Source organism: Erithacus rubecula (assembly GCF_903797595.1).
Source record: "Erithacus rubecula genome assembly, chromosome: 1".
NCBI classification, from domain to species: Eukaryota; Metazoa; Chordata; class Aves; order Passeriformes; family Muscicapidae; genus Erithacus; species Erithacus rubecula.
Window position 1 is genome coordinate 31,643,383 of NC_136658.1, and position 143,373 is coordinate 31,786,755.

General features: G+C 39.9%; 6 protein-coding genes across 19 annotated transcripts in view; 4 read left to right on the forward strand and 2 right to left on the reverse strand.

Moving 5' to 3' along the window:
• Positions 1-539: 539 nt before the first annotated feature.
• CCDC83 (coiled-coil domain containing 83) lies at positions 540-20,623 on the reverse strand. Its single transcript, XM_079303861.1, has 11 exons — positions 19,090-20,623; positions 18,701-18,812; positions 16,150-16,234; positions 12,872-13,040; positions 12,097-12,264; positions 9,236-9,327; positions 8,058-8,126; positions 5,301-5,422; positions 4,186-4,268; positions 2,539-2,690; positions 540-1,531 (listed from the first exon to the last, which is right to left on the reverse strand). The coding sequence occupies exons 2-11, from the start codon at positions 18,787-18,789 to the stop codon at positions 1,346-1,348; spliced, it is 1,215 nt and encodes a 404-aa protein (XP_079159987.1). The 5' UTR covers positions 18,790-18,812; positions 19,090-20,623; the 3' UTR covers positions 540-1,345.
• A 5,409-nt stretch (positions 20,624-26,032) lies between these two features.
• SYTL2 (synaptotagmin like 2) lies at positions 26,033-80,493 on the forward strand. 12 transcript variants are annotated; one of them, XM_079303482.1, is made up of 20 exons: positions 26,034-26,227; positions 39,451-39,865; positions 50,053-50,201; positions 52,229-52,361; positions 57,976-58,045; positions 58,560-58,659; positions 59,706-60,587; positions 61,202-62,881; positions 66,613-66,714; positions 67,627-67,680; positions 69,163-69,210; positions 70,256-70,350; positions 72,014-72,133; positions 73,106-73,275; positions 73,885-73,987; positions 74,467-74,637; positions 74,969-75,047; positions 75,956-76,055; positions 76,835-77,040; positions 78,433-80,483. In XM_079303482.1, the coding sequence occupies exons 2-20, from the start codon at positions 39,765-39,767 to the stop codon at positions 78,576-78,578; spliced, it is 4,509 nt and encodes a 1,502-aa protein (XP_079159608.1). In that variant the 5' UTR covers positions 26,034-26,227; positions 39,451-39,764; the 3' UTR covers positions 78,579-80,483. The 12 variants fall into 12 exon arrangements, with proteins under 12 accessions (XP_079159614.1, XP_079159608.1, XP_079159615.1 ...); XM_079303483.1 differs by having other exon boundaries at positions 26,053-26,227; positions 61,202-61,273; positions 78,433-80,475; XM_079303488.1 differs by lacking the exon at positions 72,014-72,133 and having other exon boundaries at positions 26,033-26,227; positions 78,433-80,484.
• Positions 80,494-85,401: 4,908 nt separating this feature from the next.
• Positions 85,402-91,235, forward strand: CCDC89 (coiled-coil domain containing 89). The gene is given in 3 exon segments (XM_079303956.1): positions 85,402-87,863; positions 87,866-88,084; positions 88,086-91,235. Coding segments are annotated over 3 exon segments (1,017 nt in total). The 5' UTR covers positions 85,402-87,438; the 3' UTR covers positions 88,459-91,235.
• A 46-nt stretch (positions 91,236-91,281) lies between these two features.
• On the forward strand, positions 91,282-98,349 carry CREBZF (CREB/ATF bZIP transcription factor). 3 transcript variants are annotated; one of them, XR_013773995.1, is made up of 4 exons: positions 91,282-92,371; positions 93,020-93,097; positions 94,425-94,495; positions 97,064-98,349. XR_013773995.1 is itself a non-coding variant. In XM_079303872.1 (3 exons), exons 1-2 carry the CDS (start codon positions 91,449-91,451, stop codon positions 93,066-93,068), a joined length of 972 nt encoding a protein of 323 aa, XP_079159998.1. In that variant the 5' UTR covers positions 91,282-91,448; the 3' UTR covers positions 93,069-93,097; positions 94,425-95,453. The 3 variants fall into 3 exon arrangements, 1 of the variants encoding a protein (XP_079159998.1); XR_013773996.1 differs by lacking the exon at positions 97,064-98,349 and having other exon boundaries at positions 91,282-92,453; positions 94,425-95,453; XM_079303872.1 differs by lacking the exon at positions 97,064-98,349 and having other exon boundaries at positions 94,425-95,453.
• A 296-nt stretch (positions 98,350-98,645) lies between these two features.
• LOC306801157 (transmembrane protein 126A-like) lies at positions 98,646-103,990 on the reverse strand. The gene is made up of 5 exons (XM_079303925.1): positions 103,474-103,990; positions 101,946-102,070; positions 100,013-100,206; positions 99,493-99,607; positions 98,646-98,907 (listed from the first exon to the last, which is right to left on the reverse strand). The coding sequence occupies exons 2-5, from the start codon at positions 102,059-102,061 to the stop codon at positions 98,703-98,705; spliced, it is 630 nt and encodes a 209-aa protein (XP_079160051.1). The 5' UTR covers positions 102,062-102,070; positions 103,474-103,990; the 3' UTR covers positions 98,646-98,702.
• An 83-nt stretch (positions 103,991-104,073) lies between these two features.
• The window catches only part of DLG2 (discs large MAGUK scaffold protein 2), a 966,889-nt gene continuing 927,589 nt past the window's right edge, over positions 104,074-143,373 (forward strand). The window contains exons 1-3 of the mRNA XM_079303594.1: positions 104,074-104,222; positions 104,828-105,895; positions 121,548-121,679. Coding sequence (XP_079159720.1) covers positions 105,877-105,895; positions 121,548-121,679 — 151 coding nt within the window. The 5' untranslated portion in view covers positions 104,074-104,222; positions 104,828-105,876. The remainder of the gene's footprint in view (positions 104,223-104,827; positions 105,896-121,547; positions 121,680-143,373) is intronic.

The following is a 143,373-nucleotide window of genomic DNA, read 5'->3' on the forward strand; positions in this document are numbered from 1 at the left end:
ACAGAAAAGCCATTCAGCACAAGCTACATTCTAATTCTACATCTAAAGGAGAAGCTAAACTAATCACTGAGCAGAACTAATCTCTCTTTCAAGTCAGCCATTTCATGGGGCTTGCGTTGCACTCAAAGCAAGGCAGGGGAGCTGAGGGGAGGCTTCTGTTGGGCTGCAGACACAGCAGGAGCTGCCCAAGTGTGGATCCCCATTCCACGGACACTCAAAGCACAGGAATCACCTCGGCTTTCACAGTTACTCCACTGGGCTAACTCCACATCCAAACTCACTTTACTGTTCACCACGTGGCAGAGAAGTGAGAGTCACTGTGAGGTGCAATCTGCCACCTTTACCTGTCTGCTTGTGATCCCAGCCTCGGAGGAGGAGCTTGGTCAGTGGAGCCCAGAGACAGTGGGACTCACCTGCAGCCACAGGAGACAACTGCTGGGCAGGAACAGCTGAGCGTGCTTAGAAAACCAGAAGTGTTTGTTTGCACTGAAGTACAGATACACTGAGATATTGCACAGAGATCCAGGTTGTTTAAAATGTAAGTTTTTTAAAAAGCTTTATTCTAAACAGCTGATTATCCTCTAAAGGGTTTAAATCAGATTATTCAACGCTGTCACAAGTTTCTAATGAGGAAATGCATGGGTCAGAGCCTACAAGTGGGAAGGGCCTGCAGTGTGGTGCTGAGAGGGTGTCCAGAGGGAACCCTCCCACTGGCTCAATGCACTAAGAGATATGTTCAAAGAGACCAGCCACAAACCAAGGATATGGGCTTACACAATACATTTGGCCAATTCTAAACAAACAAAATATTTAAGACCTTAGAGATTTCTATGCTAGTTTTAAATTGTTTTCAATTAACTTTTGTTTATTTTAATGCTTTTAAGTAGGGGTCTTGTGGAGACAGATAAGAAAGTATTCAGACACTCAATTTATAGCAATAGTTGAATTATGTTTGCATAAATTAATTCTGTTTTAGCAGAGCATTAAGTACTTTGTAACAGGTCTGTGTTTTATGGCAGCCTGCATATGGGCAGATCCATTCACTGTCTGATCAAGACAGAATTCTACATCTGCAAGTGGAGAACACACAAACTAAATATTAGCTTGGACCTTTAGTAGATATATGTGTTGCTAGACTGAATACCCCAGGAAGTGCACAAAACCTGTCTCAGTGGTAAGGAAAGAAACCTTTCCATTTGCTTCTTCACACATACATACCTCTCATGAAACTTATCATGATTCAGGCACTCTAAAATAGTTTTCTCAAAGCCCCATGCCACACAGAAGAGAGCAAATATTTAATGAATGGAGAATGTTACATTTCTGTGTAAACAGCACAGCTTGTCTAGTTTTCATCATTTTCCTTAAATAAGGCCTTGATCATGTCAGCTGTGATGTGCCCATCTGATTTACCAACGGTGTCCTCTTCTCTGTGGCTCCTGCTTGGCATTTCTTCTGATTCCTTACAAGTAGGCACAGCATTTCCAACCACATACAGCTTTCTCTTCAGAGGTCCTAGTTTTGAGTATGCCTTAAGAAGAAAGAATATGTCTCCTTTGCAATTTCATGGGAAAGCAGATATTCTTGAGAAAAAAATAACAAAACTCGGCAACATTTCTTTTTAAAGCTGTAGTGATGCTGCCTTGGGGTTGTGTTTGATTATGTCAGTAATAATGTAATAATAAGTTTGCAAACCAACTCATTTTAGGAGGCTACAGCCCTGCTGCCCCTCTTCTCCTGTGTGTTTTCACCAATATCACTTTTTCTATAAATCAAACTCTAATCTCAAATTTGGTTCTGAGAGAAGAGTTAAACTAACCCAATAGCTTGTTCCTGCCAAAAAGAGAGAGGTCCAAGCCCAGCCATGTGCTTCTGCCACATCTGCACCAGCTCTGGTCTTCTCCAAACCTCTGAGTTTACTCAGTTGACCAACCCAACAGAAACTAGTTCAGGTGGAGAAAGAAAAGGAAAGCTTTTCTGCTGGGTTAGAGTCAATCAGCTACAAGCAAGGTCAATGTGCATTGTTTTCTCAACCCCACAGTTTGCACCCAGGAACACCTTCATCCTGGCTTTCTACTGAAGGAATATTGATCCTTTAATGCTACTTTGCAACACAGATTCCAAAGGACCAGTCCATTACCATCCAAGCTAAGTAAACTCTCCTTAGGTGACATTCAGAATTCTTTCTAGGGGAATTTCAGCCTGACACTCCATGGGGTGATTCCTAGGACACCATTCAATTGCCAAAACATGTGCCCTCATTATATCAGAGATACCTGAAGGCTTCCAAAACATCCAAGTGAGGCTGGTCTGTAGGATGCAGAGCCTGTGCTCTTTTGGCCCAGCATCTGAAGGACATGCAGTGACCTTACTGTCCCAAGCAGCACCAGAGGAATACAGTCAAGCATCTGATTTGTCCAGGTAAAAGACATTGGAATCCACAACACTACTGGAAACAGGATGGTCCCAACAGTAGCTCATGCTCCACACTGAAAGAGTTTTTGTGTCAGTGAAAGACCTGATAACTCTAACTCATACCTGGAACTCTTCTTCCTCTTCATCCAAACTGTCCAGGGCTGGAATGGAAATTTTTTTCCACAGCTTTTCATCACTGTCTTGAGACTTCTCATAATCTGTTTTAGACTGAATCTTGGCAAAGGCACTTCTGAGGCTCTTTCCATCTGTCTTTGCTTTTTAAAGAGAAGAAAAATTAAATGTATGCAATTGTTAAGCCTTATGGAAGTCAGAATCAGTACCTGATATGAGGATTGCCTGTAATCTTTAATATGGCTTAGCCTGTGCTATGCAAAGAACAGCTTGGTAGCATTTTTAATTGGCAATTTAAGCCAAATGTTCGTTTACACTGGGGCTTTTTATGTGGTTTTTGTTCACAATTTCTGATCAAGACCCAGGGACTGAAATTGATTGGGTTAGAACTAATGGATCTGTGGGAGAGGGCAGGGAAAAAAATGAACTTTTTTCAGTTCAACTTAAATCCTGCAGAGCCCTGAATAGTTAAAAGAATAAGAAAGGTAGCAAAAACAAGAATAAATTTCTTCTATACCCATGTTTGTGCATCTATAGGTACATAACTACAAGTTTCTGAAACAAATTCTGTCTAGTTATAACTCCCCTAAAGAGATCACGTCTGTAGTTGACTAATTCTCAGGATGATAGAGGATTCTGAACATGGACTGCCAAGTTACAGGTTTGCCTGGGACAGTGACCCAGCTTATAAGAACAAAGCCTTCTCCTTCAAGTAACTACTGCAAAAGTCTAGCAAAGGTTTTCAAAGTAACTATACATTTAATACAGAAGTCTTTGTCAACATGTTTGCTGGTGCCTGATGGTTTCAAAAGGCCCCTATGGCTGGGACTGATCAGAACTTCAACCAACTCATGTATCCATAACTCTATGACTTCCATTTTTCTAATGTATCTCTTTAATTTTGTATTAAAGAGATATGCTAGAATCATCTTTCTCCTACTTTTTTCCATCCTATTTCTTCTAGTCACACAAAGATGTAAAAATAAAACTTGTGATACTTAGGAATTTACAGAGACTGTCCTAAACAGATAAGCACAGGCTCATGCTCCTTCTTGCCTAATGGTATATCCTTTCCTTGGACACACCTACCAGAAGAGATGGAGATTCAGCCCAAAATTCAGTACTGCTTACCAAGATTTTCAGTTCAGGCTGGGCTCCAAGTAGTTTCACCTGCTCTTGCTAGAGATGTAGCAACAATTTAACTCTGGTGTATTGGCTGAATGACTGCAAAGTGCATGTACAGTTAAAGTGAAAGCAGCACAGAATTTAAGAGTGTCCTCTCAGGAACAAGCTACAATGAAGTTATGATATGGATCAGTAAAGAACTGATTAAGATATGATTCATATCTTCATAAAAGATGGTCAATCCTGAACTGCATTTCAGGTTAGCTCTAGATGAGTAATTATATTCCACAATCTAAAACCAGTTTCAATTTAAAAATTGTATTACAGCTAGATTGTGATTTTGTCTCCTTATGTAAATTACAATCTATTATGGCTGTGGTGGCTGCAATCAAGAAGCAAATAAGGTGTTCACTATGTCAAACAGGTAGTTTGATTAAAAAGCTTCAGAAATAAAAAGTCTATAAATGTTCAGTAACTTAATCAATTCTTATAAGCTGCTAGCATTTGCATTACCTGCATATTCTCTGATTTCCCTTTTCATTTCATCCTCAGGAAGTTCTTCATGCAAGCCAGCTCCCTTTGTAAGAAACAAATGCCTATGGAGTAAAAAGTGTGAAGTGAAACCCATAATAGGGGTCTGAATTTTTTCTCTAAAGTGTCCTGTGCAATGATTTGGGGTGAGGGGGAGGCCACCCTTTCTGAGAGCCACTGCTGCTTAACCACAAAGGCAGAATAGTGCAATGCTTCAAAAATGCAATGGAGGCAGCCAGGTAGCTTAGTGGCTAATAAGCTGCTCTTTTTTATTCCTAGTGCTTTAGTTCAACTATGTCCATGAGACTAAAAGAAAACAAATGTTATAGTCTCCAGTCAGTCCAAGATTCAGACCACAGCTGGCAGCTCTCACTTCAAAGAAATCCAAAGTTCAGAAAGGAGAGAAAAATGGTCACTTCTTAAGACTTGGAACTTTTTGTGCAATACGGCTGAAATCACTGAGCTGGGACTGGAAACTGAAGATCGATCTCTCACATTGTTGCATTGTGTTTCTGATACCATTAGTGTTGACATTTTGTAACTAAATAAATCTTTCTCTAGGGAAAAAGTTAACTCATTTCAATACAAGACAAAAGAAGCTAATACTACAGACAATTCTGCAGACATTTCCCAAGGTCTCTTCCTTTCTCAGTGTAAGGTCATTTGTTTCACTCAAGATTGCAAACCCCCTACATATTTGCAAATTAATCTTCACATCCTTTAACATTTTGTGAACAGTAGAGGAAAAATCTATTATTCAGCACTTAGTCTGAAAAGCTGGGACTGATACCATCTAATTGCAATACAAAGAAATTATTTCCAAGCCTCAGTGATATAAAGCAAGTGTTGTTAGGTCTTAGTAGATTAATTAAGGACCCAGTTTCTTCCCTGAAATTTGGTACTTGGAAGTCACAATGTTACTGTCACCTTTCAGAGATACTACCCCCAGGTATACTCAGTCAAATCCTGTCCTCCCTCAACTAAGAAATTACCTTGGCTTTGACGTGGGAGAGCCCAAATAGCTCTAGAGGTAGACAGGAGCATTATCTTTTTTAAAAAAATTAATCACTTTTGAGTCCATAAAATCATTATTTTACCCCGATAGTCCTAGATGCTGAAGTTTGATATCAATCAGTTTTGCAACTAAATCGACATTTTCTTCTTCCAGGAGCTGGACAGAGGCTTTCAAATCACTCTCTTCCTTTCGGTAGATCTTAACCTTTAGACAATTTAAAAAAGAATAGAAGAAAGTCTTAGAATTTTGGAAACCTTTGATAGCAACTACTTTACCAGCTCTGGAAAAAATGCAGCTGTATCAGCAAGACTGCACATTTTTTGGGGAAACATAGTGACACATTTTCAGACAAAGGGAAGGTCTCTCTGGTTCTCTCACACCTTTATTAGAACACTTTTACTGTCACACACTCAGGCCATGCAACCCTGACAGCACAACTTTCTTGTGTAATCAAACACATCTGCTAGACAGTCTGCATTCTTCTTTTATGCTTTCACATCAGAGCTTTGAGAGAGACAAAGCTTCTTTGCAGATGTAAATTCAGGGTCTTGCTCAGCAAGTGTTATTTTTCTAATTCCTTCCTATACACAAAGCCTTCTTACCCAGAATTAGTGAAGTTTTCAGTCCAAGTTACCACAACCTTTCTTCACCCAGAGGGTGGTTGGACACTGGAACAGGCTCCCCAGGAAAATGGTGACAGCCCCAAGGCTGACAGAGCTGAAGGAGCAGTTGGACAATGCTCTCAGGCACATGTTGGGGCTTTGCAGGACCCAATGATCCTTGTGGGCCCCTTCCAGCTCAGGATGCTCTATGGTTCTGTGACACTGGCTAAGGCCCAGGTACTACTTGATTTCAGACTGTAATTGCCCCTTATCACTATGGAGTTATACTGACCAAAGGATACTGGTTATTCAGTTCCCACAACTCCTCCCACTTTTGCACGTTCTTACCCCCTTCACTGGGGAGGGGAGTGTACTATGGGAAAGAAACCTTCCCATAAAACTCAGCCATATCAACATGTTTAGGAGAAATACCCAGTGATCTGAAAGCATCCATTCTCATCACAACCAAATTAACCAGCTATAATAATCCAAATTTGCAGTTAAAACTAATTCCAACTTCTCCCAAGTATTAAAAAGGTGAAAATGACTGGAAATTAACCAGTAACAGGATGTGGCTTGGCACAGTGAGGTGATGCAGCTTTGCACCATCTTGGTGTGACACAGTAACCATGGAAAAATGTGACTGAAGTCTCCAAATCTGTTTAAATTTGGAGGTAACTAATCTAGGGCTATTTTTGTAAGTCACTTTTCAGTGACTTAATTTTCAGTTCAGTGGCCAAACTTAAAAAAAAAAAAAAAGAACTGGGACAAAATTAAAATTTTTGGTCTATCTCCCCCAAAGGAAATACTGGAACAGTCTGTCAGCTACATATAAACATTAGTCTGAGAGAAAATATTTCATCCATGTAAGAAAAGCAGAGAAAATGAATGGGTGAATTCAGAGGACTGGAGAAGTTAGTGATAATAGTTTTGTTTTCCCCCAAAATTCAAAGCACTTATTCATAACATAGGAAAGTAGCAACATAGGAAAGTAGTTCATAACATAGGAAACTTCTAGTTGAGAGGAAAGAAATCCAAATCCCTCAGCTCTGAGGTGAGGGCCTGTCAGGACATAAGAGTTCTCCAAAGTGCTCTCTTGTTGGCACTGCTAATGTACAGTAAGTGTTCAGGGAGACAGGGAGAAGGGAAGGCAATTCATACTCATTCAGTGATGGCATGTATAGATTTGAGCTCCTGATTGTTTATACAAAATAAAACATTAATTCTTTCCCATTTCTCTTCCCTACTCTCATTGCTTCAGAAGTTGTGGTTTGGACACTGTCCCTGGAAAGTTAAAGATGCATGCTCAGAGCTCATTAAGAGGAAGAAGGAAAGCTGTGTCCCTGCATACTGGCAAGTACCTTAAATTAGTAACTAAAATGAAGAAACCTCTACCAGGTTTGTTGATGTGGCATGGAAAAGTAAGAAGTACATTCTTAACTTCCCAAATATTTAACTTCCCAAAATATTTTGCTCAGTTCTCAATTGTGAAGCTGAGAGAGGAGAAAGTGAGGAAAAGACATTTCACCCCCCAATCTCATGCTTAGATTTGATTGAAACAAAGAACCTATATTGACTGGAATAAATAAAATCAAGCTTTCACCATGGAAAAAAATTAGTTTCTTAAATCTGATACACAAAATTTTTTGCTTATCAAGACAATCACAGCTATCTAACATAGCTCAAATTTGTCATTAAAGGACATTATAAAAGCTATCAAGCAATTAATTGCAACTATATATGATTTTTATTTTCTTCTCTTCAATGCAGATTCCCCATGATTCCTTTATGATCTTCCATTTAATGTTGTTTCAAGCCATTTCTCAGAACATGTTTCCAACATCCATATCCACTTTCTTTCAATACAGCAGCACTAGAACTATAATGCAATTCAAACCTCCCCTCCTCAGCTACTTACCTGGTTGATCCTTTATGCTATATAGCATCCCCATCTCCACAGATAAAAGTCCTTAATGGCATGGAACGTTGCAGTCCTTCATGTAACAGCCTGGGCAGGAAAGGGGGTGCTCCATTTGTGAAAGCAGATGTCCACCTCTTACCTTTATTCACCACATTGCAATGTTTGCTGCTCAGGATTACAGATTAATTACTGAAAATTGCTTTCCTTTGCCAACAGAAGTCTCCCGAGCCCTGTGACTGGAAACAGTTCTGACCATAGGCCACAGTATTTCAACAATGAACTGCCATGATAAACTGCAGGCAAGTGATCCTCTTACCTCTTCTTTTAGCCACTCATTCTCTTCAATCTCTCTGCGACAGTTTTTGTCTAAGTATCCCACAGCTTTCTGAGAAAACACAATTTAAGATCATCTCATCTGAGAGCAGAACTTCGACAGTCCTGCATTCTATAAAGAACAACCCTCTGCTCTTTAGTAGGAAATAATAAAGAAACATCCACACAACAGACTGCAGCATCCCCTGAGGGATTATAAGGGGATTTAGTTCACAAGGCCAGATGTTTCTCCTCTATCACCCTGCCTAGAGCAGATTATATGCAAGCAATTTACCAATATTTTTTTATTTCCCACATTGAAACAGGACAGTCCCCTTTTTGCCTAACAAATCCTTCTATGTTCCCAGTACTGCTCAAATCTTATTGCTTTCAGAAAATCAAACTTTCAGTGATTAAGAACCCCAAGTAAAATCCCAAATGAGTGACCTCAGCATGTAGAGGTCTGTGCTAATGAGCCAAGGCTACAAGTGGGAAGGAAGAACTGGGAGGGAAGATGCCCCTGTAGATCACCATAAACATCGTGCTCTGGATTATGTTCTCACATGACTGGAAATTCCAGCACTGAAGTTAGGGAATTTAAACACCTAATGGGCCTAGTAGTTTGTACTGAAGTATGCTTTGCATTTTGTGAAAGTAAGAAATTATCACTATTTCTAAACCATGTTTTCAAATCAGAGCTCGCAGAGATGCCAAAAATATAGTAAATCAGTAAACCTTAATTTTCCCGAGACTGCACTACTGTGGCATTTTAAAAATGTTTTACATTGTTGTACAGTGAATTTTTTTTTTCCAAATTGATGCATATTTTCATGCAATTTCTTTGTATGTTACTGCTTTTTGAAGTCTGTGAAAATATCAAAATGAAGGCCATGGCAAAAGCAACAGTTCTCAAATAAGCCTTGTCAGTGCATGGTGCCCCAGTTTCCCAGGCCTTGGTAAAATGCCCTCACATCTACCCATTGGCATTCTGATACAAAAAAAAGGAAAGTGCATGCATACCAATAACCAAATCAATGTGTACCAAGATTTACAGATTATTTTACTCTCAATTTATTAGAAAAGTTTGAAGTCTTAATATGATTTAAAATAATTAATAATGCAGAGTACATGTATCCCAACTGTAACGTGGTTAGCAGTTCTTTAAAAAAGCAAAAAGAATACCTTGAGAGCCTCTTCACTGAGCACCTGCATGTGCCTATCAAACAGTTTCTGATTTTCTTCTCTCACAACCTTCAAAGCTTCTCTATAATATTCTGCAAAACAAAACAAAACAAAAACCCAGGGAAATCAGAAATCCTTATTTGATATCAATTTTTCCTGATAACAGATAGATAACTGGTATGTCGTAACTAAACTGGAACTTATCAGAGAGTGTCACCTGCATAGATGCTCCACAGAAAAGGATTCAAATATCCTTTTCCACAGAAATTATCCTCCTAAACACAAAGAACGGCAGTATTAAGTATAAAACTAGAAATTTAATGTGGCTTACACATTCCTGTTGATGACTGCAACAGCTGAGCAATTCACTGCTAACTGAGCAGTGAGCTGAGCAATTCTCTGCTAAAATACTGGCATCTTAATATTTAATTTTGTCTCTATCAATAGCAGAACTCCTGGAGCCATGTGAGAGATTTGCATAGAAAATTTATTTTTTGGAATAGAAGCATATTGGATCACCGTATCCACATGACATTTTTTCAGATAGTTATTATAACATGCCTAATATATTTTTTGACTTATCTAAGACTCTAAGGTTCTAATTTGACAACAGCACAAAATGGAGAATTTGGCAATTGCCACGATTATTTGCTTCTATCATTATTTGTGGTCATTATTTAGAAAGAGTGTCTTACATTGAATTGAATAGGTTTGGCTTCATATTCTAGTCACTTGTTATTTAATTATTTCATCCATCCCATCAGTTCTTTTTTGCTCTTCTAAATAGCCCACTTCTGCTTGATATTTCCTCCTTTTGAAGGAATGAATGAGATTATAGTAATTTTCTTTGAAGGCAAGCACTGCACACTTGTTCAAAGGGTTGAAATGCAGTCTTTCACTGCACTTGTGTTGCAGACTGCCTATCTCTGATCTAGCTGTAAATGAATATCTGCTCATGGATGCACTGTGGAGTCAAAGGCAGTGAAATATGAAAGGAGTATTGGTTGTGCATTAATTATAAATTTAACATTGTGGAAGCTGGACCCCACCATCTAGACTTGGCAGAATGAAAAGGAAGTACTTCCATACTATAATAAATTGATTCTTTCATTATTTCAGACAGCTAAATAACCTGAGTTGTACTTGGAGAATGAAAATGGAGAAACTGTATGTCTGAACAGTTCCTAAAGAGGCTATCTTCCCTAATCCTTTCACTGCAACACTGCTTTCCCCACACATCACCTGAATGTGTGGGTCTCTTTTATTCCTCTCTTCTCCAGCTGTTTTGTTTAAAATGTCATCACCAGACAACATAAACTGTGCCAGTTTCAAGCCCTACAGTGGTACACACAGAGACACAAACTTGTTCACCTATATTTATTCTCTAAGCCTGTTAGACATTCAAGATATGAACAAGCCCAATTTGTTGCTGCCTTGCTCTGGAAACTTACATTTCCACTGGAAGACTCTACTCCCCAGACTATGGGAATTTCTGGGAGTTAAGCAAAATAGTTTGGTGAACATCCAGTACTGGCAGCATCATTTTCCAGTATGTTAAGTAGGCCACTTACATATGTACCACTATAACATGACTTTGAATAAATACACTTCTGTTGAACCATGAATTTTTGTTAAAACCTGACATTCTATACCCTGTGACATGTAGAAGGTCAGACTGCCTGTCCCTGCTAGCATTCTATATAAAAGACCATTCTCTTTTTCATTTTGTATTTCAGCAGCTATATAGCAAAGTTTTAAATCAATCAAGAACATGGAAAATGGATAATTAAAAAAAACTCTCCTGAATACAGACATGGATATCTGACAAGCTATCTGGAAATGTAGAAATCACAGAGCAGACCTTAATCGTGGTAAAATATGTTTTGAGAGACAAAAAGATAGCTGGCTGGCTCTTATTCACAGTAGCTGATGCCTGGTAATGGCTGGCACAGAATATACAGAGACCCTTAGAGCAGTGTCACTGCCTGTTACTACCAGCTGCTTGGCTGCAGTCATGCATACTGAGAGGGACATAAAGAAGGAAAACCAGGACATCTTTCTCCTCTTGGAAGCGTGGGTTATGTAACAGCAAAATATTTAAATGTTTTTAAAATAATGCAGTAATAAAGAAATCTTTGTAAACCACTCAGCACCACAATGTATAACCTCTCAAATTAATTCCACTGCTGTGACAGTGCTGAAACAGTTCCCACTATGTGTCTACATCTGTACTGGTGATTTTGCAGGGCCTCACACTGTGTAACCAGGAGGAAAGGTCCAGACCACTGGCTAAAGAGCTCCCTCTAGTCCTGCATGTAAACCAGCGTGCTCCATAGAAAAGACTCTTCCAAGAAGGATCTCAGACTACTTTCCTGTCAAAGGAGCTTTCAATATGTGAAGTGTTTGTAGATGATGAGAAGTAACAGCAGCAGAGTCAACATTTTCAAGTATGACTGCTAAGGGAGTCCTCTGTGTAGGTGACCTAAATATACATAGACCCACTTTTACAAAAAACTGCTGTCCTTCTCAGTAAATGTTGTTTAAAATGGGTTGCCTGTATTTTACAAGAAAAGCACCAGAAGACCAGCTTATCAGTTTCTTTATGTGTCATCATTTCTATAAACTTCATAAATTTCTTTAATAAAGGAACTTTTACAGAGAGAGAAAGAAAGAAAGGGAGTCCTTATATTTTTCAAGATTATGCAGCCCATCCTAGGTGCACTTAGAAAAGTTCATGCAAATTACTAGAAAAGGTGACACAAGTTACTTGAACTTGTCCTAAAATTAATTTTATCATTTAATTTCTGCAAGCAATATGCAAAGACCCTGTAACACTTGCATTACACCAGCTGGAAACTGACCTTCAGCTCTTTCAAGTTCATATTTGACTTCTGCAATGTCTTTTTCCAGACTGCTAATCCTCTCAGCATGTATTTTGCTTCCAACATTTTTGTATTCCAACCAATAATCTCTCTCACGTTGCTTTTCTGAATTTTTTTTCTTAGTTTCTTCAATTTGGGAGCGCAGATCTATTAAAATAAGAATGTCAAAGTTCATTACTGATTTCTTGAACTGATAATTCTTACAATGACAACTTCTTTAGGAAAGGTGCTTTCACAGGGAATGGAAAAGGAAGGGGGATTCTTCCACACTACAGTATGCTACAACCTGATGGTCCTACACAGTTTTAAGGGCCAACATCATTGCTGAAAATAGCTTGATCTTATTCTTCCAAGGAGAGACAACAGTTCTAGCCAAAATGTTGTAACAACATGTTTCCCACAGAGAAATGCAGGGATGGCAGCTAGAAATTTCAACACTCAAAATGGGTCTTTTTTCCTGCCATCAATAATTTTATTTTAATCTTCAGTGCTTACCACTTCCATGAATTTCAAAAAAGAGGAAGCCTCTGTACTTGCACAATACTATTCATCACTTAGAAGGGACAAATTGATTTATAAGCCCTCCACAATCTCATACTAAATTGAGAGAGCTCAATTTTGGGAGAGGAAAAGTTTTATACTTTTTATACAACAAAGAAGTTGAATCTTTACTTAAATTGCAAAACAGCAACAACAACATACTCAATCCCAAGTGTGTAAACTGCAAACCACACCTCCCCAACTCACAACATACCTTGAAGAAGTTGTTCTTTGTCCTTCACAAGCTGAAAAACTGCTTTCAGTGCCTCCTCCACATCATCCCTGGTTACAACCTCCTTCTCATCTCGTTTTTTCTCCTTTTCTTCTATTTGCCTTACTAAGCGCCAGATAAGCACCTCCTGTTCTTCCTTCAGAACAACATTCTAAGAAAGAAGACACAGCTGATATTAAAATGTTTTCAAAATGACAAATTTAAGTTAAAAAGGTAAAATCTGGCCTAGTGCCAGATGAAATGCAAGAACACTAAGCTAAACACCTGTTCTTCATATTCTGAAAGGTTAGAGCAGAAGGGAGAATTTACAAGGCTCAGACATTTCCTCAGTAACTTCAAGACCACTGGAAGGAAATGAAAGACAAATGACAGCTGTACTTGGTACAGCACATCAATAATCCTCCATTGCCTGGAAAGAAAGGTGCTTGTGGATAATTTAATAACAATATTTATATGTAGGAGCTATTTGCTTCATGTCAACATTCTTCATGAGAATGTACCATCTTCATACAGAAAAATCATGAGACAATTAGGTCACTTGCATATAGCCACAGCAAAGAGTCTTGTCAGAGCTGAAATTCGTTACACCTCCTGATTCCACAACTGTGATCATAACCCTTGGCCATCATCCTCTGTAGTGACTCAGAATGTTTGAAATTACTGTTTGTATATGTCTGCTCCCAAAGGTACCATACAGGAGCAAACAAGTAGCAAGTAAGTAATATATGCAGTAGAGTCTCAAGCATTCCTCACTTCTAGAATTAGCTCTAAACTGCTCAGAAACATTAAGTAGGAAATAAAGAATGGAGCTCAAAGCACTGTCAGAACATGATTAAATTAAAACAATAGCACTTCACCCATGCCTTAAAGTATGCTGCTCAATCTAAAATATGGAGTCCTTGAAAGACCATGAACTAGCAGCGAATTGGGGAATAACTGTAGAAAGATAAGTGGGGGTAAAATTAGAGGAAACTGGGAAGTTCTATTCACATCCTAACAGAAGCTGTAGTGGTACAGAAATTATAGTGTACAATGCAGCTGCTAGTCTCTGAATGGAATGCAGTTGGCATGCTCAAAACCTAATCCGTGATGATTCCCTACAATCTGCAATCACAGCCCCTCTAAGAGAGATGAAACAGAGGGTGGAACAGAATGGATACACCGTGGCCAGGCTGGCTAGGAATCCTTGCAGGGAGGGGAACTGAAGGGCACTCTGTAGCTGACAAACCTGTAGCACAGCACTTATCAGCCAGGGGAGAGAGGAGAAGATGAATAACTAGAGTCCCTCAATCTCCACCTAAACATAAAGAAATAGCATTAAAGTAAGTTAGGAATGGGAAGAAGTTTGGGAAGCTGAACATGTCTTCTCCCCCATAGGGTCACCTATGGGGTTAGAAGCATGATCTGTGGACACTGAATACTTTCACTGAGGATTAGAGCTTGTCTGTGAGTTCCTTTGAATATGTTTTTGCAGGGAACTACTGTTACTGAAAATCCTCAAACCTTAATCTGTCATAACTTTATGTTAATAAAGAACAGTATTCCATAAACTGTCAGCACGAGTCCTTCAGGAGTGCTGGCCATCAGTAAGACACTCAAACCCCCCACTGAGGGGTCACACAGTGGGGAGACACAATGAGGGGTCTCCCTTATGCTGTAGCTCTGTGTCCCTGAACAAGGCAGCTGAACCACTCCCCGATCCAGCAGTATAACCACAAGGGACATAAGATCCAACAATAATCATAGAAGCTTGCAGATGCCTGCAGAGAGAAGAGCAATTGCCACTTCCAGTGATAGTCAAGCCACAGATGAAACACCATCCAGGCTTAAAGACTGAAAGAAGTACCACAGAAAGCTGAACAGATGGATGCTTATAAAAGCAGGGCAAGCATCAGCACAGGAAGGACAGAGAGACATTATTTGGATGTTTCACTGCTGTGAAGTGCAGGCTGCAACATGGCCCAGAATAAGGGTTTTTGAGCACTTTAAATTAATTTCAATAGGTGACTCTTTAATATCAATTTTCAAAGTTCACTGCTCACAGTTGTCAGATGCCATATTATGGCTGTTTATATACAGCTCATATGCATGGTTCTATAAAGTGTCACTCGTGTGATCAGTAGTTACACAACCTTCTTCTAAAAATTACCCAAAACAATTCTTTATCCATGAGAAAGTGTGTCTTCATCAATCAGTGCTAGAAATTGCAGCTGGTAAATATCATGATGGTCTTTCTTCTTTATTCAATTTTTATTGTAACTAAGTTTGCAGCAACATATTCTCACAGAAACCTGTGCAATTCGATTACTTCAGAAGTGATTCAGAGGTCAGCAATTCTCAGTGCTTGGTTAAGTCTGCTAATATTACTGACAAAAATGAAATTTATACCATTTATTCATCATGCATTGAAATACTAAAGATTATTTATAGGACTGGTTAAAAGGCATATCTGCAGGAAAGGTACCTACTGAATGAGGGCTTACTGTCCTGTGCTTGCTGCAGAGAAAGATGCCAGAAAAGGGCAACAAAGTAGATAAAAGGACTAGAGCACAATTCTGATGTGGAGCAGCTGAGGATGTTTCATGTGGAAAAAAGGCGGCTCAGGTGGCATCTTATCTCTCCCTACAACCACCTGGAACAACTTTGTAGCCAGGTGGATGATGGTCTCTCAGGCAATAAGTAACAGGGCAAGAGGAAAAGGAAATTGTGACAGATTTAGATTGGATATTAGGGAAAATTTCTTCAATGAAAGGGTAATGAGGCATTAGAACCAGGAAAGTTGCCCAGGAAAGTGGTGGAATCACTATCCCTGGAAGTGTTCAAAAGACATGTGTCTGTGGCACTTGAGGAACACAGTGGTGCTACGTTAAATGGTTGGACTTGATGATCTGATAAGTCTTTCCCATCCTTAAGGATTCTGTGAGTCCATGAAATATGTAGGTGGTTATAAAGATCTCTTGTGCATTAGAAAGCACCTGCACTGAACCCACTTTACCTTACTGCTCTGTCCTATTCTGTAATGTTCTACTCCTGCAGCTTCTTTTCAGCATGTTATATTTAGTACAATTATGCTATATGTCACATTTAATTCAGATAACACTTTAACTTTCAGAACATAAAGTGACTCACTAATTCTAGTTTCATTGACTGTAACAAATTCACTGCAAAAACTAATTTTAACGTATGCAGTATTAGAATGGAAAAAATAAAACTGAATCTGTAAGAATATCACAAATAAAATTTGTTGCATAGTCACTTACTTTTTTAAGATTTTCTTTGATTTTTTCTTCCAATCCTTTCAGATGAAACAATACCCGTTCAATTGCTGTTTCTTTTGCTTCAATGCTATGGAGAGTAAAGAAAGAGACAGTCTTACAAAAAGTATTTAAGATGTAAATACTACCAAAATGTTTGTTTTCATATCATATTGCTTGACTCATTTGGGTAAATATTACTGCCTGCTTCCTACACACAAAGAAATCATTTCCCATATACATCTGGACCTGCATGTTAGTTAGAGTCCCTGGTTACACTGCTGCTGTGTAGCCTCCTGAGAGGCTGGAGCTGGTTTGTTCATTCTGCATGAAGTTCAGCTGACCTGTTACAAAGGTCACTTTCACCACAAGATAATTTGTGCTCCAGAAAATATTACTAATCACTAGCTATAGAGAAAGCCTAGGGAACTCACACATAGTTCAAATGAATCCCAAACTGGAGAATTCAATGGGATTCAATTCTCCTGATAATGAGCTTTGTTAAGCTTCATAAACCACGTTTCATAAATTACAAGAACTTGTTAGCCTTGAAGAAGAACTAAGGGAATAAGGACTCCAGCCTAAGTAGTATGTTCTGTTTATATATTTTTGTCAAAGAACTAGCTCATTGATTTCACAGTTTCATAGGCTGCTTGTCATCCTCTTTGCCACAGCTATAAAATAAACATTTCTTTCTGGTGTTCTCTCTTCTAGAATGAGAAACATTAGGCTGCAAATGGTGTCTATTTGAAAAAATCTCTCTAATATGTACCTCTGTTCCCAGCACTCATTCATCATATGGCACAATAGAAGTGAGTATTACAATTGTTACAGTGTCTTTTGCTCTTTTAACATTTCTTCTTCCTTCAGTTTTTAGTTTGGGGGTTTTGGATGCTTTTTTGTTGTTTTGGGAGTTTTTTCCCTTCCCTATTGCCTTAAGCTATTTTAAAAGAAGATAATCTTTTTTCCTGGTTAATTTTCTAAGTTTGGATCACCAAATCATGCAAACTGCAGGCTACTAAATTTGCATTCTCTGGTGTCAGTGTGTTCCAAGGTATTCTTCAGATTTTCTATTAAGTAGAAGGATATTAGTTTTAAAGAGACCAGAGATATGGGGATACAGTGGCCATGGCCACAGCAAAAGTACATCATAACATTGTTGTTCCTAAGAAATGCTGAAACTGAGAATTTTAATGAAAATGTAAAATAACAAACTCCCTAGGAACAGTGACCATTCTTCAGTGTATGAAAATAATAAAAAAAAAAAAAAACAAACCAGGAATGGAAGTTAAATAAATACCACACACTTGATAAATCCTAAAGTGGAAAGTGACAGCTATTCACCTGTATGACTATCCACGTTTGATCAGTCAAGTGGTACAGAGAAGTTACAGATGACAAAGGTGAAGAGAAAGAAAGAGAGAGCAAGAGGGACAGAGAAGAGAGAAGGGAAAAATACAAAAACAGCAAGAAGAGTACTTTTCTTCCCTTTTTCCTCTACTGTTGCTGTAGAAACTACATATTCCCTTTCAGTGAAACACCTATTTCAGTGGAAGACTCTCCAGACAAATGAGTCATTTCCTTGGATATCTGCATATGCATAACAATAATTTTATCAGAAAGTGGTACTGTTTTTTTCTTAGCCCAGTTATAGAGTTTCCTTATTCCTTCACAAAATAGGTGAGTTACTTCTAGACTTTTCAGATGGTATTTGTTTGTGATAAATCTAGCTAAATCTAGGCTATTTCACTATGGAAAATTGTACTCTGTGCTCTGTAAAATGAAACAGAAATCCCACATAAACCCTGTGAACTCATATAGATGTCACTACAACTACAGGAGCATACTTTTCAGCTTGCTTACTCCATTTCTCATTTCCACACCAAGGCACTACTCCTTGCTCCCTAAACTCTGATAATTGTTGGATATTGGGTGTTCCTGAGGTATTTCCCTTTCAATTTCTGTCTCTTAGATAAAAGTTATGAACCTTACTTTTTCTCTTCTTAATCAGTTACTCAAGAGACTAGAAATCAAATAAGTTAGACTGGTATGTAACTGCTTCAGATATTTCCCCCTTGGCTCTTATTTTTCTCTGTTTGATTTTAAGAGACCTTTAATTTATCCATCTCTTACTTTCAAAATAAAACACTTTGTGCTCTGCTCTCAGCTGCACCAAGGAAGACAGCAAACTGTAGGTCTTGAGGTTCTGGCTACAACAAGGTGACAACAAACCTCCGCGAACACCAAGGAATCCTAAAAAATACAGTCAAATGTGATCTTGCAACTTCAGCATATGCTGATCAAAAGCTTGTTACTAACAGAAAAAAAGTCAGGGTTTTTTGGTTTTAATTTTTTTTTTCCCAAGTTATAGCCTAATGGCATAAAATTCCTGACCCATTGAACTGCTTTCTTACAGCTACAGTTTAAAAAGTGTACCTTTCTGAGATAGCCTCAAAACAATCAGCTCAGGCTCTAAACTGTATAAGCTGTCTTTGTTATCTGCTTCCTTCATTCACATATTCTATATGAATGAAAAGTTAAAATATATTAAACCTACTGATATTCTAGTAAGGCTTCTGGTAAATCTGGTTCATCAGGGTCTTGAATTTGCTCTTCTGATTTCTTCTTTTTCTTACTCTCTTCCATTTTTATTTTTTTTTATACTTGTGCTAGACATAAAAGAAAAAAGTATAGAGATGAATGATTTACAAAACATTGTGTGATCACTGACATTTGTCACTTGTGACAAGCTTGTAACAGTTCTGAAATAAAAATAAAAAAAAACAAGTAGGGTTTTTGACAGCAATAATCCTGCCCAGGAATAGCACTTAGACCCATGGTGATATATACATATATATATATATATATATATATATATATATATATATATATATATGCATATATATATACACATATATATATAATGTATATATATTAAATGTATACCTAAGTAGGTGCAGTGGCCTCTATCACCAGTTACTTATTGCATCCCTTGTTGCAGGTTGTCTTTTACATTCTTGCAAATCAAACTAGCATTTGTTCCTTTTCTAGTCCTTTGTTTCTTTATCAGGCTTGTTTTATCAAGTGCACTTGTTCATATGCCTCTCTTTCCCTGTCCTTCTGTTCTCCTAAAACTGTGAATATCTCCCCTCTACCACAACTCTGATACCAGTTTTCACTGTCAGAGCTGCAACAAAAGCACTTTCTGAAAGCATATGCATGTCAGCAGTATTCCCTGGGCATGCTGTCACAACTACCAACCTCAGAATTCAACTGGAAATGAAGAGTTCTGCAATGGAACTGGTAGCAAATGTTATACAAAATTAAAAAAAAAAAATCACAAGAAAGGGCACTTATGAAGATGCCTCACTTTTAGCAGTCACATAATCAAATGCCCAAACCAAAGTATTTTATTTAATGTAGAATGTTTTATTACTGAATTAGTAGAAACATTGTATATAACCTATTTTCATATTAAACTGCTTCTCTGAATTTAAATTATGAATTTTATAATAATAGATGAAATTGATAAAAATTTGTTCTGTGACTAAATATAGCAAGCTGGATACTTTTTTTTTCTGTTAAAATGAGCACAGGAAAACAGGAAAAAAAAATCAGTAAAAAGCCCCATAAGCAAGTCTGTAAAATCAAGGGAATGAAGTGAAACCAACTATTGATTAGATGCATATAATCCATACACTGTTCTATGCCTTCTCAACACACTCACCACACCCTGAAGCAAGGCAATGCCAGCTGTCTCTACAGAAAATTACTTTCTATCCTATTTCACATACAAGCTTTGTAGTTTCCAAATCAGTACAATATTTTTTTATGAAACTTTCAAAAATCCTGAAGACCTGGCTGTTGTAAGACCTGAGGTTTAAAAGAAATCCAAACAAGTGAATTAAGAAAAAAATCTCACTGAGGTAGGAAGTTAGGTACTTTGCTCCTCCTAGACTCTTTTGAAATTTCCAAACCAAATGCACAAGTGAATGATACACTTGTTAAGCAGAAAAAATAACCCATCACACTTCTTCAGTGCAGAATTAACTGGACTGCTATTGATTCCATTTCCACTTGAGTATTTGTTTTATGATTTTCCTCAGAAACTGAAGATTACTAGAGCACTCCCTAAAGTTTTCTTTAAATTGTTTCTGTCCCTTTCACTAATGGATAATCAAATTCCCGTCTTAAAATTGGATACAAAACAGAAAATTTTGAGCAGAAGTATTTTGCAAAGGCTTAGGGCCTTTTTTTTTGACTACAGACCCAGATGAGCTCCAGTGATATATTTATGCAACTCTTCCCAAGTAGAGAGGTACAAGAAAGCCTCCAAGCTGTACAAGATGAAAAAACACATACTACAATAAAGGATTTTGCAAACTTTAGAAAATACACATACATGAGAGAGAGGAACATATTTAAGGGGACTGGGAATTGATTGCACATTTTAAACCCAAGGGAGAAAATTTGTAGAAGACCTATTCTCCCAAAATAAAACTGGGAGGATCTTGACCTGACCCCCTTGATAAAGGGGGTCCCCTTTATCAGTGCTAGCTCTGTCTCAAGCAATAACTACACTGTTGTTGCATTCTCAGAAGGAGCAGGCAGTTTCCTGACGCTGCAACCCAGCTACAGTGACTTCCCAGACACGTTTTATAGAGGCCACCTGCACTGCAGCTCTCCACTCTCATGAGCCCCATCATTATCATTAATACTGTCCAAACTAGCACTTGCACTCACATAATTACCCCCGTGTATTGAGCAGCTGCACTACCAGAAGCCTCCACCCCCTCAGTCCCCAACATTTACAGAGTCACAGAATACACTGAGTTGGAAGCAACCCATCAGGATCAAGTCCAGCTTCTGGCCCTACGCAGGACACTGCAAGAATCACACCATGTGCTGGGAGCATTGTCCAAACTCAGCTCCAGGCCATCCCCTTGGTCCTCCCGCTGTTGCTAGAGAGGAGATGGGTACCAGCCCCTCTGCTTCCCCTCACGAGGAAGTTACAGGCTGCCAAGTCTCCCCTGTCTCCTCCGGGCTGGACAGACCAAGTGCCCTCGGCCACTCCTCACACGGCTTGCCCTCAGGACCCTTCACCACCCTTCTGGTCCTCCCTTGGACACTCTCCAACACTCGATGTCTTTCTTGTGGCACCCAAAACTGCGCAGAACGCCCGAGGGGAGGCTGGCCCAGCTCAGAGCAGAGCGGGACGATCCCCTCCCGTGCCCGGCTGGCGATGCCCGATGCACCCCAGAGGACATTCGGCCCTCCTGGCAGCCAGGGCACTGCTGACACATGTCCAGCCTGCCACGGACCAAGACCCCAGGTCCCTCCCACTGGCTGCTGTCCATCCTCTGGCTCCCCAGCCTGTGAGTACATGTGGGGTTGCCCCGTCCCAGGAGCAGAATACGGAAAATCCATTTCCCCAGTCACGCTACAACATCGTGCAGTCACACCGTAACCCCCTGCCAATTTCCAAAGCAGGCTAACAATTCCCTCTGCCCTCAGCACGCCCTTGGCTAACGCTTCCCCCATGTTCCTTACACTGTCCCCCCAGCCCCCTTCGCCATCAGACCCCTCAGTGTACAAAGCTGGGCCGCCCCTCGGCGAGGCCAGCGCCTCGCTGCCCGCAGGCAGGCACCAAACCCCGCTGGCGCTGTCACCCTGCGCCTCGGCCTTCGCCACCCGTCCCCTCCCCGCCGCAGAGCTCCCTGCGGCCCCTCCCGGCCCTGCCGCCACCCACACCCGCGTCCCCCCGAGTGCCCGCGCCCGGGCCGCACCGCGCGGTGTCTGCCCCGGCCCCGGGGCACGGCCCGGCCCTGCCGCGCGCCCCGCCCGCCCGTCGCCATCGCGACGGGGCCGCGCAACACGGGGGCCGCCGGCGCCCTCTGCCCCGGGAATCGGGAAGGACGGGAAAAAGGTGTGAGGGACGGCCTGGCATTCGCCCAAATGCGGTGCCAGGCTGGGCGCCTGAAGTTGTAGTTCTCTTAGGAAGGAGAGCGCGTCCCAGCTGCGTACTGGGACAGTCCCGCACCGGGGCTGGGCCCCCGTCAGCGCAGAGCTGCTTGCTCGGGAACCGGCTCCCTCAGTCCAAGGCACGGCCATGGAGCCTCGGCCGGCTCCTGTCCCGCAGCAACAACAGCCCTACTCTGCGGCTGTGGCCCCTTCCCTCCACATCAGTGCAAAAGGCCATGCCCAGCCCTGGGGACAGCGCTCAAGAAGGTGGAAAGGAGGGCTGGAGTCTGATCCTGAAATACTTCTGCTTCTCTCCTCCTGCCCAGTGGACTGCAATAGATTTTGGATAGGCTCTGGTCATTTCCTTCCTTCATAGGATATCAATGCATGAGCCACATAATCCTGGGAGCCACAGAAATAAATTATCAATCACTAAAGTGCTGCCATCCATATTCGTGGGCAACATGGAATCATAGAAAGGCTTGTTGGAAGGGACCTTAAAGATCATCTGGTTTTAACACCCTGCCATCGGCAGATGTCATCACTAGTTCAGTTTGCTCAGAGCCCCATCCATCCTGGCCTTGAAAACTTTTAGGCTGGGCTCTCCTGTTTTAGTTTTAAACTATCCACCCTTGTCCCATAACTATCTGCATGTGTAAAAAAAGTCACTCTCCCTCTTTTTAATAAGCCCCCTCTAAGGACTGAAAGGCTGCCATAAGGTCTCCCCATAGCTGCCTTTTCTCCATGATGAACATTCACATTCACTTGCTTTGTTCATAATTTTTGGCTGTCTCTGTGGGAATTTGTGTTTTCCTTTAACAAGTCCTGTTTGACATAGTAGAGCAGTCTCTGTAATTAAGATATATTCATTAAAGTAAGGACAAAATGCTTTTAAGAAGAGATCTCTAGCCATGCTGCATAAGAGAGTAAATTTAAGGATGTCCTGGTCACAGGCAGGAGGACTTAAATTTGTTTTGTTTGAGAGCAAAAGAGAAGGATAATGATCAGGCCCTAGTCATGCACATTTAAGCTTTGAAGCCATTCCTTTCACAATCATTATTATCAAGCCAGTCTTTTTCTTGCCACAGAGAGTACTGTATAGAGTAATATTAATTATCCACACTGTTTCCTTTTACAATTTGCAATTCTGGTATACATTTTCTTGTAACATTTTAAAATAAATTCTAAATAATTTAAAAATATTTTTGAAGGCTTATGTTTTTAAAGCCTCTGCACTTCTCTATGTGGGAAGAGATGTATATTTGACAGGCTGAGAGCTCCTGTCCTGTGGTGGACTTGGGGGCAGCCAGGCAGGATATTTCTCAAGCTCCTCAACTCACCATTATTTCTCTGCCTTCCTTTGTGCACATGGAGAACTTTTTACAGCATAACCTAACAGCATGGAAGATTTTAAAAGAAACAAATAGTTACCTTGATGCCCAGGAACCAACTGAAGGATGAAAAGCAAGGGATGATGTGGTCCAAGCCACCTGGGAAATATCACTACAGCCATTAAATGAACAACATCAGAGTAAGCTGTGATTTGTGTTAGTTCATCAGAGAGCAGCTCAGTATCAAAGGCAGTTGAGTGACAGGAGGAAACTGGAGGAAGGAAAGCATTATCAGCTCAATTTGCTTCACTGGAAGTTACTGTCTCTTCAGCTAATACCTGTCATTTCGTAACCATACAAGGCACTCACTAATTTTTTTATTATTGGAAGAAGATGGGATAACTTCCTTTTTACCTCGGGAAATCACGAGAAAGATAGACATGCTGAATGAAGGGGTGAAGGAGGAAAGGTCATCCTCTTTCTGAATTCTGACAGCAATACTACCATACGAAGATACCTGCAGACTTGGTTGGTTCGGGTCTTTCTCCTGAAGATGCCATAACACTCTCTGTTGCACTGCAGTCAAAACCATGCTTATATCTTTTGATTGTGCTGAGAATTTCACAACTCTGTGACTGTGTCTGGGGAACACAAAGAGGAGGGTGGGTAGAGTATAGCCTTCTATGGCTAATTTTTGTTCTCTTGCTGCCACCTTGAGAATGTTCGGGCTCATTTAACTTGGAAAACAGCTGTCCTGTGTTGACATGAAATGCATGGATTCTTCAGATCTACTGCACCACTGCACAGTAGCTGTGGGAACAGGCTGGATACTGCATGCAGATTTTCCATCTGCAGTTACTGAGAAATGAGTCTGAGGGTCCTTCAGATACTCCATGTTCTGAAGGTTATTCAGGTATTTTCAGTTTCTTCTTTATGAAGATATCAACTGGCAACTGGTCCGTGCTGAGACAGTCCTTACACACATAATCCCACAGATTTCGTCTGAATCTATTTCAAGAACGCATCACTGAATTAAATTTGAGTAGGAGAGCTCATCTATGTATTCTAACAGACACAGCACACACCACACACACAGTTTCTCAGCAGTCAGTTCTCACAGGGCTGGAGACCTTGGCCATTTAGCAACGAGGAGCTGCTTTTTCCTAAGCTTGGGTACAAAGTTCTTGATTCGAGGGGGAATTGTTTTGGGCAGCGGGTACTCCAGACCCATCAATTCCAAGTCCATCCAGCAGGGGTCAAAGCTCACTCACAGCTGCCAGCTGATACAGCTGGTCCTGAGCCACTGTTTTACTCATACCTTCCTATTTCTTCGGGACTGCTGTGGGAGGGGAGAAAGAGGTATTTTACACACGAGAAAAATGAACTCCATCTACAAAGAGTCAAAAGGGCTTCGCATCACTTCTAATTAAGTGATGTTTCTTGATCTGCACTGAACAGCACTTTAGTGTGGGTTTGAATAGATAGAGCTTAGTATGCTGCATTGGCATGGATAAACAGGAGATGTAGATGAGAGGTGATTGAATGAAAATTGAGGGGAGCAAGCGACTTTCAATCTTTTATAAGGTCTCCAGTTCATTCTGATCCTTGTGAGCCAGAATTTTACTGCATAATGCATGGAAAGCACGCTCTACTCCCTTATTTTGTCATCAAAAAGGAACAGCCACGTATTATATGCATTAAATTGAAAGGATGTAATTGACTAAAACTTTACACCAACGCTATGAACAGTAAATTTTCTCTAAAAATTGTTTCACCATTTCCAAGTTTGAGAAGGAAGCGAAAGCTAAGAATTTATTGTTATCAGGAAGGCAGGGCTGATGGTACAGGATTTGGGGGTGCATGGACTCTGGCGGAGTTGCAATTTAAAGCAGAGCTGCTGCGAGCGAGAGCCGAGCCAGCGCTCCGGGCGCAGATGCGGGCAGGGGACAGCAGGGCTGCCCGCAGGGCACAGTGGCCCCGCTCCCGGCACGCCGGCTGAAATCCTCAGCTGCCCCAAACCAGAATTAAATCACTTAGATCAAGCACTCCGAGAAGAAGGGGGAAATGCCAGCACAGCGGCTCTCCCCATGCCGGGGTCGGTGCTGTCACCCTGCTGGCAGAGGCACTCCGGTCTCGGAAATCGCCGTGGCGCCTGGCTGCTGAGGGGAAGGTCCTGCTGAAACACCCCAAGAAATGGCGCCATGTGTGTTTTGTGCCACTAATTAAACAGAAAAGCACTTACAGCGGCTTCCTGGACAAATAGATGACTGAAACCTCTGTTATCGCGGCCTGGATCTTTACTCAAACAGGGGCGTATGTTCACACTTCTCGGGTTGCCTATCACCAGGTAAAATGAAATGCTGATCGTCGTCCCTCAAGGCAGCTCGTCAAGTCAAGCCGACACTTGGTGCGTGGGCTTGGTGTGAAGCAGCCACAGTCCGCCGCGGAGCTTCTGCCCCGGAGCAGTGCCCGCTGAGGGCCGGCCCGGAGCTCGCCCGGCCCGCGGGCAGTGTCACGGCCCCAGCCGGGCACACCCGCGGGTGCCGCAGGTGACACGGGCAGGAGGGCGGGCCGGGGGGGGAGCCGCCCTGCTCGCAGGGACGGGCGCCGGCATTGGCCCGGGCCGGCGGGACGGGCTCGGCTTCCCCCCGCGCCGCCGCCTCCCTCCCTGCCCTCAGACGAGCGGGGCGGAGGCGCGGGACAGCGGCTGGGTGCCCGCCGGGACCGCGGAGCCGGCGCTGCCTCTGGCCGGAGGGAAGGACGGGGGAGCCGCGGCGGGGACGGAAGGAGAGGTGAGGCGAGGCTGGCCTAGAAGGAGCTCTGGGGGTGGGAAGGAGGGGGTCTTGTTAGAGCAGTGACTCGGAGTCAAAAGGGGGCGTAGCAGCCCCCGCGCCCGCAGTGCTGGGGCAGCGTGAGAGCGAGCCCGCTGGGGAGCCCTGGCTGCCCGCTGGGGAGCCCTGGCTGCCCGCCTTCGCCAGCCGGCTGCTCCCAGGCTTGGCCCGTTCGCCTGAGGAGGCTCAGCGCTCACAGGTGTCTCGCCGGCCCGGCCCCGTTGCTGAGGCCGCGGGGAAGCGGCGCTTGTCAGCCCCTCCTCAGAACCGCTCCCGGGAGCGCCGTGCCCGGGGAGCCGAGCGCCGGGACATCCCCGCTGCTGCTGCCTCTGCCGGGGTGAGAGCTGTCAGAACTGCCCTGCACGGAGCTCCTGGAGTCTGCTGGATTGGCAGGACTCTCTGTTATTTTAAAATAAGGTGCTTAGATCTCAGCTGAGAGATGCTGATGACCTTTGTGTAAATAGTAAACACTTTTATTCTCAAAACAGTGAATTAGTCGCATCGTCCATGCTGTCTCTGCAGTGACTTGCAGGATTGGACCTGGCCCGAAAGTCTAACGCAGCCAGTTGTGTCTTTCCTGTGTGAGCAGAAGAATCTGCTTAGAAGATTGCTAGGATGAAAGTCACTTAAATCTGGAGACGAAATTGACAAGTAACAAGTATTTTTCAACTTTTTGAGAAAGCGTAAGGAGAAGGGACTTGGAACATGTTGTGGTGATGTGTGTTCCCCACACTCATTCACAGCATATGCTTAATGGAAATTTGTGAGAAGAAACTTGATTTTATTAGCTGAAAGAACTGATCAAAGTGGTGCACCAAAAGATTTGCGTGTTTACACACAGACTAAAGCTCTCGGTGATGGATTGTTTAAAAGCCTAATGAATCAAAGCCATTCATATTAGAGTTGTATACAGAAACAATGCAGCTTTCCAGTCATTAGTTCTTAATTATCATTAGTCATTATTATCTCTTTTCCAAACAGTTCTTAACAAGCACATATATAAGTGGTAATAAACCTGGAGTATATATACAGTACCCCGGAGCTGGTACCCTATATTTAGCACTGATTACTGTGCTGCTTGATGGTTTGTTTGAGTTGCAGGAGTCACAGTAAAGTATTTGAGAGCTCCTTGGCAAGAGAAGCTGGAATCAAAATGAGTTTTTTGTGATAGTTGTAAATGATCATCCTTTATTTGTAATTGTTAATGTATTGTTCACCTTGCTTCCTCCCTGGAAGAAAAGGGGGTGATCTCAGATGATGTAGTTCATATTATTTGAGGGAATAAGCTTACCATAGTATTGCTAGGCATCTTTTGTATATGATTTGCAGGATTATTCTGTTTCCATCAGACATATCTCCTTTTCATTCTGCAGTCTTATTTGATTTCATCTGACATCTTTCCTGACCACCCCACATACTTTGTTCTTATCTTGCAGTTTTTACATATCTTTGCATTATTTGCATGTGCTTTCCTGTGCCCTGTTTGGGCAAGTGTACTGCAAGCCTCTGTTCATTTGCACTTGTGTGTTATTAATGTACACTAAGTTATAAAATACTATTAAAATACACTGTATAAAATGCACTGTTGCTGTGTTACAGAATGCCTATACACTGCTACCAATTACCATGCCTTAGTGTATTTATGTCTAGGTCTAAGGCAAGGAAATAATAAACATCTTACCTGCTTCTACTTTATGTGTGCAGCCATTCTCTGCTTTGGTTGTAGGGCACGTTTTTTAATTTCTTGAAGCTGTCATTGGACCTGTCTCTTGTTAAACAAATTTTGTTCCAGCATTTCTTGCATCCTAAAATAATGTACTATCAATTTCACTGCCAGATTTTAAAAATTCAGTGAAATAGGTCTTTGTGTTCTTGTTTTCCAGTTCTGACAAAGGCCAGAGTAAACAAGACTCCCTTGCCCCCAAAAATGGAAAAAAATCACAGAAAAGTGAATTTGTCATTTCCCTTAAGAGCCAGTGCTTTAGAACACTGGATAGCACTCAATTAGTACTCTGTTTCTGCTGGATAGAGACCATGGGCAGGTATTCTCTGGAGTAAACTCCTGTTAGGAGATGCTTGCCAGATTTCAAGTGAAACTACTGTTTTGGTTTAGTACTTGGAGAAAATCTTTAATAGTTGCTTCTGGAAAAGAGGCTTAACCAGGAAAACTATTGGATGAAGTTAAAGAAATCACTCTTTACTGCTCTGTATTGTTTCCTGTGTTCATGACAGAAAAGGATGTAGCAGACTTAAATCAAAAATCTAATAAGAAAACATTATTTACAAGGAAACATAAAGATAATTTGTAGTCTCTCAGTGCGAAAAAATGTTTAATTTTCTTTTTATTTAATTAAAAGTCACGCTCCTATCTGTTGGAAGTCACTCTCTAGTCAAGAGTGACTTGTTTTAAACCACAGTAAAGAATTTTTTTTTCTCTGCACAGAAAGTGCTCTTCACCTGGGATGGCTGAGTAATGGATAGCTGCTAAAAGTAGTGGGTACCCTTCTGGTGCTTGAAGTCCATCACCTGTTGCATTTCAAAACAGCTTATTTAGATTCATCAAAAGTCAATTTAAGGAGGCTCCATAGTTTGACCTTCATATTCCAAAACACTTATGCCAAAATGTGTAGCATTTGCTGTATTGGCAGTCTCCAGTTTTTTAACTTATTTGGGCATAACTTGAGAGTGACAGCTGATTTCAGCAGACTTATTCATGATTCATCCTTGTGGTAGGGAGTCAATCCAATTCATCAGGGTAAAGCAACTGGCTATGTTAGATTTACTTCATGTTATAAGGTTTCCTTTCTGTATAATTTGATGCTGCTTAATTGCATCAAGAGGGGCAAAGGGAAGAGATATAATGTACATGTGAAGAGGATGAAAAGAACACCTCTTCCCCTTCTTTATTTTATAGCTCCTTTTCTGGATAATAATGCCAGACTATTTTTGACCTGAAACCCACTCAGCATCCTGTGCCTAGACATCAAATTAATGAGTAACTTAACAATTTGTTGCCCAGAGAAGCAGAGGTCTCCCCTTTCTGAAAGTGTTCTAGGCCAGACTGGATGTGGCTCTGAGTAACCTGGACTAGTGGAAGGTGTTCCTATCCATGGCAGGGGGGTTGGATCTAGATGGTCTTTAAATTCTCTTCTGAACCAAACCATGCTATGATCCCTTTTTCCCCCTTGCATCTTGGTATGTTCCTTTTTCTCTGCAGTATAAATCTTCTAAAAGTAATTTTTTTCTTTTTCTTTGTCCCAGTCAGGGAAATTTTGCATTTCATCTGTCTCTAAGTGTTTCTGAGTATAAACAAAAAGAAAAGTAAGAAGAAAGGGGATGCTTACCTGTGGAGTTATTAGCACAACAATATGCTAGATGCACTGCAAAATGTTTTTGTTCTACAAAAGCCTCAAACAACTTCTGTATGAAATCTCCTGCTCAATGTCTGATTCTGGCTGACTGATAAACTGACAGATTTAGCTCTGTACAGGATGGGACTACAGTCAGACCATGTGATTTCAGCTGTGTGGCTGGACCTCCAGAACTAGATCAGTGTATCCGAGAACCCCTGGGCTTTAGGAATGGTTTCTACATCATTAGCTTGGAGATGTTAAGATCTATCACCATGCTTTTCTTCTCTAATGAATTTAAATGGCTAATGTGATTTAAAAATAGAATTTAAAAATAGAGTGTCTGTTGTGAAAAATGAAGGGTGAGGCCCAAAAACTCTCTGTAATTGCACTTGAAGCAGTGTAAGCAAAAGGTATGTATCTATGTCCTAGGCAAAACTCTGTCAAACAAGCAGAAGTAGCAAGCCCTTAGCCTTCTATTCTGGTCCTGCTCATATAACTTGTTTTTTAATCCTGGGATAGTTTATGTTAGTGTAAATGTCATTAATTTTACCTTGCTTCATAGTGATTACATTACTTCTCTGAAGGTTAAGAGGCTTGGATTAAAAATAAATACCCTCAGGTTACTGTTCTGTTCCCTCTGCTCTATTAGAACTGGACTCCTCTATAGCCAAGAATGCAGGTCTGGATGAGGAGGGACGTTAGGAGAGACCTTGATTCATTTATTTTTTTTTATAGTGGCCTGACTGAGAAAAGATGTACCTCACTTCCTGTTTCTGCCTGCAAGGTTGTGACATCATTTTAATAATGATTGTGTGAGGTTTAATCCTTGGTAGTTCAGAGAGATCCAAGGAAACCTTTCAGAGATTATCATGTATTTTGGTGAACAAAGGGATGTGCATTTGAGTCTTCTTGGATTCAATGTTCATGGGGGCTCTGGATTTGGCTGCTTCTTGGGTATGTATCTGTAGTTATTGGGCAAGTGAGCTAACACCTTGCATAGCTATGCTCTTAAAGAATGAGCCACTCCTGCAAGACTAAATACCTGTTCAGGGCCAGGCCTGATACTCTAAAGCCCAGCCTCACAAACTCTAAACTCCTGATTTAGTTGCCTGTGTATGAAAAACAATTCCTGTCACAGTCTTTTGCTCCTTCTCTCCTATTCTGTGCTATCTGTAGGGCAAATCCTTCTCAGGCAGTGCAAATTGGCACCTGACTTCATCCAGTGTAACTGAAGGCTGCTCCAGAAACTTCCCTGCTTCATATGCTTCTCATGAGTAGCAATTTGGTTTAGCTCTTGCCATGGCCTTTTATCTTCCTTGCTCTATAGCACACCTCGTTTTTCAGTGTAAGAGTTGTCTGCTTGCATCTGGCCATAAGTGTTCAGGGAAACTGGTACCAGTCAGGGAGAAGACAATTTTGCATGATACAGCCCAGCCCTCGGTGCAAACAATCTCATGAGTGAAGTTTTCATGGCTGATAGACTTCCTGTTATTCTTGCAATTTAATATCAGTATTAAGGAGGACTAACATTGCTGCTGGCTGGTTTCAACTCAGCCAGAATGATCCCAATAGCAGACAAAATTTTCATGTTATGGGGCTATCTGTTAAAACATTATGCTTAGGAGGACAAGTTATTTTCCTCTCAACAGGGAGCTATTGTGAGCTTTTATAAATGTATATATATATATATATAAAGACAACAACAACAAAACAAGTAAACAATAACCCTGAAATAAAAACTTCATTGCAGAGTTTAAGTTAATTTTGGTGACTGAGAAGAGACCTGATTCTGACTGGTCTATGAACAGACTGCATGCTATCTTTTTTTAACCATTTTGAATGCTAACTTTTTAAACCATTTTGATTTTTAACTTACCTGGGAACTTTGATGTAGTGCTTTTTTTTTGCAGCTTGATTGTTTCTGTGGCTGCAGGACTCCTAAAGGATATTTTCTTTCCTCTAGCACCTGATTTTGTGCTGGCAATTGTGTGAGGCCCTGTTTTCAAGTAGGTGTGTGCTTTAGTTACGGTAGCAAGGACCTGATTAATTGATGCCAACTTTCTTAGTATCCTTGAGATTATGTAATTTATTATGTAGGTAATTTTAATCTTTAAAGCTTGCAAAAGTGAGTGTCTAAGGTGAATGGTTAGTCAGTCAGCTGTGAGAAAGGACAGACAAAGGGCTTGTGCTGCTTGCTGGCTCTTTGTCCACAGTAGTAATCAATTAAATAGGGCTGTAGTTATAAGAGCAAGGCTGGTAGCTGAAAAGCAGGGAGGTGCAGTGACAAATTAGAGTGGTTCAGGTGAGTTACGGGTTCTTTTGATTCCCACAGGTACTTATGCAGTTAATTGAGAATGATGGAGTTCCTTTTGCAATGTTCTGTGTGGTCCCAAATTTCTGTTGAGCTGCAGGCAAAGGTGCTCTGGGGAAGCTGAGATTGGTGGCCTCTGCCAGTGAAAGCAAAGATAATGTAAAATGGTGCTGTCTTGACTAGGAAATTTTATGCTTAATATGTACCACAAAGCTGTACTGTGCACCCTCCTGCAGAGACAGTGACCTGTGCAGTTGGCTGTTGACTGTGCTTTAGAGAAGATCCAAGTGATACATGGAAGGGGTGACCTGCTAACCCACAGGTTCCCTGTTTTACAAAAGTAGCGGGGGGATATCAGTGTGTCAGTAATGGTGGCTGTCCTTGCTCAACTAGCTCATCACCTCAACTCAAATGAGGAGTAAGAGTGGGATTGTCAAAGGCACAGGGATGCAACAGATACTGACTAATGGATTTTCATAATGAGATTAAAGCCATCTGAGAAGTCATGTCCATGGACTTGGAAATAAAACTTTGGAACGATTTCTTCAGAAACTGTACACTCCAATCTTCCAGTTGGTGTTTAGGACTGGAACTGCTCTACAAATGGTCTTATTGTCACCTCAATTTAGCATTACTCTTAAGTATTTGAATCCAAATCCTTGTCTGCCCTTTGTTACAAATAGATTTCTTCTCATCTGTGCTGCTAGTCCCCTAATAAGCCCTTTTGTTGGATTGTCTGCACTAGCAAAGAGTCAGAACTACTCAGTGACTGGAAACTGCAGCTCAGTTCGTTTTCACATAAGAAAGAATATCTTAACAAAGTGCAGGAAGTGTGTCACTTCCCAGTAGCCATGATAGGAAATACTTGTTAATTAGTCACACTGTTTTACACACTTCCCTTCTTCAATAGTACAATTCCTACAATAAAATAGAATCCTAACTAAAATGTAGCCAATGCTTGCTGGAGAGCAAGGAAGGAGCGTAGAGGTCAGATAGTTCCCCTAAAGTCTCCAGTATCTAAACTTGTCAAGGCCTCTACTTTGGCCTTTTTGGTAGCTCTCTTTTTTTTTTTTTTTTTTTTTTTTTTAAATTTTAGTAGTTCCTAGTACATAATAAATGTTTTTATTTGTCTTGCATCAGAGCAGTGTTCATTAGCCTAATCCAGGTAATTCTAAACCCCAAACTGGAATATTTATTTATTTATTTATTTATTTAAAAGAATGGGGCCACGGAAGAAGAGGAAAGGGATTTGGCAGCTCCTAGTTATAGATTAATGTCTTCTGTGGAACAGTACAGGTGGGAAAAATAGGTGTGTTCTCCATTCTGCAATAAAAGTTTATGAGAAGAGAATGGAGGTCCTGTTGTCCCATTTTCATTGTTATCTTCCATGCTGAATCCATCTGTTTAAGATGGCAAGTCTTCAGAAGAAGAGGGAAAGAACTTCTTTCCTGTAAAATGAGAAGGTCGTGGCTTCTTAACAAAACCTTCTTAAGAAATTAATTAATTAGTTGCATTATGAGTTTCAGGGTTGCTTGTTGCTGGAATCTTTTATGGAAGAGAGAGGTGGGTCAATGTTTTGTCTTATTCTTGTGTGACTTCGCTAGAATTTGAATCTGTCTTGTATTTTTGTTTGGAAAACATTCAGAAACAGCTAGCCATTAAATACAGAAATATATCAGATATGTAGGGTCAGGAGGTGCTCCCACCATGTAGTTGGTTTGTTTCTGATCTCTCTAAAGGTTTTAGTATTTTGCTTAAATATGTTTTCAAGCAAGATATAAAAACAGTCCCTCAGACTGGACCCTGATTTTAATGCCAGTGTTGGCATGAAGAATGAGGAAGTGGCAATGGGAGCTTGAGTCCTGTGAGCTTCACACTTCTGCTGTCTAAATGGAGATGAGAATAATTGTTACACAACTGACAGTGCTCTGCCTTCAGAGATCTACTGAGTCACCTTCATTATTATATTTCAAGTCTGTTATGCTGAGACAATACTATTTGTTTTGTAATTCTTGATGAAAAGAATTAACTAGAAGAATGAAGTTCTTTCAAATGAACTGTTACTAATTCAAGCAATGTGCCCACTGAGATTAAACCAGCCAAGTACAAAGGGTACAATGTGCAAGGAAATATAACTAGATTTCAAAATATGCTGATGTTAGTATCAATAACTTGGTGAAATTTCTGTAATTTTGAAGATTCTTCAAATTATATATTTTTAGTAGATCTGTACTTACTGCAATGTGAAATAAATGGCGTGACACCCACAGTTAGTCTGACAGTGGTCACAGGGGCAAGGAATGTTTAGGTGTGTTTTCCTGAGGCTTCTCTTTAATTGATGAGACTCTTCTCCAGAGACCACATCCTCTTAATACCTCTGGCCTAATGATTTTACACCATAACAGGTATAGAGTTTGACATTCTTAGGCAGTGCTGCCAATATCCAAGCCCTGTGAAAGAAATGGCAAGCTGCCATATGTGATTAGAGGGATTAGGCCACAACCAAAGAAAATTATTCTTTTCTGTTCCAATATTAAGTTGTTAATTTTTATCCTCTTGTTATTAACTCTTCTTCAGAGTAAATTGCCTTTATAGTCTTCAAGGTGATGAAGGTCTTAATGTCTTACCAAATAAGAATAAAATTAAACCACAGGCAGGGTCATGTGGACCAGCAAATCAGATGTTCCAGAAGAAAATGAGAATTTTTTCTGAAGTGCTTGTGTTACTCCAGCTGAATTTTTTCCTCTTTCAGCTGGTTGAACATCATTATATAAGGCTTTTAGTGAAAGTATCTTGAGACTGCAACTATTTTACAGGTTAAAAGCAGTAAGGATTATTTTGATACTGTTAAGCAAGGGTAAAGTGTGAGTAAAGCTTGTGTGTAACTTGTAATATTTTCCCCTTTGTGGCTGTTGGGAGCAGTTAACCATGTTGTAAGGAATACTGCACAGGAGAACAAGTAGGCCTATTATTGTAATAAAATGAAGCATTGCTCTATTAATAAGGCAATACTGGAACTGCTCTTAAAATAGATCTCCCTCACTTCTGAAAAAGTCCTTGTTCTACCAACACTTTTCACAACTAGCTAGATAAGAAATTCCCTACCTCCCACTGACTAAACATACATGTAAGCAAACACTCCTCTCTGAATTAATCTCTAGGACTGTTGGAAATATGATATGCTGTGTATACTCTGCTGTTATAATTTTGAAAATATTCAGATAGCACCTCTTCTAAGAGCAGATGGATTGGCTGCAGATATGCATATTTTACTGGGTGATCTTTTCCTTTCTGCCCCTTCAGGAATAAAAATTACAAAAGGCCTTCTTGTGCTTGTTTTAAATTCTTGTCCTGATCATTGCAGGCAACAGCTTCTAAAACTCCCGTGAATTGTGACTTAAGTCCCTCTTCAAAGTTAATAGCTTTTCTTCTCCATTGCTCAAACTGAAATCCATAATCCTCTGATCTTCTGAGCAAATACGTTCATGACCGTTTGTGCTTGTGCCAACACTGGCATTTAGCTTAATTAGCTGTCCTGCCTTCATGGCATTTGCCTCATGTATTTACAGAAAAAAATATTTCTAAGCCTAGGCTAGTGCTCAGTTACCTGTGACTGTATTGCTTAAATATCACTGCAGAATGAAATTTATTCAGGAGACTGATTTGTTTGTTGTTGCTGCAGAGCTGTAGCTTGTGGGGCTCGCAGTCAGAGGTACTGTTACTGCCTAATGTCACTTCCCAGGGCCATAGGGGCCAGTTCTCCAAGGCTTTTATTGCTCTTAGCATTCTTCTTGGCTTCTCTGCTTCAAAATAAAGGTTTATTATTTCCTGAGTATGGGTGTAGGCCAAACTTGGTTACTTTTGAGGACGAGTTCCTTTGCACAGTCAAATTGTTGTAGTGTACAATTGCATTTATCTATCTTCCTCAGCTTCCTGTTGCCTTATGTGTGGACTTCAAACTCATCCATGCTAGTGCTGGTATGTTCTAGCAGTGGAGAAATATAGTTAGATTTCAAGCACATAAATCCAAACCCTCTTATTTTTAGGAGCCAGTAGGCTACTTGCCAGTGAATGCTTTCTGGGATGAAGATGTGTGCAGATAGCAGTCACTGATCAGCCAGGCCTGCAGGGTAAGTTGTTCAGCTGAAGGAGTTGGCACAAAAAGCTGTGTGAAGCAGCCAGAAGTGTAGGATTGGCTGTCACCTTCTTCCTTTTGTTAGAAGGCATTGGCTGCAAGACAGATTCTCTGGATCAAAGCTTTAGCAGCTTAGGTCTGCTCTACAAGGAGCACTTGAAAAGTAGTTTTGCAATGTAAATTTAAGATATTATGAGGTTTCTACATGCAAAAGGAGATCTTGTTGGTTTGAATGGAACAGCTGACTCTGGGGATTTGCTGTTTGTTTTCTGACTCTGTTGGTAAACAGTGTCAGCCATGGCAAAGTACTCCAACCTTTTCTTTGCCTCCCTCATTGCATCCCATAGGTATACACTGAGTAGAAGGTTGGAAACCTGAATTATTATTATTATTACTATTATTATTATTATTATTTACTGTCTCTTAGTGTAAAATCCCATAGTGTTTACAATACAGTCTTCAAAATAATATTCCCCTTTTGTATTTGTGGGTAAGCAGTGTGTGGGGGTAAGCAGAGCTGTCTGTAGGGTTAATGAGTTTGTAGACAACGTTGTCTTTCTTTTGTGGTTCCTGTTTTAGAAAAATGTCAATTCTGACTTAAAGCAATTGAGGTGTACAGCTGCCTGAGAGGTTCTGAGAAATTTTACAAGATAAAATTTTTTGACAAGTGCCTGGCCTAAACCACTTGGAAAGTAAGAGCAGCTTAAGAGTGTGTGTGAGCAAAACTGCATTTTGAGTTGCCTTTCAGTTTCTTTTATTGTCAAAACATAAAAGCTTTCATGCATGAGTTGGATAAAACATAATTTCAGATCCCTGTTTATTACTGGGAGTCTTCAGTAAAGGGAAGATTTTTTTAGTGTGGTTTAACTTGAATTTAATGTTTAAGAAAAAATTATGCCAAATATGCCATGAGTCACAAATGTTAGTATATAGTGCATGAAAACCCTACTTTGGAAGTCAGTCAATGTGGTAACAATTTCCATGATTTAATCAGTTTGATAAGGGTCTTTCAGTCTTATTTGAAACTCAGGTCTGAAAACTTTCATGACAAAAAGCCCTTGCCACTTGCAGTGGCATCAAACTGTTCAGACCTCTCAGTTCTTCCTGACATGTATAGGCATTTTTAAGAGGAAGAAAATGTCAAAAGAAATCAAAATGATTGAGGCTGGGGTGGTGTTAGAGTATGAATTGAACAGGGGGAAGACATTGAATTTTTTTTCTTCACTTTTTAATTTTAAATTAAGTTTTATAACAGGTTCTATACTCTACTAGCAGTTTTTACCATCTGTGTTTGGAATCAATGCTGATAATCTTTAGCAGAAAGCCAGCCTTGCAGTAACTTGTATCAGACAATCTCATGAGACTGGCCATGCACCACACACAGAGAAAGGTTTCCTTGTTTATGAAGAGCAGTGGAATCATGGGTGAAGAGCTGCCAGGGTGGGTGGTATCTTGGTATCTCACCTCTGATTGAAAACAAGGTGGGGTGCAGCCCTGGCTGATGAAACTGCTCTACAGAATGATGGTATCTGGGAAGTTTAGTAGCAGTGCTGCTTGCTGTGAGCTCTCACAGCCTGTTTGCATGTGCCCTTGCAAACTGTTCCTCAAACATGGAGAACTGAAGCTCTATTTCCACTGATTTTATTGATTTGAGTGCTGAGAGACATCAGTGACATCTGCAGGTGGTTTTGTAAATACTGTCAAAGTATTTCCTTTAGATTTTTCAATTCATATAATAAGACAATATAACAAAAATGACCAAAGATGTGGTATGATATTATTGCCTGCAACAACTTTCTTGCAGACTTGACTGATCTTGGGGAGGAAACAAAGCAAAATCTTTGATTATTCCAGTTCCCAGGTGTCCAGGGTTTATAATTGCTACATGAATTTCTGTGCCTGTTGGCTGGGCACTTGCTGTTCAACCAGCATCCAGGGCTTTGGATTAGCAGTGTGGATGCTGGTTTCTGTGTCAGATGGTGTAGAAAGTTTCTACATGACAGTTGAAACCAATATCCATACCAGCTCCTAAGCTGAAAGAGTACTGTAGTAGATACTCAACAAATCTAGGATTGTTACATTTTTCCCTAGTCCTGTATAGTAAGCACTTTCCAATTTGCCTAATTATCAACCCATAATTTTCTAAATGCAAGTGAAGTTACAGATGGCAGGTTGTTCAACATGCTGTTGTATCAACCTCATGCAACAAAATCACAATGAGAATCATAGAGAAAAATATGGCAGCCAAACAAAAACAAGCAGAAGATGGTTAGGCATTGGAGTTGTTGGGGGGATAATCAGTAATGTGGCTACAGCTCCCTACCAAATCTGAAAGAATTGCTGATATTTTCAGAATGAAGTTTACCTTTGAGTCCTGCCAGTGTCATATCTTGCTTTAATGGCCTGGTTGCACTCTTGTGGCCAGGGGAGCAAATGCAGTGACTTGTTTTGTGCCTGTAGTGCTCAGTAGATTGATAGCAGGTCAGCATCCTGTCAGCCACATCACACTGACAGTCTGCTAGGGCCAAAGGAAGACACCCACAACCCTGAAGCTCTGATGGAGCTGCCTGGTACAGAGACATGTCCAGAGAAAACATCTCCTTCTCTTCTGTCTCTCACCACGTTTGGCACTAGCATTCTGAGCATTAAATTCAAGCTATTTATTTCTTTTTTCTCAGGCTTTGATATCCACATCTCTGTAATCCTGAGGCACTAAGATACCCTACCACAGACATAATTAACTCCTCCCCAAGCCACTCTCTCTTATTCCTTTAAGGGTTTTTTTTGAAGGAGAGGTTTTTGTCTTTGACAGCTGGAATTATCTCTGAAACCATGGCCTATGAAACAGAGACAAAGCAGTATTTCAAATTACTACTTGAAAATGCAGTTTGGCTTGTATAAAGCAGTGAGGTTCATGTTAGCACATGACTTGTAATTACACATACTCAATATGATTATGTATAAATTATTTCACATTTATTCCATATGGTCTCTAGGACAGTGATTTGGCCTTTTTTTTCCTTTTATTTTAAGTTGTAATAAATGCACTTTACTTATTGGGGGGTGGTTATCTCCCCTTTCCTTCAAATTATTCTGCTAACTCTAAGGGTGATTTAAAATATACTTGTGTAATACAAGTGTACCAATTGTAAAACACTCATTTCTATATTTTAGGGTGTGAGTTTTCATATTGGGGAGGAAGATATTTTCATGGCCACCTTGTTCAAGAGGCCTGTAAAGCAGGTTTGACTTGAAGTGACCATTTGAACTTCATGAAGTCATTTAATCATACTGAAAAACTTGTTTCTTTTAATTAAAAATGCATACATAATCTACTTCCTTGATCCCTGATATTGCAACTTGTTCTTCCTTGTGTCTTTTTTAGGGAATGTTTTGTTTGTTCTCAAACACTGGATATGCTGGGTCAATGAACTGTTACTCCAGGAAGCAGAGCTGAGAGGACAAACTGAGAAGACATTATTATGATGACAAGCAGGAATGCAACACTTCCCCAGAAGTCTCTCATCCAGGGAAACATGCAAGAAAGCAACCTTTAAACTGCTGACTGTAACCTGGTCCAGGTTTGTCAGTGCCTGCTGAAAAAGACTTCTAGAGCTTTAAAGCAGGTTGCAAGACAACTGTCCTCAGCAGGATCCAGAATCTTCCCAGGCACTTTTCCTGCCCTACACACAGAACAAGATGATTGACCTAAGCTTCCTAACAGAGGAGGAGCAAGAGGCAATAATGAAGGTGCTGCAACGGGATGCAGAGCTTAAAAGAACTGAAGAAGAGAGAGTCAGGTAAGGGATCTAGCACCCTGCTTGTCCTGGGAAGACCTGCACAGTTCCTGTACTGTTACTCAGGGGTAGATTGAAACAGTTGCTGCTGAGGGCCCCATATTCCTCAGTATATGTGGTTTGGAGATTTTTTTACTCTGGACTAGATTTACCAAAGTCTCTGGATGAAATACCTTTACCACACCAATGATTGATTACTGGCAAAAATTGTTTTGGACCTTTGCAATTCCCTAAGGGGCCAAGAGCACCCTGTATGCATCTGCCTGCATACGCATCTGCCTTGGTTTCCTCAGACTAGGGTTCAGTTTGCAAGTGTCAAAACCACTGCAGACTGGACTAATGCATAGTAAGTGAGAGACTTGGCTCAAAAGGTGTGCAAGCACCCCCAGCAAACCAAAACATGGTTGCAGTCAACAAATATGTCTGAATGCTGAAGTTATGGAGCTGCAATATATTGGAGCTATAGTTCAGAAAAAGTATCAGTGCTATGCCACACTGCCAAGAAAAGTCCTTGCAATCCATAGATAAAGCAGAAAATTACTCCTTGTAATTACTCCAGAAAATTACTCCTTAATTTCTTTGTGATGTCACAGATGGAGCAATGTGTTGTTATTCTGGAGTGTTTTATGTGCAGGGAGGTTTTACTGTAGCTACTATATTAGGGTAACTGCCATGACTAGAAATGCAGCATGGAAAGTAGTGTTTCCCAGATAGACAGCTTTCTATCTACACAGGTGTAAATGGCAGTCAAATAGTTTCTTCAGCTGATATAGATAGCTGCCTGCTCAAGAGTGAGGATTTTGGTAGACACTGGTTTTCTTTTTCCAGTGTGAAGGAAATTATCTATTACAAGGTATATAAATTAATATGTGGACAAATAATGAAAAATGGTGCTGAAAACTCCAAGTGCTATAACAGAAACCATTTTTTACAGCCTTAGTGAAGGCAGGATTTTCTGTCACTGATTTGGTAATCTTCTCTAAGATTCCTTCTCGTTGTGATATTCCTCATGAAGTAATGTATTTCCAATTTAAATGTTTTGAAATTATTCCAACCAGGGTGCATCTCTGATGCTTCTTAGCTACTGAGAAAGATGGTTTTTTTTCTTTGATAAATGTCCTATATTCTGCAAAGGAGAAGGCAGGCAGCCTCTTGCCATAAGAGCAGCATTCCTTTTGCTGAGTATGCTTGTACAGCCCTGAGGTTCTTTGATCAGCATGTGGTCAGCATTTTGTTGAGTTATTCTACTTGCTTCTTTTAAGAGCAATAAAGTGTAGACCAGTAGCTTCTCCTTGTTAAAAAATTTTTCCTCTCAAAGCATTTGCTTTGCTGAAGGTAAAATTATTACAGGCACTGTTCCAAGTTCCTAAGTAAATATTTTCACCACACAGTCTTGTCTTCTTCAAAAAGCAGTAGACTGACTTTGGTGTAACAGAATAGGCATTTTATTTATTGAAGGTAAAAAACCACTGTTTTTATTCTTGAAATGTTACATCAATGCCAGGTCTGAAAGCATTCAGGGTAAGTAACTGTAAATGAGAGGTTGAAAAGAGTATCTAGGGAAAGGAACTCTTCTTGCAACAGAAATTAAAAAAAACCTCTCAGTAGTGGTCTGAAAGGACAAGTATTTTTGTCCCTTTAGCTTTACTTTTGGCATTTATAATTCTAGTTTGAGAGGGTGTGGTGGAAAATGCAAGAGACTGCAGGTCGTAGCAGCCTGTAATCAGCACATTTGCTGCTACAATAAAACGTCTCTTTTGGTTTCTAAATATTATAAATTCTGAGAAACTGGAAGCTTACATATGAAATAGACTTTTCTACTTAATTGTGGCACATGGAGATGCTTTTCATATCTTCTGTATTAAACCACTACTTGAATTATATCTCCAGCCAAGGAGATGCAGTATTGTAGTTTGGATTCTATAACCTTGCACAGCTGGAAGATTCCAAGAGCTGGGATCAACTGTTACTGTACAAACATCAGACAACGTGTTATTTATATGTGTATATAATGGAAGTCTTTCAATGTGAAATTTTTTCCTTTCCAGAAGAAATTCTGAGGTTTCAAGTGTGTTCTAATAATCTGTGCCAGGTTCTTGGAGAGTGGACAAATTGGTAACATGACAAAATCCTGTTTGAGCCACTTCCTAGTGGAATTTTACAAATCACCTGATAGAGTCTCTTCCCTGCTAGCAGTTTCTAGAATTGCTAATCTAATAAAAGTGCTCTGATTAGGCTGGCCATACAGCCTCCTTAAGGTAGTCTGCTTTAATTTTTGGTTTGTTGAGGGCTGTAGCAGATGTTTCCCCATCTTGTGTCTCCTTTTGTGTTGGTGTGGATCAGCACGATTAGTTTTAGGTACAGCATTGCTTTGGGAACAGCATGACTGCTTCCTTTTTCACCTCTGCTGAGGTTTGTCTCAAAGGAAAGAGGATGTTCCTGTTCTCATTGGCAAAAGGGTGATGAAGAAATCTCAGATGACAAGAGGGTGTGATGCATGGAAAGCAAAAGACATTGTATGCTCTTTTATTCCTAGTGCAAGAAGATGCCTCTTTTTTCTTCCTTACCTTAGGAGCTGTAGCAGGTCACTCAATGGCAGTGTTCCTATGGATGGGGCAAAGACATAAAACAAGAGTCAGGTGACAGCTTGTCAAGACTAGAAGCTTTTTTTCAGCATATGACTGAATTGTTTTGTTGTCATCATTCCTGCCCAGGAATCTCTGATATGCCTTTCTCCAGCATTGAACAAATGAATGGGCTATGTGCATAACTGAATGTCCTGGCAGTAGGTTCACCATAACCCTAGCCCCTTCTACAGATGCAGAGTTCAGAATTGACTTAGCTTTGAGCTCTTTCTGGAGACAGTAACGTGAGCACAAATGTATCTGCCTGTGGAGTTGTGGAGTGTGGTTGGGTGACTCTCCTGTGGTTTGAGTAGCTGGCTCCTGGCACCAGCCTGTCTAAAGCAGAAAGCTCTTGTGGTCACCTTGGGACAGGCTTCCCTGCTGTGGTGATCAGCCCTTCCCAGCAGAACCTCCTAGCAGTGCTCTTGTGGGATGTGCATGGGATTGTTTGTTCCTTGTGTAAACTGAAGGAGGTTAATGATAGGGGAAATTCTGGTGCAGAGTTGTTTGTGTGGTGGGTGGGGACTGCTGTGTGCCAAACCCCTTCAATACATTAATTGGTGTGGTTATTGCAAAAAGACAGAAAGCTTCAGGGGTCTGGTTCTGCTGGGAGTCTGTAGCTGTTGAAAGACTATTGTAAATGTTATTTTGACTCTGGCTAGTTCTGACAGTTATTCTCTCCAGTTTTCAAGGCAATTTTCCTTATATTGTTTACTGTCAGAAGAAAGGCTCTTTTATGAGGTGGGATATATTTAAGATATCAAAGAGAGATTAATATTGGCATTGGGGATACTGGACTTACTACTGTAATGTGAAAATAACTGACATCAGAATGCACACTCAAAGTTGTCATAAAATATGTTTTTGTTACATGAAACTGTTTTGAGAGTGTGCTTAACAGAGGCAAGGAGGTTTTTCATGTACCTACTATGGCAGAAAAAGATCTGCTCATGTCTTCTGGATGAATTCCCCATAATGGACACTGCATAGCCCCACATATGATTTTCCAAATACAGTGACTATTCAGGAAGTGGATCAATTTTATTATCTAGCAGAATGTTTGTGTCATTACTTATCCTTTTTAACAAAGCAAACTGACATAAGAATGAAGATGGGGAGAATGGTCCCAGCCCACCTTGTGAAATGCCAGTAAGAAAAGCAGGACTGTTTTCATCTTGATCAGGTGAGACAACTGGGCTTAAGGAAGGGACCTTGCTTATTGGTCTTGGTAAGAGATACAGCATTGGACTACACTGAGATATGAGCTGATACCTTTTCTTCCCAGTGTTGGTTACTACTTTGTCTACTAGTAGCAGATAAATTGTTTGACAGGATTGTTTTGGGTCTGCTAATGAAGCAAGGGAGATGGGACATATCCTGTATAGTAGGAGAATGTACTGAAGGGAAAAAGCAGATACTTTTAAAAATTTTTAAACTGTATATTGAGTACTCCGTCTGTAAGCAAGGTTTTCCCTACAGTTCAAAAACTTTCTTGGTAAGATTTATCACATTTGAAGCCTTTGTCTTCAGATTAGATTAGTTTTGATTTGTAGTTCACCTGAAATTCTAAATGCAATCTTTTCCACAGCAGGAAAGATGTCCTTGCTGGTAGTGTGAACCAAGCTATGATACAGACTTTTCTGCTCACTTATATTTGCTTGTATGTGTCATTTGGTGGGGCTGGTTTTATGCTTTATATGCCTACTTTTAAAGCCTGTGAAGAGCTGGGGACACTGCATGAGCAGAACCTCCCAGTTACATATTTTCTAACAACCTTTCCACCCCTTGTTCAGATTGTCCTGTGCTGCCGTCCAGGCAGGATTTAATACCAAAGGTGTATTGTGACAGGACAGCTGTCACATTGAGGGTTGGATTTGTTGGTTTGGTTCAGTTTTCCCCTGGCAGGTTTACTTGGGCTGCATCAAAAGAGGGAGGGGAGGCCATTGGGGAGCCTCAATGCAAATCCTTTAAAATAAGCAGACAAACTAAACAGTGTAAGGCTGTTCTGATATGAAACAACTGGAAGATAATAGAAGCTGCTAATACTGGCAGACCTTAAAGACTCCTGCCTCCTGTAGCAAGACTCAAGAGTCTTAATACTAATTTCCTGAATGGAATAAAGTTAAGTTCTATACACTAGGAAATGCTTCAACAAATTCACATATTCATTGTGTCTGCCTAGGGAGTATCTAATTACACGATCTCTATAATTCATTGCTTGTAAAAGGAAGTTCATTTCAAATTTGACAGTGCAACTACTAATAGGAGAGTAAGTCTGAGTGGTAAGTGCAGGTGGCATAGTGGAAAGGCACATAGACATGAAGGACTCTGTCTGTAGTGCAGAATATACATACAATTTAAATGAAATGGGGGGAATATGCCAGTCTGATGCCCCATATGTGGCCATCTGCTCAGAGAGGAATGTACAGCATGGTTAATGTGATCAGCATGTTTCACAGCCACTTGTTCAGCATAAACATTAGGATCATAGTTTTAGTTCTAGATTCTGACAGAGACCATATTTCAGTGAGCAGCAGAGCTTCATGCTTTTTCTTCTTTCTCTCCAAAATCAATTGACTTCTTACACCTCTAAGCATGTAACTCATTCACTCACCCTGATGCTCCAGGCTTGGATGAGTCTGTCTCCCCTCTCCCACAGAGACTTTTGAATAAGCATAAAATGAAAGAACATGCATTACTCCAAACAGAACTGGCTTGCTTTTTCATGTATCAGCTACTTCTCACTATCAGAGAGTTTTGCTGTCTAGAGAGACTCCAAACACAAGAATTAGAGGTGTTGCTTATGAGGAATTGTGGTGATAAGGATGGAGAGAGGTTGCATAACCTCAGAGGTCTGCTTTGTTCTTTCTAGTATAGCCCTCAAACAGAAATTATATTCCTCTATTGTTTAAACCAATTAAATAGCAACTGATAGGCTTGTTTGTTTGTTTGTTTGTTTTTAGAGTTTTGTAAAATCATGTGCAGCTACCATGCAAAAGATAGCTTACTTGCAATTTGGGACTGTACAAGTATTTTGGGTGGAGTTCTCTAACAAATATCAAATTTCTTCCTATACTTATATAGATATTTACAGTCTAAAGAGGCATGCTCATACAAGGTGGAATGCTTAAACAAGTACTGTTTGTCCTGTAAACTTTTTCTAGTAGTTTCCTATTCTCAAAAAATAAAAAATAAAAATCAACAGGTCTGGCTTTTATAATGCCAGGTCTAATATCATTTTACTCCTATTCTTGCATGAGTGATACTACAAAAGGTTTTTCTTGTTTGTGTTCAGAAAGTCACCCAGAATGTAAATACTTTGTCTTTTTGTTGGTTTGCAATTTATGTTTGCAGCAAGTAGAATTGAGATAAAATTCATCAAAGTTCTTTCCTTTCAACTTCTCCACTTATTTGGTATCCCATTTGCAGAAGGGAGGTTTTGGAAGTTAATTTGTAGATAAGGTGTGGTAATATCAGGATTTTTAAAGGCTTTATGGGACTCTAGGGTGCTTTATTCATATGTTTGGATTAGGGTGCGTGGGACAATAATTAATCTGTCTTTGAGGCAAACACAAACCTTGATCTAAGTCCTCCTTCATTCATCATGAAGAATCCCAAAATAGGCTGGTACCACACAGATTTTCCTGTCTGAAAAGCTCAGCTTAAGCTGTCAATTGGAATATAAGGCAATCAGATAAGGTATTAAGGTGTCAGTAGTCACATCTTGCAAATTCTGTGGTGATTTGCAATATAGACTATGAATAAGGCAGGTGCAGGTAGGGAATTGAGACACTAAGAAGGTGTAGATGAAAAATCTTAGATACAGGTATGTATTGCTAGATACTCTTTTTTCAAAAACAGGGATGAGTTGTTATCTCTTTGCTCATGCAATGACCTGTTATAGTAGGCTGCAAAGCATAGGATGAACCATTCTGGATTTGGTGATAGGAAGGTTGACAGGGACTGATTATATCAGAGCAGATTTCCTGCCTTACAGTGATATCATATGATCTGGCCTATTGCCAGATGTTCCAGAGGTGGAGAGGTGCAACCCAGTTAATCCATGCATAGATTTTTCTGTTTGCCTGCAGTGGTGGACAGTTGGTTTATGTTCCTCTTCAGTGCAATGTGTATGTTCTTACTGCTCTAGGGGAGATGACAAATTTTCCATCTTGCCATAAAACATGTTTCACCTTGGCATGGTGGAAACATCATATTAAATAGTGATAACTCAGTCTTATTCAGTCCAAAATCCTCTTTTAAGTTTCCTTTTAACTATGTACCTTTACTTTCTTGAGTTTAAAGTTCCTATAGGAGAAATGGGCACTAGCCTTCATTAAAACTTTAGGCTGTTTCCCCTTGAAAAATTGCAGCATAAGCTAACTGGCATTTTAACAAAGCACAGAGGATCACTAGAATACATACTTGCATCATACATAAAGCTCTTGCTGCATTTTCTCCTAATTGCAAACTTGGCAACTAAGCCTGCAATCTGATTCTTAATCTGGATGTCTACTAGCTCTTTGATCACCAAGAGAAAAATTTAATGGCAGCTTGGTCAGCCTCCTTGTTATCTGGGGAGCTGGCACAGAATCAGTTGTTCCCTTTTAGTCCTGTTGTGGTTTGCTGGGAGCCTGATGTAGCTGAGGAAAACCATGGCTGCAGTCTGATTCCCAACAGAGAAGGCAAATCTGTGTCTAATTCCTAGCAGTCAAACTGGCCCACACAGTGCAAGTAGTTTGATGTTACTGATGTCCTCCTAGCAAATGTTGAGAATTTGAATAACATTGTAACAATTCCCATTTATTGCAGAAACAGCCGTGGCATTGTGTTTATGATATATTGGTGAACACAGAAGGCTTAAAAACTTTTTTGTTGTCAAGACCTAGAACTAATTGTCTTTCTGATAATGGAAATCTTTTTCTTTACTTGTGGCTGGAGAATGTCTGGAAATGGCTTTAATACTTGTATTGCTCTTAGTTCCTCCAAAAAAAAAAAAAAAAAAGCCCGACTGACCTCTCTTGAAAGGGTGAGTAAGCCAAGCTTATTTCAAGGGGACATAGTAGAAGTCTGTTATAAGTCAGCTGCTGTGAGCATCTGTCATTTCTCACCATACAAACCCTATCAGGCAGCCAGGTCATTCCTAAAGGAAATGCTGTGTAAATCGAGAGCACATTTATACCTTTGTTAGCAAGCATAATTAATTAATTCCCAAAGTCTAGAACACCTGTTGAGCTTCTGGAGTTAAGGTACACTAACTCTCAGAGTCAGCAAGCAGAGGTGAGATCAGGGTGCTTGACTTTGACTTTCAGACAAAATGAGAGCTGCATTGGCCAGGTGACATTTATTGAGCCTATAGCTATGACAAATCCATGCCTCTGTCTGGCTATGTTAACTGGTCACAGCTCTGAGAATCCTGCAGGCAGGTAAGCAGGCTGTAACAGCTGAGAGGCCTGGGGTCCTGTCCCCTTCCACAGCCCAGCTGAGCTTCCTCTCTGCTCTGAGCTGACCTGTAAAGGTTCCCAACCACACCCCAGTTTCAGTGGCTGAATACCAAGGGGAGAGTGGTGAGCATGTCTGGGGTGAAAGGATTGAGTCAAACAGGGTGAGGACACTGAATACTTGTCCTGTGACTCAGTACCCTCCCCCAGAGAACCTCCTTTGGCATATGTTGTCATACTGTCCCAAAGCACTTGCTGCAGTCAGAGCTCTGCTGCCCTGCAGGCTGTACAAACAGCTGAAAAGCCAGTCCCTACCCTAAGGGGCATCACTTCTGAGAAGACAGATAACACGTGTGAAAGAAGGTGAAAGGAAGAAGCAGCCACCTGTGTAAAAAAATTGTTTTTACATTTCCATTCTTCCTGCTGGCTGCATTTTAAAACTGAGTAATATATTTGCTGGAGGACAAAGGGAAGCTACTGCTGTATTCCTGCTTCAGCTTAGAACACCTGCTTAGGAAAGGTATATATTTTGGCCCTTAGAGAAGCACAGAGGGAGGGAAAATTTTAAATGACTCAGTAATACTATAGTCTCTTGAATCTTGGAGTTAAAAATGCCAATGGAGACCTCAACATCTGGCAGCCTAAAGTTTGTGTAGTAGATTTAAGGCACCCTCAGGAGGGACTGATTTTTGACAGTACTTTCAAAATTAAGTTTTAAGTATTCAAATTCTAATATAGCTGATGCATTCAAATAAGTCTTTTCATATCTGGCTATATCAAGATGAAAAAGAAGTTGATTGACAAGTGAGAATGGTCTGTCTTAGTGTGAGGGTTGGGACTAGCCCCATGTCCTTTCTCTGCTGTGAATCTTCTCTGCTGACTATCTGTAACTGACAGTCAAATCTGCAGCCTCTAACATAAAAGGGCTGGCATCAGAGTTAATTGATTGTATCAGAAGATTTGTCCCCTAAACCCCTGAGAAATGTCATACTTGGGTGAACTTCCTTAGGGTTGGGCTGGATGATCTTTAAGGATCCCTCCCAACCCAACCCATTCATGGTTGTCCATCAGGTCTGTAAAAGACAGCACAATTCCATGGCAATGTGGCCTTCCAGTCTCAGTAAATGCATCTGATTTGATTTCTCCCTTGGGCTCTGTTGTTATTTTGCTCAAGGAAAGGACATAAATGGAGAAGGAAGATGAGGCATGACTTGACCTTTTCTTTTTTTTTTTTTTTTTTTTTTTTCTTCAGTGCTCTCTAAATCTTTATGGTAACTTCCCTGATCTGAAGGTTCTCTCTAGGCCTTGTGTAAGCATATGCCTAATATGTTACATGCCTAACTAGGAAAAAAACAATCTCTCAAATTGCCCACAGCAACTATTTATTCTGTTAAAGCATGCCTCATAAAAACAGGAAAACCCTGAAGCCTGAAAACAAATGATTAAAAAACTGTCATCTGGTTTTTAAAATGGCTGCGGTTCACATGATGGATATGGGTAGATTAATAAAATAAATTGCAAAAACTTATTCTGTTGTTTCTTCTATGTGATGATGTTTTTCTTTGTAACTTATTGTATTCATATAAAGATTTTCATATAATTTATGGGAAAAATGGCACCATGCTTCCAGTACACGTTTGGACTGTGTGTGTGTAAAAGTACTGCCGAAAAAACCCCTGAAGTGGCACTTTCTGAGCCTCAAAATAGCCATGCTCTTAATTTTGCTAGACTTTTGATGTTATTACCTTATCTCAATTTTAATCTTGGAAAACTGGCCTTTGAAGGCAGGAAGTCAAGATCTGCAGTAACTGGAGACTTCTCTAGTGCTTGAGTGTTCATCATAGCAAAGCTGGTTTGTTTTTTTAAGAGAGTTAGGTTGAAGTAAGGCTTGAGGCTCTTCCCTTTCCAGCTTCTTGTCATCCTTCATAATTAAATAAGGAACATAATGGGTGAAATGATGGAAACAGCATGTGGAGACAGTGTTAAAAAAAATCAACAAACAAAACACAGCCCTGCTCCCCAAAACAAAAACAAGCAACCAAAAAAATCTGACTCTTTTTCTGCTCACATAGGTAAGTATGTGAAGTATGATTGTATCTCATTTATTAATTTTTCTCTTCCTCAGGCATTTACCAGAAAAAGTCAAAGACCAAGTTCAGCTGAAGAATATGAGTGGGCAGTGGTTTTATGAGGCCAAGTCGAAGAGGCACAGGGATAAGATCCATGGAGCAGATATTATCAGAGCTTCCATGCGCAGGAAACCTGCCACCATTGGTAAGCATTTGGTTTGTACTTTGTTTTGGAAAGGCTGGCTCTTCCTTTGCTAACCTCAGACAATGTTGCTTGTGAAATACAAGACTACTGGTCTCTACAAGTGGAAAGTGATGCAAAAAAGGGACTTCCCATGTAATTTACAGTGTAAGCTTTCCTCTCCCACAGTGCTGTATATTAAAGAGTGGTGACTGCTAACAGAAGGGGTTGGCTTGTGTTTATGTGTAGGAATAAAAGAGCTCTCTGCACTTGCAGACTCATTCTCTTTTCCATTTCTGAGGCCCTGTGAGTTAATTAGGAACATGCAAACAATCCGAGATGGAGGAAATTGGTCTTTAACATGAATTTCCAAGATTTCATTGCTTGGTTTGAAACCTTTGAGGCTTAATGACAGGCATCACAAGCTAGAGATAGTGGTTATAACTAACTGAAATATATGTGCTGAAAGCTCTGCCAGCTGTAACTGGCATCCTGTGTCCAGGTGAACTTTAAGCACACCCAGGATCCTCATGCCACTGTGGGTACCCTGGTCACAGTCAACTTTATCCCTTGGAGGGAGGGATATATGATATTCAGGATTTTATAGACCCCCATCACAAATCTCTCAGCACCTGACTTTTAATCTAAAGTGTCCTGGTCTGTTTATCATTCTTCATATAGAAAGTGATTTTTTTTTCCTTAGTGAAATTTACCTACATCACTTTTTAAGCTCCTCAAGTTCTACTAAGTCCTTTTGATTTAGAAGGGCAAAACTGACATTATTCTTACGAGATTATGCTGATGTTTGTACTATTTAGTTTTATTAGTTGTATCAAGGGATTTTGCTATGTGCTAGTGAAGCAAGTAAGATACTTTCTTCTAAACTGTGACTGGACTACACTTTGTTGCTTTCTATGGGTTTTGTAACTACAAGTTAGTCTTGTTTTCCTCTGTCTAACCCTGTAATATTGCACTTTCTCAAGTTCTGTATTTTCAGAGATGGTTTTGACTAATGTCAGTTCAGTCAGTTTGAGGTTACTGCTTTGAGTTTTTAAGTTAAAAACAAAAGGCCTGGAACAGAAAAGAATGCAGAAAAAAGAATCACAGGTGGCTAGTGTGGTGTGTTGGTAATTTTGACTGGTTTTGTGCTTGCAGTTGATGAAAATCAGCTATAAAATTCTAGCTACTTTTCACAGTAACTTGTATCTTAAAGCAAAGTACTAAAAGCCATACCATGTTAAAGGAAAGTTAATTAATCCTGATCTTGTTACTTAAACAAAGGGACATTCAGAACTATGTACAATTGCTTGATTTCAATGACTCATGAGATGGCAAGATATTTTTCCTTGCAGTTATAGATAGCAAAAGTGTGAATAAAAATCTTGCTTATTTTTGCACACCAAGAAGTTCTTCACTTCTAAACTATTGGTGAAGAGGAAAAAGCATTAGAGAAAATAGTGGAATGTTTTTGCTCTGAAAGGGATTATCAGAATAGAATTTTGTCCCACCCTAAAAAGAAATGCAAATATATTTGCATTTGCTGAGTGAGGTGGGGCTTTTTATTTGTTTGGGTCTTTTATATTACCTTTTTAACATCTTGTGATAATGCTGTCCATAAAGGATTAGCCACCTACCTTAATGAGTTATGACCAACTTCCAGTTTACTGCTTAGGAAGGGAATAATTGACTGGATTTCAACATATTTTCAGTTTCCTATGGTTTAATAATTTTTGCTTTCTCAGCACACTGATGAACTTTCAGTATTTGTCTAACTACAAGAACTTTAGTCTTTACCAGGGTTCTTGTAGAAAGCTTCTCCATTTAACATTTAAACAAGATATATCTGGTGTAGTAGAAGGAAGTATTCAGAGCAGTATTTGACATGTTTAGTACCATTAAAAAGGTGTTCTTTAGAAGGCATCAAATCTGCTTCTGGAAACAATTCAAGTGTAGTGGGCTTTAGAAATAGGTGTAGGCCCAAATGTACTTCTTTCTTAAGAAATCCTGTATGAACATGTGGGAAACAACAATATTCTTGCTTCATATTTTAGCTGAAATGGGTCAGAACAAAACGAGCAAAGCAAAGATCAGCTGGGTGAACAATGTTAATAAAGAAGTCTTTGTGCCACCAGATCTACACAGCATTGTGGAACATCAAGAAGAACAACAGAAAACTAGTTCAAGGTAAGCTGTCTGTTTATCATGCTAAGAATGTATATGTATGGACTAGTGAAACTTGGGAGCTGTAAGTTCCACCCAAAATATTGTACTTATCTCTTATTTCAAAGGTCACCGAATGTTCCCTCATTTGAGAATTGTACAAGAAATCTTTGCATGTGACAGGCACATAGTCATGCATTGCTCTGCATTTGAATATAGAACAATCAACAGGCTTCAGCTTGTCTCAGAAAAAGTTGACAGTCAAGCATAGAATGGTCACACGCATGTTCTCATGTCACAATTTATTTTGGCTCCTTGAAGTGAGACCTGGGTTTTCTAGTTAGAATGACTAGCCATGATCAGTCCATAATAGGGGGACCAGAATCTCTGCATCTCTTCATTCAGTTGTTTACTGAAACCATTCTATTATTTCAGCCTGAATTTTAAACTTGGATTACAGCATTATTGAGGTTCAAAAAAACTGTAAAATCATCAAGTCCATCCAGTAACCCAGCACGGCCAAGGCCACCATTAGGCCATGTTCTCAGGTGTCACCTCCACATGCTTTGAACACTTTCTGTCACATGAGGAATTGGAGACTAAGAAATTGCTGCTTTCCATTTTCCAAATTATTGGGCACATAGTTTAAGACCTCTGCAACTTCTTAAGAAGACCAAACATACTTCAGATGGAACAAACTAGAATATTGAGATAGCTGCAGAAAATTAGTCAGATTCTATCAAGAAAAGTAAATGTCTATCTGGAATGGAGAAGCTTCCTTTGAGTAAGATAAGGCAGTCATCCTTGGTATGCCTGAATTACTACAGTTGTCAGGAGGGCTGGATGATAAGTAATTTCTGAACCAAAAAAGACTTCATATTAATTCAGTTTATCTTAAGTCTAAACATCCCAAACAGCTTTATTTTGCTTTGAATTATCCTGAGTTGACTTCAGAAACAGATATGTTTCTCTTTAAAATATCTACATGTAATTCATTGGCTGTGTTAAAAACTTACAAAAAGCCTGCATTTGAGAAGGAAAGTGCTGAAACAGCTGGAGTCAGAGCAGGTAAAAGTAAAATATATTAAAGTGGCTGGATTCCTCAACACACTGAGGAAACAAGAACCAGGGTGTAATTGTTTGTGCTTATAGTGAACAGAGTGAGCTAAGAGCCAGAGCTACTTCTTAGGGCAACTGTTTTACTTCTGGTTGTGCCATTGATCAGCTCTGTAACCTGTCACTTTCTTGTCTGTCTTCTAAGTCCTTCTCTGTACATCATCTGATTTTTCTTTGCAGTAAGGCTTCTCCTACTATGCATTTATACAATACCTAGTAGCAATTGAACCTTTCACTTTCGTGATCTGCAGTCTGGGCACGCACATTCATGGTGAATGGCAGCAAAGGTTGGTGTGAGTCTTAACAAATCTGGCTTAAGTTACTGGTCTTTCTAATATTTTATCACTATCAGTGAATTCAGAGGTGTTTGTTTTGACCACATTGAAAGTGTGCATTGAAAGGTCAAATAGATGCTTTGTTATTTCAGATCACAGCCATGAAAAGCCTTATAGTTATTTTCCAGGACTCTCTCCTGCCCTTTGCTCCAAATTGTACCAGAAGTTAATCAGCCTCCATGCCTTGTTTGTGTGTACTTGGGCTTTCCTCAGTAGCTCAAGATCTTCTCTCTAAAACAAGCTCACCCAGTCCATATTTGAGGCAGTTGGAAATGGACCTTAGGAAGTGATCTGTCATAGGTGGGCTGGATGCTTACTTACATTGACTTTGCATCAATAACTTTATTAGATGCCTCAGATAATTTGTTTCTAAAATGTCAAAACCTATGGCAAGCAAATGTGGCAGGACTGTGAAATTCATTGCTTATGATTTTAGTATGGGCTTAATTCACTATAGCTGAGATTAGTCTACACAGTATTGCACGTGAAAAATTGCAGGAGGCACCATGTGCTCTTAAAATATTCTTCCTTTCTGTTCTCTTGATTCTGGAATTTGATGGAGACTGGCCTGGCATAACTGTGGGCCTGTCTCTGATGGCAGAAGGAAACACAATGGTGCAAAAGCAATAACCCCAATATCTGGCTGGGAAGGGAAAGTCTACAAATATTTAATTTGGCTGCTAAAATAGTGGAATCACAAGGAATTAATAGGCTCTCCCTTTTACAATATGATAGTCTTAACCCAGCTAAGAGTATCATTCTAGAATTTGGAATTACATTGAAGGCAGCTGATGGCTTACAGCATCCAAATGATACCTGCCATTCAAGCACTTGGACTTCTAAAGAATTTTAAAGTGCTGCTTTAAGAATAAATTTGTGGGTGTTGTGGGGTTTACGGGGCTTTTCTGTTTGGGTGGTTTTTTCCCCCTTTCCCCTTCTTTCTGTAAGTGTGTGCCTCAGGCCAGCATTGACTTACAGATTTTGCCTGAACTGCAGAGCTAACCTGAGGATTAGGTCCTGAAGCTATGTGATAACTATGTGATAACAAATTACTCATAGTACTTTTCTTCTGGATCCTGTTCTTAAAGCAAAACAATTCTTACTGAGTGTAAAGAAAGCTTAGTTCTGGTAGATCTGTTTGTAAACTGATAAGGATAAAATCCAATCCTGGGGCCAGTTCAATTACTGTTGAATCAGGGTGCTGCTAGATTAGGTGGAGCAACAATATTCTTAAAATTAGTGGTGACCTTTATCCCCACACCCCAAATATCTAAATTCCTTAATGAAGCTATGAATTATTTATTTATTGAGTTTTATATCATTGTGATAATTTTCTTGCATACCAGAGGCTTTTCAGGCCTGGTATGTGAAGTGTCTTTGAAGGTGTAACCTTGAACAGAATGAGTTTTCAAAGGTGAGTCACACTTGTCAATATTACCTCTGTCCAGTGATGCCATCTGTCTATATGCTGAATCTCAAAAAAGGAGAGTTGTCTTTCCAATTAAGATTATTAGGTTGTTTTGTTCCCTAAGCTAGAAAGTATTCTTGATATTGAGCAGGTGGCTACTGGGGGTCCTGGAGTTCAGCAAGTGGAAAACTTGCACAAAAGCCTTGACTTGTAAAATTCATGTATTGACAATGCCTGCAAATCTGTATCCCCTTTCCCTAGTTTTGCTCATGTCTTTGCCTTGTTGCCTCAGTCTGTATGGGACTTGGGCCTTCATTTTGGCTCCTGGCACATAATTTTTCCAAGTTGAAATGCAGAATTTTTAAAACCTTTTCTAATCTATGGCCTTACACACTTTTAGATTAGCCTTGGGAATGCAGCTTATCTGGGAACTGTTTGTTCAGTTTTCTTATCTGTACAGATTGTGGGTAAACTCATTTTCAGGTCCTTTTTTGTAAAACTTAGTTATAGGATGCTGGCTGTTGGGTTGGGGGTTTTTGTTTGTTTTTATTTTGTATATTTTTTTGCATTGCTTTATGTAGACCAGGGTTTTCAGTATGTAATGTCAAGTTAATAATCTTTAAGTCTTCTAGTGTAAGTCCAAAGAAACATTGCATTCAAGATGTGAGATTGTTTAATTGAACACACACACAAAGTTACCTCTCCACTTGTAAAAACTGCATTGAACAATGTCTTACCAGTTTCTTGCAGCTCAGGGTGCTTAACAGTATTTCCTTACTTAAAATGAGTGAGGGGTTGAAGTATTTGGGATCCTGACCTTAACAAAAATCATTATTGTCCTGTTCAGTAGTAGATGGTGCAGAAAAAACACAAAATTCAGGAGCATACAGGTGCTGTCAAAAACAAAAACACAAGTGCTGTATAAAAGAAAGACTACAACCTCTATTTGCTGTAGTTTCTTTTATATGTATGTCTATTTTCACACTTATATTAGAACTAAGGTTAAAAACCATAATGTGAATGGATACTTTGGAAAAGAAACCAGAAATTGCAACATTTTGCTCTTTGAGAACCAGAATTTTTTTATTACTAAGGAGCAGCAAATAATAGAAAGAACAGTAGTAATATGTTAGTAATTTGGTGTGTGCATATAAGAGGCTGCAACAGTTACTATCTTTAAAAAAATGTAAGAACAGTTAATTTTTCACCCCTCAGATAGATTCCATGACAAGATCAGTTCATACCTTAACCCTCTATCACTATGCATGGTGATATATTTCTTAAAAGCAGTGTTGAATGCCTTTAATGCTCACTGTGGTAATTTTATCTTCTCCATAATTATGTTTTTCCTTCTGCAAAATGTGATGTCACTCCTCAGACACACTTAGCAGTCCAAAGACAAGTAAACTTTCAAGGGTAGCTGGAGTGTTTTGGGGTTTTTTTTCTCCCCTAAACTTTGAGTTTAACTGTGTACCCTGGAGAAGATGGGAAAGTTGTCCTCCCCCTCAGGAGGGCAGACTGGTACCAGGTATCAGACTGGAGAGATATTTGTCAGTGCAAGGAGAGAAATCTGGAACTTGATGAGAGGTAGATGCTTTTTCTGTCCTGAGACACCCTCTTTACTTACCACCCTTAAACCTTTCCACACATAACAAAAATCATTGAGCAAAGAAATACTCAGTTTTGGAATTTCTTTGTACAACTGTATTGGAAAAATCATAGGAGTTGCTTTCTTTCCTAACCTGAGATCTATTTCCTGTCTGGAAATATAAATCTTTTTCTGCTTCACACTGTTCCGCCACCCCAAAATCATAAGCATGTATCTTGGTTGATGTCAGTGTTTTCCATATAAAATTAGGATACGGAATATGGTTGTTATGTGAAGACCATATTGAAATCCATGTGTAACTTCCATCTTCAAAAACCAAATACTTTTTTATATCTGAGATGTTTTGGTAAACTCAAATAGTAAAATTCTGATTGGGAACAAAACCTTGTGCCATTCTGCAAGTAGATGAAATATTTCTCGAGATAATATTGGAGCTGTCACTTCTAGCATTTTTAATGCTCCATATCTGGACTATACTTATTATCACAAGTAATTTTTAATGCTCCATATATGGGCTATACTTATTATCAGAAGTAATAACTTACTTCACTTATGCTATCAATCAAAAAAATTATACATCTCAATTGAAAGAATAGCTTATAAAATGTAACTCTGAGGTGTTATGTTGTCATCTGTGACAGGTTGCATCTTTACTGTAGTGGTGGTGGGATTTCTCTGTTTTTTATGACTTTGACACTTTGCAAAACTCTATTTTTATTCAGATTTTGGCACTTTCCTCTACTTTGATTTCAGTCCTAGAGGTACAAATGTAGGACAAGGATGGAGATGGCAGAACTGATATTGTTTGCAGAGTAGCTATATTTACTATATTTATAGTAAAAATAATACATATATTTATGTTTGTTTTTTATGAAAATTGCTCAGACATCTAAAATGTATCAAAAATATGGTTTTTGTCATGCCAAATAGAAGATGTGTTGAATTCTTTAACAAGTAAACACATTTTTTGCAAGGAAACAAAGCAGCAAAAGTATCCCATTTGCTATAGAAATGAGATGCTTTTCTTCTAAATCTGATGAGTACAGGCTAAATAGAAAAACTCGGGTGCCAAGTGTTTGTTTCAGTATCTATGAGTGAATCTTTGCTTTTTCAAAAAGGCTTAAAGTAATGTCCTGTTTGCTGAAATTGTTACATAATTTTCCTTTGCAGTTCCAAAGAAGTAACCCCTGCTTTAAACAAGCCAGAGGAAAGACCTATGAAGGCAGTCTCATCAGTAAGGGTATGACTGATACTGAATATGGTGGAAGTTATTTGCTTCACTGATAAACATTTGTTAAAAAGTGAGGGGTTTTTGTTTTGTTTTGGAGGGAGGTAATGAAAGCCACTAAAGGTTTAGCATTAAAGTGCTGCTAAAACTATAATTGGTGGCTCTTTTTTCTTGACGTTATTTCAAATCTGTTCAACTACTGAAAGTGATTGACCTGCTCTGTTCTAATGTCACAGAATTAGACAGAGATATAATTATTTAACTTGCAAGAACTTGGAATTTTTAAGTGTCTTTAGGTGGTGGCTTATCTCTTTTGGTGAGTTCAAAAGAACAAGACGAGATTATCACTGGCACTTTGATATTTTGTGTTCATGTTGTTTAGGTTTTTTTGTCAAATATCCAATTGAAGAGGTATGTCTTCAAACTCTTTGCTGATAGATTAGTGGGGAAGAGGAAATCACTGCACTTGTGTCTATTCTGTGATGTAAGAATTTCACTGCAACAGTAATGGTTGTTCCCTTTTTAGCAAAGGAGAAATCCATTTAATTCCACTGCATCAGATGATAACTTGAACAGTGAGGAATCAGAGGACAGACCAGCCACTGTACCTCAGCTGTCAAAGAAGGGTAAATGTACTTATCTGGGAGATGACTGTGAATTTCCTGGAGTTTTATATGGAGATTATTTTTACTTTCATTGCTTCTTTCTGCTTCTTTCTGAAAGAGATCAAAACTTTTTTTGTCTTAACTATTGGAAATTGTCAACTAACTTATTTCAAACCTCATCAAAAGCATGTGAATATTCTCGGGAAATGGCTGTAGACATAAGTAAATGGATTTTGCTTCCTTTGTTTTACTCATAGTTCTAGTCAGTACTGTGCACTCCATCTGAGAGGGCTGCTTGTCCTGAATTGCTAACAAGAAGACAGTGAAATTTCCTTGAATTTGGCATAGCTTTTTCTTTTTGACCTTGCAATCATTGCTGCTAATTAGCTAGACAGAAGCAGCCTAGTTCTTCTCTTTAGTCCATACTTTTCTCTTTTGTTTCTGAAGTCTTGTATATTATCCTCTCTTTCCAGCAGTATTTTCTGCAAGCAAGTTGATTAGTGATTATATATCAAAATACAGGCATTTGAAGTTGTAATTTAGAGTCATATGTGGCTATTACTCTCCTGTCTCTGTTGTGAAGCATGCTAACAGGAAAATGAAAGATTTGCATAGTAGGAGTAGAAAATCCTTTATCTCCCTGCCAGGAGATTATTTCTGCATTTGCCTTGTTTTATATGACTGTGGAAATAGCCAGTTTCCATTTTTGTAGGTTGCTGTTTATATTCTGACATTGAAGAGATGTATATGTATTCAAAACCTGCCCTTCCCTGCAAACTTTGTCACTTGCAGGAATACTGCTGATAAAAAACTTGGTGTGCTCTCTTTGGTATCATCAAGTAGTTAATGTTTCTAAAATAACAAATAACTACAAGCTTTCAATTTGCTAAAAATTTCTATTTCATAAAAATGAAATCAACACCTTTATAAAATCACTGGCTGTGTTTTTGCTGCAGTTGTTTTCAATAAACCAGTATAATCACTGCATTTAAGATCAGCACTGTCATATCTTTCTGTTAATAGTGGCAAATGTCATGTAAACTCATGAGCTCTTCTATGTTTTACAGAAATTTGGTCACTCTCAGAAGACAGCCCACCTAAATCAAATTTACAAAATGATGAAACAGATAAACCTGGGAAGCCTTCTGTAGAACTTACTGATGAATCACAGAAAGAACCAGCCAAGCGTCCTGTCCCAAAAGCTAGGAAACTAATTCACAAAGCAGCAGACTCTGTATCACAAAGAGAAGACCTTGTTCCCAAACCAACCAAGCAGGCTGAGAGGATTAATGGCATTGGTACCCCACCCAGGGGAATTCTGAAGCGTAGCTCAAGCTCAAGTTCCACTGACTCAGAAGTTCGGGTCAGTCACATGTTAGATGTTCAGAAAAAGAATGGTCTTTCTACTGCAACTATTTTTGAAAGGGAAAGTGAAAAGAACTCACTTACAGATGGAGCAGAAGACTCCACACAAAATTCACTGGAAAAACTGAAACAAGTGAGGTTTTCATCTAGTTCAGGTAAAGGAAAACCTCTGCAAAGCCCACAGGTGCACCATGGTAAAGAAAAAGGGGAGCATGATACCTTAAAACCTGACCAAAAAAAGAATAGTGGAAATTATGCTGTTCAATCAGATTCACATGGGGATAAGCAAATTTCTGCAGCAAAGCCTTTGGGAACCTATTCCTCAACTTCACAAATGAAAGCAGTGGATGACTTAGAAGAAGACACATCTGCATCCAGCCCTTGTGACAGTAACAGATCTGTCTTCCCAGTTAGTGAAAGCTTCCAGACAAATACAGTTACTCCCAAGAAACTTGGAACTCCACAGCAGACCTCCAGCAATACCCTGTCAGACAGCAATTATGAACAGAGTGTTGATGAGACACGTGAAAAAAAATCCAACCAGATTTTGTGCCATGAATCAGAGTCACACAAAAACTTTACTGGTAAGAGCCTAATAGAAGTGAAGAATTGAATGAGATAGGATAGAACACATATTCAACATATAGAACATATTCAACATATTCAAGCTAACAATTAACAACTAGGAAACAGTAATAGGAATGTGCTACTGTGGGAATGTGCTGCTGCAGAATTAAATAATCAGTTTTTAAATACACTTTTATGATCTCCTACTGGTAATCTTAAAAGAGCCAGTATAGGCACTTCTCTTGTGGATGGTATTTTAGTGTAGTGCAGTCAGTTGTCCTTGGGAGTAATTCAGATGTGACTTAGGGATTTGCTTATGGGACTAAACACAAATATGCTAGATTGTCAACCTGTGTGCATGTGTCACATCCAGCCTACCTTCAATGAAGGCATTTCCTTTAAGAATGGGTTTAATTCATCTCTTGGCTTGCACCCTCAAAAGCAATGATTCGAGTAGGATGTCTCAGAGCAGGAATTTTCCTCACTCTATTGCTCATGGTTTTTTCCAAAATCACAAGGACAGAGAACTGTTTTCTCCACTAACAGTTAAAACACTAGCAGTTCTAGGTAGACCAAACATTTTTAGTCATGTGTCTGATTCATAACTCTGATAAGTTTGTTTACATTGTAGATGGACATCAACTTTCTGCTGAAATGGAAGCCCCTGAGGTGTCCAATACCAATTCTACAAGTTTTCAACAAGGTAAGCCTGATCTTGTTGATGAGAGAGATGCTAAAACCACTTTCAAGCCTGGCAAGCATGTTGATGAACTCATGAAAGTGGATGATGAATCTGTATCAAAAGTTTTAGACTGGTTTAAAAGAAGTTCTAGTACTGAAGATGAGGAACTTGTATCAATGAAGACCCAAGACAGGGAGCCCAGAGAGGAAGTGGATGTGTCCATCAGAACAGCAGCTCTTCCTACAGAACTCAGTGGGCCTGACATGCATGAAAAAACAGAAGATACAGAAGACAGACCATTTGGAAAGATTAAACAACAGAGCAGTATTTCATCTACATCCTTTGCTTCAGAAAACATGCAGTTGATAAAGGAGAGAGTGAAGCCTAAGACAGGGGAGGCAAATGAAAAGCAAAATGATAAATTGCTAACTGAATTTGATTGCACAAGAGTTGAAGAAAAAGAACATGGTCAAGAAATCCAACAACAAAATAAAAAATCAAATCTCTTGGAACATCAAGGGCACAAGCTACCAGCTCAGAAATGTGAATCAGAGAAAGCAATGCAAGAAAAAAGAAGAATAAGAGAGATCAGAGCATTCTGGGAAAGAGATAAAACTATCCCCAGTCATGTAGAGAAAGAAGGTAGTATCAATGCTGATGTGTCAGGTGGCCATGCATTGACAGGTCTCAGAGAAAGTGACAAACTCAAGCCATCTGCAGTGCATCTACCTAAAGCATTGCATGAGCAGAGCAAGAATACATTCAGAAGTCCTGAACTGAGTTGTGTGAGCCAGGCTTCAGGAAACAAAAATCACCACTCTTTTGAATCTGGACCAGGCCATGCATTTGGGAAGCCAGGAGGGACATTTCAATCTGATGAAGCTCATGAATTTACAGAACTCCCAAAAGCCAGTAACTTGAATCCCAGAGCTGGTGTCACTTCAGCTTCCTCAAAAAGCAAAGACAAAGATGAGAAGAAAGTTGCTGCTTCTTCCCAACAGAAGCCCAGCTTCCAGGTTTTGTCTTTAAAAGAAAAGATGAGTGAAAAGCCCAAGAATCAAATTTTAGATCCTTCACACTTCCAGAGTCTGAGAAACTTCTGGGATACTGGAGTTAAATTCCAGAGCAGCATTGACAGAGAAGATGATTCTTTGCCAAATAACACTAGATCAATAACCTATGAAAGAAAATCAAAGGAAGATAAAGGCAGAGATAATGTGAACAAGCAAGGGTTAATTCAACAACAAACCCAAACATCTGAGAAAGAAAAATTACAGAAATTAGATTCTGTGGTATGCAAAGAGTCTCTAGCATCTCCTATCCTAAAAGGTCTGAATGTGACACACACAAAAAATACAGACTCTCTCCAGCTGGACAGACAACCAGTTATCTCAAAATCCCAGGAAAAGATGGGTCTTCCAGAGCAAGAAGTTAGAGAAAAAGGCATTGTTTCATCAAAAGATCATCATGTATCCTTGCAGCTCCAGTCACCTGGTGATAAAGATGCTTTGAAGGAGACAGTAGTAGGTGATAAACTATATTTACCTATAGAAAAAGGGGAAAACAAGACTTCTCCTTTGGATAAAGAGGAAGTTGCAGAGACTGTGGATAAAGTTGTTCTACCTAAAGGTGAGCTTGATATATTTAAATCATGTCTAAAGAAGCTAGAAAAGGAAGCCTCTGAGATGTCATGTAGCTTAAACCTAAAAGAAAATATTTTGAAAGGGACACATTTTCAGTCAAATCCATGCAAGGTCTTTGAGAGAACAGGGGAAGACAGTCATGATATTTTTTCTGTTGAGCGAGGAGAAGAAATAGGCAAAAGTATAGGACAAGTGAATGTGTCATCAACAGATAAGCATGAGAACAGAAAAAGTCTCAGAAAACTGTTTAGAGAATTTGAACCTTTGAATCTACAGTATCAGGCAGCAGAAAAGGATGATACTCTTGAGGGCTCTCAGAGGCCTCAAGCTGGTTTGCAGAACCTTCTCAGAGAAACCCTTGTATCTCAACCTTCTGAATACAGAAGGGTGGGAATGAAAACACATGATGACTCAAATAGTATGTCACAGACTAGCTGCAGTGCAGAATCAGCACACCAAGAAGCTACTGCTCTGCCTGAAGAGGTACATGAGACCATAGAGAAGTCTGTAGCTGGATCCAAGGACAGTGGCTTGAGTTCTGCTCTAGAGAAGCTGCTGAAGGAGGCTTCTCAAACACCACCTCCTAAACCCAAACGTGCTGACAGCACAGCATGGGGGACTGCTGAGGAGCAAGTTAGGACAGTGTATGAACATGGTGGAGAGGTGCTGCAGGAAATCTGTGAGACTGTAGAAAGGTCTGTTGCCCCATCCAAGGTTAATGGCTTGAGTTCTGCTTTAGAGAGGCTGCTGAAGGAGGCTTCTGAAACACCCCCTCCTAAACCCAAACGTGCTGACAGCACAGTACAAGGAACTGCTGAGGTGCAAGATAAAAGCACAGCTTATGAGTGTGATGGGCAGCTGCTGCAAGAAATTCATGAGATAATAGAAAAGTCTGTTGCCCCATCTTCAGACAGTGGCTTGAGTTCTGCTTTAGAGAAGCTGCTGAAGGAGGCCTCTGAAACACCCCCTCCTAAACAAAAACATGCTGACAGCACAGTACAGAGAACTCTGGAGGTGGAAGCTGAAAGCATGACCTATGAGCATGGTGGAGAGGTACCTCAGGAAATCACTGAGAATATAGAGAAGTCTGTTGCCCCATCCAAGGCCAGTGGCTTGAGTGCTGCTTTAGAGAGGATGCTGAAAGACACCTCTGAAACACTCTCCCCTAAGCCCAAACATGCTGACAGCAGAGTACAGGGGACTGCCGAGGTGAAAGCTGTGAGCACAGCCTATGAGCATGATGAAGAGCCACTGCAGGGAATTGGTGAGACCACAGAAAGATTTGCACTGTCCAGCACTGGGTATAGAGGGTCTGATGTTGATTTTCAGAATCTACCAAAAGAGGTCTCTGAAACACCAGCTTCTGTGCTGGAAAATATGGATAAGAAAATTCATTATAAAATGCAGACTAATGTAGGTATACATGTTCCACATCAACAAGATGGTGATCACCCTCAAGAAATACAAGAAACTATAGAAAAAACTTCTGTTTCAAATATTGCAAAATTTGAATTCAGTCGCTCTATAGAGAAACTTCTTCATGAAGCATCTGCAATTTCATGTCCAATATCCAAAGATTTATATCAGCAAGAAGAATTTGAGGATCATACATTGCCATCAGAAAGAGAGACTCTATTCATGACAAGGTCACAGCCATACAATGCCCTAAGTAGCTGTGATGCACAAATGCAGATAGTTCTCAAAGAGAGAGCTCAAGAAAAATGTGTCAAAGCCTCCGTTAATGATCTTGCAGTAAGTGAAATTGAAGCTTCTGGTTTTAAAGGAGATGGAGCTATTAACAAAATAGAAGAGAGAATCATGATTCCTGTTGATCTTCATCCCTTGGAAGGCAAGACAAATATTGTTGCAGTCAAACCATTTGAGATAAATGAAAAAGGGGTGAATGAAAACACATTCTTGGAGACTTCAGAACAGTATCCAGAATTTCAAGCACTGGTGAATTTCAGAAGAGCAAGTACACCACTTAAAGATGAAAGCAGCTCCCCTCAGCCAGAAGCAGCTCAGTTCTGCCAAATGTCTCTGCACGAGGATAACAATGAAGAGGAAGGCAACAACTTAGATTTGGGATCCAAGTTTTCAGATGAAAACTCGGATTCTCACTCCGGAGCCGGAAGTTCAACTCGTGAGCTATCTGATTTCTAGAGTTCATGGTGCTGAGTTAGACATGGCTACAATAATTTTTTTTGTATCCAGCTTGAAATATGCTAATGGCTACCCTGATACTTTCTTAATTGAGAGATTTGGATAGTTGCTTGGGAGGGGTGAGAAGACCTAATTAAGTTGTTTGATTGGAAAGTGTTTAACAGACACATTTGGGTAAGGATAGTTTAGCAGCATGAATCAATTTGGTTTTGGTGATTTACACTTTTCTTATTCCATGTGGCATTGCCTTCAAATTAATAAATTTGTAACACTCAGTCTAGTAATCCTTTCAAATATACTGGATTAAAAGAGGAAAAAAATATCAGTGGCTCATTGGGTTCATTCTTTAGTTTGACTGGCTAGTCTCTGAAGATAAATACTTACCAGTGGAATATCTGGGTACAAGGATAATACCAATACTCTGTTCTGTTTCATTTAGCATTGTTGCCTTGCACTGAGAAATGACCATATAAATGAAGAGGTCCATTTACCAGGATTCACCTTATTTGGTTAAATGACAGTTCTAATCAATGTATAGTGTATGATAGTCATCAGAGAGCTTAAGGCAGAGGAGATAATTTAACCTTTTCAGTCTCACACTGAGAAAATGGGAATATTTTCTTCTCCTGGAGAATCTGAGAAATACATGAAGTTCCCAGGGCCTGCCAATTTACATCCAAGCCTCTTTTGAAAGTGAGTTTCCAAAGAAACTCAGTGAATACTCAAGATCAGTGAAGATAAAGTGAGAAAAAAATCAAATGTCATTTGGTTTCACCCATAATTACAGGCAGCAATGATGTGATTGGTTGGTGGAAGGGGAGGAAAGTGAGATGGGGGAAAAAAGAAAGTCTTAAAGATTTCTGAAGGAGCTAGGTCTGTCTTGATTCTACTTTTGGAGGCAATTGCATAACTTCAGGGTTCCAAATACATCCACAGCTCGTTTTTGGTTGGTTTTTTTTTTGTTTGTTTGTTTGTTTTTGTGGTTTTTTGTTTTTTTGTTTTGTTTTGTTTTGTTTTTTTTTTTGTGGGATTTTTGTTTGTTTGTTTATCGGGGGCTTTTTTGGGTGTGTGTGGGGAATTGGTGTTAGGTTGGTTTTTATTTTTTCTTTTAGGTTTTTTTTGTGGTTTTGATCAATTGGTTTTGTTTGGTTTTGGTTTTGTTGGGGTTTTTTGGATACTCAAGCATTGAAACAAAATTACTTTCATTTTGGGAAGACTAGGACAAATTTGCACAAAGGGAAAAAACTAAAATTTTCTTTTGTGCTAATTCATGAAAAGATGGTTTCAAAATGGCTGCAATCTGAGTTTATCCTATATTAATCATAACCAGCTGAATGCAAAATTGCTCCAAACACTGTTATTAGTCAGTAAAGGTAGACCTAGACCTACACAGGGCAAATCACTTGTCTGTCAAAACACTTGTCAGACTTGTCCACTGTCTTTGCTGACTATCAAAATAGATTCTTATGAGAAACCTATAATTGGTTATTCATTGACTTGCTTAAAAGTGGCCTGTCTGTGTGTGCAGTGTTCATGTGTTTTGTCTCGTAACAGGTTCTGAAGAAGAATTAAACCCTGTTTTGATGGCTTTGAAAAGGAGTGCAGATAGGAAAAAGCCTTCCAAAAGTCTAGAGGACATTCCATCAGCCACCTCAAGTGAGCACAAAGCTTGTGTGTGTCTCCCATGACCCCCAGTTTGGCTTAAATGTGTTCATGCTGGTCTTCCATACAGCCTTGCCAAGTCGTGGCTTTGTTTTTGTTTCTCAGCAAATTGTATGGAAGTTGTACTTTGGAACCAGATTCTTTTCTCATATGGTTTATTTTTCAGTTCTTGGCATTAATTTTGGAGCAAGGCTGGTCTGTGAAGCAGACATATTCCAGGAGTGCACTGTGTTGATCAGTGATTAACTGTTTCCTGGGTAGTTTTTCAATTGTGAAAGGATTGGCAATGACCCAAAACAGTAATGAGGAGCTACTGTCATTGCCACCTCATTGCTGGCTTGGGTCAAATAAGTAGACAATGAAAGCATGAAAAACTCAGTTTAGTAATGGTCCACCTGTGTATTCTAGCAGTAAATAGATTAAACTTAATTTAAGAGAACACAGTGAGATAATCTTTACTTAAAATGAATTCTCAGCTTCCCTCAGTAGCCTCCTTGGATTCCTTGTTTTTTTAAAAATTATTATTCTTGTCTCACTTCACCCTGGCCCTGAGTGTTTTCATGCTTATGTCTAATGGGGAAGACACAGACTGAATTTACATTTGTGAACTGAAGCATGGAGATGTAGATTTTTGAAAGATACTGGCAAGTTGCTCTTCTAATACTACTTCTGCTACTGCTTGCTTCTAACCAGTTTCTAGGTTTTAGGTGTGCACTAACATTGTTGCAACAACATGCTGATAGAAACTATATCACCGTGAGACCCCTCTGGAATTTAACTTTTCCCATGGCTCTGCTGGTTTGTCTGTGGTTTTGCTCCTCCTTACTCTTAGTTCTGTGATTATCACTACCATCTGTTTTATACTGAATAACAAAGTTTCTAACTGTGTTATTTTCTCCTGCACAGATAAAGAAAAAATAAATAAACCAAAGGAAGAATTAGTTCTTAGTGCTGAAGATGGTAAATATCATTTGTATCTGCATGGTAGTTTGTTGCTTTTTCAATGGCCTTTGTTTGCTAGTGAAGATTTTTTTTTTTTTTTAACTGAGAATTATATTGTGTTTTTAGATTTGGTTGACCTCAGCATGGCTGGAAAGCTTTTGTAGAATTGTTGTGGTGTTTATTCTTAAGGAATCTATTTATGTCCTCCTGTATCTGTAGAAACTGTGTCACTAATCAGCGTATTCTTTTGGCCTTCAGTCATTCAGCCTATGAGTTACTGAAATCATAGGGAGCCTTGAATACAAGCTCAGTTGAAAGAAATTGGCATCAGTAAATATTAAATTTGTCTATCTGTTGCATTATAAGATCCAAGATTACTTTTGCTAAAGAGCAAAACACTCTTCATAATACCTCAGTTGGAAAGGAAACTCTCTTAATATCCCTGCCTTAGTCCTATAAAGTAGAATTATTCTAAACAATAAATGAACTTCTAGATTAGCTACCAGTTAAATTTTTCTATATACCTTTAGAAATTCTGAATCTAAGAAAAACAAAAAGCAAACTTGCTCCAAGAATTTGTCAAAATAAACAGAATTGAAAACTATCAAATAATATCGAATATAGTGGAATATAGCACACAGTTCTTTATTTACTCCATTGGAATACTACATTTTTAAAAGAACAGTTGTGTGCAGCCATATTTTTTATTTTATGCTTTAGGTGCTTTAAAGCATTGTGCATGCCAGTGGCCCATAGTATCAATAGGATAATTATAGCATAATAGGATACCAACAACACCCAGTAAAGTAACAAGACTTAAACACCATCCTGCACTCTGCTTTCAAGTGGAGACCCCTACTGAAAGCCTGTTTGGCATTCAGTGTAAATATGTAGAGACTAACCTGAAAAGAGCAGGGGGAATTTGAGTTTAATTTGTTAAGACTGAAGTTACGAAAGAATGACACACAGCCAAATTGGTAGCTGTACAGGCAGAATAAGGTAAGTTCTCTTGAAAAGGCTGTTCTTTTGCAACAGCAAAAAGATTGATTTTTTTTTTTTTTTTAGCTTGTACACTTATATTACACTCATATTTTGTCATGATCCAGCTCCTCAAAGGAGAACAGCAATGCAAAACACAGAAACAGAATCATACAATTGTTTAGGTTGGAGAAAACCTTTAGGATCATCAAATCCAATGATTACCCAGCATGGGCAAGTTCACCACTCAGCCATGTCTCTAGTTCTGAATTTATGTTTGCATAAACAGGCTCCATGATACAACAAAATCAAACAGACCCTAATAGCCATAGAGGCCTAATACCCAAACCACTACTAAATCCTGGAAGGAAAAGAAATCCCACAAAGTTCATGGGGTTTGGAGAAGTAAAAAAAAACCCAAAACACTTAAAAACCAGAAAAATCTCACATATAAAGTGTATTGATGCTATTTATAACCTTGCAAAACTGCTGCTGAGTGACTGTTAATACTGCACTGAGCAGGTCCGAAACCTGATCAGCATCAAGAGAGGACTGAAAATGCAGCAGAAAGTGAGTAATAGGATTCTTCCAGCAGATACTGGAGAGACTTGTCTTCTGATAGCTGAACTAATACATTATACTTAACAGTACTTTTTCATTTACCAACTAACTAGATACTTGCTCTAAGTACTGCATCTAATTGCATACTGACTGTAACTGATCTGTTGAGCTCTAGCTGAGTTTTGACATCAAAAGCTTTGCAAAAGCTTCACTCACCTTGCAAACATGTGCAGTGTTTCATTTTATGCAAGAAGTACCTGCTATTTGTTGCCAAATCATTTCTGTCTCATGATATGGATACATTTCACAATGTGTATTTGGTCCATCTTTGTGTATTATTAAATATAATGGGCTAGAGCAGGAAAAATTCTGAGGGTCATGAACTTACTGCAAGCTGTATTTTTGCAAGCCTAGCTTATACAATTAGGTTCTGTACAGTGAAAGAGCACAGAAGTGAGCTGCAGTAGAGATATGCAAGTATGGAAGAGACAGAGTGCAAAAAAGTGCATCATTAATAAGATATGCATCTTATAACTAAGTAGGAATACTTGCAGCTCCCTTCGTCAGGTCTAGAATTTGCTTGATTTACACAAATGTGCCTATTGCAGTTAAAGAGATTGAGTAAATAGAATACAGTTTGTCTTGTATGCTGACTTCTCACTAAGAATATTATGACAGTTCTAATGTCAGTGATGACATTGTTAGTGCACAAGTGTGCTTATTCTTGTTCTAGGAAGAAAATCTAGAAGGAAATCTGCAATGTTTTCTTCTTCACTTTTGACCAGAATTTGCTTGTCACACCCAGGCTACCTCATGTCAAGCAACATTTCTTGTCCTGTCAAAGTTTGTTGGTCACTGTTATAGACAATGCCAGAGCAGATTATTCTTCCTAATGATAACTTCTCTGAGTACTGTGGGGCAAAAATCTCCTTGCATCCAAGCTGTTTGTGCATGTGCATGTATTTCATCCAAAGTGGTTTGCTTCTAATTGTGTCCTGTCTCACTGTTCCAATGTACAAACAGTTTTGAAGCCTTTTGAATTACTGCTTTTCAGTTTCCACAGTGACTTCACAGCCTGATAAACTGTTTTCCAACCCTGAAAAACTCAAAGGACTGAGCAAGTCAGTACCCTCATTCTTACAGGAAGAGGTAAGCACCATCTCTGAAATGTTATAGTTTTAGCTACCCAACCATTAAATCAGTGCAAGTAAAATTTCAGAACTCCCAACAACATGCCATGCTTGATTATTGTTATCATCATCATCATCATCATTATAGTGTGAACCTTGGTATAAGCTCTGAGGCCATATCCAAATCTCCTAAAATGACACTGAAGTTTGAAAGTGATAAGCAATTTGAACTGTCAGACCCTGTGACATCTATGATTCTCTACCAATGGTTTGGTTTGATTTGAATGGTTTGGTTTGGAAAGGACCTTAAAGACCATCCAGTTCCAATCCCTCTGCCATAGGCAGGAACACCTTTAGGTGTGACAAGGCCCCATCCAACCTGGCCTTGAATACTTCCAGGGGTGGGGGCAGCCACAACTTCTCTGGGCAACCTGTGCCAGTGCTTCACTACCCTTACAGTGAAAAATTGCTTCCTAGTATCTTATCTAAACATATCACTAGTTAGTTTAAAGCCAATTACCCCTTGTCTCATCATAATATATCCTTTCCCTGTAGGAGGACTTAAGATTTTTCTGTCTTTCAAAGAGTCCATGTAGCTGGACTGATTATCTACACTGCTTAACTGTTACTTCACTCTCTGGGCTTATTTTGTGCAGTCCCAAAAAGCACTCTTCAAAGCAATTTTCTCTCAAGAAGCCTTGCCCTAGGTAGGCTGGACATTATTCAGTCCTTATTGTTGACCTCTCAACAGAGGAGCAATCCTGGTCTGCATTTATTTAACAGAATAGACATAAGCAGATTTTTAAAACAAATTGAAAAAGTCTTCATATACTAAATGTTTATTTATACAAATACCTATTTTTTTAATGTGTGTGGAAATTGTTGTTTACTAACCTTGCATCTGTTATCAGAAGATCTATGATTTCAGTTCAAAACACTTTGAAGGAGACTTTGTAAATTGTTCCTGGGTGGAACACAGCAGGAAGATGAAGTTGTCTGTAACAGCTTGTGTAGGAAGGCATATGTGGGAAGGGGATCAGTTCTTTAGCTCAGAGATAGCACTGTGATAGAATGGGGTTGTGGGTATGTAACCTGATAATGATCAAGGAAACAAAAGCTGCAATTCCCTCATGGAAAAGCAAAGCCCTGCTTGCCCTCTTGCAAGAAAGACTTTGCAAAAAACATTCATCCTGTCCAGTGCTGTTCTTTGAATGTTGCCTTCTGGCCAGCTGCCCCTGAGAGAGAGGGGCACTGAACTGACAGCATTTACTAGATAACAGAAAGGACAGGTAAAAGAACTGAGTATTATCAATTGCATAGGTTATGCACGAGACAGTGACACAGAGAAGTTGAGTTTAATTGTCCCGATAAACTTAACTTTGTAATTTTTCATTGCTACTTGAGATTTAAAACAGACAAACAAACCCCCAGACCTAGTTGCATCACTGCTTAAAAAAAATTATCAGTGTAGGCTGTTCATCAGAAAAACTCCCTTTCAACTTTAAATGCATGATCTAATTCAAGAAATATTATTCATGTTGCACTACAAGGGATTTTCAATTCAGCCTTCCACTTAGTCTCAATCTGCATTAAAATTCTTGTTTGTTTGGTTTTGTTTTTTGAAATTTTCCTTGTGACTATAAACAATGTACACAGACTTTCTTTCTGTGATATTTTTGTAGAGTGATGACAGAGAGACAGATACAGCATCAGAAAGCAGTTATTCCTTTGGCAGAATCAAGAAGAGTCCCAGTTCTCTAACCAATCTTAGCAGCTCTTCTGGCATGGCCTCCTTATCCTCTGTATGTAAACCAAAGCATTATTTTAATGGCACTTTGCTTTTGCTGATTTCTCTAATGTTGTCTTGGCTCTTTTCTCATTCATCTTATCTTTCTTCCCTTGTCATCTCTGTCTTTCTGCTTCTGTTATATGAACATAACATAATTCCTTGCATGGAATTGCCTGAAGCAAGTGAAGTAAAATTAAATAGATTTCAAATTTTTTTTCTAGTAATATATTGGTGCTTGTTCAGGGCTCTGAAGAAAGGTATTGATTTTACCCAAAGAGCTTACATTTGTAGCTGAAAATGAGGAACAATTCATATAGAACAAATATTGAGAAAGGGGAGAGAGATAAGTGAAAGCAGGAGTTATTATTGGTATATCAGTTGTGTATTTGAGTCAATTAGCTAACCAAAAGTCATTGGTTTATGTAGATTTTGAGTAAGAAAACAGAATTTTGGGGAAAGATGTTGAGATAATGTATATATATGTATACACACATCTTTCTTCTTCTGTGTATTTAGTATTTAATGTTCAGTGTTTTATTTATTTATGTCTTTAGGTACATAATTCAGCCATATAGACTTTACCTATTAATCTTTTTGTTAGTATTTTAAGAAGGTCTATTGTCCTAAACACTTCAGCTCTGCTTTCTGCAAGGAAGATCAGCTGAGAAGTAATATTTCAAGGATCTAAGCACAGGCAATCTTCAGATCTACAGCATGCTATAATTTAATTTCTTCTGTCTCAATGCAGCTAACCCATTCAATTTTTTTCTCTAAGAATCCTGGCATAACACCTTTAATTTCCAAATATTTCTTTCATTAATCAACTTGCTGAGAAGCTTGTATAATAGTATCCATTACATTTTATTGTTACATCTAAAGAGATGCAGTTGATTTCTTTACTGTCTGAGCACAACTTCTACCCTGATCCTGAAGTATCTGGCAAAATGCAATGTCTGGAAAATATTTCTCCTCTTGTACAATGCAGGTGAGTGGCAGCCTGATGAGCATCTACAGTGCAGACTTTGGCAGTGTTGATGTGAAGGGGAACATTCAGTTTGCCATTGATTATGTGGAAAAGCTGAATGAGCTCCACATCTTTATTTGCCAGTGTAAAGACCTGGCAGTAGCAGATGTGAAGCGGCAGCGTTCAGACCCGTAAGTACAAAGAATTCATTCCTTTCCTAATGGAAGTTTTTCTTTTAATGTGGAAATGAAAACTGCTGAAGTTCTCCAGTTTCTCTAACCTGCTGGAGTAAACCACCCAAGAAATAGATGAAGAGGCTACAATGTGCTTTGTGGGCTTTTTTTTTATTTTACTCTGATTGAATATAAAACCGCCCTTATAAATTGGTCTGTGTATATATTAACATAGGAAATTAAAACTTTTAAGAATATTAAATTATCTTTTAAAATGCCACTTTTCAGATGGTAAATCTCACTTTGATATGTTTTCAGCAGGATTAGCACCTATAAACATGATATTTGGGCTTGCTACAGGTATATATTCTGTATTTTCATGTGCTGAGGAGGCATTTCAACAGATTTCCCCTGGAGGAGGATATTACAAGAAAGTGATGATGTTATACATCACCACTGTTGTTCTAATTGTTAAATATACAAGGTGAATAATATCTACTCAAGTGGATTTCTTTTACTTTGTAAGCAAATACTCATGTATTTTTGAAGATGAAATTGGAGAGGCTCTGGATATTTTAGGTTTTGGGGTTTTTTTTAGCTCTTCTAACAATCCTCTCTAAATTTTAGGTACGTAAAGACCTACCTGCTTCCAGAGAAATACAGACTGGGCAAACGGAAGACCTCTGTCAAAAAGAAAACTTTTAATCCAGTCTATAATGAAATACTGCGGGTATTTATCAAACTATTACTAGATATAATACACTGTATGTGTGGTGTGTGAGGAGCCCCAGCTTTTGGGCACAGGTCCAGTTGCACTCAAAAGGGACATTAGCCATGAGAGGGATTGCCCTGCAGAGCTGGCCATGTGCTTCCATGGATAGGTTGACTCTGCAGAGATCTCTGGATCCAGCATTGAGAACACTGGTGGTTTTGCACGTCTTGTAAACAAACAGGAGCCATGTATGAGCTGAAGATGGTAGAAATAAAAAGTCAGTAGTTGGGTCTTATTGTGGTTCGTTTGTTTTCTGAAATGCAGAAGTGGGCAGTTATGGACCTATAAACCCAGACACTTTTTTCTAACCCTGTCACTTTCTGACATAGCACTAGTAAAAGTTAAAAATTACCTTATTAATTTTTTTTTTTTTTTTTTTTTTTTTTTTTTTTTTTTTTTTTTTTTTTTTTTTTTTTTTTTTTACTTCTTCCTGGCAGTATAAAATTGAGAAGGAGCTCCTAAAGAATCAAAGCCTCAATATCTCTGTCTGGCACAATGATACCTTTGGGAGGAATAGCTTCCTTGGCGAAGTGGAATTGGATTTAGGAACTTGGGACTGGAATGATCCATCCAATAAGCAGATCAACTGGTTTCCTCTCAAGCCAAGGGTAGGTTGGCTGTTTTGCATTTTCTGCTGTGTAAGTGCAAAATCAAGTCATTATTTAGACTTGGTATTGTGTGTTCTGTGGGTTTTGTGCTGCTTATAATCACAAATACTTATACACTGGTAAACAGAAATGCACTTCTGAGATGTCTTTTAGTCTAGCTAGCTATTACAGTAGGAAAAAGTTTCTCACAGTCTAAGGACTAGGAATTTCAAAGTATTTGTCATTGCCATATTGTTGCAACAGAAATCTGAAGTAAGCCTCCTGAGGATGTGTAGCAAGTGCAGCACCATTTTAATATCAGAAATTTGGTTGGTTTTTTTTTTCATTTCAGACTTCAGCAATAACTCTTAATCTAGAAAACAGAGGAGAGATGAAACTAGCCCTCCAGTATGTCCCACATCCAATTGGAGGTAAGCATTACTGCTTTGCTTGGGTTCATCAAGCCTTTGGTGGTTTTGTCCTTTTGGTTTTTTGTTTTGTTTTGTTTTTTTAATTTAAAGAAATGCCTCATTTAATGTTTGTCATTCACTACAGACAGCTTCTTTCAACATAAAAGTTTTCTGTTTTCTTCCTAGAGGATTAAGTCAGGATGTGAAAACAGTTAAGAACCTCAAAGACCACTATGAGATCTTTTGATGAAATTACCTCATTGACATAATCTAAGATTTTTAATACAATATGTATGTGTAACAAAATTCTGTTTTCTCAATAATTTTGGAGATCATAAATCATCAGGCAGGTGTTGTGATAAACAATTGACAGCACACTGAATTTCAAGCAATACTAGATGTAGGAGGTAGCAACAAGTATCTAGAAAGCAGAAATTTATAACAGTCTGATCAGTTTGGTTTAATCTTGTCTTGCAACAGATAGTGGACCAATCTGAGAGTGAATCCAGGTCACGTCTTTAATCCAGACAGTCAGTAAGAATCAAATATATTAAGACCATAAAAGAGCTTATTTGAAAGTACAAGCAGCAATAAATGCTAAGATCACATAGGCTGATGACAAGCTGATCTGTTTATCTAGGAGTCTTGGGAAGACAAGACCAGTGGCATGTGTTGGCTTAGTTGTAACAGAAGAAAAGTCATTGTAGGAGTGCAGACATGATGTGATCTTGCAGTACTTTGATGAAGTATTTCAATCTTCAGAGTACAGAGAGCAAAGTTGAATTAAGAGATAACAAGTCCAGGCTGAATATCACTTCTACAAATGGGCAAGAACTGCTGCATCTGACAAATGGGCAAGAACTGCTGCATCTGACAAAATACCTTTAAAAGGCATCTGCTTAAGCAGATGTTTTGTTTTATTTTTACAGGAAAGAAGACTCTATCTACTGGTGAGGTCCACATCTGGGTGAAGGAATGCCATAACCTCCCTCTCCTGAGAGGCAATAGGCTCAACTCTTTTATTAAATGGTAAGAATTGTGGTTGAAGTCATCAAACATGGTGGCCCAATAATGCTACCATTGTGCTTTCTAATTGTATCTTCTTTTTCTACATTCATATTAAAAGAACACTGAATTACTTTGTTTCCTCTTTATTGCAGTGCAAATTGTCCTGCATAGTTTACAACTTCCAGATGCTAAGTGTGTGCCACCAAGTAAAACTTACTGGGAGAGCTTTCTGTGTCATTATTACACTTTGTTTTTTTCTCTCAATACTTGGTGGAAGGACTAGTCAAACTGTTCTGGCTTTTATTCACATTGAAGCAAAGCATGTTTGTGCAAAACACGGTTTAGCTTAGCAAATTTTGGGAGGAAACAGAAGTGAGAAATAATGTAATAATGTGAGTACATAATTGCATTTCTTCCCCCTTCCTTTCCACAAACAGACTAAAAATGTGAAGAGATAAGAATAACAAGATGGTTGGGGAAATATCTGGCAGCAACAAAATATCTCAGCATCATCAGTGATAACACAGCAAATAAACTCACTTGTGCCCTTTCCCAACCTGACTTGCTTGTCCTGGTTTAGGACATTTGCCCTTCCATCCTCTGAAGCACAAGGGTGGATACTGCTGCCAGTATTTCCTGTAAGGGGCTGAGAATATGACCCTTCACTCCATCTCTGTAAAGCACCTTATCTTCAGTCCTATTTTAACATGCAAAACATAGTTAATGAGCAGCTTTTGCATTTTCAGTATGTTTCATGCAGGCTGTGCTGTGCAAACTGACAGTGCTTTTTCTCTCTGAAGTACCATTCTTCCAGACACCAGCAGAAAAAGTCGCCAGAAAACAAGGACAGTTGCCAAAACTACAAACCCGGTATTCAACCACACCATGGTCTATGATGGCTTTAGACCAGAAGATTTAAAAGAAGCCTGCATAGAACTCACAGTCTGGGATCACAACAAACTAGCAAACCACTTTCTGGGAGGCCTAAGGATAGGTCTTGGAACAGGTACTGAACAATCACTACATTAATATTTAATTTACAAAGTAGTCTTTCCTTTTTTTTTTCTTTTTCTTTTCCATTTCTTCTCTTTCAGTCTTTCTTTTCTCTTGAACAGTTTCATTCAGTGAAGTGCCCATTCTTGAGAACAGATCCTGAAGTTTTGTCAGGAGGGTTAGCATGACTGACAAGGAGAAATAATAGAAACTAACCTTTGTCTGGCCATATATTGTATCTGGTACTGTTTAAAGTATGCTCTTCCTGCACTGAAATCTGATAATGTCTTGCAAACTGACTTGATGTCTAGAGGTGCAGGAACAGAGGCTACACAGCATTAAGGGGAATAAAATGTGTATTTATTGAGAGGCCTTCAAAGGCTACACCCTGGCAGTATCAGTTGTGGCCCCTGCCTGGATGGCTCCAAGATGGAAGCAAAAGAGGGCTTGGTCATGAGATCTCACATTTTTATGGGCTTGGTCATGAGATCTCACATTTTTATAGGTTTTAGTCCATTTGCATGCAGGAGTCAGCTGAACAATTAAAATCCTTAGATCATGAAGTTTTATCCTCCGTGGTTGCTTGGTTGCTTGCCTGCCCTCCTCTTTTCACATTTATACTTAGAGCCTGAAGTTTGAAGAAATTGTCCTTGAGTCCTCAGCTGGAATAGGACTGTTTCATCTTTACCACCCAAGCACAACAGCAAAGCACACCCAAGCAAAACAGAAAAACTTAATGCATCAACTCATGCAAAAAAATAGTGTAAAGACACCAGTGGGTGGAAATAAAAGGATAGATCAGAATGAAGGATAAGATTGGAATATACCGAATAGGAAAAATTATACATGCAAACAAGTTTTGAGCATAAGGGCCATATAAGATGTGCAGATATAGGAACAGGAAAAGCATACAATTCATCTATTTGTCCCTTTTATTCAGCTCTCTGATCTGAGGGGAGGATGTGTTTGGAATCTTCTCAAGAAATGCAATATACAAACTACTTTTCACAAATTAAACTCTTGCATGGTTCCTCAAATTACAAATTAGAATAGTAAATCTTAATTTGAACTTTAGAGTACCCAAGGTTGCACTTCAGTACAAAATCAGTACCCTGTTTTATTGTTAAACCATCTCAGATGTATGGGCAATTGACATTTTTTCCTTGGGATTGTGACAAAAACACCAGAGATAAAAAGGAGAAATCTGGACAAAGAAGACAAAATTTGTGTGAAACTATTGTTAATTGCATTTGACATAAATGCTCAAGAGTAAAAATGTAGAACTGTATCTCCAAAGCACTAGGTCAGATACCTGAGGAGGTATAACCATTTTAGAGCAGGCAAATTTGCACTTAACTCTGCAACATAGTAAGTAATTTTTCTTTTAAAACTGACATTTTTCTAGGCAAAAGCTATGGAACTACAGTAGATTGGATGGATTCTACTTCAGATGAAACTGCCCTTTGGGAGAAGATGATAAACTCTCCAAACACCTGGATAGAAGATACACTACCTCTCAGGATGCTTATGGTTGCAAAATTGACAAAATAAGGTGGATTTTTATTTGTTTGTGTCAAAAAGAAATCTTGGGAATGAAATTGAAAGCATGGGGGTGGAAGTTGGAAGAGGAACACAGTAGCTTTGACAGTTTCTGCTCTTTTCTGATTTTGTGCTGTCAGATGTCACTTTGTATTTGAAATTAAACATCTGCTTGCAGATCATTATGTAAACTGTAAGGATTTTTAAATTTCTTATTCACTGAAAACAACTTCAGAAAAGAAGGTGCTTACAGAACTCAGTGTTAGAAGTAGCTGTGATACCTGGATGACTTTGTTGTCTAACTGAGACATTGCTGATCCCTTAAATGATCCAAATAACCAGCAGAAATATAAGAGCAAAGTCAACTGTTTCTGTACATTGCTAGATTTGTTCATGAAGTCTTTCTGATAAGACAGCAACATTAGTGTTAAAGCTCATTGATATGTGTTTTTATCCTCATTATGCCATGTTAGATCTCACCAGCATGGAATATGGGCATGAAGAATTTAGCTTTTTGAAAGTTCCTCTAGTTGTAGTTGTACATTTCTAGGACACAGCAGTTACTTCCCCAATGAGAGAAGCATGGCATGAAGTGGGACTGTCGATGTCCTATTCTACAAGGTAAAGAGGTGAAGTTCCAATGTACTGTAAAAAATCAGGGTTATAAAAAGTTTGCTTTATAAACATGTTATTGTATGCTAGCAAGATGATTACTTAGTCTTAAGTGCTGAAGATGTGAAGGTGAAACTTTTTTTATTCCAGTGCTACTCAAAAGGATCTAAATGGGCCAATTTTAGTGATGACAAGGATGTTGGGTATTTATTCTCCAAAGTGCACTTGTTTGTTTGTACCTGTATCCATCAGGGAATCCACTTTCTCTTTTGTCAACCAGGCAGTCTGTGGAGTTACAAATGTCAAAAGCAGTTTGCTAGTCTTTGGTATCTTCCTGCTTCAGGTGTTTTGTATGAGATATATAACTGCTCCAGCTTCCAATCTGCCAGAGATACAAAACACTTTTTGACTAGGGAACCTGTGTGCATGACACTTCAGAGCAACGTATTCTCACCAACGTGGTACAGCTGTTCACTCCCTATATGAATTAATTTTTCACCTGAAAACAGAGGTTGCTGTGAACATAACCCTCAGTTTCACAGGATTAATGTTTTTATTGCAGTTGTATCTCCTCTGAAGCTAAGTCTAAACAGCTTTGGGTTTGCAGGAATGGGGTCTTAAGACTCCAGATTTGCAGGCAAGTGTCATGTAATCTGCTATGTTCTCTACAATAATACTCTACAATATTTTTGTACCTAAATTTCACTACTATCAAAATAAAAGGTTTAGTTTGTGACAGTGACAATCTCCTTGTCTTCTGATCAAGTATAAGACATTCTGTGTCTTGCTATTCTTTTAACCCTTCTAGAGACTGACACAGAATTTTTCTGGTATCTCAAAAGACTCTGTATATCACCTCAGACCAAACCTCAAATTTTGAAAAGCTACTTGAATATGAATGCAAGATCTAATCTCCCCCTTCTCTTTGAACCATGAACATTGCGTTAACAGCTTTGTTAATCTGTTGGCAGACACACTGAAGTAGACAAGGCACAAATACAATGATTACTGTGATGACAATCAGCACATACATGCCCATTTTCAAATTTTTTCCTACAATGGTGGAATTACAATTCCAATTACACAAATCATCCAATCATGATCCTTCTTCGACTCTGAGTTTGGAGATACCGTCCTGCAAATCTTGTACTTTTATGTATAGATATCCAATGATCAGAAAGATTCATGCAATACATTCCAGCAAAATCTTTGCATCCATGTCCATGCACTAACAATAGAAAATCAGTCACTGCTCTGTTTTGCAGAACTGTGCATCTTCCTCCTTGAGTATGAGTTAACAAAGTACTAAGTGCGAGAGACAGCCAACAACCTAGTTGATCCAATTGTTTCAAAGCTGCACTTGCAGCAGCTTGAGGCAGAAGAGCTGCCACAAACCTTCTTCCAAAATTCCATGCTCTAAAGTTGCATCACAATCAGGTTTATATTCATCAATGGATCTTTTTTCTCTACGTTTGTGCTCTTTAATCATTTTTACATGAGGTGTTAGCAAAGTAAGTGTCCCACTGCTGCATGGCCCACCTTTGATGTTTGATGGAATGGAAGGCCGAACTCATCTCCACAAATGAGAAAAATCCCTCGCAGTAACTGCAAAAAGATACGATTTGGTACAGTGTGTGTGAAACTGGGGTGGAATTGTATTGTGCTAGAAGTGTCTGATGATCGGTGGATTCAGTTCTGCAGAGGAGCGACTTAGAAAATTTAAAATGTACAATGCTTTATTCAAACACATTTGAGGTGTAGCCCATGCTTCCCCCCATTTTGTTTTTCCAAGAGAGATTTTGAAGTCTGGTGCATTGCCTCAATGATTGCCTGACTTGCCAGAGAATGAGGATGCCAAGATATGATGCACAAGCCAATTCATCAAGAATATTTCAAGCCTTTGGGCTATGTAGGCTGGGCCATTATCTGTTTTGGTTTCCTGGGGCACACTCAATGAAGCAAATGCTTGCAAAAAATGTTGACATGCATGTTTCCCCTGCATAGAACTGTAGACTGCACATGAAAAGGTGTCCACTGAAACATGAATATTTTTAAATCTCCCAAATGATGGGTATTTAGTGATGTCCATTTGCCACAATTGCAGACTCTGCAAATCTCTTGGATTCGCTGCTCCACTGGATACAGGAGGTTGCATGAGTTGACAATCTGGAGAAGCACTTACGATCGCTTTCACCTGATCTTTGTAGATGCAAAATGCTCACATAAGTGCTGGCGCATTCTGGTGAAAAAATACATTATTTAATTTCATCTGCTCAAAAATGTTTGGCAAAGTGTTTGTAATTGGCATTGTTAATTTGTCTGCTTCTGCATTCTCTTCCACCAAAAATCCTGGGAGAGAAGAATGTGCCCTGATGTATTTATTTCTTCTGTGTTGCAAAACCTGATGCATGCATAACAGATATTGATACAAATCATCATTCTTTAAAAGTGACCCTTCAATTCTCTTAACTACATTAGCTACGTAGGCTAAATCTGTGATTAGATTGAGGGGTTCCTGAAACCATTGAAATACTCTGACCACTGCTGCCAATTTTCACAATTTGAGAAGAACCTTCTACCTGTTGAATATATTGGTTTTGGATTTTGCCATGAAAGAACTGACTTATGTGTTTTCCCTGAACCATCGGTAAACAATGTAATTGCATCCAATGGAACTTCATTCAACATGGGCTTCTCCCTGAAACTCAATTTTGCCTGCAACAACTTGTGACTCAGTGAATTGAACAAACACCTAAATAATCTAGTAAAGCAATTTGTAATTCTTCTGATTTCTGCAATGCCATTTTCAGTGGCAGATAAATTGTTTTCAAATCTTTGCCTGCCATTGCTAACTATCTTGTTATGGCCCTGATTATGATTTGCGCTGTCATTTCTAATGTAGTAAAAATTGTTATTGGGGATCTGTAGGACAAGAAAACCCACTCAATGATTAACAGATCCTTTTTTGATGTCCCACTGAAATGTGAGACCATATAATGGCATTCTTTTTTCCCACAGTTGCAAGAAAGAATGGTTGTGACATTGCACAACTCTGTGCTTGTCTTTGTTGAAGGGCTTCAGCAACTTTGTCAAGAGCCGTTTGAGCTTCAGGTGTGAGAGTTCTTGGAGCTTTGGTATTACGATCTCCTCTCAACAAGTCAAAAAGTGGGGCAAGTTCATAATTTGTGATTCCCAAAATTAGTCTGATCTAACTGATTTCTCCCAAAAGCTGTTGTAGATCTTGCAAATTGTGGATATTTGGTCCTCAGTTGTATCTTCTGTGGTCTGATTGCTTGCTCTGAAATTCTCCATCCCAAGTATTTCCATGGCAAGACTTCTTGCATTTTTGATGTTGAAATTTCCAGTCCAGCCTTTTGAACTTCTGCTTGCAGTCTGTGAATTTTGTTTATTTTGTGTGTTCGTGTCCTGGAAGGATGCTCCTTCTTCTGGCTTCAAAGCTGTATTCATGTCTTCACTCCCTCCTCCTTCTGTGAAGTAACTTGTGTTTGGCATCTGTTGTAAATTTTAAGTATTTGAGGGTGCAGTAATAGAAACTATCAGAGGAGGCGCTGTAGTAGGAGGTTTGACATCTTGTTCAGAAAATGGCGTAGGCGGAAGTGCGTAAGCATTCACGGAGATGTACTGGGCGCCGACATTTTGCCGTACGGAAACCGTACTCATGGTTCTGCCATCTTATTGTACGGATCGAGAACACATGGCGCCGCCATCTTGTGACCCACACAGGTACTGCAGTTGAAATAAAAGATCTCTTCTCGGGATTACGTTATGATATGTCACTGTTTGGCCAAATGGAAGGTTGATCGGCGTGACTGGGATCTCTGAGGGGTGCCAGGGACCGGGAAAAAAGGCTGGTGAAGGGTTAAATGTACGTGCAGCAGTTTTAGGTATTAAGGAACTGCTGTGTATATTTTCTGATTGTGTGTTTTCAATATTAGGTTCGGAATCTGAGCTGTGCCCTTCTCCCGCGCTTGTTTCGGGTGAGCTACATTATCCCTCCGGCTCTCTCTCCCTGCCGCACTCTGCGGGCTGGCTGAAGGCAAAGCCGTGCTGTGGTGTTTAAAATTTGCATGGGAATTGCTCGGAGCGGTGCAGGCTGCCCCGCGGGCTGTGTCAGCGCCGCTCCCCGCTGAGAGCCGGCCCGCTCCTCCTGCCCGGGCGGCGCTGCCTTCCCCACACCGCTGGGACCGCCGTGCCTGCCGGCGCCGCTCCGCCCGGGGCAGGAGGCGGCAGCGCCCATCCCAGCTCCCCAGTTAGCATCGGGGCTGGTTTTTGCTCTGTGGCGGCGGCAGCGGTGCGGGTGCTGCCGAAGCTGCTCCGCTGGGCAGCGGGGCCGCCGCCGGGGCCGCCTCTCCCGGCTGAGGCGCGGTGTTTGAACTGCCGCTGCTGCGCGGGTGCTTCCCGGGGCTCGCAGGCATTCCGGGGGTCCCTCCGCCTTCGGGAGTCGCTCAGCAGGAGCCGAAAGCATCCTGTCCTTCGGCTGAGGCTTTTTCTGTGGTTTTTTAGGTTTTGTCCCGACTCTCTCCGGATCGGGACGGGGGAGTGACATTCTCCTGCACTCCACCCGCTCCCATAGTGGTTTGCATTTCAGGGATTTCCTGAGGATCATTGCTCTCTGCATGCGTTTTGCATTTACGTGTTACAGCTTCACATATCACTCTGCAAGCAGAAAGTAACTTCGCAGCTGCAGGACTTCCCAATGTTGCTGCATTGTACAGTCTGAGATTTAAAGCGTCCCAAAGAAATGGATTAAACAGGTTTTTTGGATCCTCATTCGGAAATTGTTCCTGGGCCCATTTTAAAAGATCTTTTAATTGGTCTCTGATGACTTTAATAGGATGGTCTTTGATCATTAACTCCGTTTGGTCTAGAATGCCCTTTTGACACCTGGACAATACGTTGCCCATTTTCATAGATTACCCTGAAGATAACAAATCACTCCTACCTTACTGGTAGTCAATTTCTTCCTCAGGTCCCTCTTTTTCTGTGAATGACCACAGCTTCTGGTTCACCTCCACCAGAGTTTAGGGATCTCCGAGCTCCTGTTCACCCTGGGGACTATTCCATCTTCCAGCTTCTTCTTCTCTTCAGGGAGCTATTAGACTCTGAGATTTTACAGGTGTCTTTGTTCCTCACAACACAGGCACCACTGTAACAGCGGTGGGAGTTTAGCATCACTTATTTAGTGGTTTGTCTCAATCTCTTCTGCCTTCACTCAGAGCCAGGATTAACATATGCACGATGGAAATAGATTTTCTCATGTTCGGGCTTGGTTGTTTATTAAATCTTACCAGAAAGTACAGAGCATTTGACAGCAGTTCTAGCTACCTGCTAGAAGTGAAGAAAATGGAAGAAGATGCAGCTGCTACAAGGTTTCTTAAAGCTAAACAGTCCACTAGAGAATTAACACCTATATTATTTATACTTTTAACCCAATAACTAAATTCACACGACCCACAGTGTGACACTGACTGACCAATCAGAAACCCATGAGAAAGGAAGAAGGAAGACAAATACCGAAGGAGACAATGCCCCAAATCCTCCATATTGTCCTTTACCTATTACTATACTATAAAAACATCAAATTTAAAACCCATCACCATATGAAAGCACACACTTCCATTTCACTACACACCCATGATTTTAACTCCATCACTCATATTTAGAAGCTGTCTCCAAGGACTCAAGTCAAAAGCAGTGTTCTCCAGGGGCTCAGTGCCTGACAGAACAGAAAGCTCAGAAAACCCAAAAAAACTTGCACATTGCACTTGAAATTAACTAATTTGATTAACTAATGACACAGGAGTACTAGGTACTCATCTAGGTTAACCAAGAAACTGAGCCAAGGACAAAAACTGTTCCTTAAGTACAAAAGTTCCTCCCCAGTTTTTAATACTTTTCACCATGTATGAAATTCTTAACTTCCAGTAGTATGATAATATGCTGATAGACAAATATGAGTTGGGAAGTTGATTAAGTCAAAAAGTTACAAGAAACTTGTTACTTTGCTATTAAGTCAAATTTAGACATCCATAACCAAAATTTTAAAGGTGCATAATTAGCTACTCATTAAGGAGCAGTTTGATAAATTAATTGCTATGCTTTGTCATAAAGATGAACTGAAATTAAGAATCAAAGCAGCCACACTCCTAGAATATCTTTATGTATATTCTTTCTTGTCTGGAGAAACACAATTCCTTCCTCTCCTTCATATTACAAATTCATATTTGTTTTAGCCCATATTTTTTTTTTTAGTCCATATGTGTGTATATGCATAGATACATATGTGTATATCTTCTAAATTACACCATTTTCACTTGCTATAAACCAGGCTTCCTGGTCCCAGCTGTCCTTTTGTGCTCTGTGTTCAGAAACCTCCCATCTCTGCTAGTAAGGCTGCAAACTTGAGTTGGTGCAGCAACTCCCATTGCTTTGGTTTTACCCATTTTGAAATGTGTTCTGTGCCCTCTTCCTCCTGTTTGCTTCATGTCTGTTACCACAGCACTCTCTTCTTTCTCCTTTGTTTTCTTTTCCAGACTATTCAGCAAACCTGCACTGACTTCTTTCTTCCAGTTGCATTTATTTTTCCTTTCCCTATCCTATCTGCCAGATTTTTATTAGCTGCTGAATAAAATTGCAAGTTGTTCAGGGCAAGGTCTGTCTTTATTTTCTATGGACCTTTAGTGTGTTCTGAGGACAGAGCCTGCATTCTGATCTCCTCTGGCATGTGCAGGGAGTAAGCTGAGAACAAGGAGTTCTTCAAGCTCATGGAAATTCTTTCCTTTTCCAAATCTGTGTGCTTTTGAGAGTGCCAGCAATGTTTGTTTGCTAAGAAACACTGCCAGCTCTTTCAGCCACCCTGGTGGGGCTGGCCTGGCTCCAAGCAGCCTGGATGAGGTCATGAGCTCTGGAGTGACTGGATTCAGAGTCTTACCTCTATGGAAACAGAACCTCACAATAGGAAAGACAACAGACAGCAGAAAGAAAATACCTGGTAAGGAAGTAGTTTTCTCTTCTTAAATCCTGTTCTTCATTGTATTTCCCCTGGATGGCCTTAAACTTTTCAGTCCTCCCCCCTCTCCTCCATTATTTGCAAAGGATTCAAGGTAGCAACAGCAGTGCGGGAGTGCAGGATGGTGGAGGCACAGCTGGTGTCTGTGCTGCAGTTGCTTACACAGCTCTGAAATTCTTTGTGCTTCACAGGTGTTTCATTCATTTTTGCCGTACATTATCTTTCATCCTTGCTTTAAGCTGGCTCCTTACCACATCCTATCTTTACCCCAGTCAAACCTTGGCATTCACAAAACCTGATTGTCAGCATGTTGTTTCAGGTCTGCATCCAAATGAAAATCTTGTAGATGAGTTTTAGGCTAATTTTTCAAATATCTGGGTAGCATGCTGTGTGATTCAGCAGAAATAATCATTTTGGTGCATATGTAATATAAATATTTTCCTTATTTTTACATGAAGAACCAGACTTTTAAAATTACATGCCTAAAATAATGTGGCAGATCAGTATGAAAACTCAGATGAGGAGCTGTTTCTCCAGGCTCAGAGGCTTTGTACCACAGAGCATTCACTAGTTATTAACATTGTATAGATCTTTTATTTGATTCATAAATCTCAAAGCATGGGGTAAGGCTATTCAGTTATTTTTAGCAAGCAATGTACAAGCAGAGAAATCTTGTAAATCAATTTGAAGTTTGACGTAACCCTCTGTGTTTTATTTGCAGTTACAATACAGAGCTGTAGGAGAAAATAAAGGCAGAGGAAAAGAATTGCATAAGGAATTATTTACAGCTTTATCACTTACAAGCTTTTTACCTAAATAGAATAGTAGTTCTTGTAGCTACAACACTAGTGCCTCGAGAAGGAATAATTAGTGAAGCTAGTCATCAGCAAATGAATAGCCTTGCACAAATTCTAAGCCCACATTCTTTGCTTTTGCTCATGGAGTCTGGCAGCCTTGGGTCTCAGTGTGCCTGACTGAACCAGAGGAGGGGGAGGGCAGCAGGCCCGTGCAGTTGCTGGCTGTCATTGGGTTTGGGAGGTTCTGTTTCCCCACATCAGTTTCTCTGGACTTCCAGAGAAACACCACCTGCTTATGGCAGCAGAGTTGGCCACACAACCACTGGGCACTGTTTAATTATGCTGAGTGTCACTAGCAGAAGCAGCCACTATAAAAGTTTATCTTGTCTTTGCATGAGACAGGGGCTCCATGACTTAGGAGACAGGAACAGGGATGGCCGACTCCACAGGTGATCCAGAGACAGGCAAAGACATGGAACATCTGACAGAGGGCTTGGAGGAACTCTGTGAGAGTTCTAAGGAGCAGAGTGAGGAGGTGCTGCTGCTTTCACACCTAGAGCAGCATCATCATCTTGTCTCTATACTGAGGAAGAAAGGGGATGACACATATGAACGCTGCAGAGACCTGGAGCAGCTTAACACGGAGCTGGAGAAACTGAGGGCAGAGGATGCTGTGAAAATTAAAACCCAGACCCAGTGTGTTCAGTATTTGGAGGGGTGCTTCATGGGTCTGGTAGAAAAGATGATCCAGGTCAAAAACGAACACAAAAACTGGCACATGCAGCTGTGGGAGGAGAAGAAGCACTGTGGCAGGACAGGGAAGCACTCCTCAGCCAGGCTGAGGGGAAGGAAGCTGAAGTGCTCCAGCTGACAGCCCAGGCCAGGCAGCTCTCACAGCAGTTGTGCTCCTTTCAGCAGAAATACACTTATGAGAGTCACAGAGCCCAGGAGCAAGAGAAGGAGTTGCTGGAAGCTCAGAGCCAGCAAGCAGGTACCTACCCCCGGGAGGTGGATTCACTGAAGAAGCAGCTGCAGCTCCTGCAGGAGAGGCACCAACAAGCTGCTGCAAGGGCTGAGCAGGCAGAGTCAGCAGAGGGCTCAGGACAGTGAGCTGCAGGCCAAGCTGGAAAGGGCACATGAAGAGAAAGAGCAGCTACTGAACCTAGCCATGGAGAGGAGCAGAGCTCTGCAAGATAAGGAACTGGAGATTCAGAAGCTGGAGGAGAAGCTAGAGACTGTGGAAGAAGCCATGCAGAGAGAAGGGAGATGCCTCAAGAAAGAGGCAGCTCTAGACAAAGATCTGAAGGTTCAAGAGCTCCAAGGACAGCTAGAACATAGCAAGCAGGCATACAATGAACTCTTGCTGCAGTTTGATGCTTACAGAAAGCACAGTATGGATTTGCTGACTAAAGAGAGAGCTCTGATTGTCAAACTCAGTCACTTTGTTGCATAATTGCATTTTTTTCTATGTTCTCCTCTCAACAGGTACCTCTATGGTGACACATTCCTGAATTTTGTTCCTTTCCTTGGGATCATCTTCTGGTTTCTTGACACCATCCTCACCAGTTTAAACCCTCCTCCATTGACAGTTCTGTAGCCTTCTGTCATTACACTTTTATGAAAGTAAATCACTATGCTCTTAAATCTGAGCATGGATCATTGAACCAGTCAAACCTGTGACATGAATGATTAGGGTGGAAAACATAAAATATGAACTTGATTTATTTAGTGCTAACCTCTGCTGAATCATAGGTTTTCTTTTTTTTTCTTTTATTGTTAAAACCACTTTATTTTTCAAAATGACAAAAAGCTGAAACTTGTAGCCTTTTGTATTTGATTCTGCTTTGAAGTTCAACAGAGGCTGGGCATGTAAGAGGCTCTGAGACTCCAAGAAAGAAATTCTACCTTGCAGTATCTTTGCAATTCTCTAAATTCAGGAATTTAACAAGTAATCCAATAATCTCATACAACAACTGATTCTTAAGCAAATTACTGTTTATAATTTTCTTGCAATTTTACAGATTCTGTAGTCATTTAAACCCTATTTAATGCTATATATCCCCATTCACCTCAGAATAAATTGTAAGGTTTTTTTGGGTGATATCAATGTGTTCTTTGGAACAGGACAATGTTCTAGATGTTCCACCAGGGCTTCTTTCCAGTTCTTAGCTGTTTCCTGGAGATAAATATTAGTGATACACTCTTCTATTTTGTGCATGTCTGGCAGCTTTTGACAAAAAGAAAAATCTTTCTTGTCAGCACTGTGGGATACAGAGACCTCCCACTCTCTCCTGCTGATGCCCTAGGCAAGAAGGAAGTTTTTTGCTGCTGAGTTTCAGCTCCTATTCTTTAAGTCCCCAACAACAAAAAAACCCCAAACCAACCACCTTGACGGGCCAAAGAGCATCCCCCCCCTGGGCTGTAAGCAGCTGCCTCCAGAGTACAAGTTCTTTGCCACATGATTATGCCTTGGGATAACTCAAGAATGTAGGCAATGGATTGAGTGTATCTTGGTCCTGAGTATCTAAAAGCCACATCATAGTGTCAGACTTGCTGTCTATTGAGGTCATTTACAGAAATGACTGGAGGCAGCAGGTCTGGAGGCCAGTGACCAGTTTGTCTCAAGGACTGGCTGAAACAGATGTAGTTTCTGGCTCTGGCAGAGGATTCCTAGAGGAGCTGCAGATGACTCCATCCCTGGAAGTGTTCAATGTGAGGTTGATGGGCCTCTGAGCAACCTGCTCTAGGGAAACGTTTACCAGCTCAAGGCAGGGGGGTTGCCACTAAGTGATTTTTAGGGTCCCTTTCAACTCAAACAATTCTATGAATCTGTGATTCTGACTACATAAGCAGCAGCTGCTGGCAGTCTTTCTTCTCAACTTCTCTGGACTGTCCTTGAACTCACACAAATCCAGGTGAGAAGTATTGCTCTACCTGCTGTGTGGCGAACCACAGCATTTCTGATCCTGGCTCCTGCAAGTGTCATTTCACATGCTTTTTATGGACCACATTCTCCTACTTTTTAGCCATACTTTCTGCTCTGAGGTGCCCACCCCCCCACACACATTTAGTTAATCTCAGTGCTGGCAGCTACAGCAAAATGCCAACTGACTCACATTACACACTATGCCCCTGGTCTGAGAGCTAGCAGCTCTGTTTGAATTAGTCCATAGGCAGTGAGGAGCACCTGTATCCCTCTGGCTGCTGCAAGAGACCCTGAAACCAGGTGCCTAAATACTCTAAATCTGGGCAGAGACACCCTCTCACTGTGTGACAGAACAGCCCCTCAGGCCTCTGGCCCGGCCCCAGCCATGGGGTGTGCTGGGAAAGGCCCCACATTCTGCATTCCTCAGGGACATCCCCTTCCCACCCTTCGGCAATGTCCAGGTGTGAGAGACCTTCCCCCCACTCCCTCACATGTAAACCCCTTGTCACTGTCCCCCATTCCTTCCTTCACCCCCCATCACACACACACACCCCTCATGTACACCCACATTTCCTACACACCTCTCATCACCCCAACCCCACACACCTCCCCAGCCCCAGCCTCCCACACCTGTCACCCTGCTGTGCACAGAAATGGGATTTGTTCCCCGGTGTCACCAATAGTTACATATGGGAGATGTTAATTTACTCCGGAGTTGCACAAGCCTGGGTGCTTGGTGGTATTCCACAAATCAAACACACCAACTATCAAAACTTTTTACACTTTATATGTTTTAGCAAACAAGGAAATTGGTGTCACAAGCTACAAGTTACTTAGTTCTACTATTAATTAGTATTCTATAAGTTAATTATTCTCTCCTGCTAATTAGTTTACGTGCCCAAACTTTGTTTTTTTGGGGTCAGTGATCCATGAGTTGGTGGTTGGGATCTCCCCCTGCTGGAATTGTTTTACCCAGTCAGAGCTGATTTAGCACAATTGCCGAGTTGGATTTATTAATTTATTCCTTATGTTGGGAGTTCTGCCAAATGTCCTTGTGGCCCGTGTATTCCGCATTCTTTGTGTCCACTATCAGCAGTACATTCTTCTCCCCAAGCTTTGTAACCTCCCCCTAGGTCTGAGGTCACTGAAACGTGTTGAGCCCTAAACCTTAACAAGGCAATTCTAGTGACAATTATTAGTTCTTCTAACACCCGGAGATCCCTTAGAGCTCATTGGCTGCTCTCCGTTTCACGGATCTCCCTTCTCGTTGATTAGGCTTGAAAGCCTACAAAGATCAGAGGTCAGAGAACATCCTCTCTCAATAAAACTCGTTCATATCCCGCGTTTGGTGACAGTCCCCCCACGCTCCCAGACGCGCTTTCCCGCGCGCGGGCGCAGTCGCCAGGCGCTCCCACACCCCCCCACCCCGCGCGCCGCTTCCCGACAGGCCCCGCGGCGGCAGCGCCGGGCCGCAGCCTCGCGCGCCCGCAGGCTCCGCGCCGCGCCGCCGCTCCGCCATGCGCCACAGCCTCACGCAGCTGCTGGCGGCCTCGGCCGGCGGCGCCAGCCCCTCGGGCGCCGTCTGGCCGCTGGCCGGAGCGGGGCAGGCCCCGAGAGGGCGGGATGGCGGCGGGGAAGGCGACCCGGGCCCCGCGCGGCCCAAAGCGCAGCCGCCGCCGCGGCGGGAGCCCCCGGGCGCCTCGGAGCCGCGGCGGCAGGAGAAGGAGGCCGAGGCGCCCGGCGGCCCGCTGGAGGTGTGGGAGCAAGAGGACTGGTTCCCGGGGCTGGAGCTGGGAGACCTGCTGGAGGCGGCCCGGCCGGACTGGGACCTGGAGGCGGAGCTGAGCGGCTGCTTCTGTGGGGACCCGGAGCCGCTGCCCGCGCCGGGCCAGGGCCCGCGGCCGGCGGCGCCCGGGCGGAGGAGCGGCGGGGCCGGGAGCCGGCTGAAGGCGGCGGCGGCGGCGCGCTTGAACCGCCTGAAGAAGAAGCAGTATGTGCTGGGGCTGGAGAGCCGCCTGCAGGGCCTGGCTGCCGAGAACCGGCAGCTGCGGGACCGCAACCGCGGCCTGAGCCGCCGCCTGCGAGAGCTGGAGCGGGAGAGCAGCTACCTGCGGGCAGTGCTGGCCAACCAGAGCGCGCTGGGGCAGCTCCTGAGCCGCCTGGCCGGGACCCGCGCCGGCGGGCTGCAGCTCAGCACCAGCCTCTTCAGGGACACGGGCAGCCGCCAGCACCAGCACCTCCAGCCCGCCGGCGAGAGCAGCGACCACGACTACGCCCTGCCCAGCTCCCGGCCCCGCGGCCTGGAGGAGGCGGCGGCGGGGACTGAGGCGGAGGAGGAGTGGGCGGCCCCCGGCGGGATCTGCCTGCACGTGGACCGGGATCAGGTGTCGGTGGAGTTCTGCTCCATCTGTGCTCGGCGGGCAGCGGCCTCCTTCAAAATGTAGGGTCAAGTACCTGCTGCAAGTACTCGTGGGGTTCTCACCCGTAAGGGCCTCGCGTCGCGGCGGAGGAAGCAGGCAATGGTGCGGAGGAAAAGAAATTCTTACAGTGGTGATGGGGTGGTATTGGGGGAGATGCAAAAGAGGGGAACCTGGCGCTTACTTAAGTGGCCAGGGTAACGAAAAAAAAAAAAATCTCTCGAACGGCACGTTGGGAGCCAGACGGTGGCCTTGGTTTAAGGTGCTGTAAATCTGGCGTGTGGACGGTAGTGGTGTGAGCCTGTTTGGCGATGGGAGTCGCGCAGAGCTGTGTGCAGCAGTGCGACAGTGGTCGTGCAGACTGACACGGTGCCGCCAGAGCCCGTTCGCAGCACTTGGGTGAAAAGATCATGCCGACTTGATGCATGAAGGTGTGCTCGGCTCCACTTCGCAGTAAAGATAATGCTGACTACCCGGTCTTGAGTCAGATAATGTCTAGCCTGCTTATCCTGAGGAGCCGAAAATGCTTGCTTAGAAAACCAAACAAAAACTCCATTATGACATCGTCACTGGACAGACTTAAGAAAATAGTAATGATCGGCAAAAGAAAGCATGCATATAAAATTATACTGCATCTCAGTTATACATTACTATTAAAACTTCTCTGACAGTTTCTCTTTTAGGTGGTTGCCCTGCCAGGCTCCGTTGTGTAGGGGTTAAAGAACAGTCGTTTTCCACCTCGCAACCTGGTAAGGATCAATATATTCCCATAATGTGGTATCAGACAGCTTGCTTTGCTTATCCCAGTCTCTTGTAATGACTGGTTCAGAAAATGATTTCTCTGGTCCTTGGCCTAGTCTGCCAAAATATTTCTAGTTCTGGATGACAATTAATAGTAAAGGTTACAATCGCATCATTCTCATTAGCTGTTTTCCTCTTTTGGTTTTTGAAACAAATATGTTGCCTACATAGTAGCCAGTATAGGAACTACATCTTGAATTTAAAAAACATAATGCTTACACCATTGGAAAAAAAAATTTCCTATTAAACCAAGTATCTGATGAGCTGAAAAAGGAAAATATGCTAATGAGGGGAATGTGACATTTATAGCCTTTTATTACAGGGGACTGTCCCAAAAGTCTAAGTAAATTGATTTTTGAATGAAAATAAAATGCTGTCTAGTGTAAGGGATGTACGGTACTTTTCAAAAGCCCTTCTGTAGTTTGCTCTGATTGACGATGCAGAGTTTTACCTGATGAAACAACCTGAGCACTAGTTAAATCTCTACAGAGGAATCCTCACATAGAGGAGTCACTCTTGCGTGGACCTTTAAGGAGAGTTAGGTTTAAAGAATCAGTGCATCGAAGTAACTCATTACTTTGCCTTCCCATAAATAAATCTGTGTGCCCATGCACACTGAAATTGCTATGTTACTTCAGAGTAGCTTTAAATTTTAAAAATATTGCATGTATACGCATGTGCTTAACTCTACTGAAGAGTTCTTAATTTAGCCTCTTGCAGGATCCAGAAATCCATAACCCGATAGAATTAAGCAGAGTTTGGCGATGAGTAAATATGTATCTTGAGGCTAATGATATGAAAAAAGCTCCATAATTGTTCCTGAGATAGGAAGAAAAATAGTTTGACAAAAAAATATTGTGTGTTTTCTTGTACTAGTCAGTGTTTCTCCCTATCACAAAAGATGAGTGGGTTCTTTTTTCAGTTGTATTATAATGTTTAGGTTGTTTAAATGTATGTCAGTTGGGGGAAGAAGGATTGTGAAAATGATAATATGTAAAGTGAGGTTTCACAAAGAATACTTTTCTAAAACAGCTTCATTTATTAATTTCTTAAAAAAAGCTATTTAGTCATTCTGAAGTCTTGTTTCTTAAAGCCTTAAATTTTGTGTTTAAGGCTAGGTAGGTGAAAGCATTTTCTCTCAGTCGTTTGCTTTATTGGTGCTAGACCTTGTCATGTGTTCATCAGTAGAAAAGGAATTTGATTTTTCTTTGTGAAACGTCACTGTGTGATAAAGTATATGTGTATTTAGCATCCTTGTTTTTCTTTATGCTAAAGTGGATTCAGCTGTGTTGGGGCAGAAGAGACGGGACCAGCTGCTGGCCACATTTCCTGCTTTATTTTAAAAGGTAGTATAAGAAATGAGAATAAAGAGGTAACAGGGCTTTTGCTGTCTTCGGTTAAAAAAAAAAAATTAAATGCTGGGATTATTTACTGTCATCCAAGATGATTTTTCTTAAAAGGCAATATTCTATCAAACAGGTTTTACTCCACTGTATGCAGAATTCCATCTGTTCAGGGGATATTGCCAGCACAAAAGAGACTTAGTGGGATTAAAAGAGACTTAGACATACACTTCTGTGGTGGCATCAACAGGGCTGTTCAAAGTTTCAGTCTTGGGTAACTCTGCTGTAACTGATGGGTTATACCCATGCACAGGAGTCAGAGTTAGCCACCAGGACCTGCACTGACTGATATGCAAAATGGAAATGATTTAGATTCAACCTGCCTTGCTCACACTTCATGAACGTGCTTTATTTTGCAGTTTAATGTGCTTGAGGAAAAGAGAAACACTAATGTAGCAAGCATGGGATGTTCCAGTGGCATTCTTACGGTTACTTCAGTGTAGGAGTGTTATTTTAAGTTAATTTAAACATGCATTCTTTCTTGTTGCATCACTGCTGAATGGCAGGGTCAGGGGCAGTTCTTCTGGCCTCTGCTGTGAACCTGCACAATGCTCTGTTGTGACACGACCTGTGGCTGTGTCTGAGAGCAGCTGATTTTCTGACATGCAAAATGATGTATTGTGGTTCAAGAACAAGGTCAAGTCCCAAGAAAGTCAGTGGCTGCAGGCATTTCTAGTGCCTACTGAATCATATTTAAACCAAATAGAAGGGAGGAAGTTATTTGAAACTCTAACCAACTGTACTATCTGTATGGTGTATTATTAATGTAGCTTTTTGAAGTGAAAGCCTTGAAATGACATAACTTAATACTTGAAAATATATTGTAAATGTTTCTTTGTAATTATGTGCCATTCAGATAAGAATACAATATCATAATAAAATGAGACTTGTTCATCTTTCAGTTTATGGGCTCAAATGTTCTTTCATCTTTTTCTTTTCATGAATGATTTGATTCATTAAACAAAGTGGTAAAACAGAAAGGGGATAATGTTGTTGCTGCTATCTCTGGGTGACAGAGACTGGAAAACAAGATAAAATGGATCAGGGTATGCAGGAGAAATATTCTTGCTCATCTGTCTTTAAAGGTAATTTTGTGGTGATGACAACACAAAGGTGGTATTCCTTGAACTGCAGGTAGAGCTGTACTTCTGAGAATCAGCACTTCTTGTTTTTCATAGCTGTTTTTAATTTTTTATTAATATAGATATGTTTGATCAATATACCATGGAGGAGTTTCTGCTGCAATCAGCAATATTCTGGTTGTAGGGCTGTACTTACTATTTGTTACACTGTGAAATGACTGAAGGATATTTTAGGTATGGGAGCTGTTCAAATGGACTCTGTTTAAAGAACACCCTGTGCAAAAATTGCATGTTACCAGCTGCTGATTCTACAGTTTTCCACCCAGTTTAAGTGGGATATGCAGATGTGGAGAAATATCTCTGCCTGTGCTCATTAGTAGGAGGGTGCCAAGGACAGGACTTGCACATGTACCAGGAGTATGAGGGTGCCATTTGCAGGAGCTGTAGAATAGATTGTAATGTTGAGACAGCATTTAGAATGGTGCATCTGGAAGATAAAAGTGGTGCTTTTTTAGTCTTTCTGTTGGCTCTTATCTATAGCTGTTCTTGGCCCTCTTTTGGCCCTTGTTCAGACCTGAAGTAGTCTTTCTCTGGGATATGTAGCCTGTGCCTAACTTGTTTCTACCACAGTGGTGGAAGAAAGGATCCAACTAATACCTGTTCTTATTCAGTGTTCCTGGGGAGTTTGTTACAGTTGTCAGAGGCTGAGGACTGGTTCTTGGGGGTTGTAGGAGGTAGGTCAAATACTGTGTATGAAACCAGGAGTGGAAGGAGCATTCCCAGATTCCTGTTGTAGGCACTCTTCCACATGCATGCATGCCAGAACTGGGATAGTGTCTTGCTGTCCCATGGAGTTCTGAAACAATTTCAGACTTCATTGATTAACTTCTGAGAACACTTCTCAATAGCTTAAGGAGAAGTACAGAGGGTGTAATTGAAAAGTGTCCTTGTTCACAAACACACCACCTTCCTAGTCTCAGGAGTGTTCAGCTGACCTTTGATGTGACTGGTGCTGAACATGTAAAGTACATGCTTGCAATTTGCGCTGGAAACAGCTAGTCTTTGCAATTTACTAAAAATGTTGAGGAATATAACTTTTTTTTTTTTTTTTTAAATATACAATCTTCACCTTTCACTTCAAGAAATGAGTACCTGAAAGGATATGGTTTGTCTAGGTCAGACCACTAAACATCAGAACATGCATTTTGGTGACTGAGGATAATTGTGACTTCAATTTATACCAAAATGAAAGTAGTACATGGAAGGGAAGATACTTTTGAACCCTACCCTTTAATAAGCACTGGAATCTGTTTATGGTATTTTAACTATATCATGTTAAACTCTTGCAATATTCACTGAGCCAGTCATTGTCACTTTTCAAGATACTATTGCACAATAACACCTTTATTTTATGTTTTTATTATCACAGGTAAGTGGTTCTGTTGGTTAAAGTCTGATGGCTTCCGGAGATAGGACAATTCACTGTCATGTAAAATGAGAATCTCCAGTCGGGGTGATTAAGGTAAGGCCAAGCTGTCTGGGTGCAGACCAGGATGGGGACACCATGTGACAGCAGCACTTTGCATCAAGGACAACTAAATGATCTCTACCTAACAACAGGGAGTCTGTATTGCTGCTGCCCTGTACAGATCATGCTGCTGCTCCTAGTTAACATAGAAAGAATGTGTCATGTTCCTGCTCTAATGACCCATTTTTAAGGAAAAGATAGATAGGGATGATGAAACTCCTTCAATGTATTTTTATTAGCTTTACAGCATAAATTTTAACCCCTTTCAATTAAAGGTCACAATGCTGAATTCTTAATTCTCATTAATAAACATTTCCATGTGCGTGGAATGGGGATGCTAGATTTTTAGTGAAGTGACTGTTGACCAGTAACTGTGTAGCTTTTACAGTTACTGAATCATTTAGGTTTGGAAAAGATGCCCGGGATCCTCAAGTCCAGCCTTTGACTCATCATCAATTCCTTGACCAGACTATGACACCAAGTGTCACATCCAGTGATTTCCTGAACACCGCGAGGGATGGTGACTTCTGCCACCTCCTGCACACTCCATACCAATGCTTAACAAGCCTTTCTATAAAGAAATTCCTCATGTTCAACCTGAAACTCCTCTTGCACCATTTAAGGCCATTTCCTCTTCTGTCACTTGTTGCCAGGGAGAAGAGGCCAATCCCCACCTAGGAGGAGTAAGACTGTACATCAGATTGAAAGTATTGCGTGTAGAGGAATTTCTGATTTAGCTCTCAGACTTCAGAATACACTGAAGACACCATGCAGTAGGAGAGCTGCAATTTATATTGCTCTGGATTATACAGTCACCAATGTGAAGAGACACTTGAGTCTGGACCACTGATCTTAGACATAGCTGAGATATCCCAGTAACAGCACTTGCTCTCAGAGGCTGCCCAACACAGCCCCATCCTTCAGGAAAACACTTAATTTCAAGGCAAAATGGTTATAAGGACAAAGGCTGATTTTTTGATATGCTGGCAAGCCTGAGAGGACTATTACTCCACCTTGCTCTGTGATAAAAGTATTCTCTACAGTGTGACCCATCTAATAGTGTAAAAGGGGTAATCGTGTGACAGAAGTTTTGTGCTAGCAGACTGGAGAAAAGGGAGAAAAATACTCAGATTTTGAAGAATCTAATAAAACTCTGCCTTGATCTTCTCCCTTTTGTTTTGTTGTTTTTGGTGATTTGGAGATTTTTTTATAAATCTCTATAGTTTGCATTATGAAAGAAAAAAACCTCTTTTTTTCAAGAATATTCTTTATTTACAGCTTCTAAAAGAAGCTAGAATCAAATGTTAAGCAGGCACTATAAATGCTTTCTTGCCTCCCCTTTCCAAAACAACACACCTGTCTGTTATTTAGGTGTATACACTAAATTGGGAATACTGAAAAGCTTAACCTGCATTTAAGTTCAAAACTTCAGAAATGCCAGTGCAGACACTATGATTTTGTATTTAAAAAGACACAGCAAGACTTGTTTTTCTTGTTTATTATGGTTACTTATCCAAGGCAACTGAAAAGTTGCTTTACTTCATTCAGGTAGCTCTTCAGGATCCCTGCTAGTGTTCATCTGCAGCAGCATTTTGATATATATTCCGTGCTGTTTAGTGGCAAGGTACAATCCAGTCACAGCCTGTACCAGGATACCCAGACTCATCTTCCTAAAGACAGGCTGAGCAGTTGTGAGCCAGTAGCGCAACAGATTTTCTTTCCCTGGCAAGGGACTTGACATATACCTAAACAGAAACAGTGGTACTTAGTTTTTTCCCGTGCAAGTGTCAAGATTTAACATAAATATTTATGTAGATAGTAATTTTCTCTTCCTTCTCCTAAGCTAAATTCACTTGTTGGTACTGAGCTCTCTGGATAAATGCTTTTAAAACATCCTGACCATGCCCTGGGTCTCACCAAGCTTCGTCCTGTCCTTGATGTGCTCTGAACTACAAAGAATGACACCTGACAGGGACTTTGGCTGCCCAGGGTCAGTGAGGTCTCTTGGCTCTCCAGCCACCTTCAGTGGTGGCAGGATGGCAGCCACCACTGCACGCATCCAAGCACATCCTGGGAGACTTGGAAGGTTCCTGCTAAACACAGGGGCTTCCCCATGGATCACTTCGCAGATCTTATTTCACTTTGGTGTAGCTCTTACAAACTTCACTTTGTAATCAGATGACCTTAATGTAAATCTCCTTCTACATTCCTAAATGTCTACAAGAAGACAAATATGCACAGATTAAATATCTACAGAATTTACACTGAGAACTGAACATTTAGCCCATAAATACATTTCAGTCAATATGTTGCAGGTAAGAAAGACGTACCTGGCTGCTAGGCTTGCGTTCAAGGGGATAGCCAGGAAAATGGGATAGAATCCACCCATAACAGCACCTACTAATCCTCCTCTGATCACAGCACAGACCTCACAGTTCAGCTGACCTGCGTGGCAAACAATATTTCACTGCCAATATTCATATGTAATCCACCCCAAGAACCTGAAAACAGGCTCTTGACAGAAACTTCCAAGGTACAGGTATGCCAAAAATTATAAAGGAGGAGGACTCTTCTTTTAAAAAAAAACAAAAGTAATCTGTGAAAGAATTCCTTTAGAAATAATAAAAACATGTATTTCCTTTTCCACTCCACTTTGACAACTCACTGCTGTCCAATGCATTCTGTTTTTCAAACTCTGCTTTACAAACTGAGGTGTTTCAAGACTGTTTTTAAAACTACAGTTTAAGAGCACTGTTTGGCAGGGAGAAAATGCTCCTCTAGTGCTGCATTGTGTAACAAAGGAAGCAAAGCCCTTTGGGAAAAAAAAAATAGGAATAAAGATGTTTTTACCTGAAAATAAAGGGTCACGCACAAAAGCTTCATACATTGCTGCTGTTGAAAGAAATGGAATAACAGCCATTGGCAAAGCAGACACCAGTGAAGCCTTTCTGACATGTAGGATGCTCCTGAAGAAATTATTTGCTGCTAAGCCACATAAGCTTGAATTTGCTGCTAGGAAGTATTTTCCATGATTACAAAGGTTCCTGTGGAAGAAGGAAAGTCCTTTCAGCAACTGAGAATTAGAAAAAAGTTTAGTCAATACTACAATTCTCTTCTGAAAATCCTGCAACAAGGGGTAAGAGATGTCGGTCTCTCACTGGTGGAAAATGGAGTAGCTACTTTCAAAAGCAGCCACTGCAGCATCCTTGGTTACATGCCTGAGTTTACACACACTTCAAGACTAAAGTGACAGGTTGAGAAGCCCTTGGTACAATTTTTTTCCTCTCATTATTATAGTTAATGGAAACTTTATTAAAACTCTCATAATAAGCATGTTTCTAAGGATGTTTTCTGAAAACAAATTAGGAAATATACCAAAAACCAGATAATTTTAAAAAGGTCAATTTACTTATAATTCTTCTACATTTTAATATTTCAAATATATAAAAGATTTCAGAGATGTACTTAATCATCGTGCAAAACTTAAAACACTAAGAATGTCATCAAGAACACAAACTAATTCTTGTTTTGAATAGGAAAATTTTACCTTTGCAGTCACAGGCAGTGAAACACGGGCAAGCACGTCAATAAATATGGAGGACTGAGATTAAAATTTCAGCAGCATATTTAAGTGCTCTGTAAACCAGAGCAAATTAATGTACCCAGGACCAGCAGAGTCTACTTAGTGAGGTACAGAACTGCTACACTGCACAAAAGAAAAGGAGGATGGAAGAACTGAGGTTTGTGGTTTTTTGTCTGTTTGAGCTCCCTAGTGTTAAAAACAAGTGGTTGGATAAACAGGAACTCTCAGCTTGACTGCAGTGTGCTGGCTCTTCCCTTCCGGACATTAGTGAGCTCCCCTCTGGATACAAGCTTTAAATCCAACCAGGGCCTGGCAGCTACTTCTTTCCAAGCAATCCCTAAGTCCAGAGTTTCTATCCAGACATTACCACATCACTACTGAGTACCTGCCTCCCCTGCTCTCCTGGGGAAGGAGGAGTTTTGGAGGTTGATCTACACAAAGTTGCAGCCTTTTCCTTCTTGCCTGTGTGGGGAGGCCCTGTGTTACTACCAGCAGTTTGTTTAGCCAGCAATTTAGCCCTATTAAAAAATAAAATAAGCTTCTGATTACTCTTATTTCTAAAAAAGTTATCCAAGCTGATGCACGCATACAAATGTCTCCTAACAGAACCAACTCGGGTCCAGTAAGGTTTTGCAGTGACATACAGTATCAGAAACCAAAAGGTCATTTGTGAGGCCCAGAAGGCATTTAACTGGCTTTGTGCTGTACAGAACCCTGCTGGTGAGCCTGCAGGACTCCAGCTGACTCCACCATCACCACCTGGATACCTCAGCCTCGCCTTCCTGAAACAGGGAGCACTGCAGAATGAAGTGCAGAAACCAGCAGGTGGATGCTCACTCAGTTCTGGCCCCAGGCCAGCCCTGCTGGACACAAGATGACTCCAGCAGAATCGCATTTCAGTTTCTTAGAAAATTTTTTAGCTCTAGCACAGGACTGAGAATGCTCAAAGCCAGTCAGAGCTGATCAACCATCCAAACCCCAAGCACTAGGGGAGCACATGCCAGAAACCAGCTGAGCAGGACCAGAGCCAACACTAAAATAACACAGAACAAGTTTTCTTTTCTGGACAATAACAAGCATCTTCGCAATTAACTAATTTTGTAACTGAATGGAAAATTTGTAATACAAGAATAAGGAAAAAAGAAAGGCCTCTAAGACTTGAAATGTTTGATGCACTTCATTTACTTTACCAGCACTTACTGATCTGCTTTAGGAAGCTCATTGAACATCTTTTGTATGATTTCCATCCGCTTAAATCTTTCCAAAATTAGTCTTTGCTGCGGAGAATCTAGTTCAAGAAACTCTCTTCCTGTCATCTTGAAGTTCTGGATCACAAGGAAAAAAAAACCAAATGTAATCAAAGTTACATAGCCCCAGTATGAATCAGATAAACATTTAGACTCTCTGAATCTAAGACTGCCACTATGAATCACAAATGAATTTCCAATTTTGCATGGCAATACTCCAGGTTTAAATTGACTTAACTGTCAAATAGAACTGTAAGAAAAAACCCCAACCAAATAAATCCATACTTTGTAGACATAAATCAGAAAGCATACAGTTGCAGTGGGTTTGTGTGGCAAGGTTTTGGTAGCAGGGGGATGCAAGGATGGCTTCTGAGATGCCAGGAGCTTCCCCCATGTCCAGCACAGTCTGTTCCAGCTGGCTCTGAGACAGACCTGCTGCTGCCCAAGTCTAAGCCCAGCCCAACCACTAGAGTGGTGGTGTGTGTGGGAAAATTAAGAACAGACAAAAACTGCTGCACAACAGTGGCTGTAAAAGAGAAATGAGAGAACACATGAGAACAACAGCCCTGCAGACACCATGGCCAGTGCAGGAGGGGCAGGAGGTGCTCCAGGCATTGGAACCGAGATCCCCCTCACCCCATGGTGAGGCAGCTGTGCCCCTGCAGCCCATGGAGAAGCATGGTGGAGCAGAGATCCACCTGCAGCCTCTAGAGGATCCTGTGCCAGAGCAGCTGGATGCTCAAAGGAGGCTGTGACCCAGTGGGAGGCCTGTGCTGGAGCACACTCCTGGCAGGGTATGTGGCCAGATGGGGAGAGGAGCACAAGCAGGAGTGGGGTCCTGGCAGGACCTGTGAGCCTGTGGGGGACCCACACTGGAACAGCCACTGCTGTCACTGAAGGACTGACCCCTGTGGAAGGGACCCTCACTGGAGGAGCTCATAGAGGAGTGCAGCCTGTGGGAAGGACTCCTGTTGGAGAATTTCGTGGAGAACTGTCTCCTGTGGAAGGGATCACACACTGGAAAAAGAATGCAAGGAAGAAGGAGTGGTAGAGACAACACATGATGAACTGACTACAACCCCCATTCCCTGTCTCCCTGAGCTTCTAAGAGGAGGTTGTAGAGAAAAACAGGAGTGAAGGGAGGGGTGGAGAGAAGGAGATTTAAGGATTTGGATTTATTTCTCATTAGCCTATTCTGATTTGATTAACAATATATTTAATTTCGCAGTTCACTGTTTTGCCTGCAATGGTAACCGGTGAGTGACCTCCCTGTCCTTACCAGTCCTAAGCTTTTATTCATCTTCTCCCTGTCCTGCTAAGGGGGGCGGAAAGTGGTAAGAGCATCTGGGTAGTTCCTGAGGCCAACCCTTTGCAACAGTTCTTGATTATACTTGGAGTTTAATGATTCAAATGCTTCTTTTCCTACACGTTTTTTACTGCAGAGGAAATTCTCCCAGACTTACTTTGCCAACCATACTTACCTTACGCTGCTTTTATAACGTGAAGGCTGCGTCCCAAGCCCTGCCTATGGGACTGAGCCCGCTCCGCTTCGGGCTTGGCAGATGCGGGAGCGGAGACAGCGGCACAAGCGGGCAGGAGCTCACCGGGATCGCTTCAGGCCGCCTGAGGAGGGTCCCCAGACCTGTGCTTTGGGATCCCACAGACGGCACGTCACGGAGCAGTGAGCATCCCCCTCTCCCCGAGCCTTGCTGGAGGCAGAGGGAGCCCTCCCAAAGCCCCGGGGCCCGGCTCAGGTCAGAACCCTCACGCCGGAAAACTGCGGCTCGACCCCGACCTTCAAACCCCACCACTACCGGTCGCTGCCCCCGCACCGCGCTGACCCTCCCGGCCTCCCCGCACGACTCGGGCTCCGACCTTGAGCCGTATACGGGCGGGTACGGACGGACACGGCCCCACGGCCCTCAGCGAGTCGCTCCCGCCGCCTACAACATGGCTCCTCCCACCTCACGCCCTAACCGTGGGCGCCGCCATCTTACTCGCTCACATGACCAGGGCCTTCAGAGGCCGCCTGCGATTGGACCGCTGGCCGCCGGCCCAGCATGGCGGCCGCCGATTGGCCGCGGGCCGGCGGGCGGGGCCCGGCGCTGGTTGCCGGGGCGGCGGATGGCGGCGGCGACTCCTCGATGGCGGCGGGGCTGAGCGCGGATCCTGTACCGGCGGCCGGGACGCGGGGACTCCCCCTTCGCTGCGGGGAGGCCCAGTCCTCGGGGTAACCCGCTGACCCCCTCCCCTCAGCCCCCTTCCCTCGCCACCGGCTCCTTTGTGCTCCCTCCCCGTCCCGCCCCCTTCGAGCGCCCCTCGTCCCGGCTGCGTCTCCCTTCGCCCCACCTCCAACCCCTCCCTCATTCCCTCAGCTCCTGCCTCTCGCTTATCCCTCGGCAGCCCTGGGGGGAACTGTGCTCGTGCTTGAACCGAGCCTGGCTCCGCTAGTTCACCTGCACTCTTTCTCAGTGCCCCACCTTCCCGGCCAGCCCTCTGTGCTAGTTTCGCCTCAGAAAGCAGCAGGCAGACCCCTTTGGCTTGGAGAGAACGGGGAGGGTGGAGGAGCCCGAGGATGAGGGGGGCAGCCCGCGGGATGCGGGGACGGGCAGATGGCAGCTGCGAGCCTCGGAGAGCGAGGCAGAGCCGCCCCTCCGGCAGCGCAGCTCCGGCTCCCGGAGCGGACGATGCGCAGCGGAGCCCTCGCCTGTGCATCCAGCTCCTTGTCGCGGGCGAGGGGAGCGCTCCCAACCTGTCCGCCTGTCTCAGGCTTTTCCTTAACGGACTAGATGAGGAACATCTATCCCGTTTCTGTTTCTCTTTTTGTTTTTCCAGAAAAAGGGGGAGAGAGAGACAGGCTGATACTGAAGCCAACCAGCTGCACTTCTGAGTAGGAAACTCCGGACTGATCTCATGGCTTGCTTTTTATTTCACTAATACTTCATTATCTCTGAAAATGAACCTTTTGTGAAGCTCTTCTCCTAACTCTTCTTATTCCTCTTTCACGAGGTGTCTGCTGCTGTGCAAGGGAAGGAATGGCATGAAGTAAATGACTCCGGTGTAAAGCAGTCTGCTTTGCCCAAGTGCCCAGTGGGCAGCACTGTCACTTTAATAATTCCAGGTCAAGGGATTGCTTTCCTCGTTTTCAATCCTCTCTTTTAATACATGGGAGGATCAGAGGGACATTAAAGACCGTAAGGCTGGGTGGCTTGCAGATAATAAAAATGAAAGTGTCTGCCCAGTGACTTCTGTTGGGTAAGAGGGTGATATTTGAAGGCTCTTGTCTGGTGAGGAAAAAGGGATCTTTTCAGGCTGCTGTGTAGTCACCTAATACATAGCTAGCAAAATTAATTCAAGAAGCAAAAAAGCTTAAAGAGGCACTTTGGATTGTTTTTGTCTTCCTCCTTATTTGGATTACTTGGACATTTTTGTCCTGCAAATAATATGTTTTTGAGCATGTACAGGTGGAGTATTCAGACAGCTGCCTAGAGATGGACTGTGCCTTAATTGTATTGCATAAAATCTTCTAATTTTCAAACTTTGCTGCCAGAAGAGGAGTTATAATAAGGTTTTATATTGCCAAGGAACGTTTCCTCTTGTATTTTTATAGAGTCAAATATATTTTAAAGAAATTGAAAGCATCTCTTAAAAAAGAATCAAAAAGCTTCTTTTTCACCCCTTTTTTTTCTTATTTGTGGAGAGCGTCGGAAGTCCAATCCAAGGGATCAGCAAGGATTCATAGAAATGAAGATTGAAGCTGCATTTCCTTACTGAACTGTGAAAGTGTTCTGCAATAAATAGTCAGTTCCTGACCTTGCAGAGTGTTCCAGTAGTACTTCATTGTAAAAAAGTGATTGCAACCAGATTCAGAAGTAGGAAGAAGAATGCCTGTCAAGAAGAAAGGTGGGCTATGAAGCTTCATATCTCATATTGCGTCTTCATTGTGTTTGATTGTTGATTTCTAGTACTTAACAACTTCAAATTAAAAATGCTTTAATGGGGAATGGAAATCGTTTTTGTTTTGCATTGAAAGTGGGAGAAAAATCTGTGACTTAAATAATAATTTTTAAAAGTAATTTTATGCTGTGTCTTAAGATTTATGTCAAATTTGGCCTCAAATGTTTTTTTTTTGTAATGATCAGCCATCCCAGATTTTGAACAGACACCAAGAGAAAAGCTTGATGTTTAATTTTGTGAGAAGCCTCCCTTACAAACACTAATAAATTTTAAAACTGTAGTTTTATCTGTTATCTATCTGTGACATGTTTGGCGGATAAACATCAGCTATCAGTAGCAGCATAAATAAATAGCAAAATTGAAAGGCTAATTTTGAAATCCAGTTATGAGAGCTGTGTTTTGAAGGTGATTTGAACCTGTTTTTTTTTTGTTTTTTTTAAATGTGATTTTAACTAGTTTGAATTTCCATGCTTTAGTACAATAAAAAGCAACTGTCTTTAGGGCTGTAGTATGGCAGCATTTAAGAAAAGACAAGTAGTCTTATGTTTGGCCTCTTCTCACCTCAAGTTTGTGTTTGCAGCTTTGGAAAATGTGGCTTCCAGTGTTCAAACAACAATTGGGAAGTATATGAAGGCAAATTGTTACTCTGAAAACTCTCGCAGACCTTAGGTTATTTCTGGTTTCTTGCAGATTGGACACCAATTTAAAGTTTCTGAATATGCTAATAGAATAAGGGTCATGGGAACCTTTTTTTATTCAGCTCATCTATCCAGATGTGCCTGGATCTGATCTATCCCAGTATCTGATGATACAAAATGTGAGGGAAAGGGCAAAAAGTGAATGTTACAAACATAAATGAGGATGTAATTGATGTGACTTTGGATTCTCTTCTCTATAGGAATAACTCATTAGTTTTGAGTTAAAATTTACTATATAAATAATTATAAGCCGTGCAGATTGGTAGAATTATTTTCGTTATAAAAACAATTAATGGGATTTTGTGATTGTATTTTAAAAAATGACAGTGAGGAATGAAATTCCAAACCTGAAATATTTTAATGGATGGCATTGTCATTCATGGAATTGCTTGCCTTTATGTGTAGTAAAGGTGGAAACGTGTGGAGGAATTCCCTTCTTAATAATTCATCCTGCTGTGCTGTAAAAGTGTCACCCTGATGTACTGGTATGGCTTCTGTATCCTATCTGTTTACAGAAGGAAAACTGAGGCTTTTAATAATTTAAATTTTAATCCTGATTTAGGTGATTTACACTGAGGATGTTTCTGTGATGGATGTTCAGCTATAATTCAGTTTCCAAATACTTGCTGCAGGATTTTTGGGGTGAAATCTTACAGGCTGCTTTGTGCAGAAGTGAGAGTGTCAATCACAGCAGTCCCTTCTGGCCTTAAAAATCTGTGAATTTCCTCTTTTTTTCCAGGCAGTTTGGGTCAGTCTTAGTGTACACCAAGGCTTGACTTTCTTCTTTGGTGTTATGAGGATGTGTGTTTTGGCAACATTAAAATATAAAGTCAAGAGACCAAAATACCACCCTTGAAATACTTTAAATTGTCACATCAGTCAGTGTGCTAAAGTTGCCAGTGTGAATGCATTTGATTATTAAAAGGGTATTGTTAAGAATGTATTTAAGCATGTAAATTGCAGGATTAAAAATTTTGGCAAATCAGCAACTTCATTGTGATTTTGAATGACTTAATTTGTCTAGTTCATGCAATAGACTTTAACTTTCTAAACGTAATTAAAAGCATGCTAGCAACTCAGAACATTCTACCATTTTTAGAAAGATTGTTATTTTTTCAAGTAATCCCTGTTACTCCTGTGAATATTAGGGAGATTGAGGGAATTCTTCCATGTTTGGTTTTTGGGTTTTTTCCCCATTTATTTGCCTTACAATTTTGACAGCCATTTGTGGGTAACTAGTTTAGTATTTATATGATGGCTTATTTTCCATTTCTGGGGAAAATTTGGGAGTTTGTGTCTGCTGTCCTTCCCATTGAGGGCATCTGTAGAAATCTCAGTGGGATACTCTCTTGTAGGCTGTGCAGAAGTATTTCAGTATCAGCATTGAGGACAGGATTATCCCTCTCCTTGTCAGCACTTCTTTCTGCATTGCTATTTTGGATTTGATTAAAATATTCTCCTAAAATCAGTATGGAGACAGAGAAATCTGTGAAACAAGCTTTAAAACCTACTGATGTTTATCACTGGAAGTTCTTACCAAACACTGCTTTCTTTGGCACTGGCCAGTCCTGGGTCTTTCTAAAGAACAAGTGAAGCATTTTGGGAATTTACCTTTGAAATAGCTCTCACATCTAGTACCAGTCGTCAAATTTCACATAGCTTTGCACCTAATTTACACTTTACCTTGCTGCTTGGTATGATGCCTGCCACCTTGCTTTTAAAAGTCCAGGTCCATATAGTTAGGAAAAAAAATAGTTTGCTTAATAATAAAAATCATATAACTTATAGGAACCTTTAATTTCTTATGGATGTGGGGGAAAAAAGGGTTTGATTCTGGTTCTGGTCATGTATAGTCCCTTGCTGATGTGCTAGAGTGAAAATACTTTGTTTTTCTCACTTCAGTGTGGAGGGCATTGAGGCTCTACATTCCCAGGAATGTTCAGAGAGCTGGAATGCTTGCTGGCAGTACCAGCAAAAAATGAGGCTGGGAAGAAACTATGGAGTATCCTACTGTGTTGGATATCTTCCCTTTAGGTATGGGGTGAGACATTGTATGGATTTGTGCACTGTTGTTGCACAGTTAAACAAAGGGCTCTTCTCTTTGCTTTTGCTCATCTCTAATTTTGAAGTACACTCCAAGTTTTAAATCAGACAAGACAGGCATCTGATTGTAGTTACAAAAAAGTTGGACAGTGCCATTTAGAGATGGAATGAGATGAACAATTTCAAAAAGTAAATAAATTCATTATTTTTGCTTAATTTTTACCTTACTTTTGCAAACTAGGATATTTCTGAATAGAACTATTAATGGAAATATGGAATTTCTTGAGAAGGGCTTTGCTTCAAAATAAAATTGTATGACCATACAGAAGAAGTGAAGTTAGGTTTTTGCATGGGTCTAGATGTCTGCTCTCCCTCCCTAGCTCCCTCCCTTCCTGAGTTACTTAGCTTGATTTCTTTTAACTGTAAGGAACTATATTTAGATCTGTAATTGCATATATTTTGGATTCATCAACAGAATAGTTAATAGCAAAAATGTTACTGTAATTCATTCATGTATTTCACAGTGATGGAAGGAACTAATTAAATCCATGCTCCTCTGTGATGGAGACCAGATTCCAGTTTTGGAGCCCTGCTTGTGGTTCACACAGAGATGGCAGGAACCCCCACATCTGGGTGCCTTGCTGCACATGTGCTTTTAGACTAACCCTGGCATTCTCCTTGCACATCTAGCTGTGTCTAGGCAGTCAGAGATAGGAGTGTTGGATTTTGTGCTACCCTCATCCCTCTTTCCATCTGTCAAAAGGAGAGGGATTGTACCTTCAGTCAGATGAAACCTGTGGGGTGCTGTTAGTACCATCTTGGCTCACCCCACCTTGTAGCCAGTTTATAAAGATGTGCTGATTCTGTCATGGAAAAACTTTTTGCATCATTCCTCTTATGTTAAAAAATGCCTTTCAGGACATATTTTATTAAGTACAACAATGTCAAGAATTAAAACATGCCAGTCTGATTCCATGTGGACAACTTCTGGGGCATTTAGAAGAATGTGACAGATGTGTTCTATGAAATGCTGGATTTGGTAGTGGTAATGCTGACTTTGTGGCTGGTCTGTTGAAAGGAATGAGTCTAAAAACAGCTCAGCAGGAACTTTTGATGCAGAGTTCATAAAGGACCAGACAAAGCTAGCTCCCATTCATGCCCTTTCTCTTTCAAACTGGCAGCTTCCTTTTAGCTAACAAAATTTAAGTTTAGGATCATAACTTTTTGTGCTCAAAAATCTTGAATGTGGTTTCAGTCTTCTTACATCTTACAGCAGCAAATCCAAAATATATAGGAAATTTTCTTTCTCTTTTACTTGTAACAGGTAATTGGTATTGCAAGATTTTTGTCCTTTCAGTTGCTGAATAAGAATTGTCAAATAAGTACATGGCTAAAAGGCCACCCCCTTCACTCCAAGTTTTGTTCAACTACCTCTCAGTTTTTCCAGTTAATTGAATGGAACACTGCAAATTTTAGGTATGTTTACAGACTGTGGAAAGCACAATTTTAGATTTCCAATAGTTAAACAAACAAGTGTCAGAAAATTGCTATCTAAACCGTGCCAATTTTCACCACAAAGCTTTGATTTAAAGATATCATTGCTTTTATGGCAGTGAGCTTTTCCCAGCCAGACATTGTTTCTGCTGTGAGAAACTGTGAAGTATTTTGCCCACAAAAGGACTAAGAGGAGCAGGCATTATACAGAACAAACCTTTATTATATGCATGCACACTGCAAAGCTAAGTGGGCTCTGGACTGGGAGTAGTGAAATTTATGCTTCTTTTCAGCTCTGCTGTTACTCTGGTACTTCTTAGATGTTTGATGTAGATCCATCCCATTTTAGTTGCCTCACCTAGGTAGGGTGCCCAGCTTTTTGTCCTGGAGGGTTGCTTTGGGTGGCAGAGAAAGAGATTCACCTCCAAAGGGCATTTTAGCACACCTAAGATCTGCATTGCTTTCTGGACAATTGTCATTTTCTCTCTACCCATAGACAAAACACAGGGTAACCACACTATAACTCACCTCAGTTTGATGATGTCTTGTTCCCTCATATAAATTTCAGTGGCAAAACCATCTCCTTATCTGAGATATTTATGAGAGCTGACACTGTGTGTTCTGTGAGTGCTATAAATTTACACTAGTCATTATTTTAGTGGGGAAAAAAATGTTATAAATTATTGTACTATTAGTCACTGGAATTGGAAGCAACCATAGTGTTGATACAGGCACAAGAGGCAGCTGTACATCCTCTCCTCCATTCCTTTTTAGTGCATATTGTACTCAGTAGAAGCAATGGTGTCTTGCATTATAAGCATAATCTTCTTCCTTCTCATCCTCTCTTCTTTCCTTCTGAATTTGTTCCAGATGGCCAAGCTAGATGTCAGAGGGTAACCATGGAGAAAAAGCTGAATTTGTAACTAGTGGCCAAATGTGATAAAAGATGATTTTGCAGTCCCTGCTTCAGCAAAATGAGAAAATCTGCCTTACTCAGATATGCTTATTTTGGTCAGGTCATACCAGGTTCCTGCTTCTAAGAAGTATTTAAAGTCTGTTTCACTGTGGTATCCTCTTTTATTTACTGCAAATTAAATGGTGCCAAACAACAGCTTTATGAAAATAGAAATAAAGATCATGTTTTCTCTTGCCATATTCATCCCAGAAAGAGCCAGCAAAGCTGTCCTGACCTGATGGGTGATGACAGTAGTAATCAACATACAAAATATGTGAAGAAAACATTTGCTCTTTATTGGATGTGCTCCAGAAGAGTTTTTGGTGGCAGTAAACACTTTGCCTGAACGAGTCAGTGCGATTGTCCCTAAGTCTGTCTTCACTTTTGGGCTGAAGAGGTTAATGCTTCCTTCAAAACGTATTTATCAGGGAATTGAATCATGTAGAGTTTCCTGGAAAGAGGGAATCTGTACAATTTACAATTTCACTAGCAGAAGCCAGTCTTTTCTGGTTTCTTCTCTCCCCTGACCGTATGGGCATATCTCACATTATGCTGTGGTGGAATAATTCCAGGCACGTTCCAGTTCAGTTCTAGGTGTTGAGTACTATGTTAACACTGCCTTGCAGATGGATGTCTGCTAAGCTGTGCTTTTAACCAGAAAAACCCCAACCAAATGACCCCAACCCAAGGTTTGCAAATCTACAGACCAAGTTGTTTAATGTCCAAAATGTAAAATTTATTTTATGTTCTTGCCTGAAGGCATATATTGGGTTTTTTAAATTGACTTGGTATAATACAGAGGTTCTTAAATTAAAAATATCAACATGGATGTGAGAAAATGTAAGACCATAATGCCTATTTTGCTAATAAATAAAGGTAATTTGATGTCATTCCATTTATTTTTCTTTTGCATCACTAGAAGGACATTTGAGTTACTGAACTGTTTTCTTGCATGTAATATTATTATTATTTTGTATGAGTTTGGAAGTTATTTATTCCTGAACAGACATCTTTTTCTTAGTTTTCTGTCTCACTCCAGTTTTCACATTTATGTTAATTTTGATACTGAGTGTTCTTTTAAAGGAAAAAAAAAAATACAGAGCTGCTGTATTAAGTGTGCAACTCCTGGTTTGTACTCTTGCAACTATACATCAAGTTCCACTAGTTTTGTGTTTTGCATTCAATTAGATTGTAAGCTCTTCAAAGCAGGGCACTCTGATAATTTTGCACTGTTAAGATGTCAATTTACATTTATTCAGCTATATAAATAAGAGGTTTTCATTTGATGTTATGTCATTTTGAGGGTTTGTGGATTCATTTTTCATTCTGTCTTCATATTTGCATTATTGATTTAACATTAACGTTTGTACACCTAGATTTTAACACTGTGACACTTGAAAGGCAGAAGCAAAAAGGTCAGGTGAAGCTACTTGTAATTGCAGGGTGCCTGTAGTTTTGGAAGGAGTCTCAAGGCCCCAGAATCTGCTCATTCTGTTGTTTGAAATGCAAACAGGTCACCTGTGTAGCCAGGTCACCAAACTGGAGCAAGGATTGCTAATGAACAAATTCTACATTGCCTTCAACATACCTGGGGAAAGAGAACTCATTGGAAAAAAGGAATGGCCCTGGTGTGATGAGCAGCTGATATCAGCAGTTGTTTTGCCCTTTTGTGGTCTCCTGAGGAAAAGTGATGTGGTGGAAGGAATGCAGGTGCCAGAGTGAGCCCCTGATAAGAACTGGACTCTTCCTTATGTTAAAGTGTGATACATAAGATTAACAGGTTATAGACTAAATACTGAGTATTTTTTTAATATTTAGTTGTAGTTTACAGGCAGGGATGAGTAGAGAAAACATATCTGTGGGATTGCAGGGGTCAGATAGTCCCATCTGGGGGCACTGAAGCAGGAATGTAGCTTGGTTTTTGGGATACTTTTTGATAAACAGAAATGCTGGAGTAAAGTTTGTGAGTTTATGCTGAGCCAGTTCCTGATCTTTATATAATTATCCTATTCCTTGTGTAATTGCAGTTAGTCAAGTTTAAATAATTATATTTAAAACTAAAAAATATGTGAAGATGGCATTTTACCAGAACAGATGTGTGGTTATATGTTGCAAAATCAAGTGTGAAGTTACATGGACAACAAGGTTACATTGAACTAATCAACACTGATAAGTGATTTTTTTCTTAGTTTTCCTTATTTTCAGTTAGACAAAAAGTCGGATTGTTAACAAATAGGCAAAAAAAGAGAACCCATCACTTCTCTGATTGGTTGTGTGTGAATTGTGTTTCATAAAGCTGACAGTTTTTCTGTCCAGCTCCATCCGCCAGTCAGTGTTCCTGTACCATTGCTGGGTGTCCAGCCTGAGTTTATAGGTTGTGTGTTAAGATAAATTTAATTCCAGAACAGAGAATAAGAAACTTTGAGAATGTCAAAAGTATACAAAAGTTGCAGAGGCTGGAACTATGAAAAAGGACATGGAGCAGGGAAGGGACATGACAAATCAAACAAGTGTAGAAGAAGCTGTAAAGGGAATAATGGTGATTTGCTTTTCACAATGACATCTGGAGAATAAGTAGTTGTCTTTTTATAACAAAAATTATATTTTTTTAATGTAGTAGGAAAAAGCCACTAGAACCTTCAAACACTGAAGTCAGATGGTGAGGGATCTTGTGGATGTTGTAGGAGGTTACCAGTGCAATTAGAGGCCATCTGGGTGTAAGCCTGGGTCCTTCTGCACAGCAGGGAGAAAAACTGAAAACCTCATAGGGCTCCTCCAGGCTCTCTATGTCTGTTCTGTTTCTCTGAGAGTTCAGCTGACACATCATAACATAATTCCTGCCTTTCAAAGCAATCTGACTCGCAGAACATTTAGCCCTCTGCGTTGTATCATCTGCTCAAATCAATATTGTGGAACAAGAGACTGCTGAGCAACTTCTGTGGTTCTGTGGCAGGCTTTCCCATGAGCTGTGTGGGGCACAGAAAGCTGGAATAATACAACTGCATGGTAACACTGTTCAGTGCAAAGCTACCTGTCCTCCTTCAGCTTTCCTTGGCATTTGGATATCTGGTTTCCCTTTAATATACCTGGGCATGTAATACTGCCTTGTTCTGAGAAATTTACTGTTGTACTTGCATAGCTGTTCTTACAGTCTGTCTGGCCCATTTCTTGTCTGCCAGCAGCATCATGATATAAAATAACACTGCTTCACGAGGGAACTGTTCCTAAATTGGTGTTCTGAAGGAAAGCAGTTGTGCAGAGAATTCACCAAGGCTACAGTTAGTGTAGGAATGTCACAATTTTTACACTTAATGGGGAGCAAGGGCAACTCAGAATGCAACCTGAAATATCATTCCTTGAAAGACTCTCCACTTGCCCAAGATTCATCTCCACAGGCCATGTGTTGGCCTCCTCTGTGTGCCAATCTGGTTGCTAAAAGCTGAAACCCCAGAAACAGGCTTGCCTGGTATTCCCTTTGATGATACCTCCCTTTTTCTGTCCCCTTGTTTTCCCTAGCAGCACAGAAGATGGGTTTATGTGCCATGCATATCCTGAGGAGCTGTTATTTTCAACCCTTTTGCTTGTTTGTTGTGAGTGCTCGCCACACTGGGTGATTGTCACATACGTCATGCCTTATGCTTCCTCAAGGTTGTATAACCCATATGCTGCATTTTCTGGATAGTTGTTTAAAGTCCTCTTACAGGGATGAAGGGCCCAGATGCTGGGAGCTTTCTGTTTTTTACACATATTCCCTGTCTGCTTTCCCTCTGTGCAGTCTGCTAGATTAGTTTGTGTCTCATATTGATGTTTATATGTAAATATTTTATGATTATCATTTGTCTAATAGCTCTCAAGTCCTTTGAACCATGGGAGCTTATAGCTTGTGTTTTTCTCAACCATCTTAGTGTGCTGTTTCTTGAATTTCATTCTAAAATTTATATGGCTTTCTACTCTTTTCTCCTATGGTTACTGAGTATTGTCTATTAGCTGGATTTATTCCTTTGTGTTTGCTGTTCTGTGTGAAGATCAAGGAAGGTAAATGAGTTACTGATAGTTTTGACTTGGATCAGTTCCAAGGCAGGTTGCCTGGAAATTTCTTACTGCATTCCCTCATGCTGATCTGTAACAATTCACTTTAATTTTTTGTGATTTCTAGACCATAGAATCAAATCATTTGAGGCAGGCAACAGTGTTTGCTCCTCATTTGGTCATTTAAATGAAGGTGTGAACTCTCCAAAATGAAAGTAGTTTTTGAGATCCTTTTCTTCTAAAATTATCAAACGTTACTGAGAACACTTCCTTGCTCCCTTTCCTGGTGCTCTGGTTCCATTTCTCACTTCTATTTTGGCTCCTGTGTTGTTTCTCCACCATTCTTCATGCCTTTTCCTGCTTCAATGCCCTACATTTTCCCAATCCTGGTTCTCAAAAACCTGTAAAGTGAAATGTGTTGGTGTTTCCTTCTTTTAAAATTCACCTCTACAACAGACTTTGCAAGTCAAAAGATAATTGAAATTCATTTTAGGAAAAAGCAGATTAAAAAAAAAAAAAAGAAAAAGAGAAATTGAAATAATACCACCCCTTTGTCTTGTCAATTCAATTAGGGTTAGATCTCAACTAATGTTAAACATCTCTCACCAATGAAACCTTAGTTTTCATTTAAGTTAACGTTTTTTCATCCTGTTGCACCTCAAAAAATATTTTCATTCTCAAACTAGGAAGGAAGGAAAAAAAATGTAAATGTTTTTCTAGACTTAGCAAGAGGCTGTGGTAGAGTTGGTTCACTGAGAGGCAGTGGCTGCCTGATTCTCCTTATGCTGGTGCAGGGTGCTGTTAACCAGCTGACTCTGATTTCTTCCACGTGCAAGGCAGAACTTGCTGAGTTTGGAATTGTATTTTCATTTTTTTTCTCTCCATCCTCTGAGAGATGCAGAGAAAAAAACTACCTTGCTTCATAGCAGGAGTTGAATGAGAGGATCATACTGTCAAGAAAAGCAGCAGCAGCAGGTCTCAGCAGACTGGGAGTGCTCAAAACACAACAATTTGAGTGCAAAATCAGTAACTGATTCTAGCCAGTTACATATATGGGTCCATATACAGTTCAGCCTGTATGACTTTGCTGTGGCCAGAAGGAGCTCAAATGGCTTGAAAATAACCATATATTCATATATATGGTCTTAGCAGCATCTCCTTGAGTTATGGGGTGCTACCATTATCTGCTTCCTTTGCTTGAGCCATCATCATTCAACAAACCCTAGATTGAAAATGGAGCTGCTTGGAGACTGATTTTTGAGTCATTTTTATCTTTCCCGTATAGTTTCAATTAGTCCTGTTAGTCAAACCTGTTCCTAATTACTTACTGAAGTTCATGGATAAACCTAAATTATCTTCAGGTGTAATGTGTTCAGTTCCTCTGAAGGATAAATGGTGTGCATAAACACCTGGAGAGATAATTAAGAAATTTGTTTCTGGGATCAGTCCTATAGTGTGGTGTGTGACCTGCCATGTGCAGGCATGGCTATGTCATCTCCTGTCCCATATGATGGTATAACAACTTTTTAAACACAACTGTCCACACCAGCAGAGCTGCAGATACTTCAACTCTACAAGGATCCTACTGTAAATGCTGCAGTGAGTATAGTGACTCCTTGCCTACATGGAGTTTCAAAATGATTCTAAAAATGTGCTTGGAAAACACGAGAGCGTAGAAAAAGCACCAGCAGAGGAAGGGAATCCTTCAGCTTCAAGGAACTGTTTGTATTGCACATGGCATCCAGGTCTTGGATGTGGACCCTGAGAAGCAGACAGAATTGAATTTGATGTCATTTTAGCAAAGTAGATGGTTAAATTATTGCAGTGTTAATTTAAGTATGCATAACTATGAAATTTAGTGTTTCATATGTGTGGTTTACATTTTAAGAGCAGTGCTTTAGGAAACAATTTATTGTTGAGAACTTAATTTCTCATGATATATAGTGCACCTTACTCTGTATGTGCTTGGATGTATGGCTTCATTTCTTTTTGACAGTATCACTAGAAAACCTTATGTCTATAAGATATACTGAAGTTACATTTTGTTAAAACACAACTTGGATTTTTCTATACAACTTTTATATACATCTGTTTCATCAGATGTATAAGCTTTGCCCCAACAGATAATTTTACTCTATAGTGTAAATGTCTACTTACTGTACTTTAAAAATCAACATCACAGAAAAGTCTATACAGTGAGAGTACTATAAAGTGTGATATAATCTGTAATGACCTCATCTAGAATAATAACCTCAAGGAAAGGTTTTGCCTCTTCTTCGATTCTTACATAGATGAATACATTAATCAGAGCCTCATTCTGTAGAAGAAAAAATGAGTAATTCCTTGTGTGATAAAAACTTTAGATTGAAAGGGAAAGTTTTCTGAGGGACTACACTAAAGAGAGTTACTGCTCTGTAGTTTTGTATCAGTATTAGATATCTCTGATTTGCTGTATTGTAGGAATAACCTCATTCCCTGATTGGTAGCATAAACCACAAACACTCCTGAACTGCTTAAAAGATTATGGAGCGATAAAACAGTAAAATTTAGAGAATTGTAAGTTAGTTTGGGTTAACTGATAACCTCTTGGACAAGATCCTGTAGGACTGTATTATTCCTTAAGATTTTTTTTCTTTCAATTGTATTATGATGTTTTGAGTATGATTTATTTGAACAAAACAATAATGCATTTGCTGATTATAAGTATATAATTTTTTGTAGGGCTGTATCTACTGAATGGTTTCTTGTCAAAGTCATCTTTCAAAGCCAGTAAGATCAATTTAAAAATAGTGTCATAAAATACAAAGAAGCAGTAAAAAAAAAATTAAATCTATGTCCGGCAGGCCTCATGGGGCACAGCTGATCCTGACTTTTCAGTGGTCTTTTGTTCACAGACAAAGGACCTACTCAGGCTTCACACAGAGCCCCACCTTTTGGGATATTAAATTGTGTGTTCAGTGGATTTCTTGTTGTGCTTGAATTTGGTTTTGGTATCAGAACTGGAGAATAGTGATACCATAGAACAAAGATTTTTTGGTTGCATTTCTGATATACTCTGTAAAGTGCAGGACTTTCTTTGGCTGCTATAAATTAACTGTGTTCTTTATTGAATGCCATAATGCATGCAGTGATCCAGTCCCTCATGAAAGCCACCAATCTCATTCTTCTTGATGAAAAGAATGTGTGGAAATTCAGATTCAGAAACTTCCAGTTAATTGGGTGGCAGGGAATGTGGTTCTTATTTGACTATTGTGCTGCAGTCCAGGCAGTCCATTCTTGCCACCAGATAGTACTTAAGCTTTGTAGCTGCAAAAGAAAGAATCTGAATGTCCTCATCTGTTTTGGGTATGACTGGGAGCTGACAATGATTATTATTTTGGGGAGAGTACTGAGCGTTTTTCAGATGTGCCATTTTATGATATTATTTCTTGTTGCCCTGTGTTGTGCAGAGGTAGGAATGTGCTGTGCTGGTGTTGATTATGATTGCGCCCCAGCATGATAAACACTGTCAAATCCATATGAAGATCTAATTCTGAATAGTTTCTAACCATGAGAGTTCATCAAGAGGGGAGAAAGTTATTTTTTGAAAGCCTAATTTGGTGACAAATTGACTGAAGATTCAAGTAGTCTCCATAAAATCCCTTGGCTTTTCAGGAATGCTCCCGTAGTAATGGTTGCACATCCCCCCTCCCCAACAGGCTGAAGTATTCTTGGTCAGGATATGCCTGGGCATCCTGATTGGATCACCCAGGTACACTGCTGCCAAGTGAGATTGTGCAGGAAAAGGATGCAGCTCCAAGCTGGAGCTTAGGAATGGAGTAACAATTAATGTATCCTATTAAAGCTAGTGAGGAAAATTAGGCAGGGAGATGATTACTTTATCTGGGATTTAGATTTAGCACTACAACTGTGTGCTGGTTGTTCAGTTTGCAGAGTTTAGGACTCTTCTGGGGTCAACAAAAAGTAGACTTTGCATCTTCATTAATTGAAAAATAGTATTTCAAGTGAAAATAAAAACTGCTCATCCCTAATGGATGCTATTTTTCATAGCATCACAGTTTTTAAAATACAAATTGTACACTTTAGGAAAGGAATGATTAATGAAAGTCACTAAGAAAAAGGGAATGGTATCCCTGGTGTGGAAGAGGCATTCACAACCCATATTTGTAATTTCTCAGTCCACTCTTAAAATGTGTCCCCAGTACCGGATACTTTGCAGTAGTTTTCCACCACTCTGTGACTTCACTTTAATATAAATACCCATGGATGCATAACACATGCAGATCTGTACTTGGAATTACTAATTCCAACCCATGCTTTAAGTTACAGCTCAGTTATTTTATTGAGGGTGGCCAGAATGTTCAGTGTATCAATGAAAGTACAGGTGTCTCAGGTGAGTTAGGCTGTCATGAGGTCAGTAAAAGGTATGATGTAATTGGGGTTTTAAAGGCAAAAGAAGCTGAGCTCATGTGCAGAAGTAGTTTTTCGAACCAAACCATATCCCAGCTGGATCCAGAGCTTTGTTTCAAGGCTATACTTTTGGTTTGGGTGATTTGATGGAAGCCCAGCCCAATTATTGTGATGTAGCCTTTAAATAATCTCCTCTCTCTCTCTCTCCCTCCCCATGGGCCATAAGTGGTCCTAAGTGCAATTGCCTAATTCTTACCTGCACCCAAGGACAACTGTCATAAAAAGAAGGGGTTCCTCTTGGAGACTCCCTCAAAGTGGAATCAAAGCAGAAAATTGTGAGGTCTTCCATTGTAATGGCTAGACTGCTGTAAAATGTTCCCCAATCTTCATATCTATGTGATATGTACATAAGGTTGGACTCAATGCTCTTGGAGGTCTTTCCCAACATTAATGAGGCTATTTATTTATATATACGTCTGTGCACATATAAAAACATTCAAATAAAATTTCTTTTTATGGTTTTTAATTTCTCTTGTGACCAGCTAGAATTTTTGAGATGAGAAAGAAAAAGCATTGCATGTTTTTAAATTTTAATGATTGATTAAAATGTTCCCCTTTTTAAATTTGAGAATGTTATCAGGTTACAGAATACAAGTCATGTCTCTGCCCCAATGTGAACTCATCTGGTTGTCACATCCCAAGGCCTGTATTGCAGGGAGCCATCAAGATCCTGAACAAAGACAGTCAAACTTTATATAGTGAAAAAGAAGTTTTCTTTTAGTTCTTTAGTAAAAAAGAATTATAAAAGCAATCTTTTTTGCCCTTCCAAGAATTTCACACTGCTTTGTTGAATTTAGTCTAACCAGAGAAATCTGACCCTCTCCTAGTAATGAAGTTTGCCTTGAACTCTAATTGAAGAAGTTTGGATTGGGGCACTTGCTTTTAATTATTTATTTGGGTTTTTTTAGTGTCTGGGAGTCTTACTGAAAATTTGGTGGCAATACAATTGCAAAAGCACATTCAGATATCTCAGTGTCATACATATGTTTGTGTGCATTTCTGGAATCTAGTTGATATGGGAAGAAAGATAAAGTCTGATTCTCCATGTTCCTCTATTTTTCTTCTCTGTAAGATGGTGATTGGATTTCATGCAATTTTACATGTCACTCATGCTTTTGGCAAGTGACTATGCCAAGATAATAGCAGCAGGAGGAACAGAGCTCTGCTCCTCTGGGCTCTTACAGAAAGGCTGGATTGCTCTCTTTGAGCCAGCACATGGATGAAAGTCTGCTATCAAAGCCTCATTTACCAAAGAGGTAGATAGCAATTTTATGTATTGAGGGAATAGAAAAAACCAGCCTCACTCTTGGACACCTGCCTTTCAGATACACATTTGTCAGTCAGAGAACAGAGAACTGAGTGCTGCAGATGCAAGCAAACACTTTCATGTCTTCTCTGAATATGTTTTAAGGCCAGTTTTCCTGCATGGGTATCCATAACAGTTATTGTCTATAATTTTGTAGCTTCTGCAAGTTGTAATTTGGTCCAGGCCCCATAGTTTCCAGATGGCTTTGGATAAATGGAAGTTGAGCACTTGTTATAGATGCTGTTCTAAAGATCATTTTCCCATATGCATATGCAATGTTGCATATGTTGTTCATGACATACAGCTAATGACAGAAAGCAATAACATCACCATTCCTGGAAGTGTTCCAAAGACATGTGGATGTGGCACCTGGGGACATGGTTTGCTGGGGAACACGGTGGTGCTGGTTTAAAAGTTGGACTCAATGATCTTGTAGATATTTTCCAAGCATAGTGATTTTATGATTCTATAAACATTTGCTGTAAATGTTCCCTATATGTGTGCACAATGCCTCTCAAAATGTGTAGTTAACATTTGAGCATTTAGATACTTTTCAGAGCCAAGAAAGACATTGTTGAGCTTTTTTTGTTTTTGTTTTTTTAGATACTGACCGAGCTTTAGTGCTGCTGGAAGAATATTGCAAAAAACTACGGAAGCCAGAAGAGCAACAACTGAAAAAAGCCATCAGAAAGGTGATGGGCATCTTTAAGAGCAGCTTGTTTCAGGCACTTCTAGGTAGGTACTGATGTTTAATACTATGTCTCTAATACCTTTCTTGGAGTCCAGAGCTAGGTCAGACCTAGTGACTTTCTTATCAGTCACTATTTAATTTGTGTTTATGGTGAAAAGCATGTTGAGATGATCCTTACAGGTTTCTGAGTGGAAACTCATTGTCCTGATATTGCAAAGGTATTTTCTTACTTACAGAGGAAGAAAGTAAAAGAAACCTAATACAAGTTAAGGTATTGAATCCTAAACCTTGCTGTTTTTCTTTATTTAATGAAAGATAAAAATCAGAATAGGATATAACTGTTTATGCAAAGGTGAAGATGAAGCCATCTCCACAGGTAAATGGCCAAAGTTTATTCATTTCACTTGCACCAAGTAGCATTGAAAATCTTCGTGTCTTTTGAATTATATTGTGAAAAGTGTCAGCAGAGAAACTCAAAAATGACTTAAGAAAAATCTCTCCAGGAGACTGGCAAAATGTGCCCATTCATGTGTTGTTGCAGTGTTCAAACAGATCTATCACTCATTCTTCCATTTACTTAAAAATTCCCATTTCATCTTGTACATAATGTTAAAATCAAGTGCTTATTGTTGAGCTTATGTAAAGCAACCTCCATGAGTTATATATAATGTTTCCAGGGTCATGACCGTACCTGTTTGCCTTGGCATTCCGGTTGTTCCTTGTGCTGTGCCTGAGCTGCCAATCATGGGAAGTGGTGACTGTAACTGTGCATCTCCCTTGCTCTGCCCCTCTACCCTCTTGCTCACAGTGCATGGCCCTTCCTTCACACACATCTACATTTTGTAAGGAACTCATCTCAAGGGTGCATTTCCTGACACAAATTGTATTTGTGAAGGCACACATACCTTCAACTTTTGGCTGTTTGAAGCCAGAGTATCAACTGTGCCCCTTGCAGAGCTACAGTCAGGACCAGTTATGGAAAAATTTTGATTATCAGTCATGAAAGTGGAAGCACATCAATAATGCATTATTACTGTGAAGACAATGGAGGTCTGGGACTAGTTTCAGGAATTTCTGTAGCATTTGTGGAAAATGGGTATTACCAGTCTCTAATGTTTCCTGCAGAATTAATGTTAGTGCTGTTTTACTTGTAACTTTTCTGAACTTCTTTAAAGCTATTAGCTTTATTTTATAAACTCTACGTAATTTTAATTTATCTGTATGCTTTAAAAGAGAAAATATATTAGTAATTGAATTTACCAAATAGTCGTAAATAGATCTAGAAGAAAAAAAATTGAACCTTCCCATATTGTTTTTATGAAGGTGACTATGGATATAGAAATGTGTATTGAAGAAATACATCAGTCACAAAAGTTCCATTAGCTGTACATTTACTTCTGCACTATTTGGAAGTAGCGAGAATACTTCAGAGTATTTTAACAATGTGTGCTTTGTGTGTGGCTGCACTACAATATCTGTTGATCTATTATACATGTTGGAAATGAAAAAGTGATTATAGCTGCAATAAGGTTGAATCCAAAGAAGAACTTACATCTTTGGATTGCTACAGTAACAGGTTGAGGAGTATGGTGTTGCAGAAGTTATTTTAGTTTGTGAGCCTTTACATGTCTTTTCCTTCTTAAATGCTTTATTTTATAGAAGAGATTTGGGAATTGTGGGATGTGTTCAAAGTCTTTCATTATTACATTTGGTTTGTTACTTGGTTGGTCTAGATTCTGGAACAATACTAAAGAGGGATCTCTCCTCTATGAGAGACATCCCAAACATTTTAAGTGTGGTAGATGATGTTATTACACAATCAATAATGAGATTCTTGCCTAATTAGTATTTAAAAAGACCCTCACTTCCATAACATCTGTTTCAGCTTCATGGTGTAGTTTCCCATATCACCTATAAATCAGACCACCACACAAAGGAATACCTGAGGCAGAATTTCTGGTCTCCTTTTAAGTTCTGTACTCCTAACATTCCTTTGTCTTTTATATTTACAGAATGTCTAATGGTCTTGAAAGTCTTCCATTTTTCTGTTCCTGATCTTAATGAGACTTGATTTCCAGAGTCTGAGAGTTCATTACTTTCCAAAACTCTTTGACTTATAGCTGTCAAATGTTGATTTTATCCAGAATGATTGACCTTTCAAATATTTAGGCTGTAACTACTAATGAAAAATGTGATTTTTTTTTTTTTTTTTTTTTTTTTGTTACAGAATCCTTAACCTGGATGCAGAGGTACACATTCTTACTAGAAATAAAGTTTACAGAATTTTATGTGCCAAATTCAGTTTTTGTAGGTCCCACAGCTTCAATGGAATTTGCTTCCTTTACAAATAAATTCATCCGTTGTAACCATCTCTGTCCTTTAAATGTGGATTCAATTCTTATTGACTTCCAAAAGGCTTTGAAAATTTGTCAGATGTCTTAAATTGAGTGTAACAAGAACAGGTAAAGAAAAATAGTAAGAGTCACTTTTCAAATCTACTGTCATATAGTTCCTTTTATTCTCAAATTTATGCTTGTGTGATTATGCTGATTTGATTCAGCCATCCTTGAACTTCATTTCTTAATGTGTGTGTCTATTTTTATCTTCAATGTGTTTCATAAATATTAAATGTGGACTACTGAACAGTGGGGTAACATGAGAGAAAGAAAGATTCAATATTTTTCTTATCTATATTCTACACATGCAAGAAGGCACTATCATGTAAGGAAAAGTTCTGTAAGTGATTTACAGAAGGATTATTGAAGGATTGTCCTTTTACATTTTAATTTGGGTTCAAAAGCATTCCTTTCTCCCTTTGGGCTGTTCTTTTTGCTGAACTTCTTGCTAGAGTGGCTGTGTTCAGTGACAGCTGAGTTAGTTGCTAAGAGGCACATTTTCAAAGTGACATGTGGAACTGCAGTCTCTGGTGTTCCCATTTACACTCCGGTGGCCCAAACACAATGCTTTGAAAATCCAACCCTAAGAGGAGGGAGGAGAAACTCTTCAGAAAGAGCATGCAAGGGGAAGAACATGAATTTAGATATTGACATTACTGTTAAATTAATTCTAGATTTCTTTCACCTGAAGGATTTCACCTGTTCTTCTATGGGCAGTGAGGAGTTATGCTGTGGTTAGGACCCTGTAAGGATTTTGGTTTTTTGGGTTTTTTTTTTGGTAGGGTCTTCTGTAGCTAGCTGATAATAAAATCACAAGGTTCTCTTAAATTGTAGCACATGTGCTGATGTGAACATTTTTAAGACTACAAGGAAGAGGAAATGAAACCTTCAGAAATCAAAATGCCTTATTTGTGGGATTGTCTCATAATGGGGCATATCGGAGACATCATGCTGTGATAAAAAAGGGAAATCATGACAGAGAGTAATAATACATCCAGTCATCCAGATGTGTCAAAGCAACCAAACATTTTTTGTTCCAGATCTGTTCTTCAGGAAACTTAATCAATTTTAATAATGCTGTACGTAGTTTAGTACAATTTATTTCGAGAAACCTCTGCTATATATTTGTCTAACCTTCATTTCATTTAGAAAAGTGCATGATTCCACAGCTTAGAGGGTGGCTCTGTGGAATGAGAATGGATAAAAGAGGTTTATGTCAGGACTGTTTGGGTTTTTTGTAGATACATCTCTATAAAACATCATTTTGTTTCTAGTAGGAATTAAAGTGCCACAAATAACTTTAATCATCTTATGCAGTATTAGGTAAAAACTAATCTCAATAGGTTTTTCTAAAATTCGGATAAACCCAATCTGCAGTTGGTGACGTATTTCCTGAGGACTTTGAAACCATGTCTTACGGTTTTTTCTCATGCTTGCGTAACTTTGCCTGAATTTTAAAATGCCGTATTTACAATTAAAATCTGCATTGCCTTTTTTTTTTTTTTTTCTTAATGGTATTGTACCATTTTTGCAAAATAATGCAGATGTTCTAAAACTGCTCATCTTAAAAATTGCTGCAGTAAATGTTACTGGTACAAAATTTTCTGCTCATCTGTGTCATAAAATGCTCTTAGAGAGTTAGGATACAATGTTACCTTTTCTATAGCCTGGTGTTTTAGACTATTCCTCATCCAGCTGACTTTTAAATAAAACTTGTTATTACAATCCGTTTAAAAAGAGTGATCGTATCTTTTAAACTGAGTCAAAAAGGAAGTCAGATGATTTTTCTGCAATCCCATATTACTCTTATTTTAAAAGATTGTGGAAAGATAACTCAATAGTGTTACATTAGTCTCCGGTGTCTAGTTAAATCTTCTATTCATCCATGTTACTAGAAGGTGCCCAGGACAAATAGGATATATAAAGAGGACATTTCAGAGATCCAAAGCAAATTTCCCTTTGGTTTAATTATTCTGGGACATATGTACCTATTAAAAATAGGATAGTCTTTAAGAAATGCAAGTATTTATTATAGCTAGCATGAAGCAAGCCAAGAGTTTGATTTCCTATGGGTTTGTCTTAGTTTGATTGACCTTGGTGTCTACAAAGTTGTGAGGTGAGATTTACAGTTCTCTTGCACTTAGGACTGTGGTTAAATTTCTGGATAGTTTAAATATGAAAAAATCTGGAGAGGAGCCAATCATAGGAGTAATGATGGAATGTTGGAATATGTCACTGGCATAAAGAGAAAACTCTAAGAATGAAAAATGAGGAAGGTTTTGATAGGCATGTCAATTAAGAATAATGATGAAGAATATCCCCTACATTATGTAGGCTTTAATGGTGAGAAGAACAATGATACTGTTTACCATAAGAGAAGAAGAAAATATAGGAGATTAGTAGGAAGACAAGGAATTTGTTTAGGCATTTTGTGTTTAAGGAGAACCTTTTTAATGAAATTTGAGAATAGAGGGAAAGAGGTGAGTCATGACTGGGGAATATGTATGGTGTATGAAAAGCAGGATACATGATAAGAAAAGCGGACCTGCATCATAGTCCTGGGCTGGAGATGGGGCCTAGACCAAAGCAGATGTCAAGAACAATTATAGATTCCATAAAGTGCAAAAATTGAGTACTGGTCATACATGATAGTGCTGAGATTTGCACAAAAGGCATAGAAATAGTCTGTTAAATACTGAAGCTTGTTACTGTCTATTCCAGTGATATATCTTTAAAAAACACTGCTATCATATTTTCAGGCTTTTCTTCACAACCACCAAGGCCTTTTCATACTTCATTCTTTGAGCAGACATTTAACATTCATGGCACCACAGAAAGCAAGGCAATGTCCAATTTACCAAGATTCCCGATAAAGCTGCTAGCATTGAGGAAATCCAGAGAACTTGTTTGACAGTCACCTTTGTGAGGTGAGGTGATGGTGACTGTTGCTACTACCCATCTTTCTCAGTCTCTAGGAGGAAGCATGTTTCAGTGCTCAGTGCTGTGTCAGTGTTTCAGGGACCAGAAGGATATGAAAAGAATTGGTGTGCTGGGAAACTTTTCAACAGGGAAACACAACTGGGAGTTGCCTATTCATACATGCCAAGCTTCCTCTTGGTAGATGTTTTTGTCCCATCACATACTTGCAGTGCAGATGTAAGGTCACTTGTCTCCTATGGCATTGCTCTCTTGACTTACTCTCAGTGAGCTGGTTTCTGGTCATGTCAGGCTGTTTCACCCACAGTAACAACACTGAATTTCTCAGGTGTTGATCCAGTGCAGCCAAGCCTGTGCCCAGCCCAGGGACATTAACCAATCCTCTTGCTCAGGGCCTGCATTCACCATTCATGATGTCAAAGAATAAAACCTCTGAGTTTGCTTGCCTGGGATCATGTGTTGGGGTGATTCTCACAGAGATTTATATTCAGACCTTGTCTGACTGAGAAATACAGATTCTTCTATAGCTGTATCTAAAAATATTGAAACCCTCCCTAACTATTAAAAATGTTGAGGAGCAAAAGAAATGTGCAAAACCTCTTCAGTGCTCTGTCACATTTGAGAGATGCTCAAATGACATCTCTGACAATGGGGAAGCCTGTTATTACTCTGCACAGAGTCCTACTTTCCCAAACTGGCATCTTTCTTTGTTGCAGCATAAATTACAGCAGAACTGAAATTTAAATTCAAGGGCAGCTTTTGTTTTGCCTGAAGACAGCTGCAGCTGCTTTTATTCTTGAAGTCCAATTCTCTTAGTAAGCAAATTTTGTGCTTTCTCTCGAAAGAGCTAAAGGTAGTGCGCGATCTTTGGGATGGTTTGAAACTGTGTGATCTTTTTAGGAGCTGGGGGCAGGATTGCAGCCAGCTGGAGAAGCTAATCCTTGCAATTCTCCAGTGAAAGTCTGGTCACAAGGAGTGGACCATTTGTTAAAAAGAAAGGAGAAAAAAAAGGCAGATCTGTTGTAAATGGTTTCTAGTGGATTTTGGCCCACTGCTGTTTTTTCTTCCACAGCAGAGCAATTTCTCCTGCATTGTTATAATTTCTCTCAAGTCTCTTACAATTCCCCCCAACCCATGGTGTCTGTGGATCCTTTGGAGGAAATAAGATTTCTTTGCTTCTCTCAGGTTGCATTGACAGTGGGTAGAGGGTCCAAATTTAGCTGGTGAGAGCTGGCAGCTGGATGCACATGGAGAAAGAAGACAGGCATCATGTTGCTATAGAGGAATTGGAGTGAAGATACCCAGGGAGAGGAGTTTCACATTCAGAATGGGTCTGGTTGAAGTGGACCACTGGTATCCTGAGTGGAGATCACCTCTTCCAACCTCTCCCTTAAGTGGGGTTTCCTAGAGCATGTCAGTCAGAATTGTGTTCAGATAGCTTTTGCATATCTCCAGGGGAGGAGACCCACAGCCTCCCTGGGCCACCTCTGATTTTCACTGAAGTCTGAAATGTTACCCAGTTTTTCTTAGCTGTGTCAGTGATGGAGGAGCTGAAATATTTCTCAGAATTGCTTTAGTCTTTGGGACTTAGTGGATATTAAGGTGATGTCTTACTGGTTAGAGATGAGCAGAGAGAGCCAGGGCATGGTCCTCCCTGTTCTTGCTGGGCCAGTGTGGTGATGTGAGTGGCCAGCTTCTTAATATTAAAGCTATTTCCCACCTTGAGGAAAGGTGTGTGTAAAGATGTGGGAATCTTGCATGGGTACCCTAAATGAGTTTTCATTTGAAAGAATTTAAATATTAGAAGCTTGTGAATTACCAGGAAACACCTTAACCCCAAACCAAAGCTCTGCTACCTCTTGCATTTATGGGGGTGGATCTGATGAACTCTGATAAATAGAAGATCCCAGCCCAAGTCCATATCTGGATTCTCAGCCTGTCTGAGTACAAGAAGAAACCGATTACAGCACTGATACAACCTGGGTAATACATAATCACATGTAATCCTAATGCAACCCTCTGCTCGTGTTTTGCTGCCTTTTAACCCATGAACCATAACATCTGCATCTCAGACAAGGAATTCAGAACCCTTGGGGACTTTTGTGATTTGAAATGCAAAAGCTGTGCACTAGAAAGAAACCATTTTTAATATGAGCAATGTGATATGTGTTGAGGTTGTTGGTTTTCAATATCCAACAAGGAATAAAAGCTGGTTTTTGTTTCTTTAGGGTTTGATCTTTTGGTTTGGTTTGTTTTTCTTTTTTTTTTTTTTTTTTTGAGTGCATTTTGACCATATGGATTCTTTGTATAATTAGAATTAATAAAATGCAGTTGCAGCAGCTGTTACTGTGTGGCTGCTGTCCCAATGTGAAGCTTTTCTTTCTCTTTGCATTAAATAGGGATAGCCCTTTATTGTTGGTTTGTGATGAGAGCTAGAGACAAATTATTGAGAGATTCATTTAGATAATTTGGTTTTATTGTGAATAATGCAGTTTCCTTTTTCAGACTGTCAGAATATAAAAGAACAATGAGATAGATGATTTTCTTTTGGTGTTAAAGAAAAAAAAACTAGATTTATATCTTGCTAATGTAGTTTGTATATCTACTAATAAAATGGAAGAAAATAATCTGGAGCAAGCTGTTATATCACTAATCCCAATGTTTATTTTTGTCTCTAAAATAGCAGAGCTTTTTCTCCCCTGCTAATGTTTTGGTCTGCAGAGTCATTTTAGGCTAGACTGGTTGTGATTTTTGTTTAGTGAATATAATGTTTTTAAGAAATTGCATGGTAATTTTGAAATCACAGAAACATTTTAGCCTTGAAAAGTGTTGTACCTTATATTTCTCAAAGCTGTTATAAATGAGCCAAGGTTATTTCCAGTGCCCCTGCTGTGGATCTTTTGGAATTTCAGTACTCTTTTTACTTGACCCTGTGCTTCCAATGTCTTGTGGGAGTCACTGAAAGATACTGATTGGAGTGATTTAAGTGCAGTTGGGATTGAGCACTGAACAGTAAGATGCATCAAAGTAAACAAGTTAATCTTAGATACACATACCTGTATATATTTGTGACTGTATCTATGTCTATATATAGAATACTTATATGAATTCATACACACGTATTGTGGCAGATAACTGTGGATATCATATTTATCTCATACCTCTGCTGTAGTTTGTACAGGTATTATTCTGTCCTTGGGAGTTCTGTTGAATATTAAAGTGTGTCTTGTCAAGAAATGCTGCAGACTGTTGTTCATTCCCATTGCATGCTGATTCTGTTGTGAAGTCCATTTTCTGTGGTCCTGTTTGTGTTCTGTCACTCCAATCTGCCTCTGAGATACTTATGTGCCCTTTGCAAAGGAGACTGAAGTTATGTTTTAATTTGTTCTTTCCTATCTTCATTTTGTTGTCACAGTTGTGTAGCTGTGAATATCTGCTGATATAGCTGATTAAGGCACCATTGCACAAAATCCCAGGCTTTAGAAGCAGAAAATAATTTTATAATAATTATCATTATATGTTGTTATGTTCCTTTATGTTATTTTGTGTTATGCTGAAAGGATGTGCTATTTCCAAATAGAAGAAGATAATTTGGTAAGTGATCAGAGGGCAGTGCTATAACTAAGCCAGTTTTGGTGAACAGGGTTCAATTCCTGTACATACACACAGTGTGATACTTTTTATTTATTTGACCTCAGACTTGTTTTCTTTAATAATCCTGCTTCAATCAGTATGCAGAAGGGGCAGGACTCAGCTCATGAGCCAGTATTTAATTAATTGCTTTCCCATCATTATTCACTCTGTGAGAGGTGGTACTGAAAACCTGAGAAATAGAAATATCTTCTGATTGTTGAGGCCTGATTGAAGACACTTCTGACCTAATACATCACACATGCACCACTTTTCATATCTTAACCACAGCTCCAGCTGTAACAGGGAGTGCCACCATTCCAGCAAGATTGTCTCAGTGTCTCATTTTGGGTACTTAAAACATGAGGATCATCTGATGGGTGATCATTTTCAAAAAATACTGTGTATTTGACTTTCTGATCTCAGTCTCTATCAGTAGGAGTCATGGGTAGGATCTAATTCCCAGGGTAGCGTTTAATGCTCTTAAGCTAAAGAACCCCCAAGAAATCTTCTTATTGCTCTGAGCCTTTCAGCTCCTCAGATAAATGGTGCAAAGGTTGCTCAGGCAGCTTTCCCAGAGCAGGGCCGTGCTGTATACTGAATCAAGTGTCAGAGCAGAGGGAAAAGTGATGTGTGACCATACACCTAAAGTGTGACACTTTATACCTTTGGGAGTACCTTGGCAACCTGACCAGTGTTTTGGAGTTAATTTTTCACAGTGATTTCCTAGAGTTTAAGGATAGTAAAGAGAGCTTCTCTTCACAATTTCCATTGTGTAATGTTATTAATAACATACATATTTTAAACAAGGTCAAAACTGTAAGACCTGTCCACCTGAGCCTTTGCTGTTTGAGCTTTTAGAGATGCTGATGCTACTGAAAGTGCTGCTTCCTTTCTCTTAGATCTGATTTTTATACTGATAATTAGGTGGTTTAGATGAACTAGGTGATTTCTACTGCAAAACAAATGGAGTATCTTTCTATGCAGACAGTAATTAGTAATTAGATAGCAGGAGAAATCCAACTTAATTACAGTGAGACAGAGGGATAGATGCAGGGTTGAAATGTTTAGTGGCTATTTTGTCCCAAATCTTGCATTTTCTTGAGTTGGTTTTGATCTCTGGTTTTGAACTGGCCTATAACTTCATTCTTTTTATTCTTTAACCTCTCAAACCAAATGAGTGTTCTGCTTTTATTTTTGTTATTGTTTCATACCTAGCCTGCCTCTTGAGGATTTAAAAATAAGTTTTGGTAGGGTAGACTGCATTTCTCACATTTGTTTAGTTGTGTTTAACATGAAACAATTAATTTATGGTTTAAGTTTTATAAATGCAATGTGGAAGACTATACATATACTTTGAAAAAAGTATCTTTGAACTCTATTAAAAGTTGATGTAGTCTAACTCTTCCTCTAAGTAAAGTTTAGAGTGACATCTTGTGGTTACACTGATTTCAAATGTATATATCTGTTGACATTATTTTGTTTTATCCACAGTAAGCATGGTGTTTTCTGTTTCAACATGTTCTGGATTACTCCCCAGAAGTCTATAATGATTTCCACTATGGCTTTTGGGAGATCAGAGAAAACATTGCTGTGTGTCAGAGTCTGTAGGTATACTTTATCTTTTACTACATGAAGTTTATCCCATGTACCTGTGCGTTTCCAGTGTTTTGAACTCCAACTCAAGATGTTTTAATGCTCTTCCAACCATTTGGTATTTCTAAAGAAGTTTAAATTAGCTATAATGCCAAAGCAAATGGGAGCACAACATCTCTCAGTAACGTGTGTTTGTGCCAAATCATTAACTGTCCAAAGATTTGCTTAGGTTTAGGTAAAGATAAACATGTCCAGGAAGCTGTCATGGAGGATTTGTCAACGTAGGCATGGCCCATTTCAGATCTATACTGCAGTAGTGTGTATGTAGGCTTACTATGGATCACCCTCCAAAGTATTGGGTGGTGTAAATGCACCACCACCAAACCATATCCAAATGCCTAGAAGACACTCAGACTGCAGTTTTGTGCAGTTTATCTAAATTTAATACAAACCTTTTCAATGCCAGGTGGAGCTCCTTAAAGGAGCTAGGGGAACATGAGATTTGCTGTCACTTTTGGGAAGTCCTCTGCAGAGAGGCAGGAATAGTGGCCCTGCAGAGGGTTTTGGTAGGGGTCAGCAATATATTGCCTGGTTCAGTCTCTCAGATTAGCCATACAAAGGTCTTTTCCTATTCCTCAGCATTAAAGAGGAGAAAGATGGTGATAATTTGATAGCTCAAGTTTTGACTATATAAAATGTTGATTAGTGTAACCATGGAGCCCATCTGGCAAATTGAATACTTGATTGTAAAATTAACTGTTCAATAAAAGATAGTTGACCTTTCTAAGAAATAAATTCTATTTAGGAGGACATACTCATTAATGCATGTCAAGTGAACTGGTACTGCTCCATGGTGCATCACTCATAACATGTGGCCACAGGTCTGCTGTCAAGTCTTTTGATATCAGAGGCTGGATTCAGGAAAGGATTTTTGTGTTCATGAAACTCAGGTTTTTTGTTGGAGGTACTTTGGTCATGTGAGAATGCCAGCACTGATTGATTTGATGTGTTGGCAGTGTTAAGAAATTTTAGCTTTGAGGTAAAGCACACAAGGAACATGAAATCCAAGAAGCCCAGCTCAATGATCCTAAAAGAGCCATCTGGTGACCTCATTTATTAATTTGATGAAAAAACAAAGACGTGACGTTTTCAATTAAGATGAATGTTTGGCTGCCCTGCCAGAATTGGTTTTGGTGGATAAGTAAGTACAAGTTAAGCTGATAATATAATCCTAATACTGAAACTGGAAGCACTGATGTAGATTGAGTGTAAACAGAGCAAGTAACTTGGAGGGCCTCTCAGAGAGGGCTAGCCTGTAAAAATTATTTGAAGTAGGCAAAGTGTGTTTAAATGATATATTTACAGGGATAATTCTGGTGATTTCCTCAGCAAAGTGCCTCCAACCATTCCAACAGAGACTATTTAAATAGTAAAGAAATTTATAGATAGTTGGGTACCAAACTAATGTTGATCTTTTTAAAATGCCTTCTCCTCTTGTCGCAGAAAGAAATGACTGGTGGTGATCTTTCATGGTAAAAGAAACCTGTCTGCTCTTTATTTCACTTCTGTTCCACAGACAGCAATATCCTTACTGCCCTTTTTAAATGGCTCCTTGGTGGATTTTTTCCTGCTAGGAATCAGAATTTTCTCTAATAGTTTTCATCTGCCGAAGAAAGAATTTGGCTCTTCATGCTGAGACAGCTGGATATTAAGTACATTTTGCAATGGGAGACTGTAAAGAATCTGTTTCCCCATAATGCAGGATGTGAGGCTGAGATGACATTGTGCAAACCACACTTTTTTTTCAAATTGTGTCTTCCATGTGGTGAATTCTTTGCACTGGCAGCAGACACCCCATTGATGCAGCCACAAAGAGAAATAGCAGGAACCCTTTGCTAGCTGATGACCATTGCTGCTGAGTGTGGTATCCCATATTGGATAGGATGTGTTGAAAATAAGGGCTCATCAGTTAGACAGTGTTTAGGTAGTGGAATAGGTGTTTGAGGTGTTCGATTATTGAATCCTCTGAACTCTAAACAGCCACTCATAGTCTCTTTCAGCAGCATAAAGCCAAATCTTACTGTGCTGTGGTCACTTATGTCACCTGACTTTGTCAGAATAAAAAGAAGATTCTAGCAATTCTTGCCCTGATTTTGTGCTAGAGTTCCCCTCACTACAGTTCAGAGCTGACATGCTGCTTGCAAAGTCCTCCAGTATTATTAAAAGCCACAGCAAATTTAAATGTAAAGTGGAGGTGATGGAAGAACAAAATTACCTGTGGAGTTTGGGGGCCGTTACTTTAAGTAATTACTATCTACCTGTGTAAATCCCTCTGGGCTGCTTTTGGATTAAATATTCCTTACTGCTCTAAACCTTTTGTTTAATATTCACATGTGTTGTTAAACAGCTGTTTCATCCTGTCCAAGACTAAAAAGGGGGATGCATTTCAGTAACAAACCAAATGATACTTAAATATATCCCTTGTCTATTTCCAAACAGCAGTATGGGTGTTAATTAATATTTATCAAATGCACTAAAGTCCTTGAGTGAGAAACACTGTGGTTGTGGAAAACATAGTTTGTTTATTTCAGGCTCTTACCTGGCCATTTTGACCATTTGCTAAATGCACTTGAGAGCAAGCACACAACTTGTTATAATGCTGACTTGATTTCTTTTCTTTAAATGGGAACAGAATCATGACACACTTTCCAACAGTATAATAATTGCAGGAAATGTAGGTGCTCTACTTAACCTGAGAAAAAAAGCTCTTCACTTAATTAGCTGCCTGGCATTTTGCAATGGTAATATAAAAAGGTTGTATTAACACAGTGCAATATAGAAAGACCTTATTAGATTTTATTACATATTCTGCTTGGTAATTTATTATGATTAGAAAGCCTAATTCTTTTGCTTTTCTTGTAATTATAGAAAGGTGTTTATAAGCAGGAGTTCCAGCTGCTTTTCTGTGTAGTCTCATTAGATGTGAAATTAGAAAGCTTTTTAGGCTGTTAATTTTTGCTCATTATACAGTGTGCATAAAGCATTCTGAAATGCATGTATTATGTGAGGTCAGCATTATATTTTGTGAGTTGCTACAAGAGTTTACAGCAAGGACAATGAATCTTATAGATGTAGATGATCTTCAGAGAAAGGTGTCTTTATTTTGAAGACCACATTTTTAAAATCCTCCTCTGGAATAGGGGGGTAATTACTATTCCCCATTCCATCAAAAAGCAGTTATAGGTGTCTGTGTGTACAGTCCCCATTTGACATTTAGGGGTGTCTGGTGGCAGTGTCCTTGTCTGAATAACACAAAAGCCTCCTGAGGAGTCCCATCCTTGTGTGGTAGTGCCCAGCTGACCATTGCTCTGCTGGGACTTTTTTACAGATTGCAAAACCCATCTGGTCAGAACAAAAGCTTTAGTGACTGACCCAAGGCCTCACAGGACACTTGTGACTGGACACAGAGCTTAACTAAAGAATCCAAAGCTTACATCATATCATGAGATCATCCTGATTTAGACTGTCAGGCTCAAGTTATAATGGAAAGCATTGTCTGATTTCATTCTCTTGGAGAGAATTTAGGCCAGTAAAGGGCCTATTCTTATTCAGTTTTGTTATCTTACTGTGGAAGATGGGATAGGATACCTACCTGGAACAAAAGTGGGCCACAAAATGGCAGGCAGTAATTAGAAATCAGAACATTTGCAAATAGGAGCAGACATTGAGCTATTACTGGTGCTAAACTGTTAATACTTATGTGTCTCTATATGTTGCATTGTTCATGATCAATTTTTAGTTTTAAAAATCTGTTAATTGCTGGAAATTATTTGTATTGCAGTTTGGACAGATGAATATCTGTTAGAGGATGGAGCTGCCATCTGTGAGAATTTTCACTGGCAGTCTTTGCTTTGGGAGGTACTTGCTTATAATGTGAAATCTGAATGATTATTGTGGAACAAACCAGCTTCATGAACTCTGATGCAATAAAGATCAATATTTTAATGAGAATACAAAATCAAACCTAGATATTTTATTGACGTTCTACTAAACTTGCCATTATTCTGACACTGTGAGTGAGACTCCATTGATTTTATTTGTTCCCAGTCTTTAGTGCCTCTCTGGAGAGGAACTTTTATATAAGGGCATGGAGTAATAGGACAAGGGGAAATGGCTTTTAACTGAAAGAGGGCACTTTGAACCACAGAATACACTGAGCTGGAATGGAGTCATTTGGATCATCAAGTCCAACTCCTGTCCTGCACAGGACCATCCCCAAGAGACACACCATGTTCTTGAAGCTTTGTCCAAATTTTGTCAGGCTGGTGCTGTGACCACTTCCCTGGGGCGCCTGTTCCAGTGCACAACCACCCTCTGGGTGAATAAGATTTTCCTAATATCCAACCTAAACCTCCCCTGGCACAACAGTAGGCCATGCCCTCTGGTCACCAGAGGGAAGATACCAGTGCCTGCCCCTCCTCTTCACTCTCAAGAGAAAATTGTAACTGCAATAAGGTCTCCTGTCAGTCTCCTCCAGGCTGAGCAAACCAAGTGCCCTCAGCCACTCCTCATATGGCTTCCTCTCAAGGCCCTTCAACATCTTTGTTGCCCTTCTCTGGATGCTCTCTAATAGTTTAATATCTTATATTGTGGTCACCAAAACAGCACAAATTATTCAAGGTTAGATTATATCTTCTATATATAATTCAGAATTATATATTCTACAGAATGATATAATATATTATAATATATTATATATATTGTATATTATATTTTATATTATATGATATTATATTATCTATTATATGTATATATTATATGTTTTATATCTTATATAGAAACAAATTCTTTACCTTGAGGGTGATGAAGCACTGTAACAGATTGCCCAGAGAAGTTTTAGATGTCTCATCCCTGGGAGTATTCATGGTTAGGCTGAATGGGGCTTTGAAAAACTTGGTCTAATGAAAGGTGTCTCTGCTCATGGCAGCAGGGTTGAATTACATGAAATTTAAGGTCCCTTCCAGCCCAAACCAATCTAGGATTCTGTGAGCTGGATTAGGAGCAGAGAAAAGCTTAGATGTAACTAACACTTGTGCATTATCCAGAAGCCCAGAGAAAGAGAGATTCAATCCACATAATTTGCACCACAGATGGGATGGCTTTTAGAATTACAGTTATACTCCTAAATATAAGGGTATATGTCTTCAAGCAATAGAAAGAGATGATACCTTTTGAAAGAAGAAGATCCTGTTTGAGCTGAGATGACCTGGTTAGATTGGCTGAATTGTGCACTAAGAATTCAGCTAAACCAGAACAATAGAAAGAGCAAACATGAAGAGTAGTGAAAAAAATTACTGCTTAAAAACATGCTTTAAAAATTCTGTTTCTGGATTGAGCTGGCTTTGTTTTTGAAAGCTCTTTGTTTTCCAGAGCAGGCTGTTCTGCAGGAGAAGGAACATTTTTAGTTTGGATATTATATCTAGTTGGGCAATAGATTTTTTTTTTTTTTTTTTTTTTTTTTTTTTTTTTTTTTGCACCAGTTTCAGTATCGTTTACCTAAGGAATCTGAGCTGGACACATATGAAGCACCAAGCCAAGAAAATCTGTCCTGTGTGTGGTGCAAATGTTGCATATCAGAGGGAAGGACAAGATTGCTCAAAAGCTTTGTTGGTGTTTAAGAGAGGTGTATGTGTGACAGCCTAAGAATCCCAGTTGACACTCCACACAAATTAAAATGTATACATCTTTCATTAACTGCTTGTCTGGAACTATAACATTTGCTAGAGTAACCTAAAAACAGGACCGTAAATATTGGATAAGTACATGCAGTACTTTAATGAGATAAAGTAACTCTTGGGAAGGTAAGGGACAAGCACTCTTTGTTCAGCTTTACAAAATGTGTTGTTTATTATGTAGAGCTTTGTGGCTTGGGAATTACTGCCAAGCCCCAGTTTCCCAATGGAGTGCCTTTGTGTTATCTCTTATGTCATTCATGACCTTTGCTGTCAAGATACTTTCTTCCTTTTAAGATTTAGTCAGAGGAGAAAATCAATCAAACAAGTTAGTGAATTTATACAAGAGATTGTGAATTAGCTATCTTCTTCACATTTTCAGCTTTGGCCTCTGCAGTTAAGGTGAAAGGGTGGCATTTGTGCCTTTTTGGGAGACTTGCCTCTTTTCTGATGTATTGCTCATCAGCCCGGGATGCCAACTGTCTCTTGAAGTAGCAGAATGCTGAGGGGTTTCCTTCAGCATTTGCCTACAGAACTTGGTGTAGCATTAGGATATATGGTAAAGGTTGCTGTAAAATGTTGTGCTTCTTTGTACCCTGTTTTTTTATAAGTTGTATTTACTTTCACTAAAGAAAGGCCTAAGTAATGAACTGTAATGGTGGTTTGTCGAACAGCAGATTTGTGTTTGTGCTTGTAGCTTTGGGTGTTGATTGTCAGTTGGTGAGGAGATTGGAGAAATGGGATGGGACTCTGAGGGACAGTACAGTAATAATTCTGTAATAATGTTATGCCAGATGCATTTTGCATTTAAATGAGAAGTTGACATTAAATCAAAACAATCCTGAGGTACTGGAGGATGTCTGGCTAAAAAAAAGGGCCAGTGCCTGTAACTTTTTCTAAGCAGTGTGGGTGATAAGTAAAGCATTAGAGAGGAAGACATAGGATACCTAGGACATGTATATACAGTTCTCAATGGGATAAATTAATAAATCCAGATTAGATTACAAATTTGAATAGACAAATACCCTCTAATAAGAATTGTATTAAATGATTACACTAAGTTTGAGATCACCTGTGCTGGCAAAGTGGTCTCATTCAGCATCACTTTTAAGGATAAATACAAGAACTGCAGGATTTCTCAGTCAGGATTCATATTTGGCAAAATTTGCACTCAAAGAAATCACATGTGAAAGTTTCTGAAAGAACATTACTTGAAACAAGACTAGTTTTACTGTATAAGGGAAATCCATGCTAAGCTCTGCCAAAGATTTGGAGATATGGATGTTCCTGAATAAAAATCTCTTCACAAAATTCAAAAGCATTTTTGTAGGATTGTGTTTCTTTCAATTGTCAACTTCCTCCAGTGTCTTTGGTGCCAGTCCTCATCATGTGTTTGAAAAAAGAGTGGTATAAAAATGGTAATGATAAAAAGGAAAATGTTTTAGTTTGACATAGTTATTGTGCCAGACATGATCTTTTTGCTGCAAAAGAGCCTCTGAGAATATTACAATTCCTTTTCATTGCTTTCCCTGGAAGTCACTGGACATGAGAGGTATGACAGTCATATATCTCAAACTCACTGCTCCTCATTTATTGCTATATACTAAAACTGTGCCATAAACTGCAATGTTTTTTCCCAAACCAAAAGATGTTTGAGAAAGAAGAAAGTCTTGAGGAGTCCTTTGCTAAACAATAAAGTTACAGTAATTCCCAGCTAACACTTTTTTCTGAGAAGTACAATTTCAATAGTGCAGTGAAATGACCTAAAGATTTTTCTGTATACAAGTTATACCTTTAGGGCTCACAATAGCACCAGGAGTGAATTTCAAACCTCTTGGGTGTGACTGCACAGCTGAAGGTGACAGAGATTCTCTACTCTTTCTGAAGTGGATAATGCTCTCATAAAGCAGAATCCAGTAAAGTGTGCAGATTTCATGTGGAAGCAATATACCCAAGTACTGGGGTTGAACAGATGGCTCACAAATGCAGAAGAAGCTGCAGTCAGCAAATTCTTAGTAGTTTGCTTCAAGTATGGTTACATGATAAAGTTACTGTAAGGCAAGCAGGAGTATGGATTTATAGCAAGTTTATAACTGCCCATGATCACACTCTCACTATCCAACAAACCACTCTCAAAGAATGTGCTGACAGCTGAAATGTAGTTGGAAATGTCTTTATTAGTGAACTAACCTGGGACCACACGTATTTCCACACAGGACACTCAATCATCTACAAGTAAAATAGCTTGAATTGTTTCTGACAAGGTTTTGGCCAGGATTCTTTCTAAGCATCCACAGCCCAGGGATCATCCCCATAAATCAGTGTACATGGCTGCTCTATGCTGGAGGCTATAAGAGAATTTTAAAGTGTGAATCTAAGCTCAGCTCTAGAAGGTGATTCCAAGTGTGTGTAGTTGATATGGAGTACCTTGTGTACTGTGGATATTGGGTGACATCTCTCAAGCACCATCAGAATATGCCTTCAGACTCTTCAGATGTTGAAGGTTGTCCCTGTTGATCTTATGGAAGTGTATCACCTTTGTCTGGCCCAAATAATATGGCTGATATCAGTCACTCACCAGATTGTTCTTGTTGCTAAATTTGACTACCACATCCAGGCAGATCCAGTGGTCTATAATAGCCTCTGTGGACAAATAAATTGTCTGTGAAGAAACCTGGTTAGCTTCTAGTTAATGCATAAAAAATAAGGCTCACAGAGTTCATGGAAATTGAAACCTTTGGAAAGTTTTTAATCATCTTTCTAAAGGAATCAGCTCACAGTCTAGAGTGAGGCCTTGACATAGCCCAGAAAGCCAACCATGTCCTGGGGTGTATCAAAAGCAGCAGGACCAACAGGGCAGGAGAGGTGTTTCTCCTGTTCTTCTGTTAAGGGAGACTCAGGGAGTTGGAGCTGTTTGGCCTGGAGAAGAGAAGGCTCCAGGAACACCTTTGTGACTTTGTGACTTTTTTTAATACTTGAAGGGTATTATTTTAATAGAATATATTAATATTAATAAATTATAGGATATTAAAATTAATAAAGGGTATTTTTTTAATATCAGAGGGATGTGGACAGACTTTTTTGTAAGACCTTTGGCAATATGTCAAGGAGGAGTAGTTTTAAGGTAAAAGGGGGTAGATTTAGACTAGATAAAAAGAAATTTTTCCTTTTTTTTTGCAGTGAGGGTGGTGAGGCACTGGCACAGAGAGCTGGCAGCTGCCCCATCCCTGAAAACATTCAGGGTCAGGTTGGATGGGACTCTGAGCAAACTGATGTAGTGGAAGATGTCTGTGATCATCGTAGGGAGGTTGGCCTAGATGATCTGTCAAAATCTTTTCCAACTCAAGTGGATTTTGTAGTTCAAATATTGGTGATATGAGAAAGCTCTCTGTATTGCTCTGGTTGAATCCCCTGAACTTGTGCAAACCCCTCCATCCCTGTCAATCCAGTGGATGAATAATTTTAACAGCCACTGCTCTTTTCTGATCAAAGGATGTAGGTTCTGGCAGCAGCAGCATAGCTTTACACATGGAACCTCAACTTGACCAAAGCTGCTTCTACATCACCACTTCAATATCATAAAAATCTTCATTTGGCCTAACAATCAAATCTCTCCTGACAGCATTATCTCCAGTTCATTGACCCAAGAAACATCAATTATTTCAATTAAACACAAATATTTTCAATAGGGATTTTCTAAATGCTGTGCAAAACTTCAGCATTTTGCATATAATTTAAGTGTTCTATAATCTTTTGATGATCTTTCCTCTTCTTATTTGTTCTGTTGAGACCAAGCATGAAAAATGCCTTTTTTCACAACATCTGCACCACTAGAAAACTCAAATTATTTTAAGGAAGTAAAATCTTCCCATCCCAAACAGCAGTAAAAGTCCACTTTGTCACAGCAATATCCCAGTGATGAATGTTCAAGGGCAAAGCTTTGATTAATGACAGCTGCAGTTTGGATTTCACTGATGGTGATTTTGTACCTCCTTCCAGACAGCTGCACACTTACTGCAAGTATCTAACTAGACATATTTATTATGCCAGTTTGGTTAAATAGTCGTATAAATGAAGCATATGGATACTTGTGTAATTTGCATCTGCAGCATGTGACTATTATGTGAAGTAGCTTCTAGGAGAACAGTATCCATCCTTCTGTTGAGATATTCCTATTTTATTAAATTAAGGAGGTCTCTGATTAGGTTCCACAGAAGGGAAATACTAGTCTGTTAAAGGTCCTGAGGGGTGAAGGGATGCAGTTGTTCTCTGTTGAAAAGCACATTAATACACTGAAAGTTGTCCAGTAATTTCAGCTGCCCTTGCAAAGTGTTGAGTTTAGCAAAAAATTAGCAAATTTTGGGTGAGCACAGCAAACTGTAAAGCAAGTATACTGATTTCAATTAAGTGTTCTCTTTTTTATAAATGTGAAAGACTAGTCAGCAGTTGTGTTTCTGGAGTTATTGTGTAGGATTGCAACTGTAAATAGGATATTGTGACAACTGGGTGGGAGTAAAACTGAGATGAGACTTCTAAAATGACTGGTTTCACCTGTAAGTTGTCACTGTAATGTAATTAAGTAGTGGTTATGCAGTGATTGTTGGGAACTGGTGTTTTGCATGCAAGCAAAGCTGTAGAGAAACCATCAATATGATCCATAACACATATTCTGGCTATTTTATTGTACAGATGTTTTTTCAACTCTAAGTTGTGTTACATGATGTAAAGTGTGTCTTCCTTCACTTTATGCCCAGGTATCTCCTGCAAAATAGAAGCTCCCATCTCCATTTCCATTGCTCTCCTCTACCAATTTCTTTAAATACTAGATTTTTAAGCTATCCATTTGTAAACTATTTATTTTATACACAAGACAGAAAGTAATAGAATAAGGTTGATTATATACATTGGTAGATACCAAACAGGCTTCAGGTCCTCGATGTGCCACATTCCCTGATCTTGTCTCTGCTTGAGCAAGGATTCCAGCCCTTCTTGGCCTGTCCATGCTTGCCTCCTCCTTGCCCTGGGTGCTTTCCCCCACCACATACTGTTACCTGCAGCCTAAGTCCTGATTTACCTTGAGGAAACAGAGCAAGAGTCTCACCACACAAAAGGAACCTCCCATCAATTGTTTTGTGATTGTAGTCAGCACTGTTGCAATGCAGAGGGAGATGCACAGACAGATTCATGGCTCCAGAATTAATTTATCTTGTGAGTTGTTACTAACAGGTAAGATGCACAAAGCACATGCTCAAACACTCATTTTCTTGTTTTAGGGACTGCAGTCATGAGGGTAGAGTAAAATCCTACAAGGTGGTGCTAGAGTTTTACACATCACTGCAGCAAACAAGGTTTTGAGCTAGAGAAAGTGCCCTGCTCCCACATCCTCAGCAGATTCCAACAAATTAATGTTAATTCTTTTTCCTTTATGTACTGTTAAGTACATTCTC

Excerpts from the sequence above, each read along its gene's own strand:
- CREBZF (XM_079303872.1), top strand. The coding sequence starts at position 91,449 with ATGCGCCACAGCCTCACGCAGCTGCTGGCGGCCTCGGCCGGCGGCGCC. Across the intron at positions 92,372-93,019 it reads GCAGCGGCCTCCTTCAAAAT|TTTCTCTTTTAGGTGGTTGC; the intron begins GTAGGGTCAAGT and ends CTTCTCTGACAG.
- LOC306801157 (XM_079303925.1), bottom strand. The coding sequence starts at position 102,061 with ATGACAGGAAGAGAGTTTCTTGAACTAGATTCTCCGCAGCAAAGACTA. Across the intron at positions 100,207-101,945 it reads GAGCTTCCTAAAGCAGATCA|GAACCTTTGTAATCATGGAA; the intron begins GTAAGTGCTGGT and ends CTTCTTCCACAG. Across the intron at positions 98,908-99,492 it reads AACGCAAGCCTAGCAGCCAG|GTATATGTCAAGTCCCTTGC; the intron begins GTACGTCTTTCT and ends GTTTCTGTTTAG.
- CCDC83 (XM_079303861.1), bottom strand. The coding sequence starts at position 18,789 with ATGGAAGAGAGTAAGAAAAAGAAGAAATCAGAAGAGCAAATTCAAGAC. Across the intron at positions 13,041-16,149 it reads TCAAAGAAAATCTTAAAAAA|AATGTTGTTCTGAAGGAAGA; the intron begins GTAAGTGACTAT and ends CTTCTTTCTTAG. Across the intron at positions 4,269-5,300 it reads CAGCATCTAGGACTATCGGG|GCATTTGTTTCTTACAAAGG; the intron begins GTAAAATAATGA and ends TTTACTCCATAG.
- SYTL2 (XM_079303482.1), top strand. The coding sequence starts at position 39,765 with ATGATTGACCTAAGCTTCCTAACAGAGGAGGAGCAAGAGGCAATAATG. Across the intron at positions 62,882-66,612 it reads TAAAGTTGTTCTACCTAAAG|GTTCTGAAGAAGAATTAAAC; the intron begins GTGAGCTTGATA and ends GTCTCGTAACAG. Across the intron at positions 74,638-74,968 it reads GGTTTCCTCTCAAGCCAAGG|ACTTCAGCAATAACTCTTAA; the intron begins GTAGGTTGGCTG and ends TTTTCATTTCAG.